At 45.7% G+C, this 140,116-nt stretch overlaps 7 protein-coding genes and 1 long non-coding RNA gene across 17 annotated transcripts; 3 read left to right on the plus strand and 5 right to left on the minus strand.

Moving 5' to 3' along the window:
• Positions 1-504: 504 nt before the first annotated feature.
• On the minus strand, positions 505-15,254 carry HORMAD2 (HORMA domain containing 2). Its single transcript, XM_081338891.1, has 12 exons — positions 15,148-15,254; positions 14,898-15,042; positions 13,524-13,587; positions 13,241-13,277; positions 12,208-12,228; positions 10,701-10,727; positions 9,836-9,903; positions 7,519-7,670; positions 6,491-6,759; positions 4,768-4,861; positions 4,334-4,398; positions 505-1,071 (listed from the first exon to the last, which is right to left on the minus strand). The coding sequence occupies exons 1-12, from the start codon at positions 15,196-15,198 to the stop codon at positions 988-990; spliced, it is 1,077 nt and encodes a 358-aa protein (XP_081195017.1). The 5' UTR covers positions 15,199-15,254; the 3' UTR covers positions 505-987.
• A 3,690-nt stretch (positions 15,255-18,944) lies between these two features.
• LOC308674439 (acyl-CoA dehydrogenase family member 11-like) lies at positions 18,945-32,356 on the plus strand. The gene is made up of 14 exons (XM_081338890.1): positions 18,945-19,070; positions 22,118-22,350; positions 24,439-24,538; positions 25,181-25,298; positions 25,770-25,912; positions 26,052-26,198; positions 26,992-27,086; positions 27,871-27,970; positions 28,608-28,748; positions 29,168-29,260; positions 29,877-29,984; positions 30,666-30,837; positions 31,555-31,621; positions 31,968-32,356. Exons 1-14 carry the CDS (start codon positions 18,990-18,992, stop codon positions 32,092-32,094), a joined length of 1,725 nt encoding a protein of 574 aa, XP_081195016.1. The 5' UTR covers positions 18,945-18,989; the 3' UTR covers positions 32,095-32,356.
• On the minus strand, positions 25,734-28,633 carry LOC308674441. Of its 2 annotated transcripts, XR_014027873.1 has the most exons (3): positions 28,521-28,633; positions 27,586-27,620; positions 25,734-25,892 (listed from the first exon to the last, which is right to left on the minus strand). It is a non-coding gene; the product is annotated as an uncharacterized lncRNA (long non-coding RNA). The 2 variants fall into 2 exon arrangements; XR_014027874.1 differs by lacking the exons at positions 27,586-27,620; positions 28,521-28,633 and adding an exon at positions 26,542-26,896.
• Positions 32,357-34,511: 2,155 nt separating the features above from the next.
• On the minus strand, positions 34,512-78,038 carry MTMR3 (myotubularin related protein 3). Of its 2 annotated transcripts, XM_081338887.1 has the most exons (24): positions 77,873-77,981; positions 66,585-66,803; positions 65,254-65,326; positions 63,324-63,489; positions 62,913-62,989; positions 62,476-62,565; positions 61,864-61,980; positions 58,798-58,830; positions 54,567-54,649; positions 54,072-54,238; positions 52,892-52,988; positions 51,456-51,569; positions 50,094-50,299; positions 48,418-48,549; positions 47,913-48,024; positions 47,523-47,718; positions 46,768-46,953; positions 46,014-46,184; positions 44,225-44,370; positions 41,853-43,242; positions 40,734-40,844; positions 40,168-40,256; positions 38,831-38,857; positions 34,512-36,805 (listed from the first exon to the last, which is right to left on the minus strand). In XM_081338887.1, the coding sequence occupies exons 4-24, from the start codon at positions 63,460-63,462 to the stop codon at positions 36,634-36,636; spliced, it is 3,855 nt and encodes a 1,284-aa protein (XP_081195013.1). In that variant the 5' UTR covers positions 63,463-63,489; positions 65,254-65,326; positions 66,585-66,803; positions 77,873-77,981; the 3' UTR covers positions 34,512-36,633. The 2 variants fall into 2 exon arrangements, with proteins under 2 accessions (XP_081195013.1, XP_081195014.1); XM_081338888.1 differs by lacking the exons at positions 63,324-63,489; positions 66,585-66,803 and having other exon boundaries at positions 77,873-78,038.
• Positions 78,039-84,936: 6,898 nt separating this feature from the next.
• On the plus strand, positions 84,937-99,992 carry ASCC2 (activating signal cointegrator 1 complex subunit 2). 4 transcript variants are annotated; one of them, XM_081338978.1, is made up of 19 exons: positions 84,937-85,125; positions 87,315-87,414; positions 87,959-88,117; positions 88,939-89,109; positions 90,291-90,420; positions 91,187-91,254; positions 91,596-91,706; positions 92,535-92,647; positions 93,284-93,358; positions 93,569-93,676; positions 94,120-94,188; positions 94,414-94,488; positions 95,056-95,230; positions 95,630-95,844; positions 96,484-96,603; positions 96,775-96,999; positions 97,709-97,805; positions 99,287-99,363; positions 99,597-99,992. In XM_081338978.1, exons 2-19 carry the CDS (start codon positions 87,334-87,336, stop codon positions 99,766-99,768), a joined length of 2,241 nt encoding a protein of 746 aa, XP_081195104.1. In that variant the 5' UTR covers positions 84,937-85,125; positions 87,315-87,333; the 3' UTR covers positions 99,769-99,992. The 4 variants fall into 4 exon arrangements, with proteins under 4 accessions (XP_081195104.1, XP_081195106.1, XP_081195107.1 ...); XM_081338980.1 differs by lacking the exon at positions 84,937-85,125 and adding an exon at positions 85,189-85,207; XM_081338981.1 differs by lacking the exon at positions 84,937-85,125 and adding an exon at positions 85,328-85,346.
• Positions 99,993-100,754: 762 nt separating this feature from the next.
• On the minus strand, positions 100,755-102,780 carry UQCR10 (ubiquinol-cytochrome c reductase, complex III subunit X). The gene is made up of 2 exons (XM_081338987.1): positions 102,378-102,780; positions 100,755-101,013 (listed from the first exon to the last, which is right to left on the minus strand). The coding sequence occupies exons 1-2, from the start codon at positions 102,765-102,767 to the stop codon at positions 100,966-100,968; spliced, it is 438 nt and encodes a 145-aa protein (XP_081195113.1). The 5' UTR covers positions 102,768-102,780; the 3' UTR covers positions 100,755-100,965.
• ZMAT5 (zinc finger matrin-type 5) lies at positions 102,639-110,199 on the plus strand. 5 transcript variants are annotated; one of them, XM_081338982.1, is made up of 6 exons: positions 102,639-102,791; positions 104,281-104,494; positions 105,093-105,155; positions 105,867-105,947; positions 108,210-108,321; positions 109,146-110,198. In XM_081338982.1, the coding sequence occupies exons 2-6, from the start codon at positions 104,368-104,370 to the stop codon at positions 109,273-109,275; spliced, it is 513 nt and encodes a 170-aa protein (XP_081195108.1). In that variant the 5' UTR covers positions 102,639-102,791; positions 104,281-104,367; the 3' UTR covers positions 109,276-110,198. The 5 variants fall into 5 exon arrangements, with proteins under 5 accessions (XP_081195108.1, XP_081195112.1, XP_081195111.1 ...); XM_081338986.1 differs by having other exon boundaries at positions 102,655-102,791; positions 104,360-104,494; XM_081338985.1 differs by having other exon boundaries at positions 102,731-102,791; positions 104,357-104,494; positions 109,146-110,199.
• Positions 110,200-114,222: 4,023 nt separating this feature from the next.
• CABP7 (calcium binding protein 7) lies at positions 114,223-137,244 on the minus strand (the record flags this gene model as incomplete). The annotated part of the gene is made up of 5 exons (XM_081338794.1): positions 114,223-114,350; positions 114,876-115,029; positions 115,506-115,618; positions 116,048-116,191; positions 137,133-137,244. The coding sequence occupies 5 exons, from the start codon at positions 137,242-137,244 to the stop codon at positions 114,223-114,225; spliced, it is 651 nt and encodes a 216-aa protein (XP_081194920.1).
• Positions 137,245-140,116: the final 2,872 nt, after the last annotated feature.

A 140,116-nucleotide genomic window follows, 5' to 3' on the forward strand; every position in this document is an offset into this window, starting at 1 on the left:
TGACAAACTCTTCCTGCTAGATTTTATCTCTCACCCTAGAAGATTAGTTCCATCATTTACAAATGGGAAGGGGAAAATCACAAAGTTTTGCACCAAAAGTCTCTGGAAGTTTTGCAACAATATCGTGTGCTTGGCCCCATGGAGCAGTATGCGTTACAAATATACTAAAAGTACACGAAAGAGCAATTTTTCCCCCACCCCCCCAAAAAAGTGAAAAGAAGCAAGAGTACCTAGAAGAAAAAACACCATTACAGGAAAATGAAATGTTTTCTAGAAATGACTAAGATGAGATTCAAGATAAGTCTAGCCATGCAAAATGAGGAAATGACTTCTTTTTTTTCTGGGTTCTTGCTTAGCTTAATCAAATTAGTAGCACTGATAGCTATTTAAATTAGCACTGATGGTTTTGATAACTGGTGGCTCCATCTACCCTACTAGGTAACACCACCAAGAAATGCAATTATTAATGAAACCCATCCTGCGGTTAAAAATGAGAGCTGTACATATGGTTCTTTTGCATTTATTCGAAAATAAAGAGAAAACGGGGGGGGGGGGAACACACAGAACACACAGGCATCTCCAATGCATTCTCCTCCATGTCAAATAACAAATATCTCTGAAATTTTGTCTCCAGGGAAGCACAATGATACAAAGGTACCGTACTACAGTTGAGCTGTATTTCTAAGCTTCTACAGTGTTAACCAACAGGTTGATATATACTTGTTACACCGACAGACGTTTTATCAAAGACAAGGATGGGAAATACCTTGGCAAATGGCAGAATCAGTTTGCTTATATAGATTCAAGGCAGCTGGGCTAATAGCAGTCCCTTTTTTCCCCAATTCCAACTGGGCTCAAAATTGTCCTAAAGATATGTTGTCTGTAGAAATTTACTCAAAACAGGCAAGAAATCAGAAACTACTGTCCAGGCGCATTATAGCCACAGCTTTGGCTTCTGAAGTTGTCATAACTATTGAGGGGCAAGAATCAAATCAAGTCTTGTGCTTTCTTCTTCTTCTTCTTCGGTGTGCCTGCGTTTTCTTGGCTGGAAGCAAAGTCCATTTGCCGTGTCTGCAAGAACCACCAAAGAGAACACTTAATACAAGAATTCATATTAACATTTACTCCTTCTGTTTTATTTTGAAATTTTCAGTACTGCCCCTTCATTCACAAAAGTGGATGGCTGGACTTGGTACAATGCTAAAACAGTTTACGTTTATCTTACACAAATAAAAGAAAGTAATACGGAAAGAGACAGCAAACAACATTCTTAGAATAAAAATAAAATTAGTAAAGGTAAAGGTAAAGGTTCCCCCGCACATGCGTGCTAGTCGTTTCCGACTCTAGGGGCCGGTGCTCATCTCCGTTTCAAAGCCGAAGAGCCAGCGCTTGTCCGAGGACGTCTCCGTGGTCATGTGGCCGGCATGACTAGACGCCAAAGGCGCACGGAACGCTGTTACCTTCCCACCGTAGTGGTTCCTATTTTTCTACTTGCATTTTTACGTGCTTTCGAACTGCTAGGTTGGCAGAAGCTGGGACGAGTAACAGGCGCTCACTCTGTTACGCGGCACTCGGGATTTGACCCGCCAAACTGCCGACCTTCCGATCGACAAGCTCAGAGACGTCCTCAGACAAGTGCTGGCTCTTTGGCTTTGAAACGGTCCCTAGAGTCGGAAACGACTAGCACGCATATGCGGGGGAACCTTTACCTTTACCTTTACCTATATTATTAGTGAAAAATTAACCATAAACATGAAATATATTTAAAATGTTTGGGTGCTTCATTGCTGGAGGTTTTCAAGAAGAGACTGGACAGCCATTTGTCTGGGATGATGGAGGGTCTTCTGCTTAAGCAGGGGGCTGAACTAGAAGACCTCCAAGGTCCCTTCCAATTCTGTTCTACTGTACTTTTTTTCAAATGCTGGTGGCCTTGCCCGTGATGTGCCGTCACCAATTAACTGATCAATTCTAGATCTACCCTTACCCTGATAAGACAGATATATCAAGGACAGGGGAATATTGAGGAAACACCAGAACTTTATGTGGAAAACTGAAACGTGTTAAAAGGCTCACATTTTATTTTATTTTTTACCAAATACAGTAAGGAAAAAACACAAAAGGGAAATGAAGGAAAAAAAAACACCAGCGGAATTCTTTCCATATAAGCATGTCAATTGAAAAGTGACATGGCAAGAAAGGCATTTCCATCTTCTGGAGTTCTGCTATCTGGCCTTCTCACAGACAGATGTTCCTTATGCGCTTCCCTTGAATGGAGACAAGAGAGGAGATCACGACCCACCCTCTGGCCTTTGGGAACTGCCAAGACCAATATTAGGGATGAGGAGATGGTAGAGTTTCCTAGAGGACGATGGAAAAGACTCCCCACCCAGTCTGCTACTATATTTTCCCCTGTCGTCCTTCGACCATGCTGAAGGGTGGATGGGAAAGAACTGGAAAACTAACTTTTAGGGGAGGCTCAACATTTCCCAACAATAGCGAATGCTTGGGATCCTAGACCATTCAATTTCTTTTAATGGGTGTGGCATCTCCAAAATGAAAGCCAGGAAAACGTAATTATCATGTTTTAAAAATAAAAAAAAGACATTTGGACAGTTGCTAAATTTAAGAGGCCAGGCATGTGTTCTATGTGCTGGCAAATGACAATTTGTAAAAGCTGTTAAGGTACATATAAAGACTTGCCAATCTTGTCTCCTTTAATTTCGTCATTAACCGACTATTTAACGTCACACTGTTCTCATCTCAAAGCTCAAATCTAATCTCTTCTAAATTTTTATGCCGCCCAGTGTCACTTTGTAGGGGAGATGGGTGGCACATAAATTAAACAAACAAACCAACAAACAAATAAAATCTATACAGGCTTCTTTTTTCCAAGACTTGCAAGCTTGCATTTAACAAACCTCACAAATGGTGTTAACATATTAAAGCTTGTACTGCAATCAGTTTCAAATTAATCAAAGGACAACAAAAATGGATGGAGGAGAGCCATTAAGCTGCGGACAAAATTAAATTCGTAGGGTCAACCAGAGTTTATGTGCAATTTGCTGTCAAAACGAGAAATCATGTTTTAATTCTGTATTTCATAATACCTAGTCAAATGAACTAGCATCCTGATATATCAATAGATCATATCCTGGTAGCATCATTTCCTGTCTTGGCTCCATATTTCTAGGTACTTACCAACAGCAATGTCTAATATGTTAGAGATTTCAGGATTGGGCAAATTTAACAAAATAGGAGGGGGAAAAAAGTAGGAACTAAGGATGTTGGAATATTGCTATCATATCACCTCTAGCCCCTTCTTTTAATTAAACTAGACATATCCAAGAGTTTATGGTTTAGTGCATTGTGCAAATTCAGAAAGGGGGTTAGTTCAGGAAGCCAAGTCATCTTAATTTAGTTGTACAGCAAACTGCAAAGAAAGAGACTGAATCACACCCCCATACATTCTTTAGCTTCCTTTGCCTACATTTAGCGGCATTTGGCACAATCTAAATCCAAATATCTCACCCACGATGTGTCAAGTTGTGGGGTTTTTTTTTTGAACTGCCATCGCATGGATTCCAATGAGCAACGTGTTGCTCCATAATTATGCTTACCTATTTCCTAGTGAGACAATAGGTAGGGAAAGTCCCTCGGCTAAGTAGCAGAATTAATGAATCATTCATAAAGTAATAGCCTTTCCAGACCCCCAAAAAACCCTCCAACCCAAAACCCTGCTTTTGCCTAGTGGCCTGATTTTCTTTTTTCCATGAAATGAGCCACATGATCATTTAAGCCTACCAGTCCAATATCTCTGCAAAATAGGGAACAACAGTTTCGCCATGAAAAAATAAAAATAAAAAAAAATCTAATGGCGAACCGAAAAATTGTTGTTGCTATAAAGGTCCAGCTTGGGCACCAAGAGGTAGAAGAGACACCCATTCTTCGCTGATGGGATGTTCTCTTGCAAATGTACACGAAACTGTAATATAAGCCATTGATTGGCATTTCTGGAGAAGGCACAGTGTCGTGGTATTTGAGTGAGGACTGTTCTTCAGCGAATGACTCAGCAAATCTGGATTGCTGACTCAGGAAAAGTGCCTATTTTTTAAGCAAGAAACGGGGCTTAAGGGAACAACCAGCCCAGAAAGCTACGCAGCCACTACTTCAAACAAAATACCAGATCATCATTTCTTACTCTGCCAGGCAAACCGAGGCCACGATTTCAGAAGTCAGAAATAGACAAAAGGCTCAGATTCTGTCTGACTTTTAAATGTTTAGCTTACAACAGACGCAGATAAGCTTGCCCGACACAAAGCTCTGGGATGCTCACTTTGTGAGACGTCTTAGTATGGCCTTCTCTCTCTGCTTCTTCAGCTCCATCCTTTCTGATTGTTTCTGAAATAAATAAATGATCAAAATTCAGACGCTTGGCAACTGACTCACATTTATGACGGTTGCAGTATCCCGGGGTGTGTGTGTGTGTGTGTGAGACGTGATCACCTTTTGCGACCTTCCGAAAAGCAAAGTCAAAGGGGAAGCCAGATTCACTTAACAACTGCGGTAAAAAAAAGGTTGGAAAAACTCACTTAACGACTGTCTTGCTTAGGAATGGAGATTTTGGGCTCAGTTGTGGTCATAGGTTGAGGGTGATCTGTAGCTCAAAAGCAAACTACGTCATATAAATCCAGTGTCCAATTAATGTCCAATTAGTGACAGACAATGCCTCTGGGATGTACACATAATGTGTGTTTTAGATAGATATACCTGTTACATCTGCATTCAAAGGGGGCATGTGCTGTGACGCTGCATTTTCTTCAAACATCCTGTTTTTATCCATGTAAGCCGCCATAAACATCCTCTGCAAAACAATTCACAATGTAATGTTCTGTTTCTTTTAATTTGGGTGGAAGGAAGATGCAACTATCTTATTTGCCTGGCTGACAGTCAAAGGTATTGCTCAATTAACTACATGATACATTAGGATGTATGAAACTGGTTAATCCACAGGTTAAATGTGCCACAATTGCTCTAAAAGTGAAAGCAATGAGGGAAATTAAAAACTGTTAGAAATAACCACAGGGGAGAAAACAGGTAGATTTTACTAACAGTTTTCTAATGGTTTAACCATCATCATTTTCTCCAGGTCAACCTGGCCACTGAGTGAGAAATGAGAGTGAAACGTATTTTCCGTTAGAAATTGAAAATGTACTTTCACTAACAGTTCCCTGCAGGAGAAGTTTCCCTTTCACAGAGGATTACACCTTTATTCATTTATAGAAAATCATAGACCGAAAAAAAAACAACCAAAAACCTTCCTTGCTCATTGGCCCATGTCGCCCAAATGAGATTCAGTTTCTGTCAATGTTCCTGATTTGTGTCAGCGTTTGTTATCTGGGGGAAAATTCTGTGCATGTGCAGATATGCGACTGGAACAACTACTTGCAAGGACAACTCTAGAGGGACTTTTTTTTCTGGGTAAAAATAACTAGATCGGGACACTTCCCCCCCCCCCCGCAAAAAAACAGGTACATTTTCACCTATGCCGTCTAATCAAATTGGAGGATGTGCTTTCTTCATTTTGCTGTCATGGCCTACAGGTAGAGCATGAAAAGAAGAGTCACATCCTGCTCTAAGAGAGGAGGAATAGTAACAGACAAATTTCATCCTTTTCCTAGGGGACAATAGGCTTTTTACAAGTTACCAGAAGCTCTTTTCCACTTCATAAGAAGTCAGATATTAACTTTTCCCCATAGCTAACCAATTATTTATTTACTAGATTGAGTAAGCCACCTTACTTCCCCGGGGCTCAAAAAGATGCAAACAGCATCACCTCTTCCAATGTTTTCTCACTAAGAAAAACCCTTGAGGTAACAATCGAAGAGAATAGCTGTAGTTCAGGACTGAAGAGTGGAATTCTTGGTGCTCTCTGAACTACTTTCTTTGCTTGCAGATGTTTCATTGTCCAGCTAGACTGATTCATGAATTTAAATCTTGATCTTTCCAATAATGTTCGTACGCCATACTGGTTTCCCCCAAGTTTTAATCTGTGGATCTTGTCTCATTGTGTGTAGCTTTAGCCTTTATTCTTTCCCTCAGGTCTTCCTGGGAGATGGGTTTGATCCACCTTCAATGGACCAGCCTGTCCCATCATCCTTCAGGTCTAATGTAAAGACAATTTAAGCCTGTACTATCAACATATATATTCAAAGAATCGTGTCATCATGCAGGAAGCTGAAAGTTTTTTTCCAGCAAACCTACCAAACAATTAGGCATGCCTATAAGCCTCCTGGGAGTAAAGTAATTCAGCTTTGCCTTAAAAAAAGACATAACAATATATTTACTGAAAACAGGTGCCCTGCCTTTAAGTAATAAGACCATGCACAACCACCTCATAATCCGTTTTACGACTGATGTTAGGAAGCAAAACTCCCACTATAAAATCACCCCCATTTTTATACAAACTGGTTTGTGAAAAAGACAATGTAACCTGTTCTGGTACTTTAGTGCTGTCTTCTTCTTCTTCATCATCATCACAATCCAAACCTTGGTGGGATATTTCAGTGGGGCCATTCTCTTCCACCAGATTGTTCTCCAGCATCCCCATCCTTTTGCTGTCTGTTGTCACCCTTACTTTCAACACATGGAATCCAGTCGAAACAGATCCTACTTTGAGATTCACGGGATCACCATCAAAAAGCAGACCATCTAAGCTGTTGCCTTCCTTGAAGCCATGAGGCTGGTAATCAATGGGCGTGACTGCAAAAGAAGCGGGTGTGAAATCTGGAGCAACAAGAGCCTATACACACACACGCATGCGCACACGCACGCACACAAGATCATGGGATTTATTTAGATGCTTTGCGCTGTGAGATAGATAGATAGATAGATAGATAGATAGATAGATAGATAGATAGATAGATAGATAGATAGATAGATAGATGATAGATAGATAGATAGACAGACAGACAGACAGAGATAGCAAGCGTTGGGCAAAGCATCTCAATAAATTCCATGATCTTGTGCATGAATTTGCCCCAATAATTTATTTAAGACATTTTCACTTTATGATTCAGCCAAAAAGTTTCCCATAGTGATTTTTTTAGATTAATAAAAATAACAAAGTTATGGACAGAAATTATTTTGTCTAGAAAATACAACAGGGAAGGGAAAGAAGAGGAAGGAGAAGGAGAAAAATGTAAATTCTTGTTCCTCGAGAGAGCAACTTGAATGCAAACAACTGGGAGAGGAAATGATAGAGCTGTTTTTTAGCAGAACCAGTGGTGAGGGCACTATTTCCCATTTCAAGGTCCTCAAGTCCTGAGCTAGGATTTTCAATTTCACCTCCACGCAATCACTCACACGTGCACATACAGAGAGCAAGGATCTGGTCTCTGCTTTATTACTGATTACCACCTTTAGTTCTAGTTGGGTTGCCAGCTCCTAGGCTTGAGATTCATTTCAAGGCAACTTCTAAGATCTCTGGGTTGGGTTTTGTCCTAAGTGGAAGCCACCTACCATCTTTGTAATAGAACAGTTTCATGGTCAAAGTAATATCATTAGGTAGTGGTCCAAGATGCTGCATCAATACATATAATTTGCGGATCAATAGGATGCTGGCTTTTTTAATTTCATCGCTGGTTGTTCCATTGTGAAAGCTGACTTGAGAACTACCAGGAAAACAACACAAATGTTAAAAAAAAGCTTAAACCAAGAATGCACATGCAGCCTGCCAGCATAGATTTTTGTAAATCCCAGAGGCTTCCCTGAATGGATGAGGCTAAGAATTTGGGCTCTTTTTGCAGATTGGGATAAATAAGAAATGTTAAGAGCTAAATTACTGCCTTAAACTTTAATTGCTTAAGACAGCAATTTCATTCCTAAAATATTAAACACACTGTTGTAAGTTGAGGACTCTGCCTGTATTCAAATACAGATTTACATTTCATCAGTTATTTAGAGGCTGCTCCACTTCCACAAAAGCTATTTGCAAGTAATAGTTGTTGTTGTTAGCTGTGAAGTCGTGTCCGACCCATCGCGACCCTATGGACAACATTCCTCCAGGCCTTCCTGTCCTCTACCATCTTCTGGAGTCCATTTAAGCTCATGCAAGTAATAGTAGCAACCATTAAAACAATATTCAATCCCTTTAGCCTAACTGAGGCAGCTCTAGCAGCAGCAGCAGCAACCATATGCTCTGCAGAATAAAAAAAATTAAATAAATTCAAGGTCTTGTTCTGTAAGCCTCCCACATCTCACATGGCAATGTGTTTCACAGAATGGGGGAAATAATTTGAAAGATGTATGACTAGGTTCCCGCTCCCCTCATTTCCTTATGAGTGCAATTAAAGAATGGTAATTGTAATTAATTGTGAAATTAAATAGAATCATACTGTGATGCTGCCTGAGTACCAACTTTACAGTATTCCCCAGAATATAAGCTGCTCACAACAGGAATAACTTAGAGACATTAATAGAACAAAACAAATGACTTCACTGGACACTAAATGATTAACCATCCTAAAAAAGGGGACAAGAAGGCACATGGACTATATCCAAACAAAATGTGCCATCCAAAAGTATTTTGGTCGCTAAGTAAAGTTGCTTTGAGCCCAATGTTAAGTACCTAAACCAATGCTACATTGATCCAATGCCAGAAGGACTCCCTACTGAAAAAGACTTGTTAAGAAACAGCTAGATGGATTTGCCACAAATAGGATGATACATTAATTAAGCCAGAGTAGGTCAGATGCGTATATTCCACAACTAGACATTTGTCAGGATTAGAGTGCCACTTCTCACTCACAGTGTAAGCCGAAATAGCAAAAACTCAACACTAGCCATGACATTAGGGCAAATATAGAGCACCCACTGACTCATTTTACTGGAAGGGCAGAACAAAGCTGTAGACTCAATAAGATAAATAGGGCAATGAAGGCACATTGGTGGTTGGCAATTGTCTAGAATTATAAACTGGGTCATTAACAGTGAATTGACACTATGATGCACCAGGGCTCATCTCCAAACACACAAAAAGACTATAAATACTCTTTTGTTGGGACTACTGAATTTATGTCTCTGTGTGTCTCCTTTGAAGAAATAAGAAATGGTGCATTAATTCCCATTAGACCGAAGGGACCCAGCAGATAGAGAGAGAGAGAGAGAGAGAGAGAGAGAGAGAGAGAGAGAGAGAGAGAGAGAGAGAGAGAGAGAGAGAGAGAGAGAGAGAGAGAGAGAGAGAGAGGCTGGATGTAGGTACAATATATAACTCTGTTTTTCACAAGCAGCTTCAGTTCACACAGTGACCAGACTATGAGACTGGTGCATAATGAAGGATGAGCTGTCCAAAAAGGGGTAAACCACGTGTCTATTTTTTTTGTTGTTGTTCCTCAAGTCCCAAAATTACTACTATTAATACTAAAAAGTGCTTCAATATTGGAATATATTTCCACATGAATTGTACCACCAGATGGAAAAATGTTCCTTTTGGGTCTATGCTGAGATTTCCTAATCAACCTGCCAATTTCCAACATGGCCTTGGAACTATTATTCTGATTTCAAACTGATTAGATGCACAATGAATGGGAAGCAACTGTATTTAGCAAGGTTTGCGCCTTAAGAAGCAATTTGCTACAGTAATCACTTTCCATAGTTCTGAAAATAAAATAAAATAATGGATTTGTTAATAGACATACATTAGAGACTGTACTTAGATAAGGAAAATATTAAAAATTAAAGAAGTCAGAATAGGTGCTCCTTACAATAGTTTCCATCTCATGAGACATTTAATACAAAGTGTCTGCTCTTTCCACAAATTAAAGAACAAGAAAGTTACCTAGCAAAGTCCATCTGAGGTCCATTCTTCGAGTATTTGAATTTAAACTGATAGAATTCTGTCAGGCGCTAAAAATTGAACAGTAAACAGAACTTGATCTTGTTTCACTTTTTTACAGAGAAAACTGAAGCACTTATTTTATATTCAAATACAAATTTATACCCCATCAGTGATCATTGTTACTCAGAAAAGTTTACAATTCTTTCGGTCAATTATAAAATATAGAAACATGACAGAAAAAAAATTACAGCATTATAAGAACAGAGACAGGCCTATAAGATAGGCAAAGAAATTGAATAGGAAATTAACTAATATTTCCACAGCATAAACGTAATATCAAACTTTCTCTTAAAGACAGTGTGTTAATTATCAAAACAACAGAACAGAGTTGGAAGGGACCTTAGAGGTCTTCTAGTCCAACCCCCTGCTCAAGCAGAAGACCCAATACCATTCCGGACAAATGACTGTCCATTTTCTCTTCTTAAAACCTGCAGTGATGAAACACCCACAGCTTCTGATTCTCACTGTTCTCACTGTTAGGAGATTTCTCCTTAGTTCTAGGTTGATTCTCTCCTTGATCAGTTTCCATCCATTGGAAACTTTCTGAATTTTTAATGCACAGAGATAATCAGAGGTTTGGACAAAAAAATTGTCTGAAGGAGGATGGAAAAAGTGTGAAGTGGCCCACACTGAATGAAGCAAGCAAAATGTCTGATTCAATAGATGTAATGATGATACAAAAGGGAATTTATATATTTGATCTGCATCATTATCAAGGCAACTAATCAGATGAATCCTGGCTGACTTAAATATGAAGTGAAAAAAATTCTTATATTGCTTGTGGTTTACAGCTTGTACCTCTTACCTCAGGGTCTTTGGGATTAGTATAGATCTGTTTCAACAAAGCAGACAAAATTAATATGGCTCTTCAGTGAACTGTCATAATAAAATAAAGCCAAACCACAGCTTCGTTTGATCACAGACTGATAATCATAACTGCAGGAATGTTTCTTTTTGTCATTCTTCCTGCATCTATAACTGGTCATATAAACTGAGCAAATTATAAAATGATGAGAAGTGTGTCTATATTTGGAGAAATTATGTAAATTTTTCCATAAGCCAAGCTCTTATCCAGAGAATTGTTCACCACCTACATAGATAACTGTGGTCAATTCATCAACTCTTCCAATACACAAGAAATTTGTTTTAAAACAGCTCTAATGGCAGAAGTGTGTGGCCACATTTAATTTTCAGTAAGGGGTTCTGCAGAATGGAGATAACATGATCTGTTTAGCTAAGATGGTAAGGTGATGCCATTTGTCTCACCAAACCATTTTGTGTTACTTTGAGGTTTTGTCCAATTGTTCCACTAGTGAAAGAAGGTTTTATCTTTCCAATAGCAAAAAGAAAAGTTGGAAGAGAAGTAATCTTTCCTGGCATTAGTACTTCATTTTTGCTTTTTTTCCCCCTGGTGGGAGGTATTAACTCCTTGGAAGCAACTTTGTCAAAGCAATGCACTCCTTCCACACACCCAAATGTATTACTTTCATGAAAACATCTAGCACAATATCCCAGATGGTCCAATTCAAGCAGAAATCTAATAATCTATGTGATTTGATTGATTGATTGATTGATTGATTGATTGATTGACTCACGTTGACTTTGTCAAGTGCGGAATTTGGGAAACCTGGGCAATTTCAAAGGAATATAAGGATTTATTGCAAGTTTAAGCCGTCTCCAAGAATCTGAACTACTAACTGTGAAAGCAAACTGGTGATAGATAAGAATCAAAGGAATTCAAGGTGGACAGGACTTAGATTGCTTGTGGGCACGAAGGGACTTAAGACCGATGGAGTGTTTGGCCCCTTTCTCAATCTCAGCCTGGTCCTCTCTTACAAACTCTCAGCTACGATAGAATTCTCATTCAAGGCACCAGTGACCAAGTTCAAATGAAAATAATTCAGACAGGTGACGCTGTAGCTTTCTGCAGAAGTCTATAATGCTGGGAAAGGTGGAAGGGAAGATAGAAAGAGAACGGTCTGCAGCCAGGCAGATGGGCTCAGGTACAGCGGTGATGGTGATGGAGGCAAGCTGTTCCACTGATAACTAGACTAACTAGAAGGAAGAAACGATGCTTTCCTACTCTAAGGAGTATTATGAATGTTTTAGCTCTGCCTCCTAGAGTGAGAAGGGTTTAAAGCAACCCAGCTTTAAAACTGGAAGATCAGAGCATGCTTTGGGGCATCATAAAAAGGATACCGTCTGAGGTAGGCAAGAGTTGTTGGTTTTTTTGCACATCTCTATTTCTTCTCCTTTTTTTCTATTTCTACTGATTAGAGAATGAAGAAAGAAAATTTGTACATAGTACTTACTGCCAAAACTGCCATGTGTAGCTGCAAAATTGAAAGAGAGAGGCTGTTCAAAACCTGCAATTTATTTACAATATGCCCGTCATTGCTTTTCAGTCCCAGTCACCAATCTGAATGCAATACCTGTCCACCACAATTTAAAATGTATTTTTAAACATTTAGCTTTTTCACAGGGCAGACAGATACAAATGTTTTAGGCCTGTTGCAGACAAACATGATATTCATACTTCAAAGCAACTTTGGGGATTAAATCTAAAACCCTAATATCTTTTAATTTTTATTTGAAGTTGCTGGAAGGTTGACCAGACTTCAGGCTACGAGGCAAAAGAAGAAGTGTTAATGCTTCCTTCCATGCTAAGGAAGAGGATAGGAAATATTTCTCCTGCCTCGTCACAATGGGATCCGATAGACCTATTTCTGCAATAGATGTCATTTCCCCATGAAGAATTTCAAGAATTTAAGGACTCGGATGCATTGCAAGAAACGTTACTGACACTCTGTGGCCATTTAGATTCATTACAAAGACAGAAGCTTTGGTTGTTGTTGTTTTTTCCAGTTGTCCAAGGATCCAATCCCTCAATCCTTTTTCAAAATTAAAAAATCTTTTTAATTTTATCTTTTCCTGATTAGATATGGCCATGGATCATATTCATATTCCTCTTAAAATTTACTGACATTTTCAGTCTCTCTCGGAAAAATCTTTCCTAATTATAACAAGTTGTGATCTTTGCATACAACTTAATCCCTACACAGCACAAAAATATGCATTCTACACAGGGATATAAGGCATATAATACTTCCAGGTCTCTCTTAATAATATGCCAGTTAATGAGATTTATTAACACTTCTATAGTCAAAGACAAAATATCAAAGTTAAGTATTTGAAAGTTTTCAGCATGTAGCTTTGCACGGAATTGCTTTTGTGTGGAAGTTCATTCACAGCAAAAGAACAAGACGACTTTTTTTATTCTGAAAATCTGAGATGAAATCACACTGCATCAAAGACACTTTCAATGTGAGTTTAATTACAACTTACATAGTTCTTTTCCAGTGCATCGAAACATCCCTGGATCCTATCAAAGAAGAAATACAGATGAGTAAACATTCAAAATCTGTTGATACAAAAAATTTCTAAGCTGCAATTAACAGCCGATCACTAATAAAAAACAAAACCAAACCCTGAAATGCAACATTTAAACCAGATTACTTAATAGTAAAGACAATATCTCTGGCTTTGCATAATCATTGGCTAATGCAGTATATTGAAAGTATATTGACAGGTGCTCAAGTACTGTATTCTGGCCTTTTCTCACTCTTACCATTTGACCACTTGGAGAGATCCCTGGCAACTTTTATCTTCTCGGAGGATTTTTAAACATATGTCTGGAAAAAGAAGTACATAATGATCTAGAATTAACCAATGTTTTATCAGGTTCATTTTCAGGTGCTGTGAAGACTGATCATTGTGAAAGTATGAATTAATTGTGCAATTGCTTTTTAATGCATTGAAATGATCGTTTTCATGACAGCCTTATAATGTCAAAATGTAAGGTGATTTTCCCTGCCCAAGCCAATATAATTGCAGGTATTATACTCACTTGATAGGCTATGGGTTAATTGTTGCCTTTTTAATTTTTTTGTCTTTTGAACTTTTTCTTTTATTACACTAAACCAGCCTTCATATCTGACTTCTAATAAGCAAAGTCAGTGGAGAAACTGACAGTAAAAATCACAAGTCACAGTCAAGGAACGCTTCACTTAATGACCTCTTTTAAGGACAGAGTTGCTGGTCTCAATAGCCGTTGTTAAGCAAGAACAACCTATGTAGCTTATAGTTCTGCTTTGGCTAAGAGTTGCCCAACCAGCGGTCAGTGCTTTGCTGGGAGTCCAGTGTACAGCTAGCCCCAGACCTATTACCCCAACTGACCCCCAAATTTCTCTTGCTACAGTTTTTTTTTAATCCCATTTATATCCCGCCCTTCTCCGAAGACTCAGGGCGGCTTACAATCTAAAGCACAAATCAATGTGCTTAGCAGTAGCCTTCATTCTATGTACTGTATATGCCTGCTTATTAGGGCTTTCACCACCACCCCAAGCGGCATTATTACAAAGTCAGCTTATTGCCCCCAACAATCTGGGTCCTCATTTTACCTACCTCGAAGGATGGAAGGCTGAGTCAACCTTGAGCCTGGTGGGACGCGAACCTGCACTAATTGCAGGCAGCTGGTGTTACTTAAGGAGGCATTAGCCCACTGCTCCACCAAGGCTCTTTGTAAAGTGAGTAACACAGCTATTAAGTGAATCTGGCTTCCCCATTGACTTGGCTTGTCAGGTCACAAAGAGCGATCACATGACCCCGGGATACTGCAACGATCATAAAAAACAAGTCAGTGGCCAAGCATGCAAATTTTGATCATTGCATTGCAACAGTCAAGAAAGTCACTTTTTTCAGTGGCATTGTATGAATGGTTGCAAGTTGAGTAGTATCTGCACATTGTTTTACTTTTTGCCTGCTAATAAATTTAGCACACTGGATCTTCAAAATGCTTTGGCTATTTTAGGTGACACAGGTTTGGGCCACGGCACTGGAGACAGCCCTGGAGGCTGCCAAAAGGGAGGTGGGCAAAGAAGGCCGGCCCCTTCTTGCTCCAGAGCAATCTCAGTTATGGAGTTAAGGCAACAAACATGGTTACCATCTACATAGCAGGTTCCATATGAGCTTTCCGGGAAGAGACCTCGCAAGTAACTGATGCAGGAAATTGAAACAGCGAGCAGCCTTTTCACCAGAACCAGGGACTCTTGCTCAGAAGCAATTCGGCTTGGAAAGAGGGCTGTTTCCTGCATCAGACAAAAATGGTTTGCATGTCTGTTAAGAGAGCAAATTCAAAAAAACAAATGCCCCATTTTCTTTCCTAACCATTTTGTTCATCTGGCGTGTCCTACCTTCAAGGTTTTATGCTTCTGGCCGATGTGCATGATTTGGGCAGTAGCCATATTTGTTTAGAGAGCTTTGCTTTTGGCTCACAACCTAAAGGAAGAAGAGACAGTTCTATTTTTGATATAATGTTTACATTCAAACAATGTGCGTGCACCTTGTACTTATTCTTTTATCTGATTATCTGTGAGGAGTACAAATTGCCATCAGCATCTTCCTGGCTATGAGTTTCTTTCATACCCAGATTCTGCCTCTGAAATATCTCTGAATTTTTCTCCTTTCAAACTCTGTATTTTATGCATTGCTGTTTTTTTTTGCCTTTAACTTTTTTTAACCTTTAAAATTTTTATTATAAAACATGTAAGGGGCAAAATAGATGGCTGGATAAAATGTAACAGAAGGAAGTAAAAAAGGGCATTATAGATAGAAAATAAAACAGAATAACAGTGTTGGAAGGGACCTTGGAGATCATCTAGTCCAACCCCCTGCTCAAACAGGGGGTTTGCAAACTGCTAAGCTTGTAAGCCGCCCTGAGTCTTCGGAGAAGGGCGGGATATAAATGGAATTAAAATAAAAAATAAAATAAATAAAAAATAAAACAGCAGACCCTGAGAAGTGGCTGTCCCGTCTCTCCTTGAAAGCATCCAGTCCAGCCCACAACTTCTGATAAACACAATTTTACAATTGTCATAACATTTAAAATATATTGTTTTAGTTTGGCAGTTGTTTGTATTATATTTGAAACATTTAAACGTTTGTTTCAAAACATGCTAAGGACAAAGCAAATGACTACATATAACAGACAAAAAAGGATATCACGGTTAAAAACACACCTGTGAATAAATTTTAAAGAAAATGTTTTTCATTTTGTTTTTTAAATCAGTGCATTTTATGCTCTGGTTTGTTTTTACACTTTAATTTTAATGTTAATTTTAAAGGCTTTTCTGAAAATTTTTTGGAATAGCCAACAGAAGACACAATGTACTGTATATAGTAATAATTTAAGTAACAGAGAACTGAAGAACAAAGGGCTCCATTTTAAACAATAATGTAAAGGGCAGACAAAGGCAGAGAAAATCTCCTTTGAATATCTATTTAGTACAACTAATAAAATAAAGAAAACAGGAATAAAACTTCTCAAAAGGCTCTGAGGGGATTTTGGCAGGGAGAGGGAGGCCATTTTGATCCACCATCATTTTCCCCTCAGGCACCTCATTCCTCCCTCAGTCGTGCCTGGGGAAGCTCTCCTCTCAGGCGCCCTTTTAGCCATTTTGAATTCTTTCTCTTTTATTTCTTTTTCTTGGTTGCCTCTCCTGCTCTCCCCCTGGCTCAGAGCAGCCTATAAGCCTCCCAACAGAAAGATTAAAGTAGCTCAAAATAACAAATGTCTTCCCGTCGGGAGTTGGGCACTGACTGGGCAGGCAGCTCTTCTCTCTCTTTCTTTTGAATATCAAAACTCTTCCTCTTTTATTAGGTAGGCGAAAAGTGGCCAGATTGGTAAAATTCCGGGGGGGGGGGGGGGGTTCCTGCCTCACTCTGACCTCCTGGATTCTCTCCCTCATCTGAGCTGTTTGCACATGCTCTGTGGAACTCTTCTCTTGATTAGCCACCCTTGTTGGCTAACCTGTCAAATAAAGTTCTATTCTCAGCTCAAAATTCTGGGTTTCCCCCCCCTTCTCTATCAATCACTCTGACATCCCCACTTCTGTTTGGTTGAGCATCTGTTTTCAGTTGAAGCAGGACAACGCTTTGGGTGGGGAAAGACCAGTCGGTTTTAGTGAAAGAAGCACACAAATTCATATATATATATATATATATATATATATATATATATATATATATATATATATATATATATATATACCGTATATATATATATATATATACCGTATATATATATATATATATATACCGTATATATATATATATATATACCGTATATATATATATATATATATATATATACCGTATATATATATATATATATATATATATATATATATATATATATATATACCGTATATATATATATACCGTATATATATATATACCGTATATATATATATACCGTATATATATATATATATATATATATATATATATATATATATATATATATATACACACACACACACACACACACACATACATACACATACATATATATATATATTTCTCCTTTCAAGCCGTACCCTGCTTTTTATTTTTGTGGCCTGTTCCAATAAACACACACACACACACACACAGATGTGCACGCACACACACACAAGCACGTTCGTTCCATTAAGGTGGGTGATTTGTCAGCCAGTTTGTGAACCCATCTGGTGGTGTTGCTGTCTATCCCCCCCCATTGTCCTATCTTGCCAAGAAGTAGGCTGTTTTAATATCGTCAAATGCCTTGCCCTAAGTATACTACGCCTTTCACTGATAATTTAATCACTCGGTCCAAAAATAATAATAATAATAATTGTATGATCTGTTTTTGTTTTTTGTCTTAAACAAGCCTATGTCTATGGAGATGCTCGGTCAATCCAGGTCAGGGTTGTCTCCCCAAAGTGCTTTTTTTCAAAGAGGCAACTGGATTTTCTTGTTTTGTTTTTTTCCTTTGAAGACGTTTCGCTTCTCATCCGAGAAGCTTCTTCGGCTCTGACTGGATAGTTGAGGGGGGGGGGGAAATGGAAGGATTTATAATTTGCCTTTTTTTGCAGGGGCGAAACCTCCAAGAGGCCTCAACGCCTCTCTGAAAGAAGGCTAATAATAATAATAATAATAATAATAATAATAATAATAATAATAATAATAATAATAATAATAATAATAATAAGAAGAAGAAGAAGAAGAAGAAGAAGAAGAAGAAGAAGAAGAAGAAGAAGAAGAAGAAGAAGAAGAAGAAGAAGAAGAAGTAGTAGTAGTTGGAAGGGACCTTGGAGGTCATCTAGTCCAGCGTTTTCCAACCTTAGGAACTTGAAGATGCGTGGACTTCAACTCCCAGAATTCCCCAGCCAGCATAGCTGGCTGGGGAATTCTGGGAGTTGAAGTCCACGCATCTTCAAGTTCCTAAGGTTGGGAAACGCTGATTTCTAGTCCAACCCCCTGCTCAGGCAGGAAACCTTATACCATTTCAGGCAAATAGCTGTCCAGTCTCTTCTTAAAAACCTCCAAATGAATGACCGGCCGTCTGCAAGGAGTATAAATCCTCCCCGCCACCGTCCAGAGCCGAAGAAGCAAGAAACAAGGGTGGCAGGGGTGGGGTGGGGGAAACCAAACAAACAAGAAAGTCCAGTTGCCGGGGGGGGGGGGGAGGAAGCACCTTTGGGATATCAAAATCAAACCTGTGTTCCCTTTTAGTCATTAGCTTTTGCTCATTTCTATGCTTTTGCAGACCCGACTCTTGATGATGTTGTCCTGGACGTCCCCAGGCATTGAGGTCATGCATTTTTATTATTTTAATTTTTGGAAGGTGGGAAAAGTTTCCTGGGTCCGGTGTTGGTGTTTTGGAAGATGCGGGGGTGGGGGGGGAATTGGGGGGGGGGCTTCCTGCAACAAAGAGCCCGAGGGAAAAGTGCCCGCTTGGCGTCCTCCCTTGAACCCGATCCTGAGCCGCCCGCGCAACGCCCTCGGGGGGCGCAAGAGTTGCCCAAAGCCTCGCAATCCCAACTTCTCCGCTTGCAACAGTCGGGCTTTTGCTACTACACAACCAGGACCGCCCCTCCTGCCCCCCCCCAAGGCGGGGTTGGCGAAGGCCCTGCGAGGGGCGGGAGGGGGGGGGGTTAGGATTTAAAGGGGCCTTTGCGGGAAGCGGGGAGGCTGGCGGAGCAGCTGGAGGATCCCCTCGGCCAGGCTTGCAACCATGGAGGCGCCTCGGGTCGGGAACCCCTACCTGGAAGACCCCTTGCTCCGGCCTTACCTGAGAGCCCGCCTACCTGCCCAGGTGAGTCCCGAGGGAGGCGGGCGCCAGACGGGGGAGGAGGGGGGGCTCGACGGTCGGGGCTGCGGGCGAGTAGGTGGTCTAGAAGACCTCGGAGGCCCCTCCCAGCCTGATGGTTCTAGTTCAGGGGTCTTCAAACTTGGCCCTTTTATGACTTGTGGACTTCAACTCCCAGAATTCCTCAGCCAGCTTTGCTGGCTGAGGAATTCTGGGGGTTGAAGTCCACAAGTCATAAAAGGGCCAAGTTTGAAGACCCCTGTTCTAGTTCTCTGCATCTCCGCTTGGGGAGGGGTCCCTATCTGTGCTTGCGGGGGGTTGGGGGCAAAAAGCAGGAAGAGGGGAAAAGTAAAATACTGGGGGTGGGGTGGGGGGCCCTTCTTCGTTACTGGGACCAGAACAAAAGGTGCTTTTCTCACCTTAGCAGCCAAAGGGCGGCTTGGTTTCTCAGCCTCTCTTTCCAGCAGAGCTTGCCCCTTTTTCATGGTCAAAGATTAAGAACTCCCGAGTCTTCCTTCCTCCCTTCCTGTCAGGGCCTTAAGCCATGAGAGAGGCGGTGCCTTTTTCCATGAACCTCTTGTGTAAGCGTGCCCTGCCTTCAGCCTTCAAAGGTGTGCTACATCCAATTTTCTTTTCCCCCCCCGCCAGCTGGTGTGCGGTTGAAAAATAGGACAGGACACTTTAGGCCAGGGGTGGCTCAGTGGGTTAGGACGCTGAGCTTGTCTATCAGAAGGTCAGCAGTTTGGCAGGTCGAATGACGAGTGCCGAGTAGCAGAGTGAGCGCCTGTTACTCGTCCCAGCTTCTGCCAACCTAGCAGTTCGAAAGCACGTAAAAATGCAAGTAGAGAAATAGGGACCGCTACGGTGGGAAGGTAACAGCGTTCCGTGCGCCTTTGGCGTCCAGTCATGCCGGCCACATGACCACGGAGACGTCCTCGGACAAGCGCTGGCTCTTCGGCTTTGAAACGGAGATGAGCACCGGCCCCTAGAGTCGGAAACGACTAGCACGCGTGTGCGGGGGAACCTTTACCTTTACCTTAGGCAACCTTGGCTCTTTTATGACTCGTGGACTTCAAGTTGAAGTCCACGAGTCATAAAAGAGCCAAGGTTGCCTACCCCTAGTTTAGACCATGCTGAGAAGGAAGGAAAACCAGCAGAAGAATATTAATCTGTAGGAAATGGTTGGGGACTTAATATGTTTGGGTTGCAGGGGAGGGGGGAAATAAATTGAGTTTCCATGAAAAGAGCTCCATCTCCTTTTAGAGTTGTGATGGCAGAGTTGGGGTCACCTTTTTCCTGAAGTAGTCAGGAAGAAGTTTTAAACTTCGGCGTCTCCCGTTTTTTTTTTTTTAATGCTACCGTAACTTTGAACACTCACTGATTCTCATTAAGTGAGGACTACCTTTGGAATGTACTCTGCTGTTTATGTGTAACTGCAACATCAACAAAAGAGGGGGAAATCTTTAAACAAACACCTTTGCACATATTGCTTATCTGAGGGAGATGGGCAATTAGGAAATAGGAGAATGGAACGGAATGGAACGGAATGATTACACGAGCATCCTGAACTCAGGAAACACAAATTTGGGGGGGAAAAACCCAGCAATGATCCGATTCACTCATTAAATTATGGCAATAGAGTTGCAAAATTGATACAATACCATTGCAAACAAATGATTATACAAAAACATACTTCAACTTGTAGCAAGTACAAGTTAAGCAGCTGTGGTCCTTTTAATATTGCAGTTCACACCATTAGCCGTAGTGGCTGAGGCTGTTTGGAGTTCTAACTCAGCCACACTGAAGGAAGGATGTTTTCCACCATGTTTACCTAATAATAACAATAACAGAGTTGGAAGGGACCTTGGAGGTCATCTAGTCCAACCCCCTGCCCAGGCAGGAAACCCTAGACCATTTCAGACAAACTGGTTGTCCAGTCTCTTCTTAAAAACTTCCAGTGTTGGAGCATCCACCACTTCTGGAGGCAGGTTGTTTATACATTGCAAACCAACCATTGTGAAGTCATTTATGTACAGCAAATGTCACACACTTTGTAATATTCCACCATAAGTAAATCATTCCTATCACCAGCAGCTCAAAGGTTGGCTCACTTTTTCCAAGGCCTTCGTAACTTTGAACTGTTGTTAAGCAAACAGTTAAAAGACGAGGCCTACCTGTGCATTTAAAGAATTGACACTCATTTAAAGAATCTATATTTGGGCATCTGGAGGGGAAAAAAAACAAGACAAATCGTGCGTTAGATTCCCACTCAGGCTAAAGAGCTAAACAAGCTCTGGAGGCCTCGGGAGAATTTTTCAATTCCTGTGCTCCGACAGATGGACATATTTCCAATCCTGGATTGGAGACAGCTATCAGGACACGGTGGCTCAGTGGGTTAGGATGCTGAGCTTGTCGATCAGAAGGTCGGCAGTTTGGCGGGTCGAATCCCGAGTGCCGCGTAACAGAGTGAGCGCCTGTTACGCGTCCCAGCTTCTGCCAACCTAGCAGTTCGAAAGCACGTAAAAACGCAAGTAGAAAAATAGGGACCGCTCCGGTGGGAAGGTAACAGCGTTCCGTGCGCCTTTGGCGTCCAGTCATGCCGGCCACATGACCACGGAGACGTCCTCGGACAAGCGCTGGCTCTTCGGCTTGGAAACAGAGATGAGCACTGGCCCCTAGAGTCGGAAACGACTAGCACGCGTGTGCGGGGGAACCTTTTTTACCTTTTACTTTATCAGGAAAAGGAGCCAACAAAAGCTTTTGATTCATATATCCCTTTTTCAATGCTGTATTTTCATCAATTGTTTTACCCAAAAAAGGAGGATTGGAAAACAGTGAACTGAGCTTAAAGCTGAGCTCAGATACAGTCTGAGTGTTCTTTAGGAAAGACACTGAGAGGTGACCACAAACTTAGCTTATTTGAAGAAGCGACATCGGATGAAACTACTGGCCAGATACGAAAGAAATCAGCAGCCCTTCAACAAGGTTTCCTTTCTTCCTTTCAAAATTACTACCACCTCTTTGCGTTCCGTAATTATGTGTTGACCTCGTAGGTGTTCGCCGAGGTGAACGTTGACCTGGAACGGTTTGGAGCTCGTCTGAGAGATGAAATTGCCTTCTTGGGCCGCGAGTGTGAGCTAAACCCTCCTAGTTTATTGCATTTTGATGCCTGGGGGCAGCGTGTGGACCAAGTGATCACCTGCCCAGCCTGGAAGAAGCTGAAGGACATCTCTGCTGAGGAAAGCCTTGTGGCTGAAGGTTATAAAAGGAGACATTCCTGTTGGAGGTACCGTCGTGGTTGACGGGAAGCCATGCAAAACCATGTGAACTTGTTTGGGTATCTCCTGCATATTCTCAAATCCTGGCAAGGCTTAATGTTTGGTGTTTTTTTTGCTTAATGATAAAAATTGATGAAATCCACCAATTTAACTAGTAAAAAAGAAAAAAAAAGAAAAGACATATAAAGACACGACTTTCTCATTCATTACAAGTACAATTTCAGTAACTAATAAATTATCAACCTCTCTGATATTTCAACCAGATATCTCTTCTTTCCTTATCTCTTGTCTATAAACCAGTTTTAAAAGCCTTGTCATTCAATCCCGATTAGCAAAAGTCCATTAAGAGTTACCAGAAACAAAAACATGTATCTTAATCAAATAATCCAACCTTAGAGTCCTTTCTTTTCCATTTATGGATTTTGGCCTTTAGACCCTTAAAAATCAGCAGTCCCCAGCCTTTTGAGCACTGGTTCCATGGAAAACAATATTTCAACGGCCTGGGGGGCGGGGGGGGGGGGGAGGAGAGTGGTTTCATGTCTGGATTTAACGCATGCACAGATGAAGCTTTGCTTGCTTGCATGGCCCGATTAGTAACGTACTGCAGAAAGATAGCGTTCCGTATCCCGGGTTTGGGGACCCAACTTTGAAGAGTGTCCCAGAACTTGATTTCTTTTCATTGTCTCACTCTCTTCTCAGAAGCTCCTTCACATTTTAACACATCTTCATTTATTTATTTATTTATTTTATTTTAATTCCATTTATATCCCGCCCTTCTCCGAAGACTCAGGGCGGCTTACAAGCTTAGCAGTAGCCTTCATTCTATGTATATGCCTGCTTATTAGGGCTTTCACACACACCCCCAGCGGCATTATTACAAAGTCAGCTTATTGCCCCCAACAATCTGGGTCCTCGTTTTACCTACCTCGGAAGGATGGTAGGCTGAGTCAACCTTGAGCCTGGTGGGATGCGAACCTGCACTAATTGCAGGCAGCTGGTGTTACTTAAGGAGGCATTAGCCCACTGCTCCACCAAGGCTCTTTGTAAATGTAAAATAAAAAGTTACACAAATCTAGTTTGTTATCGTAGATCCCTTTCAGTTATGAAGACGAGTCATTTTGATTTATAAATCCAGTATAACATCTTCTTTCCATCTCAATCTTGTCACCTGTCATTTTTAAGCCCGCGTAAGAATGCAGTACTGCAGCCTACTTCTTCTGCCAGCAGTTCAGCAGTTTTGATTCTCACCTGGCTCAAGGTTGACTCAGCCCTCCAATCCTTCCGAGGTTGGTAAAATGAGGACCCAGACTGTTGGTTGGAGCAAGAGGCTGACTCTGTAAAGCGCTTAGACAGATCTGAAAAGCACTATGAAGCGGTATATAAGTCTAAGGGCTATTGCTATAAGATTCAGCCTCAGTCTGTTTTGTCCAGTAAAACCTGTTCTTCGTCTATAATCTCTTTTAAATTCATTTTTTATAACAGCAGACAAAATTTTCACAGAGCGCTCCGGTCTACTACCCCAATAAACTGAACTGGTAATTGCTGTTTGGGTATTAAGAACATTCTGCAGTTTCCAGAAGTGATTAAGAGAGGCTGTATGCAAAGCCAATCTCCTTGTGAAGCTGACAAACCATGGCTTGAGTAAAGATGGCAATGCCTTGGCTCCCCGAGCACTAAGCCAATGGGAGTCTATTATGGTCTCCTGGTGGGGAGCTGCTACCTGGAATATGTGTGGGCGATCCCAGGTCCCCTCTTGGTTCAGAATTCCAGACAGGAATTCTGAGAAGCTGTTCCCTTCCTCATTTTGCTCCAGTCATGGGCTCTGCTCTCCGTGGTGTCTTCAGTTCACCACTGCTTCAGAATAGCCAAGTTGGAAGGGACCTTGGAGGTCTTCTATCCAACCCTCTGCTGGAGCAGGAGACCCCTAGACCATTTCAGACAAGTGGCTGTTTAGTCTCTTCTTAAAAGTCTTCAGTGATGGAGCACCCACAACCTCTGGGAGGCAGGTCATTCCACGGATCCATTGTTCTTGCTGTCCGGAAATTTCTCCTCGGTTCTAGGTTGCTTCTCTCCTTGATTGGTTTCTCCTTTCACAGTCGTGTACATCAGATTGCCAAGATGTATCTTTTTATGTCATCTTCTGCTTCCTATGGATGCCCTCTAGCCATGACTGATGCAGCAGCAAAAGTCATTGAGGTAAGCCTTCAATGTTGCAAAGGGGGAATTGCTGGACTAAGTGACTCTTATTTAAAACCTCCCAGTGTTCTTAGTAACCTTTGCAAAAAATATCTCTCTCCTATCCCCTATCCCTCTGTCTTCATGCTAATAAATTGGAAAGTCCATCCATTTTGTACCTGTTGAATAGTCATAGCTCTTTCTGTCAACACTATCAAAAAAATTTCCCTGAAGGATAGTTGGATTCTGCCTCCCTCCCCCCAATGTAACACTCTGAGAATCTAGCTCCGAGTCTCAGAGAGTCAAGAATTCGTCTCTGCTGAGTTCCATCAAGGCCTTGGTGATTCTCCTCCTCCTCCGAGCTTGCCTTAGGCCAGGACCGTTGAGAGCTGTGGGTGTGATACCTCTGGAGAAGCTCCCTTGCCTAACTTAGTTGCTCAGCGACGTTTGCCATGACCCCGTTTGGCAGCTGCCCTGCTGTGCCAGGATCCCTGACTCTTATGCTGCTTTCAATAGTAGATGCAAGCAGGTGCCCGATGGTGGTGACGATGGTAACCACCATGTACATTTATTCCTCTTGCTTGTGTCATCCCATCTCTTGTGGGGGTTGAAGGAGTCATTACGGAGTCTCTGCCTTTTGTCTCTCGCTTGCCACTCCAACAGTCTTTAGGTATCCCAAAACCCCTGGAAGAAGCCTATGCTCGTTTGACCTCCTGTGACCCCAAGACATTCTGGACCTCTGGCCAATGGATGACCGAACGCAAAGGCGGCTCTGACGTTGGTAAGGGGGGGGGGGTCCAACAGGGGAGACCCAATCCTTTCTTTCTAAAATATGCTGTTTAGCAAATACGACTTTATTTGGGCAGGCTTACTTGTTCAATGGTCTCTGTTTAAGGAAGTTAAATTTGTGTGTTATGCCATTTTTCCAGGCACGTTTTGTGTTTTTTTTTTGCTATTGTTTGAATTTTGTGCTTTATGCATGCTATAAATGCGGAATTAGGAAATCCGTATACTACAACTTGCACAATGGCTGTACAAGTTCTCAGTCATGTTTTATGGCAGATAAAATCAGATACCTTGCTCACACAGACGTTGCCACGCTACCCCTGATGAAACTGGAAACCTTACAAAACATCTTCGGAGGCAGATGAATTGTGCTGCAGAGCTAATTTAACCATTAATAGCTAGAATGTTAAGTAAGGATTGACACTAATGAGAAAGTATTACATTTTTATTATTATTGTTTTTGCAGGAGGCGGAACAGAAACTGTTGCACGGGAACGTCCAGATGGCTCCTACAGCCTCCACGGTTTCAAATGGTTCACATCAGCTGCCGATTCAGACATGGCGCTGACCCTGGCAAGGATCGTGGGGCCTGATGGGCAGATAAAACAGGTCAGATTCCCAGCCCAGCCCAAAGAACATGAAACAGTAGCTTGCAAGTGGTTGTGCAGTTGGTAAATGTCCGAATTCCAGCTGCATTTATTTCATTCCTCCCAGACCACGTCTCAGGCTGGCATCTTTTGTGTGGCAGGGCTCCAGAGGCCTCTCTCTCTTCTACCTGAAGACATATGAGGACGGGAGGCTGAATGGCATAAAAATAGAGAGGCTGAAGGAGAAGCTGGGCACAAGGTCGCTGCCAACCGCAGAGCTGTTGCTGGATGGAGCGCGGGCACACCTGGTAGGAACCACGGTGGAACGAGTTTCTGCTCCTCAGTTCACTGAGAGGAGCGCAGGCAGGTGGCTGACTTTGAAAGGAGAGACTCAGCAAGTTGGAAGGGATCGTTTAGTGCCGTGTTTTTTTAACTTGGCAACTTCTACATACAGTACATAGGCTTCAATTCCCAGAATTCCACAGCTAGCATACTGATTTATACCTAGCAGGTCTGACCTCTGGACGAAAAAAGCATTACGCCTTGAAGCATTCACAACAGACCATTGTTAGGGTTCTGTGTGAACACTTCTGGGGAGTGGAAGAGTTACGCAGGGGAAGATCCTCACCTCTGGTGTCTGGCACTACTTACTTCAAATGATTTCTGTTGTTTTTAAAACTTTTAGCCGAAACAAAAAGTCGAGAGTTGTGAGCAGTGGTTCAGAAAATATCAGACCTCAGAGCCCAGTAGATATAGCTCTTCAGTGCATTCAGTAGGAAATGGTGATAGAACGTGGTTTTAGTATCCTATGTTGCTCCAGAAAATTACTCCTTTGCTTGAATTGTGCGTACTCAGCTTTATGGTCCCTCTGAGCTGCAGACTTTATTTAAACTGAAAGCTTGATTTGCAGGTCCAGTCCTTTGAATAAAGCTCTCTTTCTTGCTTTGCTTCAAATTACTTGCTCTTCTCTTTCTCAGATCCTGAAAATGGTAGTTAAGAATTTTTGTTTTGTACATGTCCCAATGTTGCCCATTTAATTGTATCTAAGCTTTTAAGGGGGACCAAATGCAGTGGTTTGAAACTGTTTCTTGATGCTTTCAGATCTCTGCAGAAGGCAAGGGGATACCTTGCATTGCCAACATGTTGAACATCACTAGGGTCTATAATGCTGTGTCTGCAGTGGCAAGTATGAGAAGGTGATTTTCAACCCTGAGAAGTAGAAGCAACTAGGAAAAACTATATCTTGGCAAATTAGAAGCAATTCATTTCTTCTGTTATCTCAAGGATAGTTAGGCAAACTTAAATTGGTGTGAACAATTGGAAAATGTAGTTTGGCATCTCCTAAATTTCAAATTGCTAGAGTTGTGATGCCATCTGAAAATGTTGGCCAACTTACTGAAGACCGTAAAGGAATACTCGGGAGTATTAAGCATTTCTGGCTCTTCGAGCTCTCTGGCCCAGGCTGAGGATTAATTTATTTTAATTGGGGTTTTATTTGTACAGGGATAAATTTAATCTTTTTAAACTGGTTTTAACTTTTGTATTTTTGGTTTTTAATTCCCTGTAAACCGCCCTGAGTCCTCCGGGAAAGGGCGGTATATAAATGTAATAAAATAAAAATAAATAAATAAATTTCAACATCTTCACACACCTATCTGCAGACTTTAAGCAAAAAGAATATGCCAAGAAAAATACCCATTTTGTTGTCCAATATTGGCAGCTCCTATGGTCTGTATCAAGAGAAATGGAAGTATTTTTGCTACCTAGAGGGTGGATTGATAAAGAAACAGTAAAACGTTCTTAACATTTTTATTATATTAATGTTACATCCCTCCAGCGTATAAGGTTAGGTACTGATTCCCACGCTGTTATGACTCAGTTAAAGAATGACATTCAATTCTGGGAGATAGCAGAAATGAATTTTAAGCAGGAGAAAAGGCAACAGTTAATCCCTGTGACGGGCTTGATTTCCATCCATAGAATTGTCGACCTGGCACGGGATTATGCCACCAAAAGGGAAGCCTTTGGGAAACTCCTGAAGGACCATCCTTTGCACATGCAAACTCTGGCACGGATGGAGGTGAGCACAAACCCTCTCGGGTCCCAATGTAAAGATTCCAGTACTTTCTCCTATTTCTCTTTGAAACCAAATGCCAGTGTCAGTAAAGTAACATACGATTGGAGAATGTAAAGAGCAGAAGGAATCATATCAGATTCAGAAAGCTTAATATGCTAGGGAAGGAGAGGCAGTTGGCTGTAGTGGTGAGGGCACAAGTCTAAAAACTGGAGGGTTGTGAGTTCCAGTCCTACCTTAGGTCCAAAGCCAGCGGGGTGACCTTGGGCCGGCCCTAGGAAGAAGCAGCAGTCAAGGGCAAATCACTTCCAAAAACCTTCCCGAGAAAACTGCAGAGATTTCTCCACTGCAGGGAACTTGCCACACACATACAGGGAAAATGCCATTCCCACTCGTAAACTATGGTTCGTAGTTTGCCATGTGATTATTTATTTAGTTAGTTAGTTAGTTAGTTTTCTATACCGCCCTATTCCCGAAGGACTCAGGGTGGTTTACAGGGCAATATTTAAAAGACAATATAAAATTAAGATAAAAATAGAATTAAAAAGATTATTACTCCGGGTAGTTATGCAGGGAGGGAGGAGGAGGAGGTTGCCAGCCTCAAGGTGTCTTGCTCAGAGCAACGGCCATCCCACCTGTGCAGGTGCAAGCCCAAGGAGCGTTCCTGCTGGTGATGGAGCTCGGGAGACTGCTTGGCCTGGAAGAAACGAAGACGGCGACGGAGCAGGAGAAGCACATGCTGAGGCTGCTCACTCCTCTCGCTAAACTTTACACTGCAAAGCAGGTCAGGCTGAGTTGGGTTCCGTGGGCTGAGCGGTTTCCAAGACTGGCAAAGAGGGCATCTCTAGAGGGCCGTTCAGTCTAGGGATCGAGGAATCGTGAATCACCGCCAGCCCCTCTTCCCCTAACCGTCTTTCTTCAAAGGGGTCGGTTTTTGTCATAAGCTCCCGAGAGCGGATGCCTTTGAAGGGAATGGGCTTGTCAGAAGAGGGGCTTCCGGGATCATATTTGACTGGGCGGAAGACCACAAGCAGGCAGGCCCCTGAGCCCTCGAGCCACAGGGGCTGAGATGTCTTTAAAGATCAAATGCACAAAAGCAAAAATAGATTCTAACATTTAGGTATCTGGTGGGTTGGGTGGTTTGTCCTTCTCTCAGCCCGGCTTATTTGTCAGATGCTTAAACAAGTCAAGTTTGTGTTTCAGGCTGTTGCTGTGAATTCAGAAGGGCTGGAGTGTTTCGGAGGCCAGGGCTTTATGGAAGATACAGGCCTGCCTGTTTCGTTCCGGGATAGCCAGGTAAAAAGCACTGGACATTTTCATTTATTTTTTTTACACCTTCTCTTTATTTCTTGCAGTCTGCTGCTATTTTAGGGAGAAGAAATAGGAAGACAACTCTGCACCTTAGTTCCTTCGTTTCACTTTTGCTTCCTGACATAAGCTTTGTTAATCGCAGACTTCTGAGATCATGAAGAAAAGGGGGAAAATTAATTCAGGCCTCTGAATGCTCAGAAAGTTCTTTCTTAAGGAAATAAAAAGTCTGAAAAACAAAGAAATAAAAAGAAACTGAATATTTGCCTTTGAAGACATAGCAGTGGTATTCCACAACACTTGGGGATGTCCCAAGTGTATTTGGAAGACAGATTCACCTACAAAAGAAAATTTTAAAAAGCAACATTTCTAAGGTCATTACTGAGAACTGATTTATTTTTAAGCGATTCTAGTGAGAATAACACATTAAAGTGCAGAACATTCATTCACAGAAATGTGAAAATACCTTATTCTAGAGTGTTTATGGTGCTAGACCCAGAAAACCATGGGAACTTTGGACTGTTGTCCTCGGTCAGCCCAACTTACTCCTCCAGGTTGTCCCTCTGGCATCTGCTTCTCAAGCTCTGCCTCTCTTTCCCACCAGGTGCTACCAATCTGGGAGGGAACTACTAACATCCTGTGCCTGGATGTTCTGCGCTGCATTCTCAAGAGCCAAGGAAAAACGCTGGATGTCTTTTTCTCCACTGCCCAGGTAAGCTTTCTGCAGACACCAATAAACGAGTTTGTCACACCACCGATAAATGTTAACATTTGAGAGGCACCTAGTAGGAGCAACAGGCTCAGTCAGCCTCGTGTAAAATTAAGGCGGCATTTTTTGGCGTTGACGTGCTGCCATTGCCGCTTCGGAACTCAGTTTGCCGTAGTTTGCAGTTTATTTCATCTTGTTCTTAGTCGAGCATTTAATTATAGAGCCTTCAGTGGGGGAGTCTGAGAGAAAAAGGAGGTGCAACGTGCATTTTACAGAAGCTTTAGAAAGCCCAGGGACGTAGCGCCAACCAGGTTAACAGGCTGGATTAAATTATAAGATTGTTCATCATCGCCCATTGGTCTTTTAAGTAGCACAATCAAAATGTACTGCCACTACTGACATCAGTTGTCCCACCCAATAATTTTGAGGTATGTAACCCTCAAAAGACCAATGCAGTCCTTAGCCGGAATAAAGGTCGACTCTCTTCTCTGGTTCACAGATGCTTGCGTAACCACTTCATTCTGAGGTGCCACTAATCTTATCCTTTTTTTTTTTTGCAACAGTCTTGGGGGAATAGAGAATCCTATCTTCAGAGAAGTAGCAGTTGAGTAATTTCTTCTGCTAGCCCGAGGTAATTTGAGTTATTGTGTGCCTTTGTTCTGTGACTCGGGGGTTTCCTTGCAGGCCAAATTGGAGGCAGCTACCGGACGGTCCGAACTGCAAACGTCTATGCAAATAGTTCAGAATAATCTGCAAAAACTCAAGCAGTTTGTTTCAAGAATGGAGTCGAAGGGAGAAGCTGAGTGGCAGCTTGCAGCGAGAGACTTTGCCTATAGTCTGGCTTGGATCTATGAAGGTAATTGCTCACCGCAAAAATCATCTCCAATTGTTGAATGCTGTTCAGAAAGACTTTCAATTGATAATCCTCTAACCCAGCATTCAGGGTTTGCATGCAATGCTTAAAAAAAGAGGATTCTCTTGGTGGAGTGATGGAACAGACAGAAAAGTAACAGCCTCAAGTTCTGTAACTGTTGGCAAGCAGGCTAATTTAGAGAAAAACTGGCATGCGTTACGTGCAGCACTGAAGATGGCAGTGCTGTGCTAGTTAGAAATATAAAAACACCAAATTTAACAGTACAAAACTGAATTGATCAGGGAGGCAGGGAAACCCACCGATTTTGAGCTTGGATTAAACTTAACATCAATAAAATTAGCCTTGTCTGGGATCTGGGATCTGGGATCTGGGATCTGAAGTGGTGCCCTGTTCTTGTGCATTTATTTAACCTGTTGGGGATTCTTTTCTAATTCCACAGCTCATGCTGTGAACTGTTCTCCTAAAATCAAGTTTGGCAGTGGCTAAAAAAACAAGCAGGAATCTTTTCTTTAGGAGAAAAGGGTTCCCAGAATGCTGCTAATGAGGATTAATAGGATGACTTCCAATTTGTTGCCCACAATAAAGAGTTCTCCAAGGGGTCAAGTGCTGAGATGATTTCGGGTTACAGGGCAGATCTCATTAGATCTCATTAGGAAGCCAATCAGAAATGTTAACGGACTGTGCATTTATTTCTCGCAGGAGTCCTTCTGCTGGAGCACGCCGCCAGGGATGGTACATCGGCCACAAATATCTATACTGCTCAGAGGTATCCATTAAATCTAATACCAAAGCAAAGACCGAGAGGTTGGGGGCCGCTGGGGTACCCCATAATTGGTTTACAGCAGCTCAAAATGGTCAGCTTTGTTTATCCAGTTTTCTGATATATATCAGAAGCGCAATAATTTTTTTTAAAAGAACAAAATGCACTATTATTCGCTGTCCAGTTGTTGTCTCCATTTGGTTACTATAGTTCACATTCTTGTACCAATTTAAAGAGTTTCAAAAATGAAATGGGGGAAAAAAACTGAGCCATGTGGAGGTAGACGGGGTCCGAGACTGGGAAATCCACTTTAATTTGGAAGACAGAAGGCTTTTTCTCCTACTTTCCGCAGGTGGTGTCAGCAGGACGTTTGCCTGGTGGACAGAGAAGGGAAGGCTGGTTCCTACAGTCCTAGAGCAGTTTCTCTGGATCAATCTTTGGTTTATGATGGGTATTCTTCTCGGAGAGGAAAACTGTAGCAAAGCAGTGAAAGAAGCCATTTGGTGAAGGAGACGACCTGGATGAGAAGTGTGTACATGTGTGCCTTGACTTAGCGTGAGAATCAAGGTTACTGAGCCCAGAGCTGACAAAGAATTGGTGGGCTCAAGAGGAAACCCACGCTTCAAGCTAATTGGGGAATGTGATTTATGACTGTTAATTGGAGGAGGGAATTGTCCTTTGCTACTATGTGCCCAGGGGAGGGGAATTCATTTTTTGGCTTCGATTATGTAAGTGCCGATATTATGCTACTCAAATAAAAGATCCTTTAAGGTAAACCATGCCTCAAAGTTCTTTTGAAGAGTTCCATCTGTCGGAACCATGACATTAACGATGTTCCACTTTTTTTTCACGAAGATCCACTGTTGATTTCCTTTTCAGAGGTGAGTTCCTGCATTCCTTTTATCTAGACATCAACCAGGAAAACTGGTTGATATTTCCCATGGTGAGCTGTTGCCGATGAAGCCAAGTTCCAAATTAACTGGAATTACTTGCAGACATAGATAGCGGGGGATGAAAGTTCTGCTTGCAGGGACTTGCTTTTAAAATTTTTACTGAGCTGATGGGAAATGGATGCCTCTGCTTAGCGACGGCTAGTACAGCTTTCAACTTAGAAGGGGATGCATCCAAAGTATCAATGGATAGCTGTCGTAACGGTTGAGTTACCGACACAAAGTATAAGAGCAAAAATGAGAGGAACAGCTGCCCAAAAATACCTGACTGGCTAGTGTTGAGCACAGGATGCAGAACAGCTTCGCTTTTCCAATGTTTTTATAAGGAAAACAAAATAAGTACCAAGGACAATTTTTCCCAAAAGAATATTGCTCTAAAACAATATCGTTGGGGTTTTAATATGGTTTTTAATTTTTTAATTATTGTTTTAAATTGGGCATTATATTTATTTGTTTTTTAACTTTTGTATTCTGTTTTTATATTTATTGCCCTGTACACCGCCCTGAGTCCTTCGGGAGAAGGGCGGTATAAAAATATAATAAATAAAACAGCTAAAAGCAACCAATGCAAAATTGCTAGGCTAAATTACGAATTGGGTCACACACGTTGTATGCCAGCATGAAGCACAACTTTTCTTGCGAATGCTTAGTCTTTCATTATACCCCCTTTCTCATGTGCAAGCCCTCGGTTGCCATCTACTCATCCGGGAGCTAGCTGGCGTGTTGGTTCTCGCAGCAGTGACAGTGGGCAGCACACAAAGTTTAAAACCGTCCTAACAAGAGATGCCCCAGTTACACAATACCCCCACGCCCCCCAAACAAAAGCCACATCCCCGGCAGAACTCCTCCAATTGCCTGGCTCCAGCAGCAGTTCCACTTCAATGGCTTACCGTCATCGTCTTTCAGCCAGGTAAGAGTTCCTGGTAATTGGAAATGCAGGAAAACTGGAAATGTTGATTGCATTCCTCTTTGTGGAATTCCAAATGACTGCAGGGTTTCGGCATGCAAATCTTTGCCAGACCCGCACATTCATAAGAAGTCTCACCCAAGTGTGCACGCGGAACCAGCTGAGTAGAGGAGGAAGCCAAGGAAGGTTTTAAACAATATGAGGACTTGCCAGATAGAACAAATGAAAAAAGGGGGGGAAAAGTGCCAGAAAGAGTTCTTGGTATTTATTAATATGAATTGTATCGCTTGAGAAACCCAACTATGGAAAGTATGGTTAGCACAATTGACTGGGAACACTGTCAAAGTGAGGCTGTGGTGTCATTATACAGGACATACCATTGTCTCTTCACAAATGAGGATTGTAGTGTTTTTGGCTTTGTCACAGTGCCTTTTCAAACCACATCCATCCAGCATTCTCAGGAAACTGACTCAAATCCTCCCCAGCCTTCAGTCGCAAAGAAGGGAGACCAAATTTTTAAATTCCGCAAACTTTGCAAGGAAGAACACTAATAGGGACCATTAACAGATAACTGAATCCCACTAAAGATTTACTAACTTGTTCCGGAACTGGAAATGCAGTGGACTCTGATCTAGGTTTCAAGCAATATAAGGAATATTTCCTTACAGCTATCTGGTTAGCTTTAAAATGTGATGGCCTTGAAATTAAGGGAAGTTTGAGCAAGAGTGAAACCTCCAGACCTGACCCATTTCAGCAGGAAGAAATAACAAGCGCAAGCTTGGGGCAGATAAAAATTAGGAAGTAGCTCAACAATTGTTCCTGTGTGCAAACTCTAAAGTTTATTTCACTTTCATTTATCTATGGAATCATTCTAGAGTACTTAAGACTACATCCGACGAAAAACGAAAAAGTAGCTTTGCTCCTCTTTAGAAGTTCTATGCGCGTGCACGCACACACTTTCACACAGAGCCGGGTTTCCAGCTTCACATCCAATGGGAGGAAGTTTGAATAAAAAAAGTGCTCCATTGATTCAAAAGACTAAGAGCTGCAAGCGTTTATTCACACTGTACATCACAGACCCCCCCCCAAACCCGTATTGGAACCACTTGGCACCTGTTGCTAACCACTGACCTTCTTTCCGCCCTCTGTTTGTACCATAAAAATCACACTGGCTCAGCGCGTCCCGCAATACCGTCCCCCTTTATTATTCTTTCATTGTTTGTTTGTTTTAAAATGTCTCGCTGCATACCAGTTGCATCGGAAAAGCATTAGCCAGCGTTCAGTATGTCACTTCAACAACCTGTTTCCACATTCCCAACCTGGAACTGTACACCTCTGCCGATTTTCCCAAGAGCGTTCCATTCCTTATGAGAAGGAAAAAAAAACGCTAAAATTTTGTACTGGTTCGCCCAGGTGGAAGAAGACAAGGAGTGCCAAGACATTACACCCCGTCTGCGTTAAGGAGGCAGCGCCCTCGGGCTTCGCAATTCCAGGAATTTGGATCCTTATTTTTCAATATTCTCCCCTGTATTAATTTTCTTCCTTTACAACATTCGTGTCTTTCGCTTTTATGTTTTCACCTTGGCAACAGGTTGACTATAAGCCAGTCTAGTTTATTACAGCACAAACGCTTAGGATAGCTTAGCTGTTGTGTTTCTTGTTCCTTTGATTACGTAGCTTGCTCTCTATTCGTGCCAGGATTGCGAGCTTGTGGCAGTTCTGAGTGTGTGGGGACCTCCCACCCCGCTACTCAAGGACAGCGTGTCGATCTGTATCGTGTGAAAACTAACGTTGCAGAGGTGGTGTATGGAAGGTGTTTGAAGTGTGGTGACGCAGAAAGGAAGGAATTGCATGTACCGATCTAAGCAGATGAGGACAAAAAAAAGAAGATAATTGATTCTGGGTGGATTCAGGCAACTTATCACAGATTATAAACGCTCTGCTATAATTCTTCCTCCCATTCCAAAACCATAAACCGAGCGTATTTTATTGAGAGTGGGGGGGGGGGGGAAGATACAAAACTTAGAAAAAAAAATAGGAGGACTCTATCGAAAGCTAATTTAACTAATTTAGCAGGAGGAAAACAGTTCTGGCCAAGTCCTCTCTTTTCCCAACGCCTCGTTTTGGAGGCACCAGCAAACCCACCTTTTCTAACCGGCTCTAGAGCAAAGTAAAACCATCCCAACTCTTAGCTTTACGGGGTTTGTTTTCTGAATAGGACACCTCAGTGCTACGCGGCCGCCTGACCTCGCACGTAGCCTACTACCGAGCGCAGTGAAGCGGCTCTGCTTTCTGTGTAAACTAGGTTTAAAATGGGGGGGAGGAGGGGGGCCAAGGAGAGGCCTTTTAAAAAGCTATCTTCGAGCCTAGGCACCGATTCCTTTACAAAATAAAAACAAAAGCGGATGTACAGAATTTTACATGGGGGGAAGGTGTGTGTGTGTGTGTGTGTGTGTGTGTGTGTGTGTGTGTCGGTTTGAAGCCACCCCTTCCCATCTGGCCTCCCTCAAAGCAAGCGGGCATCTTCTTAGCCAGGCGACCCGGGCTCCTCTGCCCTCGGCCACAGAGGGGTGCCCAGTGTGGAGATCGGCAACCCACTCCTCGCGCTCCGGCAACGGGAACAATCCAGCCCGCCCTTGAGGGCCGAGAGGGGGAAAGAGTCCTTTGGAGAAGGCCGTTTCCGTTTTTCTTCTAGCAGCAGCAACAACTCTCCAAACAGCAAGGGGCTGCTGGCAAGTCAGGGGAGTGACTGAAAGCTCTAGTCCTAATGCTACAGGTAGTCACAATCTCTCTGGCAATTCGCCTTCCTCTCTCCTCGCTCAGGGAGGACGGCCGGCCTGCGGTGGTGCAATTCGACGGCAGGGCGGGGCGACTCCCCGCTAGAACCCCTTTCGCCGTCTTCCTGCAAAATCCACACTAAATTTACATGGGAAGGATGGAAAGGGAAGGAGCAGTTAACGGTGGGGGGGGGGGGGAGGACTGCTCCGCCAGGACCTATCTACCCATCATCCTCTCCCCTCTGAGCAGTAACCTGTACTTCCAAGCTCGAAGTGCCTAGCTCCTCCGATCCTACCAGCTTCAGTCCACCGGGAATTGGGGTGTCTTCCTCAAGGGACAAAGACAGCTTTGTCTCCTCCCAGCTTTTCTTCCAGGCCGGAGCCTCAGTTTGAGGTGGCAGCAATGGGTTTGTCCAGTTCGAGGTCAAGGCTGGAGCTACTGGGGTGCAAGCTGCTGTAGCAGGTTTTGCAGACCCGGCTGGGTTCGAAGAGCTGTTGGCTGGGGACCGGCGCCTTCTGGTTACAGCAGCTGGAGCAAAAGACATTGCCACAATTCCTTCGGTCAGAAAATGGGAAGAAAAAAAACACGAGCGTGAGTTTGCAAGGCAGAAACGCCAACTCCGAAACAAGAGCGAGCAGCATGGTTTCATCAGGCAGACAGGAGCCCTCCTTGACAAGGGAACAACCCCAGGAGCAGAGGTCGGAGTTCCTTCCCCCCTTCAGGGATGGGCCTGCTCCTGCAATGGGTCAGGAGCAGAAGGGGTGAACAAAAAAAGCCTATTGCATAAATCCCCTTTTGAGTCATCCAAATGTCTGGGCTGGTTGCAATGGGACTCAGACGATTGCCCAACAAAAACGCCTACCGATCCCAGTGACGGCAAGCAAGGCACGTTGCCCGAGAGGTTGTCAGGACTCGGAGGGAGTCAACTGTAGCCCCACCGAGGCTTCAGCAGCCAGAAAATGTGAAATCTGCCAGGGCCATGCAAAGTTGCACAGCAAGCCGCAAGGGAAAAACAAGACGCGGTCCCACGCGTTGTGAGCGATGCAGCAGCTGACGGACTGGCCAGTGGTCAATCGGCAGGGGCCTTCGAGCACCTGCACCTGGCCTGGGTCACCAGAAGCAATGAAAGGGCAACTTTGGGATGCTAGAGAAAAGGATGTAACAGAACCAGTCTCCCCCACCTCCCTTCGATTGAAGCTTCAATACTTGGCTGTGGTTTTGTTTATGTGATCTGTGATCTAACCGCAAGCACCAGGGAAGCCTTTTAACAAACCAAACCCAACCCTGACACCCGTTGTAGCAGCCTTCAAACATCAAGCTGAAATCTTTCTATTGGGAAAGTCAAACCAGGCTGGGGTAAGCGATTCCAAAGCTTTTCTTATGGACTCAAAACAGGCCCTGGGATTAGAAAGAAAAGCAAAAAAAAAAAACAACCAAAAAACACCAGAAAACAAAAAACAAGAACAGCAGGAGTGGAACTTTAGTAAAAGGGAAAGAAAATCAGGATCCTAAGCAAAAGCCGTCCTACAACAACTCTTTTGTTAAAGCAGCATCGCAGATCAGGTATCACGGCAGAATCTCCTGCTGTGGGACGAGAGCCTATTTCGGAGATGTCCTGAGAAACAGGGGCCGTTTATGAAATTCTACCTGGGTATGTCTCAAAATTAAAGGACGCGGTGACTCAGTGGGTTAGGACGCTGAGCTTGTCGATCAGAAGGTCGGCAGTTTGGCGGGTCGAAACCCGAGTGCCGCGTAACAGAGTGAGCGCCTGTTACTCATCCCAGCTTCTGCCAACCTAGCAGTTCGAAAGCACGTAAAAAATGCAGGTAGAAAAATAGGGACCACTACGGTGGGAAGGTAACAGCGTTCCGTGCGCCTTTGGCGTCTAGTCATGCCGGCCACATGACCACAGAGACGTCCTCGGACAAGCGCTGGCTCTTTGGCTTTGAAACGGGGATGAGCACCGGCCCCTAGAGTTGGAAACGACTAGTACGCACGTGCGGGGGAACCTTTACCTTTACTTATGTCTCAAAAAAATCACATTGCCCTCAGAGGACCCGGGCCCACCAACTTGCTCCTTTTGACAAAATCCTAAAGTTGACTGTTGGGACTGATAGAAGAGACGGAGTCCCTGGTAATCCACGTGACTAGCAAAAGGTGAAGCTATGGACAACGCTGCTTTGTCTTCCAAGCGTTAGTTTTTAACCTACACTTTATCCCTTGCTGTTAAAGCTTTTATTGGCTTTTAGATTTAGATTTGGGGTGCGTGTGCGTGTGTGTGTGATTGTCCCAAGAACTGTGAGCTACCATCAGTCGTCGCCCATGATACCAAGAAGACCAAGTCCGAAATAATCTGCTGATGGAGCAGTGTACACGAACCAGTTGCTGTTGCAAGGGAAACGTTTTGCAGCAAGAGCTTGGCAGTGTTCAGCGTTAAAACAAAAAGCCGGGGATTTGGCTGTTTGCGCTTTATGACTTCTGGGAAAAGGAAGTGCGGGGGGGGGGGAAGGGCAACTGTTAGTGGGGAGAGGTGATCGGAGAAATGCAGACAAGACAAGAGAGGCTGATGCAAATGCTCACCAAGTCTGATCAACACATTCGGGGTCCCTGCAGGAAGGGGAGAAAAGACTCAGAGCAGACACTAAATCAGAGAAGTTCAAAAAAGTACCACTGAGGTCTTTGGTGTTTTGACCTAGAGTGGGGGAATGTGCGGCTCGCCCTATGTTGCAAGCTGCAGGTCCCGGCAACCTCAGTCGGCATCGCCAACAATGAGGGCTTTAAATGTTTGAAAGGCTTCGGCTTCGCAACTTGCCCGAGAGTGGCATTATATGGTCTTTAAAAAAAAAATCGATCACTTCTCCGTGCTTGTGTTATAAGGAAAGACTCTCCGCTGCGAGCTGTGGGGAACACATTCAGGTCAAAGACTCTTACACATCTGCGTTGTCCATCCACCGAGGCTGCCGGCTGTACCTCTGCGTGACTGAGCTCGCCTCTTTCCAGTTAAGAGGCGTGGCAAGGACTCATGCAGAAACACAAGGGGTCCCAGTGAGAAGAGTTTATCTTGTAACTAGGATTTGTTCTTTAACTAGCCTGTGGAATCCAGAGTCTAAGAAGACTTCGTGAGCTTTTGAAATCAGGATGTACGGCAAATTCTCGTTAACAGATCCACCAAGGAGTCCAGAGCCCTGGACACTAGGAACAGTTGCTAAGGCCACTAGAGTAAACGTTGGCCAAAACTATTGAGACAAACCAACCCAACTGCTCAGGATGCAATACAGAAATCCAGAGAGACAGACTACGAAGGTCTGTCCAATTAACAGCTCAGTAAAAAAATAATAATAAGGAAACGTAAGGGCTTCCTCCCAACCGATGCCTTTCGACTTAAAAAAAATAAATAAATACAAATCCCGCCAGATTCATCAACTAGAGATCCAGGAAGGCTTTAGCTCCACCTTTCCTTCAATCACGAGCCAAAAGAGCTGCTTCAGGCGTGCTACTTCCAGCCCCGGGCCCGCCTTTGCAACGTGGAGACCAAACACAGATCTCTGTTATTGCAGGGAGCTGAACCTATTTCCAATATATAGGCCCTCTGAGCATTTGAAAGGGTGGCTCTATCGACGGAAAAGGGTGACGCTTTTCTTCAGAAGCCAGAAAGGCAGGAAAACAGATTAGATGAGGGAAGTGACAAAGAGCTAAATCATTTATTTTCCTATCAGGAGAGCCACTGCTGCTGGGGATGGTGGAAGCGCGGGAAAGGAACATCTGTCTGTGGCCCTACGTGCTGAACAGCTGGACGACTGGCTAGGGAGCTGCTCCAACGGGGAAGGAGCTCGGCCAGGGGTGGAAAGGCTTAGTGGGCACTGCAAAGGGCTGTCTTGGTGACAACAAGGCCAGCACAGCGTTGGGAGGCACAATACCTGCAGTGATGTTTTCTGCTGACCAGCCAGAAGACACTGTCACAGCCGTAACAGTGCGCAGCCAGGTGATCGGGGAGCCACCGTGTCACCTACAAAGACAAATGTAACCCCGACAGGTAAGCATCAAAGCAACGAGAAAACAGCGGGAAAAACGAACTTGATTCGAGAAGCTGCAGCTTTGGGGAGAGAGGAGAGAAGAGGGTGAGGAGGAGGAGGAGAAGAAAACATTGGAAGAGAAATCCCAAACCCGGCTGACTCGGCCACCGAGAAAGCCCATCAGACGCTCGCTTGCTTCCCTCTGCGCACTTCCGCAGGCAAGGGCGCAAAATCCCAAAATGGCTTTCCTCCCTTCCCAAAGACACAGAGTGGGCAAGCAGCGGGAGCGTGGCACGGGCACGGAGACACAAAAAGTTTCTGAGACAGCTGCAGAGTCGAGGAGGAAAGCTGATCGAGAGCAGCGTTAGGACCAGAAGGCGGGATCACAGAGCGGCGTGGTTAGTATGTCGTGTGCCGAGTAGGCAAGGGGGGTGGGGGTTAGGCCGCCGGAGATGGATGGAGGCCTGTACCTCTGTGTCCTGTTTATCCACCTGCTCCCAGCTGGCCTCAGAGAAAATCTCTGTACTGCAGCGAGACAAGCAGTTGTGATCCGGGTTGCTTTCTGAGTCGGGCACTGAAGTCTGTTGGCAAACAAACACAGCTGAGCGTAACCTACTCCGAGTCCACGGAAGGGGTTAGCAGCTGAGGACGGGGCATCTTCTACCTCTGCGGTGGGGAGCAATCAGATCAGAGGGTGGGAAAAGCCAGGAGGGAAAGCTGATCCTATCAGCCTGGCTTACTCTGGAAGAGTCTCCCTCAGAAGACTGAGACTGTCTGTCTAGGGAAGATTATCCGTCCGTCCGGCCCATCTCTCTCTCTCATCTGTTATACCTATTTCCCAATCTCTTATGTTTTTATCTCTCTGTCCCTCAATCATCTATTCATCTATCTACTGTATCCATCTATCCGTTCCTCTCTCCCTCCCTACCTCTATATCTATCTATCTATCTATCTATCTATCTATCTATCTATCTATCGCTCTATCTCTATCTCTCTATCTATATCCCTCTGTCTATCTATGTATCACTATCTCTCTCTCTCTCTCTCTCTCTCTCTCTCTCTCTCTCTCTCTCTCTCTCTCTCTCCAGTTAAAACAGTGAGTTAAACAGTTAACTCAATCTTAACTGTTTCGTATTATCTTTTTTTAAAACCTTGTCATCATTTTGTAAACCGCTCGGCGTTGCTCCAACAGCAAGAGCGGCAGCATACAAATTTCATTTTAATTAATTGGGATCCCACCTCCACCCCCATTTTGGTTCTTTTTCATTCGCTTTGGGGTTAATTTGAACGTTTGAACTTTAACGCCCGCAAAGTTTTTTTTTTTAAAAATAAAAAATAAAAAATCTCTTAACTGTTTTGCATTATGATGATTATTTATGGCATGGTAAACCACCCAGTTTGCTTGACAGCGAGATGGGCGGCATGTAAATGTAATACCTAAGCGAAATCAATCCAAGATAAGCCGCCGATGGGCTGCGTGGGTCCAGTGCAGCCTCTGGGTTGGGGGCTGTTCCCTGTCCTGCCTTTGTGCCCTGGGCGGTGCGGCTGGCACGAGGGGAGCCACGCTGAGTAGAAACGGCCGTACTTACCACTTCGTCCCCGTACTCCCCGTTGAAGCGCAGCGAGCTGTTCAGATACTGGCTTTCCAACCTGCTCCTCAGCTCCTGCACCTGCTTCTTCAGGCTCTCCACCTCCTGCTGGTGCCCGCTTTCAATCTGGCGGAGGCGTTGCTGAATGACGTCGGTGTAGATCGGCATCCCGTCGTCGTCCAGGTGATTCCGGGCAGGCTGGTCCGGGCTGCCCGCCGCCTGCTGCCGGCCCGGGATGGCGTGAACCCACTTGTGGAGGCTCCTCAGATGCAGCGGGGTGGAGCTGCGGCTGGCAGCGGAGAGCTGCCGGCTGAGGGGAACTTTCGCCCTGATTTCCTCCCCGTTCACGCAGTGCCCGTTGGGCGCGGCATGTTTCTGGGGAGCGGCAAAGCCCGCCAGGCTCTCGGCCACCTTGTTCTCGCCGGCGAGGTCTCCATTGCAGACCACCTCTTTGAAGTCAGTTAAAGGCAAGGCACATGGGGAAGGGTTGCTGCTCTGCGGAGTCCTATTTAGAGCGGCGGCCAACTTGTGAGCGTCCAGCGAGCCCTCGCTCTCCTCCGTCTGGGAAAGTTCACCAAGGCTGCTGGCCGTGGGAGGATGCCAACGGGGAGAGCCGGGCGCTGCGCTTTCCGCCCTGGCTCCCGTTTCTGTTAAGGTCTCGGTTGAGCTCTCCATATTTGGCGGGGCTGCCTCAAGTCCTACAGGCCACGGTGGGGTGGGATGGGCAAGGCTGGGGGCATTTTCAGCTTCTGCAAAACCTCTATTAACACCCTCCTCCTCCTCCTCCTCCTCCCTTGAAACTTGCCCATTTCCAGGATTGTCCCAAAAGCCAAGCGGTAGCTCTCCCCCCTGAGTTGGCTTCTGGACCGTGCAAGGGAGAGCTGGGTGACCCTCCTCTTGGCCTTGAAGCTCAGAAGCACCCTGTGATACCACCTGTTGATTAGAAACTGGATTGTCTAACAAGGTTTCTCCATCCGGCTCGGATTTGTCACCAATGCTGTTAGGCACAGAACCAGCCGGGGATTCAGTCCTGGGTTCCTTGTCTGGCGCCAGGTCCCCTTCTCCATCTTTCCCTGCCCTTTCTTGGCCAAGCCTCACGTTCTCCTCAGGGCTCCCGTCTTCTTTGGTGGCTTCTTGCAAGATGTTTTCCATCTGCCCCTCGGCCACGGCCACCGAAAGCTCTGCCCCCATCAGAGTCCTGCCCGCTTTGCCCAAACTTTCGCCCTCAAACAGGTCGTCTCCCGGATTCCCCAGGTTGCTGAGCTCCAGGGACCGGCGATGCTCCTGCCACTTCTCGTTGAGGCTGGGGTCGCTGCTCCGCCGGTTAGCGGTGGGAAGGCTGCTGTCGCAGGCCGTGGTCAGATTGTCGAAGGACCTGGTCTTCGGGAGCCTGCAGAAGAACAGCGAGAGGAATCAAATGTAAGCTTGAAACTTTCTCCTGAAGCTCTTACAGAAGACGCTGGAAACCGTTGGTGGACTTCCTACGCCCTCAAGAGAACAGCGGGGGCTTAGTTAAGCTTAACCTATTTTAACCGCTTCACTGTTTCACGTTATTATGATGACGCGATAAGCCACCCGAAGTCGCTCTGCAGCGAGATGGGCGGCATGTACTGTACATTTAATAAATGAGTGAAATGAATTTTTTTCCAGCACCCAGCTGGGGCGGATACTACACGTTAAACATTCAATATGTTTGATCGCTTTTTCCTCTCGTAACTTACCTTATGTCCGGCCAGAACTCGAAAAGAACATTTAACGTAGCACAGTACTTAAAACAAAATGATCCGGTTGAGATCTGTCATATGTGGGACTGATTGGGCTAGATTGCAAGGGCGACTCCGAAATATAATGTTATCATATTCTATCTGTATCTTAAATTATTGTACATTATTACAATTTCATTTTAGATTGTATTTTATTGCTATTTCATCTTAAATTGTATATTTTATTCTAATTCCATTTTAAATTGTATTTTATCAAACTCCATTTTAAATTGCCTTTATCCAATTTTAGTAACAATTTGTTGCTGGAACTTTGCACTTTGATATGGCCCAAGGGCTAATCAATAAAGACTTATTACTTTTTCCTCTCTCTTTTTTTTTGTACGCTATTTTTGGTGGTGGTGTTAGGGTTGAATGCGTGCTTTCGTTTTTGTTTCGTTTCGTTGATTGCTTTTCTGGTTTGTATTTTGCTTTATTTACGACAAAACAATCAATCTGTTTAACTTTCCAGGGGTTTACATTCCACGGTTGCAACAGCAGCAGCAATAGAGGAGGGTGCAGTAAACGTTTCAACACTTTATACCCCTGCTGTTGGTCCAATGTACGGACGGTGAAAAAGAGGACAGCGGATCACCTGGAATCTGGGCCCACCTGCTCAGAGGCTGATCCTCAGGGTTCGAGCCAGCGACTGGATAAGGGGCACAGGTGTCATCCACAGGGGTGGAAGGGGAGGAGCAAGGCAGATACACGGCACTCCACAGCATTAAGTTGCGCACGTGACACACAGGATACAGCACCTAAGGAAGACGAACACAGACTGAGATTTTGACACCGACCCCTGCCGGTTGATATCAGTAGGCCAGATAATAAATAGTTTATTACTGGTGTGTCGTTTTCAATTTTCCCCTCTGTGCCACTCTCAGCTGTTGGGAGTAGAGACGGACAGAGGTTAGCCATTAAAAAATAAATTAAAAAATCTGCCTTCCTCTAATCAGGTACAACTGTAAAGTGATACCCCCCACCTGCTCCAAAGAGGGTAGAAATATTTATTTATTTGTTTATTTATTGAATTTATATACCGCCCTATTCCCGAAGGACTCAGGGCGTTTCACAGGGCAAGTTAAAAACCAATACAAAAAGAGAGAATAAAATAGAATTAAATTAATACAAGCCCACAAAATTAAGATAACATTAAAATTGAAATTTAATTTAATTTAAAATCCAATAATAATAATAATAATAATAATAATAATAATAATAATAATAATAATAATAATAATAATAATAAAGCGCCAATGCAGAAAAACAAATTAGGTAAGGCTGCAGGAGGCTCGAGAAGAAACCACCAACTAATTTTGTGGCTTCCGGGATAACCTCAGTCTGTGTGATGGAATCTGCAGCTGGAGAAGGAGGAGGAAAGTGGGTGGGGGAAGAGCCATCCTGGCAGGAGCACCGTGGGGCAGTGGCGTAGCGTGGGGGGTGCAGGGGGGCCGGCCGCACCGGGCGCAACATCGAGGGGGCGCATTAGATGCATTTTACTTTAATTACATCAGTATTTTCATAACAAACAATACATGTGCTTAGGGGGTAAGGGTTTCTTTAACTAATCTAGTGGAAGAGACTCGAGTGCTAAAATCCACGGGTTAGGGGGCGCAAATTACTTGCCTTGCCCCGGGTGCTGACAACCCACGCTACGCCACTGCCGTGGGGGTTTCCCGGACAGGAGGCAGCACTTTTGGAGAGAGTGGGCGGTCCCCATCTGGATGGGGGAGGAAGGAAGAGGTTCAGGGTAGCCACACCCTAGGGCAGGGGTGGGCAACGGTGGCAACTTTATGACCTGTGGACTTCCAACCGATCTACGGCATGGCTGGCTCAGGAGTTCTGGGAATCGGAGGTCCGCAGGTCGTAAGGTTTCCGTAGTTGCCCACCTCTGCTCTGGAAACCTCTCCGGATGTAGCAACAGCGATAGCACATAAGACTTATATATCGCTTCGTAGCGCTTTACAGCCCTCTCTGAGCGGTTTACAGAATCAGCATCCTTTCCTCCCCCCCCCCCCAACACACACACAACAATCTGGGTCCTCCTTTTGCCAACCTCGGAAGGGTGGAAGGCTGAGTAAACCTCGAGCCGGTCAGGATCGAACTCCTGGCAGGGAGCAGGGAGTTAGCCTGCAATACTGTGTCGATTTAAGTTAGAAATTCTAGCTTTGGTCTGGCAAAATTCTGTCCATTCGGGGCAAGGAAGGAAAAGGATTGAACTTGGTTGGATTTCACTGTGTCGTGTCTGGGCTTGGGGCCTGACAGCCTGCTACATCCTCTGCTGAACCTGCTCAGGGTAATTGTGAGAATCAAACAGAGGGGAAAGGTGGGGGGGTTATGCCCCTTGAAAGAAACAAGGGACCAAACAAAGAATAAAGAATGAATAAAAACCAGAACATACAGATTCGGACTGGGAGGAGTAAAGCAGGTTTTTGAAGGCTTTGTTTCCTCCTCGTAGCAGCGACCACACCGAGCAGGTCCTTTCTTGGGTGTGCTTCTCGCCTCTCTCCTTCGCGTTGTTGCACAGGAATGTACCAAAGAGGCAGGAGTAGGTGTGTTGCACCAGCTTGACCTACAAGAAAGGGCAGTACTGGGACCTGGGCTGGCAGAGCCATGCGCCAAGGGAGAGCAAATATATTCACGCAAGGTCTGGAAGTAGAAAGGGTATTTAATTCTAACAAGAGGAGAATATTTATTGCTCAGGGTTGAACTGTAGCGGTCTAAAATACAGCTAACATCAACCTGAGAATTCAAACTGTTTGAGAGCTGAGTGCAAAGTCCTCTCGTTTTGTGCGTATGAGACTCTGCCTCAGAATTTGCAAAGCCTACTCTTTTAACAGTCCTTCTGCTGGGGAATATCTCAAAAGGAACCCGAAAGTTGCAAAATTTCTGCCAACAGAGGTTGCAGGTTCCTTTTACGCAATGTGCAATTCCACAACAACAGAACGGACGGTGACACAAGATAAAAGGCAGAAGAGCCCAAGAACGGCGATTCATCGCTCAAAAAATCTCTTTTTTTCTCTCTGCCAGAGTAAACAGCAGTCAGAGATGAACTGAAGCCACTCATTTACTCCAAGGGATGATTCTGGACATTCGGCCAGATTGCGTAGATTCAACACTGTCGCAGGATCTCTGCGGGAAAAACAATCACTTACAAGGAATGCTTCGTTGAACTCGAAGGAGCAAGGGAACTGCCTCTGGAGTTGATGGACGCAGTCGAGCCACTGCAGAAACACAGGGCAGCGTTCGTTGAGGTCATCTGAATTCTCGCCGTGCCCACAGCGGTCTGCAAACTTATGGCCGAAGTCCAGCCATTCCATCTCCACCAACACTTGGAAACCCTGCGGGAAACCCAGGGCGGTGACTTGGCCAAGCCCGTCCTCTTTTGAGCTCCAGGATCGACCAAAGGCCTTCTGAGACAACCGTAAACCTCAATGCCCCTGACAATCTATATATCAGGGGGGGCGTCTGATCTTCGCAACTTTTAAGACCTGTGGGCTTCGACTCCCAGAATTCCCCATGCTGGCTGGGGAATTCTGGGCGTTGAAGTCCACAAGTCTTACCAAGTTGCCAAGGTTGGACACCCCTGATCTATATGGAATCAACCCCCCCCCCACCAAAAAAAAACCAACCTCTGGGGAAATGTCACCACACCAAGGCTGCTTTAGCGCAACCAGGAGGGCTGTGTGTGAATCACTTCTGGTTATGTCTGTCACTTGGCCTTCCCCAAAATGGAAGTTAAATCCTCCCGGTCTCCACCTGCTTCACTCCTCCTAGGACACATCTTTGTGTCTCTGAACACCTTCTTACTCTGCATTCCTGTCTTCCAGTGAGCACCACCGCCGAGCATTCTAACTCAAAGCCTCTACTCGACCGAAAGTCGAAGTTGACCCATGCCGGCGACACAAACCTCAATGGTCCTGTAATACGGATCCAGCAGCAGCTTGGACAGAGCCACGATCTGTGGGGTCCGATCCCAGCCATCGGAGCAGTGGACCAGCACAGGCCGCTGGTCTCTGTCCACCGCGTGAACCACCAGGAGGGCTGATTTGAGAAGCACGGAGAGATGCTGGAGCCACTTGGTGCTCTCCAGAGCCGACAGCCAGCTGCAGAGGCAGACAAGAGGAGAACCTGACCACGACGTGCCATTAAAGCCCAGCGAGGGGCCTTTTCGCTGCTCGGCTCGGATTAGTGTGTGTGTTTGTGACTCTTTGAGGTTACAGTGGCACTGGAAAAAAAGCGACTCATGACCCTTTTTCAAGAAGGGACGAGTGAGGGAGAGCCCGTGGGGGGCACTTACTTTCCCGGGTCTGGCATCTGTGTGCAGAGCAACCTCAGCGACTGAAAACTCTTCCGAATAGAGTGGATGTTGGCCATCCCCATGAACACCACTTCACAGTTTGGGTAATACTCTGTTCAAAAGCAGAGGAGAAGGGAAGAGAAAGCGGTTCAGAAGAGGCCAGGATGAACTGAATTACAAGCTTCACTGTGTAAACCGGCTGGCAACAACCAGCTGGGGCCCGTACCCTGTTGGGAGAGACTCGGCTGAGTTTGTAAATCAGAAATTATCATCCTTGCTCTGAAGCGCCAAACTGGGCAGCTTTGAGACTTGCGGACTTCAACTCCCAGAATCCCTCAGCCAGCCATGTTGCCAAATGTGAAGACTCCTGTTCTTAAAGCGATCCCCACCTTTTTACGGCACTGTCCTTCTTCCTGAACTACCTTTCTGAAGTCCGGACATGCTCCCTGCCTCCTTGGGTATATAAATGCACGAGCACCTGGGTAAGAATTTAATTAAGACCCACCTGGACATTCACAGCCCCCTCCTTTGGCTCTGTTGGCGACTGCGGCTGTATAGGAGCGGGCATCTAAGATCAAAAGTTTCTGAGGTTGGATGGCTAAGCTTTCCGCTCCGGAAGCATTGGAGATGGAAGAATCTGGGGAAGAAACAGGCAAAATAGAAATACAATTACAAGGTAGCTATCACAAATGGATCTCCTTCTGCCTGACACTCACCCATTTTGTCGGTGTGTCTCCATCATGGCTACTTTTAAGATGGGTGGGCTTCAATTCCCCATTGAAAGTGGCTGAGGTTGTAAAACACTGCCTAATATCAACCCAGAGACCTCCAGATGTGCACAGCTACTATTTCCAGAGTTCCTGGCCAGTTGTAACAAAAGGAGTGGCCGTCTGGCTCATTTGGAAAGTCTGTCTTATATTGCAGACAGGAGAAGCTGCCCTGTGAGATTTGCAGAAACTCCCTAACAGCCTCTTTAATTGACACTACCTCTCGGCTGGAGGCGAAAGGACTAGGCTGCTTCCGGCATTTGTCAATACTCTCTGCCCCCCTGAATCCGATTAGTGTCCTTATCCCTTTTACATCAGACCACACTTAAAAGTTGCCTTGAATGATTTGTGAGGCTTTACAGATCCACACTGCCCTGCAGGAGGGGGAATGCCTCAGCCGTTTATAGTCCGCAGCCATCGAAGTAGTGTTAACTATATACAAGACTGCAGCGGTGATATTAGGTTTCCATGCTGCAAATATACAACTGTGCAGAAAATCCCAAAGACACCAATTCATCTGTTGTAGTGGTACTGTGCAGCACAGCCAGATCCTCAGGCCCATAGTTCAAACTAGCTACTTTATTGTTTAGTGCCAATAATACAGGAATCTCCCCAGACTGGCAGCTTGCACCTAGGAAATAAGGCTCAAAGACACTCCCCCCCCTCTCTCTCTCTGTGTGTTTTCAGATCTTGCCCTCCTGTGTTTATGTAGTGAATATAGGCTAATTCCCAGTTTGAGGCCCCCTCCCAACTTAGCCAACTGCTCTCCCACAGGTATGTGGGAAAGGTGGAGAAGAGAGATGCCGCCCAGAGAATGATTGGATAAGAGAGGGTAGAGCCTACAGCTGCATGACGGGCAGAGAAAGAAACTCACAAAGGGACTTTCCCAGCATGCCAGGCTGTCAAAGGGGTGGTGGGGGATTTGTACCTCCACACTTGCAAGGTTCTGTTCATGTAGCTTTACAATAAAAGTAGAAAGTTAGAGCCGCGGTGGTGCAGTGATTAGAATGCGGTATTGCAGGCTAACTTTATTTTATTTTATTTTTTAATTCCATTTATATCCCGCCCTTCTCCGAAGACTCAGGGCGGCTTACAAGCTTAGCTTAGTTTGAGGCCCCCTCCCAACTTTGCTAACTGCTAGCAGTTCAATTCTGACTCAGCCTTCCCATCGTCCCGAGGTCGGTAAGATGAGGACCAAGATTGTTGGGGACAATATGCTGACTCTGTAAACCGCTTAGAGAGGGCTGTAAAGCACAGTGAAGAGGTATGTAAGTCTTAAGGGCTGTTGCTACTGCTAAATAGCTCCTCGGGTCGTTGTTTCCTGTCTGGCCTACCTGGGAACGCTGATCTCAGTGGATGTGGGCCGTCTGCATTCCGTAGAGAGCTAACCTTTTTGAACACAAAGCGAGCTTACCAAACTCCGCATCAGAAAAGTCTCCCCCATTGGAGAACTCTCGTGAGCAGTTCCCATTCATAAGTTTACTGCTGCTCGACTTGGAATCGGAGGCACAGGCTTTGGCCACCGACTGGACAAGATGTTCGTCGTCAGCGTTTCTCCAGCCCCACCAGCTGACCTCGGGCTGCCCACAGCGAGAAATGACCGCCCCGTTGTTCTGGTGCCTGCACGGAGACAAAAATCATCCCAGCACCGTTGAAACAGGAATTAGCTGCAGGTCCTATGTGCACATAACAGGAAGTAACTGCCATAGAGGAGGAAAAAAAAAAGCATGTAGAGCCTTAGGAAGCACTCTGAAAAATTCCAAAGGCAGTTTAGTTTGTCTTATTAACTTGACAGCCTGTGAAACAGCTCTCGACCTTCGTTCATTCCGCCGGGACCTGAAGACCTGGCTCTTTGAGCTTTCCGGCCCAGGCTGAGAGTTTTTAATTTGGGGGTTTTATATTTTTCAGGGATCAAATGTAATTATTTTTAATTGTTTTTAACTTTTGTATTGTATTGACGTTTTTAAATACCTTGTAAACCGCCCTGAGTCCTACGGGAAAAGGGCGGTATATAAATTCAATTAACTCTCAACATTGGCCACCATTGGGAAAAAAAATGCACCAATTAATCTCCACCGGGATTTAAACAGTTTTGTGGACCCCTGGCGAAGAAACATGGTGGAAAGCCATCAAATTGGTAAAACGTATCTGAATACTTAGGAGGATCCGAGTTTGCTTGTTTGTTTTGTTTTTGGGAGGGGGGGGGAAGAAACTACCAACGAACAGCACAGCCGTAAAAAAAAAAAATTTTTTTTAAAAAAAGTATGCAAAGAGAAAGAAAAACAAAAACACCTGAATCAGCTTTTGCAGAGGAGCGTGAAATAACAGGGAGGTGTCTAGAACTCGTCCGTAGCCGGGTTAATGCTGATGAGCAATGTCAGCAGTTTGGACCTGCCTTTTGTTCAAAAACAAAGAGAGGCGAGGGACTCATCTAGAGTTTTTACGTAACCTGTGAGTTGCAGTTGCTAGGTTAAGTCCGGATTCCCAAAAAGGGGATCAGATGACCTTTGGCCCTCGCGACTCTCATCAATCTCAACCAATTGCCGAAGTGTCTGAATTTTGATCACGGGACCCTGGGTGTGAGTGTGTGTGTGCTGTAAGGGTTGTTAAGTGCAAACAAACAAACACCTGTGTCAATATCCTCCCTTCTATCCTCAAAGGATGCACGCTTGTGACAGCAACGGGCATCTGCCCAAAGTCTCTCGGGGACTCAGCGAACCGACCTGCGAAATCCGATCCTCTGGATGCTAGGAAGACACCTCAGGCAAGGCCTCACCTGTAAACCACCACAGGGATGCGTTTCCAAGATCGGAAATTGGCCACGCTTTCCAGCTCTTTGTCCGTTATCCAGACCGGCACTATGAGTTCTTGAGGGTAGCTGCTACAGAGCCTGTGTGGAAGAGATGAGACGAGCCACGGGTTGGAGCAGACACAATCCCGTCTCTCCTTCCACGCTGCTGCCCCCGTGGAACAGCAGCAAGGAAAAGGCAGATAAACAGTCAAATTCAGCGGCTTTTTAACCCCACCCCATTTCGTTTCTTAGCCAGAGCAAGAGAGGCTTGTGCACACCCATCGATGTTCAGCTTAAAACTTTTGTCGGGTACAGAGGACCGATTCAGCCACGTTTTGCTTCTTCTCCTCCTCCCCCCCCCCCCGATGATTTATTAAGTTTTATTCCAGCTAGGCTTTAAAACACAGCCATCAGCTTCAAATATAAAAACGCAATGTGCGCATACAACTGTAACAGAAGGCACGGCGTGACCCTTCACCATTTCATCTAGCACAGGGGTCTTCAAACGTGGCCCTTTTATGACTTGTGGACTTCAACTCCCAGAATTCCTCAGCCAGTGTGCCTGGCTGAGGGATTCTGGGAATTGAAGTCCACAAGTCATAAAAGGGCCAAGTTTGAAGACCCCTGATCTAGCAAGTGCTTTTTCGTTTTTCTTGTGTGTAAATGAAGGCTAAATTTGCACCACTAGAAATTAAGGAGAAAAAGGGGGTAAATGTCTTTGGGAAAAGGCATCATGGCTAAGGCAGGACTCGAACTCTCAAGTCTCTTGGGGATTGGCCTAAAGTCACCCAGCTGGCTTTCATGTCTTCAGGTGGGACTAGAACTCAAGAACTCACCCAGCTATCTTTCGTGGCAAAGGCATGATTGATCCAGTCAGCTACCCGGCTTTCAGTGCCTAAGGTAAGACTAGAACTCACCGTCTCCTGTTTTCTAACCTGGTGTCTTAACCACTGGGCCAAACTGGCTCCTTCTCTTTCTCAATAAACAGATGATCATTAGAGCCTCACTTCCTCAATCTCGGCACGCAGCTTCCAATAGAATTATGGTGAACTCATCGTTGGGCTCTCGTTATGTGCCGAGACAAAGCAAACCACATGATGGCTAGAAGCCAAAAGCGGACTCATATGAGGTCGCTGGTGTCAAAAGTCCAGCTTTTGGAGACCAGGAGGAAGAGAGCGACAGTTGTGTCCACCTTTCACGGATTAGCTTACGAAAGCTTGACATAACACCAACAACTGAGTGTCAGGTTCCTTCGGTCTTTCCCTTGGAGACTTTAAAGCTGTTCCAAAAATGTCAAGTTGCTTCAAACAACGAGCGGCTTTGGCAGGCGATCACAGCCAGGTCCGCGTACGGCTGAAATGCCCTGAAGTGCTGATGGCTTTCTGAGGGGGTAAGCCTCTGTGAACATCTAAAGAGCTTACTTGTACTTCTCGTTGATGTTGGAGATCCGCCAGGCATTGTTCATGTCAAAACCCATCCGTTCCACCTCGTTTTTGAATCTCGACGTCACGTGCTCCCCTAGATAGCAGAAGGACAACGGGAAGCAAAGAGGAAGCGTGCCTGGGTTTGTCGAGGGAGATACTCCCCGATGACCGAACAATAGCAGAGCACTCCTTGACTTGTCTTCACTCACGAGTCTATTCAGGATTTTGAAACGCTTATTAATCCTGCCTAAGAGCAAACACCATTCTCTGCAAAGCAGGGATGTCCAACCGTGACAACTTTAAGACTGGTGGACTTCCAACTCCCAGAATTCTGGAAGCTGAATTCTGAGAATTGAAGTCCAGAAGTCTTAAAACTGACACCAGTTGGAAACCCCTGCCGTAAAGACAAAACATGCGAGCATCTCATTTGCTCCACTGAAGTGAAGCAGAACAGCTCCTGGCACGGGATGGTGCCATGCAGGAAGAAGCGCAATGCAAACGCTCACTTTGCATCCAGCCAGGACGCTCCACAAGGTCAAAACCCTCACTTGACCTCGTGCACAAGGCCATCTTCAAAGAGTCATCAACTCAACTGTGGCACTTCAAGGACTCCCTTTATACCAGGTGTCCAATCTTGGCAACTTTGGCTTTAGGGGACGTGCTGGTACGGTGGTTAGAATGCAGAATTGCACGCTAATTCTGCTGACTGCCAGCAGTTCGATCCTGACCGGCTCAAGGTTGACTCAGACTTCCGTCCTTCCGAGGTGGGTAAAATGAGGATTCGTATTTTGGGGCAAGATGCTGACTCTGTAAACTGCTTAGAGAGGGGCTGTAAAGCACGGTGAACTGCTATATAAGTCAAAGTGTTATTGCTATTTAAGACCTCTGGACTACAACTGTGGACTACAACTCCCAGAATTCCCCAGCCAGCCGTCAGCAAATGGTGATCACATGACCATCAAGCACCTGAATTTTGATCATGGGGCCACTGGGATGCTGCAATGGTTGTAAGTGTGAGGATTGGTCATAATTGCCTTTTTCCCAGTGCCACTATAACTCTGAATGGCTGCCAGACGAATGGTTCTTAAGTGGAGGACCGCCTGCAGTGTACTGGGTAACGCTTGCTGTTAAAAAAGAAAAAGGTTCTAGTCCTAGGCAAGCCAAAGGCCAAACGTACCTGGGCGGCACAAATCCCCGTGTTGCTCCTTTTCACTCGCGTACACCTCCATACACCAGGCGTGGTACGCAAACGAGAAAAGGTCCTCTATCTTGGACGGGGGACGGATGGCGTTATTCAGCCGCTTCAGCCACTCTTGACACTGCTCAAAAGTAGAGAACTGGCACCTGCGAAAAAAAACAAGCAAACCATCCAGCCATGCAAAAGCCAATGAAAGCATGGGGTTGGACTAGAAGACCTCCAAGGCCCCTTCCAACTCTATTGCTGTTGTCACGCCTGATATGCCAATGCCATTCCAGTGATAAAACTAAAACGCTTTTTTGAGATTATTCTGCCAGCATTTGGCTGGCACCACCAAGTCTAGAGCCGGGAGGAAACCGTGCCATTAAAGGCTAATCATGCGTAACGATTCAAAAGGCAACTGTATGTTCATTTTAGGGAAGGGGAAGCCACACTAACGTGAAATAACGTGTGTTGTGCAGGGACCGTACATACCGGATCACTTTGCAATCTTTGCAGGTCAAGTGAAGCTGGAAAATATCCCGGCATTCCACACTTTCTATGAGCTGCAACGGAACCTGTGATGGAAAAGATGACAGAGGTTATCGGAGGGACCGTCTCCCGCTGGCCACATCTACCCCGAGGAGGTCCATCTGGCGGGGCCCAAAAGAAGGCCTCCCTCCCTCTGTAACATCGTCCCTCTGGAAATGAGAGCGGCCCCCACTCTGACACTCTTCCGGAAGGCCCCAAAGACGAGGTTCTGCTAGCGGGCCTGGGGAACCCTGGAGCGGGACAGAGCCCACGAATGGCTGGCATGTGTGTGTGTGTTGTCACCAGGACGGGGGTGTTGTTGTTGTTGTTAATTTTATTTCTTTTAAGTTGTGTTTTTATTTCCCGTAGGTTACCTTGAGTCGCCGTGAGCGAGGCGGCGGCGGCAATATGAATTTTCCAAATCAACCAACCAATTGTCTTGCTCCAAAAGGCTAGCGCCATTTTCTCACAAGAATTTTATTAAACAACTGAAGCCCCGGAGTGAAACGTTACTCACGACTGCCAATTACGGGTAGCATTTCCCTCCTATTATTATGCAAGCACCCGAGGTTAAATCATGAAGTGACGGTATAACGTGACATGTGGAGGTACTTCTCATTTTGATCTAAAATCCGCCCTGATGAACTGGGTGTTGCGTCAATTTTACTGGAAAACTCCCAACAAATCTTTTAGTACGGTCTCTCAAACCTGGGAGGGGGCACTATGCTCCCTATTACACAGATCACGCTAAGATTAAAAAAAAACCAAAAAACAGTAAGGGATTTTCTACGCAAAAGACCATTATCTGAACTCCAGGGTTTATTTTTAGAACACAGAATTGGAAGGGACCTTGAAGGTCTTCTAGTCTGACCCCGTGCTCAAGCAGGAGACCCTGTATCATTCCAGATAAAGCCTCCAGTGAGGGAGGCAATTTTCCCTTCCGCTAATTGATTGTTCTCACTGACAGGAAGTTTCTCCTTAGTTCCAGATTCTTTCTTGGCGTCTGTTGGGTCTCCTTTGCAGCCAGGAGGTTAGAATAATTTGCCCGCAATTGGTAAAAAATATATTAACACGTGCAGGCCTCCCCATTTGCCAACAGACTGGATGGAAGGAACCATTGTCTTTCTTCCAACAGCCCCTCGTTTCACTAACCTTTCAAATTACTCGGAGAACTCTTAACAAAGCCCAAGCGCATTTGATCCGAGTGACGCAGCGTTTTAGAAATTGAGAAGGTGCTTGCAAAACTTCCCCTTATTCAAAAGTCTGGCTTGACTTCTCCAAAGATAAGTGATGGGGCTTCCCCAAAATGGCCAGGCTCACGTAGGTTATTGCGGCTTCATCCAGCTATGGCTTCAGGATCAGCGCCAATTAACTGATTCTGAGAGGAAGGCCATTCTCCACATCCATAACTTGGGTTAAAACAGATGAATTAGGTAGCGCTAATGTCTCCATTTCACTTTCCTTCCTCCTTGAACATTTTCCTCTCCATAAAAATGGTGAATTTACTCCCTGGCAAAGGCGTCTCATGCTCCTTTGCATTCTGCCTTTTTTGCCAAGCGTTACATCCATTCCCCGAGCAACCATCATGCTGAAAATCACCCCAAATCAAAACACACCATGCAGGTAAACAATCAGTGCCAGCCTCCGATAACCATTTGCTGAATTGGTTAGCAAAATGCAATGTTTAATAAAACAATGAATCGGCTGTTTAGAGGGGAAAAATATAAACCCTTTGGGAAAGGGGAAAAGAGGAACTTCCAGGAGAAAAGCAAAACAACAATAATATAAATATATATTTTTGTCAAATGTATGCCAGGATAAAAGCGAGCAGGAAGGACTATTTTAGAAATTTATATGGGAATGACAGGGAAATGTCAAAGAGTGGAATTGAAATGGAGGTTGTTAATTGTCTGTGGCCAAGAAAAAAATGGTGAAAAAGAACGCACGTTTGTGAGAAAAGTGAAAACAATAGGTTGTAGGTGTAGATGCTGTAACTGGAGAATACGGAAGTGGTTGCTCAGGAAGACCGCTTAATATCAGCGTGAAGATTGCCTCTGCGTCCAGCAATTAGAACAATTCTATGATTGCATCAGAGGTTCTCTACTTGGGGACCTCTGGAGGAGGTCCATAAATTGGATGGGGGGGGGGAAGGAATCTAGCTTTATTTTTGCTATTTTGTTTTGTGCATTTAAATGTGCTTTTCTGCAAAGGGGTTTCTAGGGTTCACGGACTCTCAAACTGGCCCCCAAAGATTGAGAAACCCTACCTTAATCCCCCCCCTGCCCAAAGGCAGACTTCAACTCCCAGAATTCCCCACCAGCCATGGAAGTTGTGGTCCACAAGTCTTAAAAGCTGCCAAGTTTGGAGACCCCCCCTGATTTAAGTCAACATTTCACCCTTGCTACCTTTCTTGGTCTCTCTCTCTCTCTCTCTCTCTCTCTCTCTCTCTCTCTCTCTCTCTCTCTCTCTCTCTCTCTCTCTCTCTCTCTGTGTGTGTGTGTGTGTGTGTGTGTGTGTTGCATAAGCAAGGTAGGGTTTTCTCAAGTTGTTTGGGGCCCCTTTGAGAGTCTGTGAAACCGACAAAGCCTTTTGCAGAAATGCGCATTTAAGCACCCAAGACGAAATAGGGAAAATAAAGCTTCGATGATGCAAGAAGGGACAATATTTGGGATGTAGAATGTGGCCCTACGCTGAGCAGAGGGTGCGCACAGACTGGGGTTTTTGCTCCTTGGACCCCACTGAGAAACGCGTGGCTGCGAGAAACGCACGTTCGACGACTCGAGGAAAGGTTGTCACGGAGAGAATACGCTGGAATTGCGGGATGTTCGCCGCCAACGTGAACCTGAAAGTGGGTTGTTACAGGATGGGATGAAAGCACGAGTGAGAATGGAGGGGGGGGGGTGTCGAAAGCGAGAGAAAGGAGGAAGACAAAACCACAAGAGAACACAAACTCAAACGGAAGGAGACACGAGGAAGGGGAGAACTAAGAAAGTCATCCCTGTAAAGGAGGATGTTTGAAAGGAGGGGGGGGGTGTCTTCTGAGCCTGCTTGTTTTCCGCGCTGATGATGCGAGCTGGTTTAGGTCAGCGGCCCCCAACCTTTTGGGCACCAGGGACCAGTTCCGTGGAGAGAGATTTTTCCGTGGACGAGAGGGGCCGTAATTTCACATGCTCCCTGCATCCTGAAGACCGGGCTTCGCTTGTTTGCATGGCCCGGTTTCTGGTGCCGGTCCATGGACCAGGGATTGGGGGACACACACACACCCCGGTTTAGGTCACGAAACACCTGCAAGAAAGCAACTAAGCTCAGAGAGCACCAAGGATCCCTCCTAAAGTCATCCCTGGTGGGATTAATGAACCAAAAGGTATGATGGGTGTGGCAGAAGTCAGGAAGATTTGGCAAAAAGCTACCGGAAAAGAAGAGTCAATGATAAGTGGTGCAAACTAGATCTAATTCCGTTTCCCTTTACTTTGTCTTCTCTTACCCCTTGACTTGCTATTCCTGACCTTTTTTCTCTGCTCTTCGTTCCTCCAAACGTAAGATTGGGACCTACGTACCAATTACCTTCCTGGTTACGAATGAGCATGCAGGACCAGCCAAGCTTACCCCTGGCATTTCACAGAGTATAATCTCTAGGAACGTGGATTGCCTGTAATTAAATAAACCATCTCCTAAAGACATTAGAAGCTTCCGAACTCGCTGCGGACTGTGGGTGGGTGGGAAGAGTCACTTTGGAGGAAAATACGCGAGTAAGGGAATGACACAATGCAAAATTAAACCGTGTGGGAGAAGAAAGACCTCTTGGCGCCATTAAAGTTCAACTCTGAAGCCTTGGAAGTTTGTGAACTGTATCCAGGACTTACTTAGGATCAAACCCAGTTAAAACGCATCACTTTTGGACAACCAGGAGAGAAGCCTCTTAAATTTCATGCAGGCATAAAGTATCCCTGTTGAATATGCAGCTGTTCTCAAAAGATGGGTGTGTCAATACTTCAGAGAAGCCAGCATTCCATGAGTTGGCCACCTGGTCGAATGAATCTTTTATTTAGGTATTTATTTATACAGGAGGGAACTTCATGCTCTGACATGATCCATGCACGCCGGCCTATGTTGCAAGCCCACGGTCAGCACATGTCCACTCTAGTCCAAGCAAAGGTGCGGCAGTACAAATGCTAAACAGCAACGTTCTACTTACTGAGATCTCATAAGCGGCAAATTTACAGACATTCTAATGAATGGCAAAGAAAGAACAAAATTAGGGGGGGGAATCAAAAGGCCGTGGGATATAAACCTACATCGGCTAGATCACTAACGAACTCAGACTGAACACTGGGCCCATTAAACCTCGTATCCTAGTTGGAGGGAAGCGGTGTTTATTAAAGCAGAATGGGATTTCCCACGTGTATTTTATGGAGTTCACGCCTTTTACACTTACGAAGGAGAACTGAACTGATGCACGTGCAAAAGAACACGTCACAGAGACGTGTTTTTCCCATGGCAGTCTGCTAAAGCAAGGCTGGTTAAGCTGAGCATTTCCTGAAATGAATCTGGGGTGACTAACGTTCAGAAGCCAAAACTCAAGACAGTCCATCCAGCGTTACAAGAAGAGGGTTGTTGTTGTTTTTGTGTGTGGTTCAGCTGCTAAGTCAGGCCCGGCTCTTTTGCGATCTCATGGACCACAGCACACACCAGACTCCCCCCCCCCCCCCCGTCTCCTGGAGTTTGCCCAAATTCACACTCACTGAACCGGAGAGACTATCTAACCGACAAAGAGAGAGAGTCAGGGGACCCATTTTCAGTGAAGCTGTGAGATAAAAGCTAACCAAGATAATCATACCCAATAAGGATTTCACTTGTTAACACCATTGATTAAAAAAAGGAAAAAAAACTAAAAAAATAGGCAGAAGAGCTCTCCAGAGTACTGAAAATTGCAGCTGCCATCCTGAAGAGTCAAAAACGTTATAAAATTACAGAATGCGAGAGTCAGAAGGGATCAGAGAGTCTTGCAAGAAATCAACCAAGCTCGGAGAGCCCCAAGGATCCCTCACTTCAACGCCGAACTACGGATATTCTCCTTTATTGGTGCCACCTCTCTTCCACACAGCAACTCTTTGTAACCAACTAACACAGCTCTCCCTCGTCTTCCCCTTGCAAGGGAGTAATTAGTTGGCTAGATTTGCACAAGTGTTAAGTCTAGCCAAAGTTATCATCACTGAGTAAACTGCGGTGATTTAAGGGGGAAGGGGTGTCCACCATGTCGTGGGAACCCAGCCATTATCTTTTTTATCTTTTGCAAACCACTTTATCTTTTGCAAACCATTTTATGCTTGCCCTGTTATAGGCACACAGCAACCATACGGTTTGTGAACCAAGACTGGGAATTTTGTGTGTTGCACAAACCGGCTCACACCTGGAGAACTATCTTCTGCTGTACTTGTCTGAGGTTTCTCATCGCAGTAATTCCCATGCAATATTAAAGTATTAATAATTCATTTAATATGATGTAACTGTCTGAGACGGTACCCATTCCAAGCACGCGCTCTTGCATAGCCAAGCAATAACTCACTTTCATGTCAGCTGCAATTGCACTCTTTATTTAGAATGCTGTCAATTCCTAAACAAACAACATTTTTGTTCTCTGGGAGGTTAATTTTGCAACTGACTAGCTGCACATCAAAGACAAGAATCAGCTAAAATGAAAATGAACTCGCAGCTGCGTACGAGAGAGAAACGGCCAAGGCTTAACATGGACATATTACTGTTTAATTACACAATTATACATCATCATTGAGTTGGCACAAGGGCCCTGTATATGGAAAAAAGAGAGAATAGAATAAAATAACAGAGTTTGAAAGGATCTTAGAGGTCTTCTAGTCAGACCCCCTGCTTATGCAAGGAAACCCTAGACCAGGGGTAGGCAACCTTGGCTCTTTTATAACTCATAGACTTCAACTCCCAGAATTCCTGAGCCAGCAGGAATTTCAAGAGGGGAAAGATTACAGCTAACTTTGGGTTATGGCTGATCATGTGAAGGAAGGCTATGGAAGGTGGGGTCTAGAAAAAAAACTGCCAAAACATGGTTTAATATTAAGATATAAACCAGTTATATAGATTTAGAGCCAGTATGGTGCAGTGGTTAAGGAATCAGGCTAGAAGCTAGGAGGCAGTGAGTTCTAGTCCTGCCTTGGGCAGGAAAGTCAGGTGGGTGACTTTGGACCAATTCTTCTCTTTCAGCCCAGTCCATCTCACAGGGATATTGTTGTGAATATATTATGAAAATATAAAGGAAGGAGACTGGTGCAATTTAGGACCATTTTTGGGGAACAGGCCAAGCAACCCAGAAATGACAGGTCAGCTGGGGGGCTGCAGGTGAGGAGGGATTAACATTCTACTGCTGTATGAGCCCTGGTGGTGCAGTGGTTAGAATGCAGTATTGCAGGCTGACTCTGCCCACAGCTGGCAGTTTGATCCTGACCAGCTCAAGGTTGACTCAACCTTCCATCCTTCTGAGGTCGGTAAAACGAGGACTCCGATTGTTGGGGGCAAACTGCCGACTCTGTAAACTGTTTAGAGAGGGCTATAAAGCACCGTGAAGTGGTATGTGAGTCTAAGTGCTATTGCTATAAAGGAAGATTCTCCAGGTTTTGTATCTTTCCTGAGACTTTGAGGATTGGCTTTGGCTAGGGCAGAACTTCACAGCCTGCTTATGTTTCAACAGCTCCACCTGAACAATGAAATTGGGGATTGGGTTGGCATCAAGGCCCGAGTTAAAGATCTGGATAAATGCTAATTCTAGTTCACCTCCCCGTCATAGCTTTGGGATGAGTCAGAGCTTTGGGATGGGAAAGAAAGAAGAGCAAACTTTTGTCGGTGCGCAGCTGCGAGGACGAGAGGTGTTCTAACTTGCCAGCTGACTCAGGACTCACCAGTTTCCACAGCAGAATATGCGTGAGGATTTAAAATTATAAAAGAAAAGTGTAACAGTTTTGCTCTCCTGGCTCTCAACCAGCTGTTTTGGACAAGAACCTGTAAGATCCATTAAAATTCCACATGCCTGTCTGCACTGGTACACACAACCAGGAGACTCCAGAGTTGGCGGGCAAGGAACTGAAATGCCACCAATGACAGAGGTTGCCCAAAACGTCAGAGGGGAGACAAACCAGCTGGCTGTTCAGACATTTTCAGTTTTAAAGGGAAGACCTACGGGTGCAGCTCCAGCTTCCATTGCCAGCAAGTTTCCGGTTCGGAAGAGACAACTTACGTTCACCACAGATTCCTTAAATTTGATGTGAAGCCTGTAGTTGGACAGGGCAATGACCGCATCATCCGCTCGGCCCACATACTCGGTGCTCTCCCCATGGAGTTCAAGAAAGGGCACCTGCAGAAACGGCGGAAAGATTCGTTTCCTTTGTAGCCAAAGGTGGCATCACAGGACCATGTAGGCTTGCTTCAGAAAGACGGTGACGATGAAACCACAAAATGCACAACTGTGTGTGTGTCTGCACAAACACTTCCTACAGCGGGGTTGCACGGTTCTGCAACAGGAAGCCAAGGGAAGGGGCATTTCTTACGGAAGCTGGTCGAGTGTGTCTTGGCAAACCAGATTAGGCTGCAGAGGCTGTAAGGAGCAGGGCCGATCTGCGACCTGGCGCCCGTGGGCCTCAAATGGTCCAAATACTTTGTCCTCGGCCTCAGACTTAGCTCCAGGACCCAGCCGATTACCAAGATAGGCAGTCCTTGATTTACGACTGCGCTCGAGCCTCAAATTTCCATTGCTAAGCAAGGCACCCCAAAGTTCTGTTGTCTAATCTAGACTAGATCCCACCCGGCCCCTGGGTCCCACTGCGAGATCAAAGGAGAATCAAGGGTTCACCTGGAGATTCTCATCCTCCCGGATCAGCTGCTTCCTGGGAAAGATCTGATTAGCTTGGATGCATTCAAGGCTGTGATGAGTCTCTTCATCCTGCGAATTATTAAGTTTAGAAGTCAAGGCAAGGATTCTGTTCAGGCCAACAGACTTGTGCATGCTAGTTACATTTTTTTTCTACCAACTGAATAATCACAAAGCTTCGCCCTTACGTCACCGCATTCTGAAACTCTGTTCCTCTACCAAACCTTTGAGAACACCGAACGCATAGTGTCAAGTCTCAAAGGTGGTGTTTTGTTTTTTTCCCCCCAAGAGGCTCAGGAATTCTGGGGGTTGAAGTCCACGAGTCATAAAAGAGCCAAGGTCGCCTATCCGTGACCAAATATTCCCGTGCTTCTGCTGCCTTTTCTTTTTCTCAGCCGTGAAGGGATCTGTGTACGTACCATGACAGAGCCGAGTTGCAAGGCAAGGTCCTCACCCTTGCTTTCAAGTTCTGCAGTGCTATATATCATGGAAAGATCTGGAAGACAAAATTATGGAGCGGATATTGAGCGATACATTCATTATTTGCCAATCAACATGACGATATTAGAAATCGTAGAATCATCCCAGAGACCAAAAAAAGACATACGTAGAATTCTAGTGATAAAATTGAGAGGCAGGCATTCCCAATTGGATTATGCTTTGTTTAAAATATTTATAGGCTACATTTCAACCCAAAGACTCTTACCGAAGTGGCTACGTCTAACAAAAGGAGCAAGGCATCCTTAAAATTAACATATAGTCTAAGTAAAAAAAAAAAATTCAAAATTTTAAAAACCCAACAGTTCAAATTTGAATCTGACTCACTGGACCTGTTCTGAAAAAATGATTTGCAGAATGCCTTTCAAGCTTGATGATAATGTACTCAACCACAAATCTGACTTGTTTCTCAACTGTCTCCTCTGCTATGAAGGAATTCCCTTTTAAATCTTTTTGGTGATCAAATGGCATACAGGACAGGAGTCTGCTGTTCAAAGTCTAAAAGTAAAAACAAAATGCATTTAATTTCCCGGGCACACCTAAAACAGCTCTTTGCATTCTGGGCAATACATTTATTAATTTAAGTCCAATTAAATTTTAATGTTGCTGATACCACAATTCTAACATGGGTGTGGAGATCCAGTGACCTCTAATACTGCTGAATCTTAACTACAAGTCAGCAAAGTCACCACTGGGAATCATGGACACTGTGGTTTAATAAGGCATTAGAAAGCACACACAGTCAAGCCAAAGACAATTATTTTACAGGCTGGTCACTTGGTTTATATTTCAGACTTGGGAAGTGTGCAGTGAACGGAGTAGTTCCAATAACATTGGAACTTTTTGGGAAGTTTCTGGTCTGATCTCCTGAAGATGGTTAAACTGTAAGGTAGCTTGTTGGATTTTGGCTTAGCGCTTCACGTGGGTCTGTCACCGGCATTTGCAAAGCACGCTTTTGTAAAGTTGTGTTAACTTATCCAACTGCAGTTCATTAAACAAAACATGACTTTGTATAATGCGGGAGCCACGAAGAGGTAAGCATTTGGGAAATCAGATATAGAGAAGGGATTCTGATCTCTACATTTAGCGTGATATATATCGAGTTCCAAATGCAAGGAAAGTAGGATTTAGAACCCAGTCAAGGTGAAGTGTCTATTACAGCCACCTCTGATACGGTTCTTGCTAGGACAAGAAACAGGAGGAAGGAAGTACAAAATCAATCTTCCCCAGTGACATTCTAAGTTGCATCACAACTATAATGACCACAACTATCAGCATGTTGGACTGTCTTGGCTAACTGATGCCATTTATAGGCACGAAAGCCAGCTGGATAATTTTGGGCCAATCTCCAGGAGACGGTGAGTTCTAGTCCTGCCTTAGGCGCGAAAGCCGGTTGGGTGGTTCTTGTGGGGAAAACGGGACAGGAGGAAGGAGTAGAGAAATAATAAAAGATGGGATAAAAAAATTCAAGGCAAGGGAGAAATTCAGGTCGGTGCTGACTAAGAGACAGGATGGAAGGAGAGAGATTTATATGCATAGTCTATATGGATCTTTCCTAATGAGGGACTTAATGAAATCAAGGTTCCACACAAAACTGGTTTGGTTAAGGAGCAAAAGGGAAGAATTAATCACTGGTCCAGATTGCTGCTCTCCTAATCATATAAAAAGGCACAATTTGTGGATAAACAAGTGCTGGAAAAAAAGGAGGAGAGGGAGATACCCTTTTGAAATATTTCAGAAAACCCACATGTAGCCGCAAAGAAAATATGATGGCAATATTAACATTCTACTGCTATATGAGCCCTGGTGGTGCAGTGGTTAGAATGCAGTATTGCAGGCTTGACTCTGCCCACAGCCGGCAGTTTGATCCTGACCAGCTCAAGGTTGACTCAGCCTTCCAACCTTCCAAGGTCGGTAAAATGAGGACCCAGATTGTTGGGGGCAATGTACTGGCTCTGTAAACTGCTTAGAGAAGGCTGTAAAGCACTGTGAAGCGGTACATAAGTGTAAGTGCTAGTACTAAATAGCACTGGACAATTCAGCACATATATTTGAAAGGTGAAGGAAGCTATTTTTTAAAAAAAAAATATTGCGCCCTTTCATCATACTTCCACTATAGTCTACAGGCAGAATCTAACAATTAAAAATAAATAAAATACACAGAAAGTTAAACAAGATAAGCAACTGGGAACAAAGTGATGCAAAATAATTAGCGGGATTTTTTTTTAAAAAAAATGCAATTCTGGAAAAGGAAAAACTTACCTATTAATAATAAGCTCCTTTGATAAAATTTCAGATGCTATTCAGATTGTCAGGTATTTCACAGCAAAAATAGCTGAAAGGACAAGAAATTATCCTGTCATTAAATGGCATCAACTGCTTGCTTGTGAATAATCTTCATCCTAAACCAGGGGTAGGCAACCTCGGTTCTTTTATGACTAATGGACTTCAACTCCCAGAATTCCTCAGCCAGCACTACAGGTAGTCCTCCTCTATTGCTACTGATTGAATCAAAATGTATAAATGTATGCTAATGACCATTTAGAGAAAGAAATGTGGGTTCCAGGGGCGAGAAAGAAGTAATGGGTTCCAGGGGCGCTTAAAAATGCCAGGGAAGTACTGCAACAAATTCCTTTGGGATGGAATCATTTCACACGTCAACCTCATGTTGGAAGTCTCTGGTTTCAGCCAAGGATTGTGTACTCTTAAATTAACAGGTAGATAATAGTCAATGGCTATTACAAGCTGCCATGGTGTGTGTACATAACAGGATTGATAAATCATAGCTGGAGGGATGTTCGTTCTGTCATTTATACCAAGCTCTCAAGATCACACGTCTTTCTTATTTTCTACTCATCGGAAGGAATACTTCAGACACTTGCAGATACTACTTTATCCGATTAATTTCCCTTTCTTTTTTTTTTTCTTGCAACGTGAGCTAGCTTTCGACTAATGAGCGTAAATACCTAGCTTTAGCTTTAACGTACGTGATACGTAGGCGTTTTGTGCCCCTTCCTTGCTTGTCAAATGAACAGTGAAACATAATTTTAAAAAAATGTCGAGCTCTGTTTAGACATAAACTCCAGTCATCTCAGAACGCGGAAACCAATCCAGAACAATGAAAAAAAAATTAAATCCTACCAACGTGAGATTTTGCTATAAAAAACACGGAAGAGAGGCTAGACACGGTGGAGAAGACAGTCAAGGTCAGGAGGCAGTGCTTACATTCGGAGTCCCTCAAATCTTTCCTGGTAGCCTGCCAATACATTTTCTTGCTTTTACAGTCAACCCTCACCTACATCTCTCCCTACAAAATCCAGTTTCCCCCCCTCCTTCTCTGACAAATGAGGATAAGCAAAAAACAAGAGAGATAAAGCTCCAAATGGACAGGAAATGAAGCCACTGTCTCGACTAGGCTGCCCGACTCTTTGCACATTTAAATGACAGATTAGCGCACATGATTATTACAAGTGAATATAATAAGGATTATGGAAGACTTTTATTTAGAGGCCTCAATGGAAGCACAGTTGGCAGAGGTATGGTGTTGGTTCTAAAGTCTGCTAATGAAATGACAGGTTTGGTACCCAAATTACCTCCTTTTTTTTGGTGGTGTTTCTTCTCTGCCTAGCCTCATTTTGGCACAGGAAACTTTGTAGATTATCATCCGCTTACGGATACAGCAAGGATTTCAGTTCCCTTCCGAAAATGCAGCTCCGTGCCGGCTGATCTGGCAAAAAGCCACCCTGCATGCTGGCTTACTTCCGAGTAAACAAACCCAGGGTAGCTGATCAAGTCGGCCTCAACCTCTTAGGCTGTATCTCAAGCAAACAGAAGCATGTGATAACACAAGTTAAAACATGTGCCCTCCTGCTCTGGTTCTGATAAGTTTTTGCCTATTAATAAAACATCCGGCGCACACATTCAAACTTAACTTTGTTCCTGAGGAACACCAATCCAGGGATCGTGAAAATGAGAAGGGGGCTAGCCTAAACTGGGTGTGCAAATGTATTTATAATCCTCCCCCGCACATGCGTGCTAGTCGTTTCCGACTAGGGGCCGGTGCTCATCTCCGTTTCAAAGCCGAAGAGCCAGCGCTTGTCCGAGGACGTCTCCGTGGTCACGTGGCCGGCATGACTAGACGCCAAAGGCGCACGGAACGCTGTTACCTTCCCACCGGAGTGGTCCCTATTTTTCTACTTGCATTTTTACGTGCTTTCGAACTGCTAGGTTGGCAGAAGCTGGGACGAGTAACAGGCGCTCACTCTGTTACGCGGCACTCGGGATTCGACCCGCCAAACTGCCGACCTTCCGATCGACAAGCTCAGCGTCCTAACCCACTGAGCCACCGCGTCCCTTAAGCCCAGGCTAAAACAAGTTCTCAGAATCTTCCTTTCCAAATCCGAGCCTGTCTTATAAACAAATGTGCAGGTAGCCCTCAACTTACAACGGTTCATTTAGTGACTGTTCTAAGTTACAACATCACTACATAAAGTGGATTAGGATCGTTTTTTTCACTTTTGTTACCCTTGCAGCATCCCCGTGGTCGTCACATGATCAAAATTGCCTTGGGATGTCTTTTCAACTTGCTACCCTCACTTGTGATCCTGGAACTCAGCGGAGGTTTTTCTTGTGAATATATATATCCCTATATATATATATATCGCCAAGCTCAGAACTAGTCCAGGTGGTTCACAAGGCAGAAGACAAGCATCAAGCCTTCCAGGAAAAAAAAACATTCTCACTGAGAAGAAAAAAATATACTGGATCTTGAGCGCTATATGTATTGCTAAGCACATTGATTTGTGCTTAGAGTGTAAGCCGCCCTGAGTCTTCGGAGAAGGGTGGGATATAAATGGGATTAAAATAAATAAAAAATAAATAAATATGGACATAGATGGGTCAATACAGCCTGAGACAGGCCAAAAACACATTCCCAACATAAGCAAGAAATAACGATCAGAAAATGCAATATTGAGATGTCAAGAAAAGACAGAGCGTTCAGCAAAAAATGGATGTATTCTGTATTCATGTGCCTGTATTCTGTGTATGTCTGTGTGCGTGCCATTGACTCAATCCACGGTAATTATTCAAACCAGAGTCAGCAGTCATTTCAGAAAAATGTGGAAGGACAGCTTGAAAATCACATCGGCTCAAATTAATTAAGAAAATGAACAAAAGGCGTTTATTCATTTTATTGACAGCAGGTTTCTTTTCTTGAGTGCAACCAGAGCTTCTGAACAAGAAATGGTGTTTTACATGTATTTCTTGATTTAAGGGGACTAAATCTTGTCTTGGGGTCAATCTGCAGGATCAATATAAAAAGGAGAGACGTCTATGGAACTTCCCATCAGCTGCAAGATTTACGATTGAGCTCAATATTCCTATTGCTAAGTGAGACAGTTGTTAAGTGAATTTTGCCCCATTTTATGTCCTTTCATGCCACAGTTGTTAAGTGAATCACTGCAGATAAGTTAGCACACCGTTATTAAGTGAATCTGGCTTCCCCATCGACTTTACTTGTCAGAAAGTTGCAAAAGGGGAAGACGTGATCCCGGGGACACTCCGACCGTCATAAATATGAGTCAGCTGTCAAGCATCCCAAAGTAAATCACGTGACCCTGGGGATGCTGCAATGCCGTTGTAACTTTGAATGGTCACTAAATGAATTGTTTTAAGTCGAAGACTATCGGTATCAGGAGTTCTTAAATTATAAGACAAGCAGCTGGCAAGCAACGTGAGGCATCCTAGAAGATTACAGGGCATCCAAAGGTGAAACAGAAAAGATTCCAAGTTGGAGGAAAAGCTGAATTTACTCTGCACTATTGGGCAAAGCAATCTGTATTTCAGGTAGAATGCACAAACCAAATCCTGCAAGAATGCACATTGTGAGAAATAATAATAAAAAAATGTTTACTTAGCAAAAAATTAAATATGAAGAGCGGCAGAAGCAAAATTCTTTTCGATCTGCATTATCTTACTATGAAAGCTTGTCTAATAAAGTTGAAAGCTTCATTGCATATGGACAAAAGAACATAATTTGATCATGCTAAGTACCCAGCCACATTTTAATATTCCTGCTCACAGCAAATTCTTGTTACCAGGAATATGAACACTGAAGACAGACGTAGAATATCTGAATTTTCCCCGTGCGTGCTCTTTAAGTAGAAAATTGCACATAGTAGACTTTATTCCACTGCTATTGCGAAGTCCAAAACTATTATCTTTTGTATGATAGTGGTCACCACCTCTACTCCAAACAATTCAAGTTAAATTTTATGCATTTGGCAAATAAACACAGCTCAAAAGGATGCCATAAGCCCCTAAGGCATAAGAAGCAGTCTAGTTATAGTCTAATATATTGCACTTAATTAGTGTTCTCTAAAAGCAGCAGCTTTTTAAAAAATGAACCAGCAGTTTCCTACTTATTTTGCATCTTGTCAGCCTATAAAGAAATATACTAGCTAGTTGACTCATCCATAGCCAGCAGATCCTGGAAATCAATTACGGATAGAATTCCCTACCAAAACATGCTGTTTCCAGAGGTTTGCTTTTTTATATGACATTTCCTACATTCTCTAGTGTTTCCTTTACATTTCCTCAGAGAGCTGTCCTCACATTCTAAATCATTTTTATGAACATCCCTTAATCATTATTTTTGGACAGAACCTAATAGGCATTTTTTAAATTAACCAGTGTGTCTGCCAGACCAAAACAAGACAAATTTTAAACAAACCGCTGTTCTGAACAGAATGAAAATAAATATACACTGCAGCCCAGCTCTCTCTCCCCCCTGGGAACCATCACAGCCGTAGCAAATATAAAATATGCGACATAAAAAAGTAGGAAGGTGGCTTGCACATCAAATTACATCCCAGATCCGCCTAGCTTGGAGTTGTCTAAACCAAGGAAGAACCACCAGTAGCTCTGGAACCCCGGATATTGTTGTTGTTGTTGTTAGCTGCGAAGTCGTGTCTGAACCATCGCGACCCTATGGACAACATTCCTCCAGGCCTTCCTATCCTCTACCATCTTCTGGAGTCCCTTTAAGCTCACGCCTCCTGCTTCAGTGACTCCATCCAGCCACCTCCTTCTCTGTCGTCCCCTTCTTCTCTTGACCTCAATCTTTCCCAGCATGAGGCTCTTCTCCAGTGAGTCCTTCCTTCTCATTAGGTGGCCAAAGTATTTGAGTTTCAGCTTCAGGATCTGGCCTTCTAAAGAGCAGTCAGGGTTGATCTCCTCTAGGACTGACCGGTTTGATCGCCTTGCAGTCCAAGGGACTCGCAGGAGTCTTCTCCAGCATCATAGTTCAAAGGCCTCAATTCTTTGGCGCTCAGCCTTTTTTATGGTCCAGCTTTCACTGCCATACATTGCAACTGGGAAGACCATAGCCTTGACTATACGCACTATACGCACTTTTGTTGGCTTTTTAGTGTGCTGTCTAGATTTGCCATGGCTTTCCTCCCAAGGAGCAAGCATCTTTTATTATAAATGACGACGATTTGCAGCTGCAGAGTTCAAATTCTGCCTTATTTGGAGGCTCATGAGCAGGTAGCAGGTCCATACGGAGCGATCAAGATTTGAAAAGCTTGAACAGCAAGAGAAGAGAAGCATACCTGGAAAGAGCTGCACACCAACACCTATTATGGATATTCTCAGCTCAGGAAAAGGAATCTAGAGCAGCATTTTAAGCTGCTAGGAGGTGATGTCACAAGGCACAGAGCAACCTGGAATACATGCTGTGCTTCTGGCAACAAAGTCACATCCATGTATTCCGTGGCGTTTACACTGACTGCGAGGGTTTCCCCTTCCCGAAAGCAAAGCAAAACACACCCATCTCAACAACTGCATGAGCACAGGTAGTCCTCGCCTCACAACCATTTGTTTAGTGACCATTTGAAGTTACAACTAGCACTGGAAAAAAATGATTTATATGGCTGGTCTCAACGTTACAACTGTCTCAGCCTCTCCAGTCACATGATGAAAAATTCGAGCGCTTGGCAACTGGCCTATATTTACAACACTTGCAGCTTCCCGTGTGTGTGTGTGTGTGTGTGTGTGTGTCCATTTGCTCAGAGTGTGTGTGTGACCTTCCCTGTCGGCTTCCCACAAGCAAAGTCAAGGGGAGAATCCGGATTTCTCTAATGCCCTCACGATTCAATTCGTATCTACAGTAATTCACTTTTCCAACTGCGGCAAAAAAAATGGGTCGTAAAACCGAGTGCAACTCGCTTAACAGCCGCCTTGCTTAGCAACGGAAGTCCTTGTCCCAATTGTGGCCGTAGTGCCTGTTTGTGGTTTTGGATCTGAGAGCATAAATTTAAGCAGCCTGCACCCACACAACACAAACAGAGAGGAGTGTGAAAAGGGGAAAGAAAGATCTTGGAAATTAAGACATAAACAGCCTGTCATTCTGTTCTGTCGCTTCATAGTCACAGGCCTGGAAGCCAATAACCTACCAGCTAAGAGAGAAAATTACTCTCCACTTTTACAAAATGTCCCAGTTCTGCTACTGCAGGAAACTAGCATTAAAGAAAACTCAATTGCATGTTTGTCCTGAGGATTAAATCTACAAACCACGATGATAATCCCCTAACAACCTTTCCAGAGACTGAAGCACCGCAAGACAGGGGCAAGCGGTTAGGAGGATTCCAACGAAAAGCAGCAAGCAACTACGGCACGGGGGTCTGCTAGGTCTTCCTTGGAAAACTCGGAAAGATCCATTTGGCACAAGCCACAACGCTGCTGGCACTGCACCATAAACCTGGTCAGAAGGAAGCCGCGGTAGTCCCAAACGCTGGACAGCCCCTCAGAGAATAAGCGTACACCGACGCCAGGAAAGAACGAAGAGTCCGTTTCTCCAGCAAGTAACCCTGGCATCCGTATTTACAGTCCTGAAGTAACACTGGTTTGTGTAAACACACTGAAAGGGAGCTTGTTCCACTGAAACAGGCCTCAGTGACCTAAGCAAGCGGTGAAGAAACCTCAGCACCTCTGCAGACAGGAAGAAGCCAAGTATGACCTAAGCAGAAGTATGCCAGGATTATTTCATTTGCTTGTCACGCCTGTGTCAGGGATGCCAAGGGAGCGGGCATAGCTCGGAGGGGCAACTAGCAGACACCCCCCACACACACCACGCCCCCATTTGGCCAATTTTCCAGCTGCATGTTTCAAGCCCTACAGGTCTTTTGACTTAACGACCACGACTGAGTGCAAAATTGACGCTGCTAAGCGAGACACCCGTTAAGTGAGATCTGCCCCATTTTACGAGCCAGTCGTTCAACGAATCGCTGAAGTTGTTCGCTTAGTGACACGGCTGCTAAGCCGAGTCCCAATGAATAAGGCTGCAAAAGGTGATCACGTGAGGTTACTTCTTGCCATCCTAGCTTTGAATGGCCACTGAATAAACGGCTGTAAGTCGAGGACCTGTACTGAGTTGGGGATATTTTAAGGGAGAGCAGTGGAAAAACCAGGCCTCCCAGAGGCCTTCCATTCCCATTCTTAAAAACTCCACCCAAAAAAGGGAGGGGAAGGAAAATTGGTCTTGCCCTCCCCAACAGTGTCAGCCGAACTTCCAGTTCTTCTCCAGGAGTTCAAGACTTGCCTCGTTCCCGCTCCAAAGAGTGCAGCAGTGCAAGCCCATCGGACACCCAGAAGGGTTTCTAAAATATTTATATTCTATTGACGCTGGCATTCCTGAACCACCACGTTAATTTCAAACTGTTGCATTCGCCTACTTCTGTCAATCACTTTTAAGTAACAAGCTTTTCTGTGACAGCTCTGACATGCTACATGTGCAACGTAAAGCTAAATGGCAGCGTGTCTGGGCTCCCCACAACATAGGCTTCAAAACCGCACAATGGCTAAGTTCCCATTATGCTTTATTGCCTTCCATTAATCACAGGCCTGATTGATTTATCTCCTTTCTGTTCAGGAGCTCAAGGCAACAGGCACAGTAGACTCTTCTCGCCATTTTTTGTCCCCATAACAATAATCTGGGGAGACAGACTGGGCGGGCTGACTGACGCAAAGTCGCTCAGTGGGCTTCTGTGGCTAAGGATGGAGTAGACCTCCCCACACCTGGTCCAATATTTTCCCTTCACACTAGTGTTTCTCAACCTTTGCAACGTTAAGAAGCGTAGACTTCGATTCCCAGCGTTCCCCAGTCAACCATGTCTGGCTGGGGAATTCTGGGAATTGAAGTCCACGTATCGTAACTTTATCAAGGTTGAGAAAAACAGCTCTACATGATATTACAGAATATAGATGGCTCATACCGTACGTTAAAACAATAATTGGATCCCTACAAAACTATGATCCGCAAACTAACAAAACACACTTTGGCTTAACTGTATGTTCTAACAACCCACTATTTATTTTATTTTTTATTTTATTTTTTATGCCGTCCATCTCCTTTACAAGTTGACTCTGGGTGACGAAGAACTACATTCTTCCTAGTATAGCTTGGCACAATAAGCAGCAAACTACAAAGCACTTTTTGTGAAACATATATTACTGGGAAGGGCCACTTTCCGATGTAGGCTTTCCCAAGAACAATTCCCGCAGCAGAACTGGAAAAGATGACTATCTGTGACCTGAAAATCACTTTAAGAAAGTCATAAAGTAAATGTGCCAACAGTTTAATTCAGAGTAAAACAGGTTCCTGCAAAAATCCAAAACCCTAGTAAGATTGTTTTTTGTTTTTTTTTGAATACTTCAACATGAGCATGATAGATCACATGAGAACCAGCTGGAATAGCTCTTTAACGAGCTGTATAATTTATTTGGAAAAAAAAATCAAAGGAGGTGAGTGAGCTTACTTCCTCTTACCTGATTACACAGTTCCATAAGCATAATAGCAACCTGCAATTTTGCCCATGAACAAAAAGTATCCCTTTTGCATTCGTCTTAGCTCTTTCAGCCTCCCTTTTGCATTAACACCTCTGCAGTTATATAATTGCAATGCACAACTCAATATGGCACCAGGAGATATTTTGCTTTCTGCCACATGAAATGACACAGCAGTTTGCTATCCCAACCTTTCATAAACCAAATAACATTCGGTCCTCTGAAGCTATGCAAAACCTTGATCTCCCTGGCCACTTCAAACCCCCCACCCCACCCCAAAACATCGTTCCTTCTCTTCCTGCTGTTTTCCCAACTGTTAGCCACGTTTTTTCCAGCCGCTGCCACAAACTAAAGAGGTCTCTCTGTCCTCACCCAATAACTTCCTCTTCTGGGACAGTTCTGAAATCTGACATCTGTTTTCAAACCTCTACGAATTTCCCATCCCGGATTTTTGAGGTGCAACCTAAAGAACAGCAAGTCACCAGAATAGTTCAGCCGCTTGCAAGGTAAAGAAGAATGGATAAGATGTGGAACCTGAACTGAGTATTTAAGCATCAGCAAGCACTTCCGGTCAGCTGAAAGGAAACAGCTCTCAAAAGACTGGAGAATTTCTTAAAAGAAACGGCATTTCCAAGAACGGCCCGGTATTAGCCGAAAGGCCAGTTCCAGACGGGCTTGTTTATTGGGACTTAAGTTGCAATCTTCATCCTGCTTTGCGAGGATTCCTTTCAGAGGGACTATTTTTGAACAGAAACAAGAGGCAATTAGGGAGAGAGGCAAGAAAAGACGATACAGCACAGAACTTCTGAAGTGGGAGGAACCAAAACCGGCAATATTTTGCCATTAAATGGCAGGATACCACAAAACCCAACCTACCACCCTACTTTTAAGACATGACTGAAGAAACTACGGGAGGCCAGAATAAAAAGGCCAGCCCTCTCGCTGCCCAGCAAGCTGCAACTGCACACCAGAACTTCCAAAACCATCAGCATGGTCCTCAACCTACGACCCCAGTTGAGCCCAACCTTTCCCTTGCTAAGCGAAACTTAATAGTTAAAGAGAGTCCGGGCCCCTTTTTACAACCCTCCTTGCCACAATTGTTGAATTAAGTTAGGAACCCGGTTGATAAGCGAATCTGGCTTCCCCGTTCTGACTTTGCTTGTCAGGAAGGTCGCAAAAGGGGAATCACGTGATCCCGGGACACTGCGACCGTCATAAATACGGGCCAGTTGCCAAGCATCTGGATTTTGAGCACCTGACCATGGGGATGCTGCAATGGTGGTTAAGTGTGAAAAAGGGTCATCAGTCATTTTTTTCCCCCAGTGCTGTTCTAACTTTGAACCGTCACCAAGTGAACTGCTACAAGTTGAGGACTATCTGTATATGACAGACTGTACAGGCAGTCCTCGACTTACAACTGTTCATTTACTGACCGTTTGAACAGCACTGAACAAAGTTGGCTTATGACCATTTTTCACACTTACGACAGTTGCAGCATCCCTCCCCCAGGGTCACCTGATCAAAACGCAGATGCTTGGAAACTGACTCACATTTATGACGGTCGCAGTGTCCCGGTGTGTGTGTGTGTGAGAGAGAGAGAGAGAGACAGAGAGAGAGAAAGAGATGATCCCCTTTTGCGACCTTCTGACAAGTGAAGTCCATGGGGAAGCCGGATTCGCTTAACAACCGTGTTACTGGTTTAACGACTGCAGTCATTCGCTTAACAAATGTGGCAAGAAAAGCCATAAAAATGGGGCAAAACTCAACACATTTCTCATGAACAAAATTCTGGGCTGTGGTGGCCATAAGTCTAGGACTACTTAATAACCAATGTGCCGACACTTGGGTCACTTGTGGTTAGTTAAGCCTTTAGGAGCTGACTTTCATCGTGCTCCTTTTCCTCCAGGGCAGCTTGCCCCCACCCACCCACCCACCCACCTGCAACTTGGAGAGAGGTGCTTTATAAACCTGCTTCAATCCCTTAAATCATAATCACAGCAGGGATACAGCGAGAGGCAAAGGAGGATGAATTTTCCCCACACCCTTTTCAAGGGAGCCTAATCTGCATGATGAATGGACGCGCGGAAGTGGAAGATGGGAGTTACTCTGGATTAAACCGCAGCTGAGCTCAAGGATGATTTAAATGGCAGTAACGCTGGACGGGAGTGAGGACCAGCCAGAAAATCAAAAACAGAAGACTCCGTTTGGGGGAATAGGACAGGAAAGCTGCCACTCCTCCATCCTGTGGGAGAAAGCAAGCCAAGAGGACGGAGACTCAAGTTTCCTGCCCTAGAGATGAAGGATCGCAGATCCCAAATCTGGCTGCACCCAGTCTAGGAGAGGCAAAATTACACCTCATCTTTGCATACCAATTTCGACAAGAGACAGAGCAGCCCATAAAGCAGGGGTCTTGGTTAAAACTGGACTTTTCAGCAAACGTGCACTTGTCTGGGCTGGAAAGGAGCAATCTCGCGTGCTCCAGTCAGGGAAGGACACCCCCCCCCTTAAAACTCTTCGGGGTTTCTCTTCAGAGCTTGGCTACCTCTCCTGATAGGACTCGCCAGAGGCTTCAGCCCCACATCACGAGTGCTGGACTCCCCACCCCATGACTTCCTTTTCTGGCCCCTCCGCCGGGATGTAATCCCCCTTCCCAAGACACCCCACTACCCCCCTTCTTCCCAGGCCCCTCCAGAACAGCCGCCACGCTCCCCAATCTGTCCCCTAGTCAGAGATGATGTGCCTGGGAGTCCATCTCCCCACGATAGATCGATTCCCCCTGGCATCTCGACCTCCATCCCCTTCCTCTTGGTGGCTCATCCCATTCAAGGCCAAAATGTTGGGTGGGGGGGGGCAATCATTATCTCTTCTGGTGACTAATAACTATGAATGGCCAGAAGTGATGGATGAGCATGAGGAGCATGATGATTAAAGATTTAATCTTCAATTTGATTCAGTCTTGGACTGGTTAGAACAATTAACCAGTGGAACCACCTGGCTCCAAAAGCTCCGAATGCTCCAACGCTGGAGGTTTTTAAGAAGAGACCGGACAGCCATTTGTCCGAAATGTATAGGGTTTCCTGCCTGAGCAGGGGGTTGGACTAGATGACCTCCAAGGCCCCATCCAACTTTACTATTATGATTATGACTCTTAACCAAGGACCTAAGAAGCTGCTAAGGGAAGGCCTGAGTGTGTCTCTGTGTGTATTATTATTATTATTGATTTCATCTTTAATTGGATTCAGTCTGAGACTACTCAAAACTGAACAGTTCCAAGCCCTAACCAAAGGACCTAAGAGCTTGTTAACATCTGAGTGTCTGTGTGTGTGTGTGTCTGTGTGTGTGTGTCTGTGTGTGAGAGAGAGAGAGAGAGAGATTACTATTATTATTATTACTGACTTCTTGTCAAGGACCTAAGAGCTTGTTAACATCTGAGTGTCTGTGTGTCTGTGTGTGTGTGTGTGTGTGTGTGTGTGTGTGTGATTACTATTATTATTATTACTGACTTCTTGTCAAGGACCTAAGAGCTTGTTAACATCTGAGTGTCTGTGTGTGTGTGTGTGTGTGTGTGTGTGTGTGTGTGAGAGAGAGAGAGAGAGAGAGAGAGAGATTACTATTATTATTATTACTGACTTCTTGTCAAGGACCTAAGAGCTTGTTAACATCTGAGTGTCTGTGTGTCTCTGTGTGTGTGTGTGTGTGTGATTACTATTATTATTATTACTGACTTCTTGTCAAGGTCTTGTTGTGAAGGTTCCAAGTAAGGTGGCACCTTTTTTTTTTGCAAAGCCAGAATATTCGGGTACTATTGTTATTATTATTATTATTATTATTATTGCTCTGCTGATTATTCATCACCGCACAGTCCAATCCCCCCCGGGGCAAAGAGGCTCCTTCTCGCCCTCCTGGGGCTCCCCCTGCCCGCAGCACCCCTCTCCCTCCTGGGGGGGGGGAGGCACCACAGCGCCGGGCTTGCCCCCCCTCCCCTCCCCTCCCCTCCCCTCCCCCGCCGCCCTCGGGCCCGGCGCGGCCCGCTCACCCGGCAGCGTGGTCGGCGGCTCCCGGCCATGGCGCGGCGGCCCTCCGGTCCCGGCGACGGCGGGGTGGGGTGGGGGTCCTCCGTGGCGGCCGTGGCGGCGGCGGCGGCCGCTCCTCTCGCTGCCGCCCAGCCTCCGCCGCCTCACCAGCCAAACAACATGGCGGCCGGGGCCACACGCCGGGGGCGGGGCGGGGGCGGGGCGGGGGGCGGGGCCTAGGGCGGGCAGGGCGGGGCTGCCGGCTCGGCCTCGCAGGGCGGGGGGGGGGAGGAGGAGGAGGCTTTTAAACATTTTGGCCCACGTTTTATATAACAACAAACAAACAACAACAACCACAACAACCACAACAACCACAACCACAACCATAACCATAACAATAATAATAATAATAATAATAATAATAATAATAATAATAATAATAATAATAATAATAATAATAATAATAATAATAATAATAATAATAATAATAATAATAATAAAGTTGGAAGGGACCTTGGAGGTCATCTAGTCCAACCCCCTGCTAAGGCAGGAAACCCTATACCATTTCAGACAAATGGCTGCCCGGTCTCTTCTTAAAAACTTTCAGTGTTGGAGCATTCACAGCTTCTGGAGGCAGGTTGTTCCATTGGTTAATTGTTCTAACTGTCAGGAAGTTTCTCCTTAGTTCTAGGTTGCTTTCTCTCCTTGTTTGTTTTCCATCCGTTGCTTCTTGTCCTGCCTTCAGGTGCTTTGGAGAAGAGCTTGACTCCCTCTTCTTTGGGGCAGCCCCTGAGATATTGGAACACTGCTATCATGTCACCCCTCACCCTTCTCTTCATTAAACTACACATACCCAATTCCAGCAACCGTTCCCTATGTTTTAGCCTCCAGCCCCCTAATAATATGGATTATGGATGAAACATGTAACAGTGATACCCCATTGTCATCGGGGCACTGGGAACGATGTCCAAAAACTTTGCAAAATCCCATCAAGCAATTGCAGCTTCCACTGAGCACATCTGGAGCCTTCCTCTTAAAGAAGTCTGCTCCACAGGCCGAATTATAGCCAGATCAAATATTGTGAATCGATGAGAGGGGCTTTACCTTAAATGACCTCCCGGTATCTTAGTTTTCCTTCACCTACTAATCAGACAATACACCTGGGCAGTCCTGGGGCACCGCCAATTCATTGCCAGGATTTGCATCAAGAACCCCTTTCGGGCTTTAGGGTGGCTGGATTTCTTATTGCTGCAAAACTAACTTCACTCCGACCAATCTTTCAGCCTTGACTGAGGCCATTTCAGGACTGCTTCGATAAATCAAGATTTCTGACGGGAGATCGTTTGTCCAGTTTAGCTGTGAGCTGTCAAGAGCTGAAAAGGGAGCCAAGAATCCAGCCTAGAAAAAAACATTATTGGTTAGGAAGTCTTGGAGTCCAGCCAAAAGTCTTACCATCCTTCCTTTTCCGAGAGGCACCAATAGCCAGCCTGGATGAGTAGGGCGAGTCCCCGTCTAAGGCATGTCGATAGCAGATTGCAAGAGATAATCCCATATGAACGCTAGTCCTCGGTTTACAACCATTTGTTTAGTGACTGCTTGAAGTTAAAAGTGACTCGTGACTGTTTTTCAAACTTACAACTGTTGCAGCATCCCCAGTTACATGGCCAAAATATGGATGCTTGGCAACTGACTCATATTAATGACGATTGCAGTGTCCTGGGGGTGGTGTGTGTGTGTGTGTGTGTGTGTGTGTGTCACGTGATCCCCTTTTGTGACAAGCAAAGGCAATGGGGAAGCCAGATTCATTTAACCATCGGGTTACTGACTTATCGACTGCAGTGATAAGGCTTCCACTCTCGTAGATCCTGTATTGTAGGATATTGGAAAAGTATTTTTTTAACCAAACATTTTATTCTCCCAGGCTTTTTAAATTATCTCTATCCTATTTTGAATCTCGGCCGATTGCAACAGTTACCGGATTCTTTCTGGTGAGGAGATATTAAATGGGTTCTGACCTGGTTAGAAGTTGATGGGAATCCTCCAGTAAATAGCAGGGCAGGATTTGGAAGCCAAGAAACGTCTCAGATAGACATTAGTCAGTCGATTCTGCATTATGGCCAAGAAAACTGCATGGACATGCTTGAACTCAACTTGAAATTGACGTGACATTCATCGTTTTACCCTCTTTGAAAATCGTTTGACCGATTGCCTATGCCTGTTCTTTTATTTGATGTCTAACTTGATTGCTAATTGGTTTACTCCCAAGTTATATGCATGAGAGCAAGATGGAACTCATCTCCCATTATACGTGCAATAGACTGCCTTGTTAATGATGGCCTTATTAATGTAATCACATTTATAGATGGCTTCAGTCCGAAAGGATTCTCAGCAGTTCACAAAGACAAGAATATGCAATATGTAATTAAAATACACAAAACAACCGCAGTCCAGTGAAATAAGCTTTACATTACATCTGCCCAAGGAACTCTTTAAACTTCACTGCTCTTTAGAAGTGGCTGAAGAAAGAGAGAACAGGAAGGAAAACACAATCCTGTTTGCCCAAGATGACTCAATCATTGCAAGAACAGATTTCAAATCACTCCAACCCCAGAGTGAAGAGCAAAATGCCCAAGTCGGGTTCTACTAAAAGCATTTGTGCAGAGAGAGATGGCCACGCTTGATATGAAACAAAACAAGATTAAAGAATGATCCTATTCTTGAGGGCAGGTAGTCCTAGTTATAGGTGATACCTTATTTGGAGCTTCAGAAAAATTAAGAAATTCTTTTAAGAAATTAAAATGGAGGCTTTTAAGCTACTGTATTTGTGCAAGAAGACCTGCAATCTCTCATATTTTTGTGCTGGTTTTGGGATTTTGAGATTATGTCCAGTCCTTGCAAAATTACTGAGCTAGCTGAAGGGGAACCTCTAGCTATTCGTGGTACTGGATGACAGAGTTGTGTGTATTTTTGTGCTTTGTTCCCTCTGTTTTTTATTATTATTATTATTTTAAAAGCAAAAAATTAATTCAAAGCTAAGGTCGGAAAATATGACTTCACAGAAAGACCAGTTGGAAGCTTGGAACCAACTTCCAGCAGAGGTAGTGAGTGGATCCACTGTCAGTCACTCAGTTTGAACACGCTTGGGTTAAACCCGAGCCCATCATCTGACCAAGGTTAAGAATAAGATAAAAACATAATAAAATATAAAAAAACAGTAATTAAAATAATTACAGGTAGTTCTCGAGTTACAACAGTTTAGTGACCGTTCAGAGTTCAGAGTTACAGCGGCACTCTGGCTTATAGCCGTTTTTCACGCTTATGACCATTGCAGCACCCTTATAGTTACACGATCAAAATCCAGACACTTGGAAACTGACTCACATTTATGACAATTGCAGTGAGCCAAGTCACGTGATCCCCTTTTGTGACCTTCTGACAAGCACAGTCAATGGAGAAGCCGGGTTCGCCTAACCACCCTGTCACTAATTGAATAAGTGCCGTGAATCACTTGCAAGAAAGGTCATAAAACGAGGCAACACTCCCTCAACTGCCTTGCTTAGCAACGTAAAAGTTTGGCCTCAGTTATGGTCGCACGTCAAGGATTATCTGTAATTAAAAACAAACCCAACTCAAGAAAAACAAACTCAAAAGGCCAGACTCCACAAAGGCTTCTTCTGCTGTCAGTTTTTTTTTTTACATTTCTAATAATTAAAACGAATCAATAGATTTCAAAGTGGTGCAACTGATCCCCTTCCTGCTACACAGAATGGTCCCTGCCATCGCTTTCTTTTGTACGTATTCATACGCACACACAAGCACACACAAAACTTTCGGCCACTGGCAGAGTCTATTGCAGATCATTTCCCGGGGCGTGGCAGAGAATGGAATCCTAACCCCACAAATACCTGTGTAATGAAAAAGGACCCAACCAACAATGTAGCCCTAAGGCTGCGGCATTGTTAATTTCCTTCCCGTTGGGGGTCCCTGGAAAAAGCACCAAAACACAACAAAGACAAGGTTTGCCTTCGGCCAATGGTTTCCCTCTAGGCTTCCCCACCCCAGTTGGCAAAAGCCCTGCAAGCCATGGAAAAGCTTTTAGAATCCCGTGGAATTTGTCCCCTCCACTGTTGAGCCCCATCTGAATGTGGTTTTTTTTATAACCTAGATTGCCAGTGAAATGTACTTGTTTATGCTTTCCAGAAAGAAACAAAAGCCCCATGAGGACTATCTCCCTTCACTCCGCCGGCCTTTCTTTGTCATTTCCCTCGAAAAGAAAAGCAAGCGGAACATGAAAAGCCAGCCAAGTTGAGGGTGGCTGCTTTGCATTCAGGAACAGGGGTCAATCCGACTGCAGCCGAGGTTGGCCAAAACGGGAGCCAGCATGTTTCTACGTGGACAGAAAAGAAGGTTTATGTTTTAAATTAGGGAAATGTGCCTTGTGAACTCTTCCGACAGTTGAAAAGGGGCTAGAAAAGTTTGGACGTTTGGGGGCCCGTCTTCGTTAGCAGATATGCACGCATTAATGAAACGCCAACTTTAAATCTGCCGTTCTCCTGACATTCTTTGGAATGAAAATACTGCTTTATACCCTCTTACCGGCTGTGCCAAGAAGCTTCTCCTAACACTTAAAACAGAGCCAAGATTAGTGGCATACATCTGTCAAGCCTTCCCCATCAAGGCATTAACTGAAGCATTCACTGGCAGAGCATGACTAACAACTCAATAGTTGCCGTTTATCGTGCTCAATAACTTCTCACAACCTATCCATCCTCAAAAAGAGATTTTATATATCAATTGCACTGTTGTCTGTAATCCATTTATTTAAACACTACTGAAATTCTGGCCAACTCTCATTCATGCCAAAATATTAGAGGCGTGAACAGAACATCTCTTCTAAATATTCGGTTAAGCATTCTTTTAGAACAATTAATTATATAATGGTTCTATGCCATTTCTCGCGGCAAGGTAGCCACACTGGGCTTTAATATTTCATAATAATAAGACTTTCATACTGTCAGTTTGGTCTAGTGCACTGGTCTGCAACCCGTGGCTCCGGAGCCGCATGCGGCTCTTTCAGCCATCTCCTGCGGCTCCCAGTCTTCTGCTACGTGTAGTCCAAAAAAAAAAAAGTGGGACTAAAAAAGTTCAACCAATCAATTCAAATATGCAGGGTAGGTGCATATCTCGCCTTGGCTCCACTCTTCAAACCCTGTTCTGTGCATGTGTGCATGTACACGCATGTGCACACATTTTTTGCGGCTCCCAGTTTTTCCTTTTGTGAGGGAACCGGTTCCGAGTGGCTCTTTCACTGTTTCAGGTGGCTGACCCCTGGTCTAGTGGTTAAGGCACCGGGCTAGAAAGCAGAAGACCAAGAGTTCAAATCCTGTCTTAGCCATGAAAGTTGGCTGGGTGACTTAGGGCCAATCACCAGGAGACTACAGGTTCCAGCCCAGCCAAGTAGCAAAGTGAACAAGTTTAGCCAGAGATGTTCTTAAAGGAGAAGACATATAAAAATCCAACACACGCAATTCCTGTGGGGAATTCGCCCTTGATGCTGCCCAAAGATAAAGTGTTGAAACGATTCAGCCTGCCTTTCTGGTTTGGGGAGTCTTTAGTCACAAACCCAAAGCGTGTATTAAATATGGGAGACAGAAACATTGTTTTTTTGCTGTAACTTTGTTTTTTTAACTCATTGTTTTGTCTACTTACAATGGGTTAGAGATGAGATTATTTGGAAAGATTGCTTGACGTGGCTCAATCAATGGAGAGAGACAGTTGCCTAGTGGTTAAGACCCCAGGCTAGGAAGCAACCAGCTGGGTGACCTTGGGCCAGTCACTCACTCTCAACCCAACCCACCTCACAGGATGTGCGGTTATGTTTACTGCCTGGAGTTATTTGTAAAAATATTAAAGGCAGGATAGAAATAAAATAAACAAACAATGGGAGACACTTGTTACACGGGACAACTCTTCGCTTTATAGCAAGAACATGTAGATTTTAGACTTGTAGTTTATTGCTTTTTATTTTTTTAGCCAGAACTCTTGATATCTACCAACTGGAGCCTTGTGCAAAATATTCTGGCTTAATAAATTAAAGAATTCTGAGACCAAGGATTTCCGAAAGCATTATCATCCCTACCCTGATTTTCAGCAATATAATGCAGAAAGTGTGTGTAATAGTAGTTTTTGCTATTATTACACAATAAGGAGACGCAATCCTTGTTGAACTGCTGTAAGTCTTCTGACATCTCCTGGTAGATTCCTGGCTATCTTCTGCTCAATCTTGCCATACAATATTCATCCCATTTCAGATACATTCAAAATAAATTTTCAGAATGAAGTCTTTTTTGTATACAAATGGGTTCCCAGAAAAGACGAAAATTGATAATGTGTCTTTCCATCACAATAGGCTTTATCGATATATTTAGACCAGATGGCTCTAAAAAAACAAAAACTTGCCTTAATCTCCCAATAATCCAACTATAAAATGTCCTTGTTCATGAAAGTCATTCATTTACAGAAATAGTAGCTTCAGAATACATAAAATGTATATCTATGTACAACAGATAACATGAAATATTAAATAGAATTATGGTATATTATAGAAGGAAATGCATTTTATGTAGTTATAAATATAACTATAAATAACATACAAACTCTCGGGATCACATTTGTGTTTTTGTGCTATTTACACTCCCAATTTCTACACCTTTTCTTTAAAGAAAAAGCACTTTCTTTCCCTTTTCCCTTTACATTCTTCATCATTTTTACCTTTTATTTAATTCTGAGGGCCAAAGTAAGAAAAGAGAAGCGAGGAGTGACCCCACAGTGACGTCCCAATAAAGATTAATTGAAGGCTGGGGACAATGGGACTTGTAATCCCAACCTCTCTTCTTTCCCCGCCCGCGAGGAAAACGGGCTAGGAAGAAGTGCAGCCCTGGCCGCTAATAATAATGATAATGACTGAATAAAGAAATAATTACCCGCCTTGGTAGAGAATAATAAACATAAAACAAGGGCGGGGAAGAAAAGAAAAAAAAGCTGCCTCGCAGGTAAGCAACCCGGAAGTGCTTTTTCCAGCACCGGAAGTGGAAGGCCGACGGGAAGGCGAAGCTACCACCGAAGCAGTGCCAGGTGATCGCGGGGTGTTTTCTCCAGGGCCTCGTCAGGAAGGAGGAGAACCGGCGGGAAAAGCTAAAGGGCTCCGGAGGGCCTAAGCGCCGCGGCCAGCCTCTCCCTACTCGAGCCCGGCTTCCCTGAGCGGACTAGGCCTCGAGTAAGTCAACAAAGCTGGAGCCGGAAGACCCGGATGCAGGGCGGGGCCTTGCCCTGACGCTACGTGGCTGAGCTGCCGGACGGTGCGCGGTGACGTCACGGTTGGGGAAGGGGATTGGTTGGTTGCTGGAAGAGGGCGGGGCCAACGGGCTGGAAATGCCAGCTGATGCCTGGCCCGTCTTGCAGGGTTGTTGTGTGGCGGAGACGAAGCTGGTGTGAGAGGTGACGTGGTTTACTCGCTCTGCTCCTCTGGGCAGGGGTGGGGAATGATGAAATTAGGAACTTTTGAAGGAGAATTAGAGGAGGGGAGGAGGGCTTCCTAGTGGCGTTGGACTACAATTCCCATGAATGAAGGCAAAGACTACAGATCCCATCTTCCTCCGAAGCGGAGCCAGCCAGAGCAGCTCGGAGGAGGCCCTGGACTTGAGATGGGAAGCTTTGCCTTGCATATAAAGGCAGATACATCCAGGTAGATTTGGAAAAGCTGGAACAGAAAGACAGTCCATCCACATTTATGGGACATAGGCTTTTTTTTTAAAAAAAAAAATATTTTTATAACTGGGTGGCTCACGCTAGCTAAAATAGTTTAAAAACAAAGAGCAATAGGAAAAAAAAGCCGTACACCCAGGAATCAGCACAGGGCAGAGGAAAAAGCTAGCCAAGAAAAGAAAGGAAATTAGGAAGAGTCCGTCCAATCTCTTCTTAAAAACCCACAACTTCTGGAGGCAAGCTGGTTAATTCGGGAGAAGGGCGGTATACAAATTTAAATAATAATAATAATAATAATAATAATAATAATAATAATAATAATAATAATAATAATAATTGTTCTCACTGTCAGGAAATTTCTCCGTAGTTCTAGGCTGGATCGCTCTTTAATAATGGAGAATATATCATGGGGACCAAAAGGGGATGCAATATCCCAACTGTGATCTCAGCAGGGCTGTGTAAAGCAGTGCTAACGCTCCATGTGACCTTGATGCTCCCGCTCTATTGATGCAGCCTAGGACTGCGTTGGCTTTTTTTTGGCAGCTGCAGCATACTGCCGGCTCATGTTTGAGTAGTGGCCCACTAAGGCACCTAACTCCCCTCTCACTTAATGTCTGCTTTTGAGCTCTGCTCCACCTATTCCATACTTTGGTTCAGACCAAGCAAACCCTGAGGCGTAATTAATGCAAACCCACTGCAGAGTTCAGGCGTACTCAGCCACGCCTAGGCAGACCATTTCATATAATGTCTAAATTTAACCCAATGCCTGAGGTCTGATGCCAAATTTGCAATCATGTGATATTTTGCTATTTGCAGTTGTTCATTTCGACTAAGTGTACAAGATTAGGATGTGCCACTTTCTCCTCCAGATCACACCAGACAGTTCATATATTTGTGTAAATTACTAACAAAGAATTAAAGGGAAACTGAAATGCATTTCTGACTCTTTAGTCTTCATCAGTCAGCAAAAAAAAGCTAACAGAGCGAGAGAGACCTTGTGGCTTAAGAGGCAAATAACACTGCCTAATATGCAATCAGCCCAGGTTCGAATCTCAGAAGGGTATAGCTGACTGATGAAGACTAAAGAGTCAGAAATGTATTTCAGTTTCCCTTTAATTCTTTGTTAGTAATTTACACACACACACACACACACACACATATATATATATATATGTCAAATGCTTGTTAACTTTATTTCCTGGGTCAGCCTAACCTGAAGGCCATCGACAGGCAGTAGTCACACCGGTGACAGCTCATATTTGTTTAAATTTTAAATTGCTAACAAAGAATCATCTTTGTTAGCAATTTAAAATTTAAACATATATATATATGTGTGTGTGTGTGTGTGTGTGTGTGTGTCTTTTAAGCTTTGTGCCAAAAAAATCTTGAGAATTTTATGCGGGCTGGGGAATTCTGGCAGTTGAAGTCCACACAGCTTCAAAGTGGCAAGGTTGAGAAACACTGCTCTACTCTCTCTATTATGCTATGTTGTGCTCTGTTCTGCTCTACTCTACTGTGGTGGTTGACATTCTCTTCAAGCTTTGTGCCAAAAAAAAAACCTTTGAGAATTTTATTTTTCTCTCATGTTCTTTGTTTATACAAAAACAATTTGAATCTCTAGGCGTGGTTACCGTACCAGGATCAACATGGGTTTGGGGTTGTGAATTCCTGGTGTGACTTTGTGCGTGTATATCTTTTCAGGTGAAAAGATCGCGGAAACATGCCAGTTTTGCCTCTGGATGAACTCCAGTTTACCGAAAAAGATTCACTGACAGGAAAGATAACAACTTTACCAGCATTGGTAAGCAGAGTTTAAATGTACATTTAGGCTGGATGAGGTGCAGGAAAAAGTGGAATCCTGTTTATAAACCTGGGAAACACTGATGTTGTTTTTCAGACTGCAGACTGAAGAGCCATTGATTGAAATGGCAGTTACGCTTTGTTGACTTCTCCAGCCCCTCTGAAGTGCCATATATTGGGGAAGCTGCCAAAGCAATTTGAGCAGAAGCCACTGCGTCAAGTTAAAAATACAGGAAGGGACAAACAGGCATCTGTCTTTCCAGAGGCATGGATTTATAATCCCGCTGCCAGCCCCCAGTTTGTAAACCATCATGGAATATGAGTCTTCAGTTCTCCTGGGTCTGAGCTGAGTTGGATTCCTGGAGACGAATAGTCCTCAGTTTATGGCCGCACTTCAGCCCAGGTTTGATGGCTAACTACTGGGCCAAATTTTCCTGCAAACACACAAACTGTCCTTGCGCGGACAAGCCCTCCCAAATCACTCAAACCAAGGACAACTGTTTTGCCTTGGGGCTCTTGACGCCCACCCCCATTTTGTTTTTCAGCATCCCCAAAATAAAACAGACCGCTCTTTCGTGCTCTACAAGCCTCTCCTGAGCACTGAAGATCCGGGCCTGGTGGAGGAGTTTTCGGAACGAGCCAGATTTATCGCCGATGATCTGGATTGGCTCCTGGCTCTGCCTCATGATAAATTCTGGTGCCAGGTACCTTGTGTGTGTGTGTGGTTTGAAAATGGGAGAAGATGGAAAGGAAAGAGGATTTTAGATAGAGGCAAGTTAAAGCAGTGCCTGAGACAGTTAACCAGTGGAACAGCTTCTCGCCCAGAGTTGTTAAGTGAATCACTGCAGTTGTTAAGTTGTTGGGGGTGCTCTTGGAGATTCCAAGTCCCAAAACGCCAGGGAATTTCTGGAAGCCTGGCACTCTGACAAATCGGCCGTCAACAGACACGCGGACGTTAACAACATCTATAGACTAGGCAAAAGAGACAATCACTCAGCCCAAAAGGGAGCATCTCTCCACCAGCAATCAGCACCCAGAGCAGCCTAGATTGACTCCCAGGTTAACATCAGACCAGCAATCAAAGAAACAATACCCCAGTTAAGAAACAGCCAAAGAAGCCAACAGCAAACCAAAGAATCTCTAAGAGGGAACACTGACAGGGAAAGACACTAGATATATAAACTGACAGCCAACCGCGCTCCTTATTAGCACTGGTGATGTTACCTAGTTGGGTAACGAAATGTCTGCTGGAAAACAAGGCAGATCAGAGAGCACCGAGCGTCCCTTTTTTTAGGATAACGAAGCAGCCTTTTGACAAAGGGTAGTTTCCCACTGCTTGAAAAGATGGAAGAGAGAAGGCCTCTGATTGGGTGTGGCCTGGCATCCCCCACCCCCCAATTAATCAGGAAGCATCACCAGAAGGGTGAAGGGAGATTCAAGATGGAAACCTCACTTAACCAGGTTTCTCCCCCCCACCCTCCCCACTCCGACCAATTCCCAGGAAGCCTTTGCTTTCTCCCAACAGGTCATTTTTGACGAGTCGCTCCAGAAGTGCCTGGATTCGTACCTGCACTACGCCCCCCGCAGGTTTGACAGGACGACGGAGCTGCCCGTTGAGTTGAACGACCTGGAGAGACGCCTTCATCGGAATGTTTTCCTAACATTCCTCCGTATGTCCACTCACAAGGAATCCAAAGTAAATGCAACTTCTTTTTTTTGGTTTGGTTTGGTGTTTTTTTAAAGACCTCGCGAAAGCCTGCCATGTAGACGTGTTTCTGTTTGAAGAAGGGGGCGGGGGAGGGGGGTGGTGGAGAAAAAAAGGGGGTGAAGGAAGGACAGCTTTACCCTTCTCAAAAGCCTTCCTTTGAGAGTCGAGGCTTTATTTTGAGAAAGTTCAGAGGCTCTTCGCAAGGCCGACCTTCAGCGTGTTTTGACAGTTCTGTTGGTTATTGTTTTATGAATTAGTCATGCCACGCTGAACCGCTCAAAGGACTCCTCAGAGACACGTGGAAACATGCAGTTTCTAATCCCACAGTGATCAGCCCAGAGCGCCCTGCAGATTGCTTGCTTCTGATCAAAAGGGAGCTCTAGAACATAGTCACTGAGTGCTTTCAGAGATCTCCAGTTTGGGGACCTAAAGACGCGTCCTTCTTTCTGAGTACGGTAGCTAACTCAGCTCAGCCTTGTTCTCTTGTGGGGTCCTTGAAGCCCTCATCTGAGAAGAGGAGGAGGAGGAGGAGGACTGTGGGATCCTTGAGGCTCTCTGAGCTTGGTTGCTTCCTTGCAGTTGTTTCATTACCCAGCTAGGTAACATCATCAGTGCTTTTTCTGTAAAAGAAAAAGGTGCCGGAACTCACACACATCATATAACCCACCTTGCCTACCCTACAAGGTTCCATCCAAAAAAGGTGCCGGAACTCCGTTCTGAGCGTTCAATGAGAAAAAAAGCCCTGGGTAACATCATCAGTGCTCTCCCCTTGGGTAATGAAAGATCTGCGAGAAAACAAGCTCAGAGACCACCAAGAACCCCACAGTCAATCTCCTCCACCTCCTCCTCCTCCTCCCTTTCTCACTGATGTTACCTAGTTGGGTAATGAAATGTCTGCAAAGAAAAAAAAACCAGGTTCAGAAAGCACCAAAGACCCCCACAGTCAGCCCTGAACTACAAATATTCTATTGAGTAGACATCATTTATTTATTTTTTATTTTTATTTTAATTCCATTTATATCCCGCCCTTCTCCGAAGACTCAGGGCGGCTTACAAGCTTAGCAGTCATCCTGCACTGATGACTACAACAGAGGCGCCTTTTGTAGCTATCCATAAACGTCTTCCAATCTCTCTCTCTCTCTCTCCCCCTCCCCCCCTTTCTCCTGTAGGATCATTTCATAACCCCATCGGTATTTGGAGAGATCCTTTACAATAACTTCTTGTTCGACATTCCCAAGATCTTGGATCTGTGTGTGCTGTTTGGAAAAGGCAACGGTTCCTTGCTCCAGAAGATGATTGGTTAGTTTACAGGATGGGAGAGACGAGGGTGGAAGACTACGGGCAGGGAACGCCGTCTCTTAAAACCGAGGTCTGATCTATCTGAAAGATATGAGATTTATTTATTTTATTTTTTTAAAATCCTCCCGTTGTTGTTGATCAAAGCACTTTGCAGCAGCTTTAAATCACTCCGTACAAAGTAGCAGTAATAGGCTTCACGTAGCACAAATTAATCCCCCCACACACAAACAAACCAAGGCATTTATGCTGAAAATAAGACATAACGTGTGCACACGTTTAAAGTATGTCCAGGAGAATTTTCTGGGTTTTAAACGATTGGAAGACCAGGACCGCAATGGATTAAAAGGTCCCGTAATTGGGACCCTATCCCTAAGCTTTTCATTCACCTTTCCCATTGGTGCCCTCGTCACCCCTTTGCTTCTGGTTATCCTTCTCCTGGCTTCCACTTTTCCCAGCAGGAAATCCTTTTCCAGTGGTTTTCCAATTACTAAGTCGTGTCCAACTCTTCGAAAATCCCATGGACCTTAGCAAACCAACTGCTCCCCCCCCCGCTCCCCCCATCCTCCGGAATTTGGTTTGGAGAATAGGTTATTATACTTATGCAGAATACTTACTCTGAATTCCTTGTTTTCTGAAAGAACTGCAGATCACAGCTAATGTGAAAACTTTGATCATTTAACTAGCCTTTTCTCTCTCTCTCTCTCTCTCTCTCTCTCTCTCTCTCTCTCTCTCTCTCTCTCCTTTTCCCCTCTGCCCTTTTCCACAGGAAATATCTTTACGCAACAGTCGAGTTATTTCAATGATTTGGATGAAATTGTGCCTACAATTCTTCAGGTTGGTTTACACCTCTGGGAATATTTGAGAGCTACTCAGAGACAATATATAAGTCCCTCCTCCTCCTCCTCCCCCCCCCCTCTCCCTTCTGGCACTGATGAGGTTACCTAGCTGGGTCATGAAACCTCTGCAAGAAAACCGCCAAGTTCAGAGAGCCCCAAGGATCCCACAGTCCTCCTCCTCCTCCTCCCTTCTAGCACTGATGAGGTTACCTATTTGGGTCATGAAACCTCTGCAAGAAAACCGCCAAGCTGAGAGAGCACGAAGGACCCCACAGTTCAACCCTCAGCTACCAATACCCTCTTCCATCGTTACCCTTCTTTGCTTTCTTTGCCTGCCAGGTTTTCAGCAACATCCTCCGTGCTTGTGGCTTGCAAGGCGAAGGGGCTTCAGCTAATCCACAGAAGCTGGAGGAAAGGGTCAGGAAGACGCCAAAGGGACTGCCTTTGCAGGTGAGGGCCATCCAATCGCAGTGAGGCTGTGTTTCTGCTTCCCCCCCCTCTTGTCCCCCCCCATCCAAAGACTTTTCCTTCCGCCTGCCTACGGCTTCAACTAATCATTCCTTCTCTTGTCTGTCCTGTGACTGGGTGAGGCATTTGCTCCCCATCACATGTGCTTGGCCAGGCTTTTTCTTCAACCACACGATTACAGTTCCGCTCTCGGTCCGCTTCTAGCCATCTGCCTGAATCGTGCAGATTTACTGGAAGACTTTGCAAAAAAAAGGGACGTCACTCCAATACAGGCCAGGAGAAAGGAGATGCTAGTCACGGGGAGAGGGTTTGCCAACATGGCACAGGCTGAGAACGTTTGAAAGTTAGAGAACCCTTCGGGGTCGGCTTAAGAGAGCAGAGAGCAAGTCCGAAGCGCCAAAGGAGCAACAAGGACACGCGACTTTTCCTTTTGACCATTTCATGAGGACAAGCCAAATTCGCCGACAAAAATGAAAACAACCCCCCCCCAAAAAAGGAACCCACATTTTTGAGTTGGGTTTCAGCTCTGTTGTTATCTTGTTGGGCATCTGAGACGATTCAAGAGGTTGGGATGCCCAGAGATGGGCAAATACAGTTAGTCCTCATCAACTATTGTGACGGTTGAAAGATACAATAGCCCTAAAAAAAAGGGACTCGTAGCTGATTTTCATATTTATGACCTTTGTAGCATCCCCTGGGTCCCAAGATTAATGTTCAGACACTTGGCCACTTGCAGTGATGGGATTTGTCATTCCCGTCTATTTGGAACCCAAATTCAGGAAATATCTTTTTTTCTCTCTCTCCTCTTAGGAGCTGAAAGATATTGTCCTCTACGTGTGCGACACTTGCATTACCCTGTGGGCCTTTCTTGATATCTTTCCCTCAGCTTGCCAGACTTTTCAGAAGCAAGACTTCTCTTTCAGGTATTCTTTTAGGTTGCCCAGTGTTGGTTTCACCTGCCTTCCATGTCAGTTGAGTCTGGAAACCTTCTCCGCTGTTTGGACTCATCCAGCTGTTCGGGGTGATATCCTTCTGATGCTGTTAAGCAAAGGTGCCTAAAGGGTGTCCAAAGCAACATTAAGACTTGTGGACTTCACAAGTGGGACTTCAACTCTGGAAAGGCTGGCGGATTCTGGGAGGTGAAGTCCCCAAGTCTTAAAAGTTGGTGGGGAATTCTGGGTGTTGAAGTCCCCAAGTCTTAAAGTTGGTGGGGAATTCTGGGTGTTGAAGTCTCCAAGTCTTAAAATTGGTGGGGAATTCTGGGAGTTGAAGTCTCCAAGTCTTAAAATTGGTGGGGAATTCTGGGAGTTGAAGTCCGCAAGGACTTAAAGTTGCCAAGGTTGGACCCCTCTGATCTATGGCTTGCTCTTCTTTGCCTGCCGAGATGTGTCTTCAGGAGGAGATAACTGACAATTTTGTGCTCTTGTTTCTCGGGCATCTTCTGAGATCCATCTTCACATTTTCCCCCCATCTCTCCTTCCCCCCCCACCCCCAACTCCTGCCATTTGATTGGCCATTTGATAAAAGCCCACTCACTCTTTTGCTCCTTGTCTTGCCAGGCTGGCTGCCTTTTACGAGCTGGTGATCCCCGAGTTGGAATCTGCTATCAAGAAACGGCACCACGAAAATATCAGGTTCGTCATCTTCGGCACGACGGTCTCATCTTTCATTATTTCTGTCATTTTCTCTGCCTGCCCAGCTTGGAAGGGGTTCTTGAGATCTGCTTGAGCCAGCTGTTTTGGGGGCACCCATTTGTATCGGCGTTCTCCTGCCTTTTAAGCTGTGAACGCCTTGTCCTGATTCCCACGACCGTGTGGATTTTGTTTCTCCCTCCCGCCCTTTAGAGTATTGTCGGATTTATGGAGGAGGTTGTCTCATTCTCGGAAGAAGATGGTGGAGATGTTCCATACGGTGGTCCACCAGCTGTGTCTTCAGCCCATTTTGGAAAGCAGGTATTCCACGTTGCAGAGTCTCAGCCAGAGCTTGGAAAATGCTCCCTTTCCTCAAGGGCGCTATTCCCGTTGAAGAAGCCATACAAAATGATACCAAGAAAAGATGATGAGGCCCTAGAAAGCGTTGCAGAGAAGAGCAACAAAGACGATAAGGGGTTTGGAGGTTAAATAGAATACATTGAGATAGAATTGGGGTATTGATTATAATCAATACATAGAACAAACCTGCCTCTCCAATATGGCTGGAAGTTGCAGTCATGGCCTTAAGTGACTTCATGGATCAGTTTAGCAGTTGAAAACAACAACAACGACAACCCAGCAGCAGCCCTGACCTCAGTCTTAGAATTAGTATCCCCTTTCTTGCAGCATTAGAAGTAGGTAAACATGGACTCTGTCTGTATCCTTTTCAAGGATCATCTGCAACTCTTATCTTGCTCTTACAGCTGTGACAATATCCAGGCTTACATTGAAGAGTTCCTGCAGATTTTCACCTCCGTGCTTCAAGAGACGAGGTGAGAGATTTGGATGCAACTCTGGAACATTGTTCACCTCTCCAAATTCTCTGCCTTGCCGCCCTTTCACATCCTTAATCCAATTCATCCCTTTCTTAAATTTATGCAATCCAGTGTATTAAAAAAAGTCTGGGGCTCATGGACGAGAAGACCTGCACGGTCCCTTCCAACTCTGTTGCTCTGTGAATCACAGGGGAGGGGGGATTTGTGTCTCTCTGCTTACAGGTTTCTCCGTGATTATGATGAGCTCTTCCCTGTGGCAGATGATATCAGCCTGCTCCAACAAGCCTCTTCAGCTCTGTATCCTTTGCCACTAATCCACCAACGACGGTTAAGGCCAAAAATATCGGTGGGCAAGTTTTGCAGTCAGAGGTAGAACTGGGGGTGGGTGGGAAATAAACTCCATCGCTCGAGTTTGATCCTGACCGGCTCAAGGTTGACTCAGCCTTCCATCCATCCGAGGTCGGTAAAATGAGGACCCAGATTGTTGGGGGCAAATACGCTGGCTCTGTAAACCTCTTAGGGGCTGTAAAAGCACTGTGAAGAGGTATATAATTCCTTCCTTCCTTCCTTTGTTCGTTCGTTCCTTCCTTCCTTCCTTTGCAGAGTGGTTAGAATGCAGTATTGCAGACTAATTCTGCCAATTGCCAGCAGTTCAGTCTTGATCAGCTCAAGGTTGACTCAGCCTTCCATCCTTCCAAGGTTGGTAAAATGAGGACCCAGATTGTTGGGGGCAAATAGGCTGGCTCTGTAAACCGCTTAGAGAGGGGCTGTAAAAGCACTGTGAAGAGGTATATAAGTCTAAGGGCTCTTGAATGTTCTGTGTATATGGAGAATCGGGATTCTGCCCTTGACCCCACTGGCTAGAGATGAAACTCGAACGTCCTACATTTTGCAAGCTGTGGAAAGCGCCTGGGACAAAACGGATAGAAGGAAAAAGATGGTCCAGGATCCGGCCCTCACTGAAACCGCAGCCGGGGCCATTGCAGTGTCCAGTGCCTCAGAACAAACGGAAGACGTTGAGGAAGAGGATCACCTGGAGGTCAGGCTTTGGAGCAGAGGACTAGTCTGCAACAAAAACGGCGGCTTTGTGGCTGATCTAGGCCCTTTTCCTAGCGGGGAGGCCTATCTAGGTCAGCCCTTTGCCAGCTGAGAATTCTGGAAGGGCCATTTCCAGCAGGGTGCCAGATCAGAGGAGGTGGCTTAAAATGTGTAGGAAAGTTTGGGAGGGTCTTAGAGGAGATAGCGCTTGCCCTCTTCCTGAGGACATCTACCATAACTTTGTGGAGCAGAAAAGCCCAGCGCAGCGGGACAGAAAATCAGAATTTGGGGTAATGGATGGTTGCTGCATTTGATTTAGTTGTATTCGGGGTGCTTCTCGTTTTGACTTGTTTCATCCTCCTGCTGTATGTAACATGGCTTACTGATTTGACCCGTCTAGTGTGCTGGAGCAGCTGCAGCCCCCGTGGCCCCCGTCTCTGGAGTAGAGCTGGATTCCCTGATCTCTCAGGTGAAGGATCTGCTCCCTGACCTCGGAGAAGGCTTTGTCCTGGCCTGCTTGGAGGAGTACAACTACAACGTGGAGCATGTCATCAACAACCTTCTAGAGGACAAGTTAGCCGTCTCCCTACAGACACTTGACAGAGCAATGCCTAGGTAAAGTTGGAAGGATTTTTTTTTTAAAAAAATTCAGGGATGTAAATTCTGAGCTATCCAACTGCTGCTGAAAGAGCAGTTCTCTCACACAAAATATCCAGGCTGAGCTGCCTCTTAACCCCTCTGGAATGCAGCCCTTCCCTCCTGGGGATCCACCTTCTTAATACGTTCCATCACATCATCTGTAGACGTCAACTCCCGGAATTCCTCAGCCACCATGTGAGGACTTCAACTCCCAGGATTCCTCAGCCATCATATGTCAGGTCCCAAGCGAAGAATGACACATGGTGATTCTTTCAAGCCAAGTTCCTTACTGTTTCATAAAATCTTGCCAGACTGAGGACTCCACTCTCTATATCACAATATACTCTGGGAACTCTTGAGGAGGAGCTGTCCTTGCCCTCTTTCTCACACACCACTCCTATCTCGGCTGAGTTGCCTCTTAACTCCTCTGGAATGTCCTCCTCCCTCCTTGGTGATCTACCTCCTCACTACACTCCATCCCGCAGGCTCGTGTTCAGGCACCTCTTTTGCAGTCCTAAAACAGCGGTGTGTTTCCTGAAAAATGTCTTCCTTTGTATTCCTGGGAATGAAGACTCTTTTGTTTCTGTTCTTCTGTTTTAAAACTTTCCCGGCCAGGCCTGTGAAACCGGACCCGACTCCTCTTGTCAGCTCCCGATGCAACGTTTTCCAGGATGACGAGTTTGATGTGTTCAGCAAGGATGCGGTGGACGTCTCTCGGATTCAAAAAGGCAAGAGGTGAGCTTGCCCTGCTCCCCTCCACTCCAGGGTTTCTCATCGGATCAGCTCAACCCTGAGCTGATGTAAGTCATTGGGGTGTAAGTCCAAGGTTTAAAGGAAAGGGAACTTCCTGTCCCCGAGACACTCAAGTTCTACCTGGGTTTGGTTTGTTTCCTCTCCCGGTGGCAGGAGCGACAAAGCCACCACAAAGAGCCTCCTGAACGACAAGCGCCTGGTGAAGGAGCAGAGGGAACGTTACAACCAGTATTCGGTGATTGTTGAGGAGGTCCCCGAGCCCGGCGGGGGTGACCTCTTCTCCCGGGAAGATTACGAGGACGAGTACGACGACACCTACGACGGCAACCAGGTGGGAGCAAACGATGCTGACTCCGATGATGAGCTGATCAGCAGAAGGTAAGCCAGAGAACCATCTACACCGGTGCTTAACTGTCCTGGGTTTCCTGCTTTCCAGGCTCTTGAGTGGCCACGTGGACCTTTTCCACCCCCTTAGCTGGGTTCACAGGACCTGCAGACCTGAGAAGGCTAACCCGTGGTTTAGCACCTTGGCAGAATCCAGCCCCTTTCCTTGCTAGGTTGTTTAAACAAGGCCAAGACATTTGGGCGCAGGGTAGAAGGGGAAGGCAATTTGGTTAGGCCAGGGGTCTCCAGACTTGGCAACCTTTGAAGACTTGTGGACTTCCAGCTGCCGGAATTCCCCAGCCCGCCCATTTCTGACTCACCTGCTTTGAGGTCCTTTGACTGCGACACAGGCTGGTTGCGTTGTTAGCTGAGGGATCTGCTTATTTAAATATGGTGGTTTTTAGGACGGATCTTCTTAAAGATGCCCCTCTGTCAGGCAGACAAGAGAAGGGCCTCCTTCATCTTTCCCAGCCTATGAAGACCACTCCTCTTTTAAGGAGTAAGACGGGGCCTCTCCTCTTTCTGCTTGCAAGACCAGTGCCCTCTTGCAGGGTTGCAGTTAGGAGGAGCATCTCCTCCGTGTGAGCATCTCCTCAAGCAAGGCCTTGAGTAGGGCCACACTCCTGCCTCCATTGTGACAACGAAGCTTGGGCCCCAAGGCTCTGGAGGAGTCTCACCCTGTGGTTCTCCCATCTTCCTGAAGGCCGTTCACCATCCCTCAAGTCCTGAGGCCCAAAGAAGAAAAGGAGGAGGAGGAGGACGACGATGAAGAGGAGACGGAGGAGAAAGAGGCGGCAAAGGTGAGGATCGGGAAGGGTGGAGGGCGGGCAGAGCTTATGGAACAATCCTGCTGTTTGAACGGGAAAAGCATCAGCTGCTCCCACAAGAGGTCGGGAGAGATCAGGAGTCGCAGCTGCTCCCAAGTTAACCTGGGGGAGAACTTTGGCGACCCCCAAAAGGAGCAGCAAGTTCTAAGGAGGGTTGCCTTCCATCTTCATAGCACCGTCTCTAGAAAGGGTACAGAGAAGAGCAACAAAGATGATTGGGGGACTGGAGGCTAAAACATATAGGGAACGGTTGCTGGAATTGGGTATGTATAGTTTAATGAAGAGAAGGGTGAGGGGTGACATGATAGCAGTCTTCCAGTATCTCAGGGGCTGCCCCAAAGAAGAGGGAGTCAAGCTCTTCTCCAAAGCGCCCGAAGGCAGGACAAGAAGCAACGGATGGAAATTAGTCAAGGAGAGAAGCAACCTAGGACTAAGGAGAAACTCCCTGACAGTGAGGACAATTAACTAGTGGAACAACCTGCCTCCAGAAGTGGTGAATGCTCCAACACTGGAGGTTTTTAAGAAGAGACTGGACAGCCATTTGTCTGAAATGGTCTAGGGTTTCCTGCCTGAGCAGGGGGTTGGACTAGATGACCTCCAAGGTCCCTTCCAACATTATTATTATTATTATTATTATTATTATTATTATTATTATTATTATTAAGTAGCCACAGCTGGTCACAGGTTAAGGCAGTCGCTTGGAGGCAGGGAATAAGCTGGGGCACGGCTGAAACTTTTCTAAGCCACACAAGAAGACCCAATTCGTCATGTCTGATTGATTGCTTCTCTGAGGAGAGGCTTCCCCTCCTTCTCCTTGCCCGGATTCCCTCCTGTCTCTGGTGGCCAGCCTGACCAAGCCATCGCCAAGGTGTTTGCTCTAGCAGAAGGTAACTCTGGCACCATCAGCCTGGGAGGAGTGAGCATTTCCAGGACGCGAGAGACGGGGCTGAGTCCCGGTCTCCAGGGTCCACATGCCACGGAGTTGACAGTTCCGGTCCGCAGAGGGTAGATTCTCAAGGGCTGGCAGTTACACGTTACGAAGGCCCCTCTTCTCGAGGGGCCTCTAAGGTTCACGTTTCCCCGAGGAACAGGTAGAGGTGAAAAGGAAACGTAGGCTCACAAGGCAGCCCACATTTTCCGTTCCCGAGCGAGGCGTTTGCTAAGTGAATTTTGCCCCATTTTAGGGGGGGGGGAAACACTGCACCAACTACAGAAAGCCAACTGGAAGAGGCTGCTGTAGCCCCCATCCTCTAGGTGCCTGAACACAGGTCCAGATAGGCAGCCAAATTAAAACACACACACCACGGTCGTTTCTCAGTTAGGAACGCCACAGGCTCAGCGTCACACCCGTGTCCCTGTGCCGTCCCACACCAGGAAAGGCTCCCGTTCTTTTTGTTGGACAATGGATTCCCTGCTTCTCAAGGATGGTTGTTTTTTCCTTTCATTGCTAACAGGATCACTTTGTTCAAGATCCAGCTGTGCTGCGGGAGCGAGCCGAGGCCAGGCGGATGACCTTCCTCGCAAGGAAAGGGTAAGATTTCCCCCTCTCCTGACCTTTGTGCCATGTTTCCGGCATCCAGTCTGGGGCATTCTGGGAATAGCAGTTCCCACCCAATTAGAGGGCATCAGATATTTAGAACTTGTAAGTCAAGGACAACCTGGATTGGTTTGCTGCCTCAGCTTCTGAAATGTTTGCTGGGAGGTGGGTGAAAATTTGCCGGTTGATGTTAACGGTCTGGCTTTCTTTTCCTACCCTCCCTGCAGGCCAAAGCCAGATAACTCAGCCGCCGTGGTGGGCAGTGCCAAAGGCCGTGGCCAAAACCGAGACACAGTACAGGAGCGACGGAAGAAAGAAGCCAGCAAGGGGACAAGAGCAAACCACAACAGACGCACAATGGCCGACCGGAAGCGCAGTAAAGGCATGATCCCATCTTGAAACAGTGGCCAGGGAGGCATGTGTTGGAATTGCTCCTTTTGTAGGGAGGGTCCCCCCACCCCCACCCCACCCAGGATTGAGGAGAGAGAACGCTCCTTTTGCAAAGATGATTTTTCTGGGGAAGCACAAGTCGGCATGTAGATAATTACAGACACCCACAATAGGGCTGTCCTGAGCAACTTGTGGAAATTGCATTGTCAATAAACGTTGCTCTTTAAACTGCTCCTCCAGAAACTTGGCTGTTTGGAGTGGTCCCGTGTATTCATCTGTCAGACCTGTCCCACTTCGGATCTCCTAGGAAAGGAGAACTCTCGACTCCGTTTGATGGAAGGGAATCTGAAGTTCCCGTGCATCGATACAAAACTAACCCCCTTGGTTCCCCTTAGTCCCCCACCCCAGTCCGTCTGTGTGTAACCGGGAAACACTGAGGTGTTTGGGCTGGTGAAATCCCACTCTCGGGGCAAACGGCCTTGAAGATGCCAGCACGCCAACGTGAACTGGATTCCAACCTCGCTGTTTTCTTCCTCAACAGTCAGCCCCCCCCCCAATTTCCCATCCTAAAGGCATACTGCTTTATTGCCCAATTGTTCTCCCTTCCCTTGCCTGGTTGATGGCAGGGTGCCAGTGAGGCGCCAGTCCTGCTCAGAAGCCAGTTGCCCTGTTCAATCAGGTTTCTTCCCACTGTAGGGGGGTCTTTCCTGACACCTGCTACCCATCTGAAGACCACAAAGGCCAGCAAGCCATGAGTTCAGAGGGGAGCATCTTCCAATGTAACACTGATGACAACAACTAGGCCCGTTAGTATCTAACCGGTATTACAACCCAAAGCTACAAGCAAGGGTAACTTTGCTTGCGTCTTGTGCTACAGCTTCAGTGCCTGATGACAGGATAGAAAAAAAACAAAACAAAAAACCCAAACACGGCATTTGCCGAACAGGCACCTGAGCATTCCGCAACTTCCAAGTGACACAGGTAATTACAGAATATACTGGCCTGAGAGTGCATTTTATTAAGCTGCTTTTCAGCAAAATAAAATAAAATAAAAAGTCATTTGAATCTTTTCATCACTTGGAGTAATGCACACTGGCCATCATACAAGGATGAACATTTGCTGGTCTAACAGCTGGCAACAAACCAAAGAGCTATTGGTGAGAATGGTAAAGGATCTGACAGGAATCCGGGGTTGCTTCCTGTGCCTCAGTCTTCCTTCACTTCATATTTGTGCTTGATGTCTTTCCACAGTTTCTGCAGAGCAAGAGACACAAACAAGCATGGAGTAAGACAGGGATGACACTTGGGGATGTCTGCTTGTAACTGAACAAAGCATCGTCCCTTGATTGCAGCCCACTCAGCATGCAGAATGGAATTCACTAGCATGTTACACACCCCACTCCCCGCCTTCCCCAAAGTATTTAAGGTACATAAAAGAAAAAAGTCACTTCCAAGGTAACAAGATTGTGCACGAGTGTATATGTGTGGTCTACATCGCTGTGTATCTACGTGTACATATGTGTGTGTGTATGCGAGAGCCAGCTTAGTATGGTTAAACCACCCGGCTGATTTCTAGTCTGCCTTAGGCACAAGGTCAGCCAGTGACTTCCTTTCAACCTCAGGATGAAGGCAACCACAAACCAATTCTGAAATCTGGCCAGGAAAACTGCAGAGACACGTCCAAGCCATCTCTAATAAGGGAAAATCATTGTAGCTCAGGGTTGAAATGAAGGGTCCTTGGTGGTCTCTGAGCTTGGCTGTTTTCTTGCAGACGTTTCATGACCCAACTAGGGAACGTCCTCAGTGCTAGAAAAGGGGAGGGGGAGAGAAGGGGGTTCAATGCAGGCATCCGGTGGAGCATCCAGCACTGATATTACCTGAACTCAAGAAGCAAAACATTTTCAAAGGAAAGAACTAAGAAAGTCCAGTTGCCTTTTGGAAAAGCCCTTTTGGGGACAACCATGAACTGGATGATTGTGCATCTCCACAGACAAAACATACAAAGGTACATACACACACACCCCATTTAGGCAAAGGGGACGTGTGTGGGCAAGCTATATAAATTTTAGCAAACAAGTATGATGGGGAATACAGAGGGGTGGATACATGCATATATGTGTCTGTAAAGAGAGACCTGATGCAGATAACGCATAAAGACACACACAATGTTTTATTGGAAATCCTTTCGCTATTCATTCCTTTCCTCCCTCCCGTCTCGCTGAATAAAGCCTAAAGGACTAAACGCCACCCACCCGCCATGCCCACGCCCTGCTTCACCCCAGGACTAAAACGGTTGCAGGATTTGGGTCTGGCTAGTCTGGAGAAAAGAAGAACTTCGGGGGGGAACCTTGGAGGTCATCTAGTCTAACCCCCTGCTCCTCTCCCATCCCATCCCATCCTCCCAGGGACCAAAAGCCGAAAGCGAAGCCCCTGCTTCTTTCCAAAAGGTGTTGCCCTACACCTGGAAGCAGAGCCGCGCAGCTCGAGAAGAAGCGGCGCGACAGGCCGAAGCCGCGGCCTCAAGTAGGTGCCAGCCCCGCCTGACCTTCAACTGTCTCCCGGCCGCCTTTCACGCAAGTCCCCGGCTGGGGCCTGCGCGCCCACCCAGGCTGACTCACCCCCTCGTTGAGGCGGCAGAAAATCGCCTCCGTGGCCTGGTCGAAGCCCCGCTCGAAAATCACGGCGCCCACCACGACCGTGAAGACCAACGTGGACGTGCGGCGGAACACGAACCGGTAAAACTGCTCCACGAACGCCATCTTGGACGCTTGAGGCTTATCGCGCAGGCGCGCTGCTGCCTCCGGCAAAGACAAGACGGCCTCTGCGGGGCGACCGGAAGATCCTTGGACCGGAAGCCTTGCGCCGCGCTGATTTCTGGGCTTTGAAGTCCGGTAGCCACAAGGCAGCGCGCTCTTCCGTAGAGAAGCTGAACTACGTTTCCCAAGATGCCGTGGGGGCCTCTGGGAATAATATAGTTCAGTTCTGAAACGGGAGGAGGGAGGAAACATCCGGACTGCAGAGCGACCGGAGAGGTAGGGCAGGTACTGCAGTTCCCATCATCCCCACCCAGCCCTGTCCAGTAGGGCTTGACCGTCTGTGAGCACCAGGCTCCACCAAAATAGGACTGCGAGCTCTTGGGCTGCGGCAATCGGATGACTCGAGAAGGAGCGATCTAAAAATTCCAATAAATCTGTAAATTTCAGTAAAAGTCAGTGCAAAAGTGCCTTTGCCCAGCATGCTGGGCCTGGTTATCCCTGGCTGGTGTGTTGGCTTCTTTTGTCACCCAAAGTCAGCCTTGGATTTTGCAATTCGCTGTGCTGATCGCCTTCCTGTGTCTTTATTTAGGTGCTGGTTGGTTCCTTCTTTTTAAAAGAAAAAGCCTCTGCAAAAGCACTCATCATGTCAACCAGGGTTTCTCAACCTCAGCAACTTTAAGGTGCATGGATTTCAAGTCCCAGAATTCCCCAGCCCGCATAGCTTTAAGACCCGTGGACTTCAACTCCCAGAATTTGCTTTAAAATGCGTGGACTTCAAGCAGGGTCAGGGCTGAACGTACATTCTGTTCTGCACCAAAATGCCCATTTTATTTATCTGTGACATTTAAATCTAGGCTGCTATAATCTACACAGTAAATTCCCCTTATAATTAGACCAATAATGATAATGCAGCTATCTGGTGTACTGTGTTTTGCATCTAGCTAACCTACACACGAATGCTTAGTGAAAGCAAAACGGGGGCCTCTTTCCCAGGAGTATATGTGAAAATGTCATCCTGACTTGAGTTGTAACTTCTGGTTTTGCCTGCAGGAAGTTCCAGATTCAATTTTCAGCCCTGCAGGTGGTTAGGAAATTCTCTTCTCTACAAACTGTGGGCACCGCAGTCTATTAGGAACAGCGTTTCTACATGTCAGATTTCAAACTTGCCAGTTACATTGAAGCCTAGCAAATTGGAACACAGTCACCTTTGTGTTAGTTAATGATTTCTGAGCTTAGGCAGCCAAAGCTGGTTGTGTATATTTGTGCGGTCTTTTAAAAAAAAAAAAATCAGAATTTTACAATAAAAGTGTACAAGAAGAAAAAAAAAAGATAGGCAATGGGAAAAAAGAAAGAAAACTTAAAATGTTGACTTCCACCCTTCTTTCTGTTGATTGCCATCTTACGCTTTGACCGTGTTCAGATTATTTCTTTGTTTGTTTATTAAACTTCTGTGCTGCCTATCTCTAGGCAGCTTACAGTCATGCAGTTAAAATACCATGTAAAAGATAAATGAATAAATAAAAACCACACATTTAAAATTTAATTGTATGTTTTATATGTTTAAAATTTGTTTATATGTTTAACATTCAGTTATACGTCTACATGTTTTTAACATTCTGTTATATGTCTGAAATTCAATTGTATGTTTATATTCAGTTGTATGTCTACATGTTTAACGTTCTGTTATACGTTTAAAATTCAACTATATCTTTGTATATTCTTGTTCTCTGCTGAAGCAAGTGGGAATTTTTTTTTTGTCCCTTAGAACAGCAAAGCTGGCTGGGGAATTCTGGGAATTGAAGCCCCCATTTCTTAAAGTTGCCGAGGGATTTTTACTTTAGCAGATTCGAGAATGGGGAAGCGGTACTTTTGTGATTACTGTGACCGGACGTTCCAGGACAATCTTCACAACAGGAAAAAACACTTGAACGGGGTGCAACATTTAAGAGCCAAGGAAGTCTGGTATAATCTCTTTCGAGGTAAGAAACACAACAGCTTCTCTGGTTTGGGTGGAACCCGGAGGGCTGCAGGTGCTTAAGGAGAGTGTCAACATCCAGCTCCAGAATCCAAATAAACACTCCAGGATCATTCCGCTTCCGAAAATCTGTATATTGAATGCACGTCGTGATAATGTCGAAGCAAAGCTAACTCTGAGGTTCCCAGACACCCAATCCATAGAATTAAACAGTAATTTCTCTGGCTAAACCCCCCCCCCCATCCTCTTATGTAGTCCATGTAAACAATTTCACTTTGTTATGGGAACCGTCTGCTTCCTCTCCACACCTGCTGCCGTGTCCTTGGAAGGGTTACAGGCTCTTCAGCGGAAATGTAGAGGTTTCATTTCTCCATCTAACCCATTCTAAAGCAACACACACACACACACACACACTCCTTTAATGGCAAGTTGAAACGAAGAGATGTGTAGCTGCCAAAGAGAACTATTGGGTGTTCTAGATCTTTCTTCTACCCTGTCTGTCCATATGGCCATCTAAATGAACAGCTGTAAGTCGAGGGCTATCTGTATAAGCCAACTCTTCCTCCTCCTCCTGTTTGTGGTTTGTTTTTTTCCCTATACAGATGCTGCAACCATCTTACAGGAAGAACAGAAAAAGAAACCCTGTCGAAAGTTTTTACAAACAGGTATGCAGAGCAAGCTAATGTCATGTTAACAGTTGGATTTTTATTTTTTATTTTTGTATTGCTGGCTTTCCCCCCCTAAAGTCATGAGAATTCATCCATCCTGGCTTGTTTACCATAATGACTTGCTTTTTCTGATTCTCCCAGTAATCTGCATTAAAAGCATTTTTGGGAATAATCGAGGCTGTGGCGCCCCCTGGAGGAAGAACTGCAACTCCTCTGAACTGTGACTCATTTGTCGCAGGCTCTTATTGCAGCGCTTCCTAAACCTGAGTAAATTAGGTAAAATTAGGTAAAAGTGGTTTTTCCCCCCCCCCCTCTCTCTCTTTGGGTAGCGCCATGCAAACCTGCTACCTGTCACAACAGGGAAATTTGCGTCGACTTAAAAAGATTGCCACGTGTGCGTGCGCTAAAATGTATTTTGAAAATCGCCCAAAGTATTTCTGTTGAGACGCAAATGAACGAAATTACCAGTGGCAACTTGTTGAAATGACATAAAGATCATTTGGCGATCTTGTTTTTTAATAATACATGTGGTCCTCAAGTTACGACTGCTTGTTCAGTGACCACTGAAGTTACGAGGGTGCTAAAGGGAAGGCGCTTGCCAGTCCTTTTAAGTTCGATATGTTTTTCTGATAAGCGATTTGGGGTTAATGAGGGGAAAAAAGTTTGGGAAGGGCTGGCTTAATGCTTGCCGGGATCTCTTCCTTGCAGGCCACTGCGACTTTGGTTCCAACTGCCGATTTTCTCACATGACGGGAGGAGATCTCGAGAAGTTGAACATGCAGGTACAAGGTAAGAGAAGCAGAAGTGAGAAACAGCAGAATGACAGGGTTGGAGGGGACCTTGGAGGTCTTCCAGTCCAACCCCCTCCTCAAGCCATTCCAGAGAAATGGCTGTCCAGTCTCTTGCTGAAAACCTTTGCCACCACTTCTGGAGGCAAAGCCGTTCCGCTGGTTAATTGTTCTCACAGTCAAGAAAATTCTCCTTAATTCTAGGCTGGCTCTCTCTTTGCTGAGTTTCCTCTGTTACTTCTTGCCTTGCCCTCGAGTGCTTTGGAGAATAGATCGACCCCCCCCCCTCTTTTCTGTGGTAGCCCCTCAAATATTGGAAGACTGCTATCATCTCATCCCTCATCCTTCTCTTGGTTAGACTGGACCTATCCAGTTCCTGCAACTGTTCATCAAATACGTTTTAGCCTCCAGAACCTTCATTATCTTCGTTGCGCTTCTCTGCATTCTTTCCAGAGTCTCCACATCTTTATTGTGTCCTGGTGATCAAAACAGGGGAGCAGCTGGCTTTAAATCAGAGTAAATCTTACATCCCTACCCGTTTTAATCTGGATTGGCTCTTTGTTAAACCTGTACTCTTAAAACCTCCTCTAGTTTTTAAGCAGCTAAATTTCCTTCTCCCCCTTCCTTTGTTTTCGCTCTTTTTTTAATTTCTGCTCTGGACAAGGAAGGTGGCTTTGGTGTCTTGATTTTTACTGCCTGCTGCTACAATTTATATGCTGCATGATTTTCCTTTCTCCTGATTGATGGTTGCATTTTAATTTTTATGGCTCTGGGTTGCAGGCCGCCCAGGGAACTGTGTTACGTTGCTAGAACAGAAATCGATCCGTGGCAGTCATTAAAACAGAGACATTGTGTGTATCCTTCCCTAATCCCTAGCCCACTACGAAGCATGTAGCATTTCTCTGAGAAAAAGATGGAGAAAAGATTAATCTTCGCTAGCAGGCTGCAACCCGTAGCCATGCATTTTATTTTATTGTATTACTTTATTTTAATTTTTTTTATTTTATTTTAATTTTATGACGCTCCTAAAATTAGGCAAAGTTGAATCTCACCCCTCCCTCCTTCCTCATGAATGTATTGGCTGCCCCATTTCAAAATACTGAGATGGAAAGACACCAGAGCTCGATGTGTGGGTTGTCCCTCATGAATCCTGTTCCATTGTGGTAACCAGGCTGTAATACTTTTCCCACGAAGACCCACCTGGCATCTTCCCTTAATAAAGCTGTTGGGTGTGGGCTGCTAAAATGGGCAAAACCTCTAGAGGGCAGCAAGGAGACACCAACTAACTCTACTGCCCCTTTGTGACCATCTGGATTTTTGCAACTCTGCCTCTGATATCCTTTAGCTATCATATAACCCTGCCTTGTTTCATTTGGGGGTTTTTTCTTTAAACTGTCCTCTCTTTTTTGGCATTGTTTTGTGTCTGGTGTTAATTCTTCTTTTCTTTTTTTAATGGATTACAACCACAGAACTTTGGAACGAAATCCACATTGAGCAATTAAATCCACAGCCCCTTTTGGCATCTCCCAAACCCAGGTTTGCTAGATGCTAGATCCTAGAACGAAGGCCCGATGGGCAAAGTGGGGTCAGATTCCAGTTCCCATCACCCCTAGTCGTATGATGGGAGTTGTAATCCAAGGACCATAAAGGAATGGCATTCCTTACTTGCACGGTAGCTATCTGAGCCTCGCCTCTGCCTGGCAGCTGGGTCCTCCAGAAACCGCCCAGAGCTTTGCCACACTAGCAGTCTCCACCTGCTGGCCCGGCGCCTGGCTCTCATTATTATACCACAGACAAGAAGATGAATTGGCTGCCACCGTCAAACCGGCACAATCTGTCACTCGGCTTGAACAGCGGCGTTCATTTCCCCACCCTGTCGGGAAATGTTTACTGTTTTGCAGATCCAGGCCTGGCCCGGCTCAGGACAGGTGGCTGGGAATATTGGGAGAGGTGGGCAGACTTTGGCGGGCAGAGAAGGAGAGGGCCAAGTAGAAAGGAAAGCCCCACCTCCCCCCAAGAGAAGGGCAGGTGAGCCAGTTGATCTAGCGGTTATGGCACCCATCAACTAACCGGTCACCATTCAGAGGATCATTTCTCCTGCTTTCTTTTCTCAGCCTCTGCTGGTACTCCCCACCTGATGTTAGGTGGGACAATGCCAGCGAGAAGATAGCATTTCTCAACCGGCGTAGTTTACTGGTCACTAAGCGTGCACCGTAACAACGGTGGTAACACTGAACTATCTTCTCCCCTTTCCTCCAAACAGAGGAGAGGAGAGCAAAAGAACAGCAGCAAGATGGGCCGGTCCTCCCGGTGGGCACAATCGAGGCCTGGTTGGAGAAGCGTGCCAAGCGGCTGCGGGCAGCTCAGCAGGACAGGTGGGTGTTCTCCGCCATCTGCGAGGGAAGCAGAAAAGTTGTCCGGCCTTTGAGGTCTCCACAAAATAGAGACCGCGAGAAAGATTGGAACTCGGCTTTCTTGATGGCGGGTATAACCACAGAATTTTGGAACGCTTGCCGGAATTTCCCTCCTGCTCATCTTTATGCCAAAGAGAATCAAGGCAGGGTTATCCTGAGTCTCTTCCTCACCCTTTCTGCTTTCCGAGGGCTGCGCTACCATTTCTCCTCCCTTAAAACGGTTCGTCCATCTTCCCCGTGGCCTGGTTGGGCTGGGAAGGAGCAATTTTATTTATTGTTTATCATTTATTAAATCTACGGGCAATGCAATCCGGTTCCCGGGCAAAACCAGGGCATTGCTGACCTAGCTTATACCTTGCAAATGTCGGTTAGCGTTTTTTAAACAGGAGCACAGGAGAAGAGGGATGCTCATTTCTCCACCCCTGTGTTTCATTTTATTTTTCCGGCCTGGCAAAAGGTCTTCAAGGCAGGAGTGACCCACGGTTCCCCCCTTTTCAGCCCCAGCAGCACCAAAACTTTCAGCCTTAAGCTTTGCAGAATCCTGCAAGACCCCCATGATGGTTTGAGCAGGTAACACCGAAGACGTCTTGCAAAAAAAAAATCTTTATGCAGGTAAAATGACCTGCATAAACTGTTCGGAGTTACCAGGGCACCAAAAAAAGTGACTTGCGGCCGTTTTTTCACTCTTACGACCGTTGCAGCCTCCCCGCGGTCACAGGATCACAAAAGAGTGGTATTAGGAAAAAAATTTCCTTTTCCTAAATCAGGCTTCTCTTTCTTCCTAGTCCTCATTCGGAAGAAGAAGTGGTTTTCCAGTATCCTCCTGGCTGGCCCCCGGTTCAGGAGCTGCCGCCCTCCTTGAGGGCTCCCCCCCTGGGTGGATGGACGGCCCCCCCAGGTCTCCACTGGGGCTGAGAGTTGATGGAGATGAAATGAAGGCCTGAGGATTCTCGGTGTGGCTCTGGAGAAAAACGGAGAATTTAGCCGGCCGTGTTTTCAGACATCCCCGCACCGCCGGCTCGTTTAAGAATTTGCCAGAAAGGAGACTGAAACAGGAGCACATTAAAGGACTGGACAAACTCTAGCGTAATTTATTTAAATTGTCTCCGTGAATTACTCACAGCGCCAGGGGAATTCCCTCGGTCTGCGGTGCTCAGCCAGAGCAGCCAGGCCAGTCTCCAAAATGCAACTTGCAAAGAGGTTGTTTTTGACGGGCAGGTTTTATCGTTCTGCAACCTGTCTTGTCCTTCTCTGCCCCCTCAGGAGTTGCTCAATTTAAGCATCAGCAAAGGGAAAAAGTTACATATTAATGAGGATTAATTCTCTAACCGGCACCGGGCACCTGCTAGGACGAAGGAATAAATACAGTAAATTCTTGTTATTTGCGATACGGACTATAAAATCACCGCGAGCACCGAATTGGCAAATACTGGGCCGTCACTCCTAGGAAAACTTAAGGCTTGCTTTCTGCAAATCTCTGCCCACAACTGACTAATGCACAGCCTTATTTTAATTGCCTTTCCCCATTTAATGCAATATGTATATAAATTTCTTGTTCGTAAAGCCCTGAGTGAAAAGAGTTTTAATCATTTAAAAGCTTTGTTTTATTTTTATTTTTTTAAAAAAAATAAATTTATTTTTAGTGACCATTTTAACCGGTGAGATCGCGGAGAGAAGGCAGGAAAAGCGATGCCTCAAAATTTACAACCGCTCCCCACCTTGGCAAACCACTGTAAAAGTGGAAAGAAAGAACTAGTGGTTGGAAGGCTTCCAATTCTGAGTTGGCCAAGGAGCGGGGATAAATTTCTTTGTGTGTCTAATCACACCTGGCCACATTCAGGTATTCAATCATAACCAGCCTGGTCAGGAGAAACACTTGGTTTCAGGATCCTGTACATACAATAAATGCTTATTATTATATGTTTGCTGGATTGACAAATCCTTGGCTTGAAGGTGACATTCTTATTCCTGGTTAAAAACCTTCCGTGTTTTCAGGATACAGAGGGAGACAGCTGTGGGTAAGGGTGCAAATAGTGGGTGGGTTGCCTTGGAAAAATTGTAAGGAACCCACTCCTCTCTTTATTTTTAGCACCCTAAAACAATCAGCAGCACGATATAGAGATCTGGGGAGGGGGTGGCCCAAAATAGAGGTCCCCCCCTCCCCATTTTATGCAGCACGCCATGCTTTTTCTTGGGAAAGAACTACACTTGGCTTTGGTGTGACTTGGTTATTATGCTAAACTAATCCATCACACCAAAGTTCAAATAAATAGCGTCAAAATGCAGCGAGCCAACCTTTGCTTCTTATCGATTGCGGGGGGGGGGAGGGTTTCGTGACATTGTTTTGCTATTTCCATCTCCTTATTGAAAAGAGAGAAGGCAACCTGCTCAGAACCACAACAGTGTATAGGGCAAATGAATAAACGCAGAAATAATAATAATAATAATAAATACAGATCACAGAGCCTCTAAAGCATTCTCAAGTTTTTCCACACTTAACGACCATTGCAGCAGCCCCACGGTCACATGATCAAAATTCAGATGCTCGGCAACTGGCTCATACTGACGATGGTCGCAGCGTCCCGGGGTCACGTGATTTCCCCTTTTGCGACTGTCTTGACAAGCAAAGTCAATGGGTAAGCCAGATTTCCCTTAACGGTGGCAAGAGAGGTTGTAAAATGGAGCGAAATTCACTGAACGGCTGTCTTGCTTAACGAGGGAAATTGGGGGCTCTCCCATTTTCGTCGTAAGTCGAGGACTTCCCTTTAATCCCATTTCCCATGCAGCCTGCCCATCATATTGACAGGCACGGGCTTTTTCAGAGAAGAAACAATAGTGATAAAATTATCAACATGTAGAATTATGTGTGATAATGCAGAGCAGCTGAATTGTGTAGCAATTTTGGGGCAGGGGCCCTGAGCAATCCAGAGTTTTGTGCAAAGAAATAAAGGGTATGATTTATTCCTGTAAAACTTTTCAATTAAAAAAAAAAGATTTATTCCCTTTTATTATAAATGCCGTTCAGCGACTCTGTCCATCAGCTATAACAATGGAACATTATGCTCTCTTAGCAGGTGCATATTAAGCGACACACATAAGACACACACAAACACACACGCACACAATTTTCTTTTATTTAAAAAAAAAAAGCACACGCATAATCCACCGGCTTGGTCTTCCAATCCATCTTGAGACTGCAGATATTATTTTAAATACCTTAATTGCTTCGCGGCTTAAGTGCTGTGGGTGTCTGGAGGAGTCACAGAGGGAAAAGGACGGCCCCGAGCGATGGACGTGGCCCTGGGCCCCCCTAAACCCACCACTCTCCAGGTGAGTGACTACGTCTCCGTTAATGCCCAACTACCGGAATTGTAGTCTGCCGTATCTGAGGATAGGGAAGATTTGTGCGCCGTCCTGAATTACGCAGATGAGATAGGTAGCCATATGGAGGAGGAGGAAATCTACCTGTTCTTTCTGACATTCTCCTCCTCCTCCTCTCTTCCTCCTCCCTCTCCACAAATCCCACTCCCTTCTAGCACTGATGATGTTACCTAGTTGGGCCATGAAAGGTCTGCAAGAAAACCACAAGTTCAGAGAGCATCTTGGACCCCACAGTTCTCCTCCTCCTCCTGCTTCTACTCCTCCTCCTCCTGCTTCTCCTTCTCCTCCTCCTCCTCCTCCTGCTTCTACTCCTCCTCCTCCTCCTCCTCCTCCTGCTTCTCCTCCTCCTCCTCCTGCTTCTCCTCCTCCTCCTCCTCCTGCTTCTCCTCCTCCTCCTGCTTCTCCTTCTCCTCCTCCTCCTCCTCCTCCTGCTTCTCCTCCTCCTCCTCCTGCTTCTCCTCCTCCTCCTCCTGCTTCTCCTCCTCCTCCTCCTGCTTCTCCTCCTCCTCCTCCTGCTTCTCCTCCTCCTCCTCCTCCTCCTGCTTCTCCTCCTCCTCCTCCTCCTGCTTCTCCTCCTCCTCCTCCTGCTTCTCCTCCTCCTCCTCCTGCTTCTCCTCCTCCTCCTCCCCTCCTTCCCCCTCTCCAAAGCGGCTGTGGAGAAGCCAGAATGACCTCTTACCAGACATTGAAATTGATTCCTTGCAGAAGCTTTTAAGAATTTGGAATTCAGCCAGAACCAAACTTATTTCCTGCCAAGGCAGCCCGTGAATCTGTGGGCATCATCAGGAACCAAGCAAGTTGACTGTAAGCAAGAATACTGTCGGAAAGGGATGTGACCTTTCTTGGAACGCTGTTGTTAAGACGCACCATCTCTCGTGCCCTCGTTCTTCAAAAATAAATAAATAAATAAATTTGAGAAGAGCTAGAGACAAACTTAACAAACAAACTCTTGCTTAGTAGGGGTTTTTTCCCCCCAGTTTAACAATTGATTCATTGTGGCACAACAATACATTCATGGCGAAGAAAGCATGGGAATTGTGACAGTCTCTTTCATCTGGCCACAGTCGCAACACGAACCAACAATTTCAAAGTTGGACAAAGTCAAATTAGAAATAAGGCACAATAGCTAGATTGGTCAGCTTGAAAATGGGACAAGCTTGACCGTTGGGACAGGCGACCCAGAGAAACAGTAGGGATCAAATTCTCCATCACATCAAAGTCTCCGTTACGCAAGAAACACCCCCAGCCTGGCCAGATCACACTGTGTTGGGCTTAAAGATGGCGAAAACAAATGATTTCAGGGGTGCCCCTGGGATCTTTTATGTACAGTGCTGCAACTGTCCTCAACCTGGTTCTGAGGTCCAGATGGGTGGAACTCAATGCTCAATCAATTCCTCGGACAGCAGGGGGGGGGAGAAACAAACAAACGGTTGGGTTGAAGTCCATCGGAGGATCTCCAGATTGAGGAACATTGCCTTCTCCTGATGTTGAGATTTGAAAGGTAGAAAGCTCAATCAGAAGTGGAGACTTTGAGGTCTTCAGGAACAGAATAACAGAATAACCCACTGGCCACTTTCTTCACAACTTGCGTGGCCTGCTATAGAAAACCCACCAGCAATGAAGAAGAAAGACTCCACTAAAGCTATCCCCGAGTGGGCCAGTCTCTCCTCCTCCTCCTCCTCCTCCTCCTCCTCCTCCTCCTCCTCCTTCTCCTCTTCCTCCTCCAGCCAACATTTCTGTTGCCTTCCAGCCAAACAACCCTGGATCAACATTCAACAGGCTCCAGTAAGCCTCCCACCCACCCCCGTCCCCCACCCCAGAAAAAAAAGTGCATAGATGCTGGGGGGAAAAAAACCTCCCAAGAGGAGGTAGGAGGAGGTTACAAACCAATTTGGATTTGTGGTCCAGCCCTTGTTGTGTTGATGGTCATGCAAATGCCTGAATCTTGGATAGAAAATCCTGACGCGTTATATATTGCTTAACTGATTATTCGGTTTATCATAAATATATATATAGATATATATATTTATATTTATATATGTTATATTTATATATATGTATATATATAGAATATTTTTTAGATGTAAGATCCTACTATCGGATTATAAAAGCAGGGGGTATTGCATTACTCAGATCAGGAAGGGGGTGGTGGAAAAGGGTCTCCATGCATTTAGACATGCTTCCAAAGTTTAGTTTAAAAAGTTCACCATGCGGGTCCCGATAATGCCCCTCGGCTTGCTATCTGTTCAGAAGACAGCTGTCTCTCCTCGGGGTGGGGAACCCCAAAGAGAGTTGAAAGGGAAGGTGACTTTGTCTCTGTGCACGCACGCAGTTTTGCCATGGAGGACTTAGAGTTTTCCCCAGCCCCGGGTCCTGGTGGCTAAAGGTATTTATAGGTAGGTCTATAGATTTTTTGTCCCTTGCTTCTTCAAGGAAGTCCAGCTGCCCATTAATCCAGACGTCGGTTCCTTCTCCAGGTGGTTACTTCATCCCACTTCTCAGCACCTGGTTGGCGGCAATGAGCATGACGCTAATGATGAACGCGATGGCGAAGGCGCAGATGAGGCTTTTCCGGACGCACGTCTGCCTGATCTGTTGGTTCGAGCACGCTGAGGAGGAAGTGGAAAGGAAGAGGGAGAATCACAGGGCGAGGTCATGAGGAAGAGGAGAGAGGGAGAGAGAGAGAGAGAGGATAAGGAGGAAAGGGAGAGACGGTGGGGAAGAGGGAGAAACAAGCAGAGATTAGATTATGGCAGCGTTTCTCAACCTCGGCAAGGGGAAGATGGGCGGGCTTCAGCTCCCAGCATTCCCCCAGCCAGCTTTGCTTTGAATTCTGGGAGCTGAAGTCCACCCACCTTCAACTTGCCAAGGTTGAGAAACACTGGACTATGGTCGCACTTAGTAAGAATGCCAACATCCATCCTTTAAGCCAGGGTTTTTCGAGCTTGGCAGCTTTGAGATGGCTGGACTTCAACTCCCAGAATTGCTGGCTGGGAAGTTGCCAAGGTTGGACACTTTCTGCTGTGGGTTTAAAGAACCCAGCTCTCCTTTGGGGCCTTTTGATGGCACGCAAAGCAGGAATCTGATGGGCCAGTTTGTCTCTGGATCCGAGTCCCAAGATGAAGTCCACTTACTTTCCACGTCCACTGGACATTCCTCCGCGTTCCCCATGTGGCTCTCCTCCTCGGTCATGATGATGTTTTCAATGTCCTTCATGGAGAGATGCTCGCAAAAAGTGTCATACAGCAGCCGTTTCAGCTCATCGACCGTCAGCTTCTGCATGTCGCACTGCAGAGGGAGAAAGAGTATTGCACAACTTCCGTTGCCGTAACTGAGCTCAAGGTAGGTGCAAAACACACTGGACAGAGGACCTGGGGGGAATTTGCTTTTTTTTTTCTTAGCGAACCTGCTCTTCTCTTTTATACTGCAGATCCTGACTGTCCGATCCTCCAGAGAAGCTATCTAGATAGGGAGTTTGTGGTGTTGCAAGCTTGGAGAACATCAAGAACCCAACATCTTTACTCTTCAGTCCTTCTGAGAAGCTATCTAGATATGGAGTGGATGAGTTCGTGGTGTTGCAAGCTGGGAGAACATCAAGAACCCAACATCTTCACTCTTCAGTCCTTCTGAGAAGCTATCTAGATATGGAGTGGATGAGTTCGTGGTGTTGCAAGCTTGGAGAACATCAAGAACTCAACATCTTCGCTCTTCAATCCTATACGAAGAAGAGCATCACAGAGACCTGGAATGGAGTCCCTCCTTACCTTCCAGAACACGGTGTCAAAGTCAGCGCCATGAAACTTCTCTGGTATGCCAGAAGTGGAAAGCTTGGGTCCCAGTAACGTCACAAACTCTTCAAAGTCCACTTGCCCATCCCCTAGAAATGAGAGGAACAATCACAGGTGATCTGAAGCAAGCATGAAGATTCATGTGTATGTTGGGCTATGACGTCTATGGAGATTCTCAGTCATCCTGGTCATAGTTATCCCAAAGATGTTTTTTTTCACGAGGCAACTAGACTTTCTTGTTTTTCTTCTGAGACATTTCACTTCTCAGCCAAGAAGCTTCTTCAGCTCTGAGCTGAAGCAAAATGTCTTCAAAGAAAAGCAAGAAAGTCCAGTTGCTTCATGAAAAAACATCTTTGAGATGGGCTATGACTTCCAATAATCCCAGCCACCATAGTCAGCCAAAAAACAGAGAATAAAGATGTATTGGAGATGAAGAGGGTTGATGAGAAGAAAAAAACCCAACAACATCCAAAAGGGAAAAGAAAAAAAAAGGATGACCCTCGCCTGACCAACCTTACCATCCATATCCAGCCTCTGGATGATGACTTCCAACTCCACTTCATTGGGCATGTAGCCGAGAGACCTCATGGCAGTGCCAAGTTCTTGCTTGGAGATGAAGCCGTTGCCATCTCGGTCAAAGACTTTGAAGGCCTCACGGATCTCTATAGAGAGAAAGAAAAGGAGGGAAGATCATTAAGCCATTAAGCCAGAAGACGGTTTTGACGTGGAGGTTGCATGGTGCCAGGACTGGGCAACTTCTGACCCAGATCTGTTTTATTTAGTGTCCGATCCAGTACGATGTCCCTTCGGCTTTGATCTAACCAAACTGGACAGGGCTCAACGGGATCCGAACCATGGCAGGTGCCAATATTGGAAATATAAATAACAGAATAACAGATCTGGAAGGGGTCTTTGAGGTCTTCTAGTCCAACCCCCTGCCTCAAGCAGGAGACTCGATGACTGTCCAGTCTCTTCTTAAAAAATCTCCAGTGACGGAGCATCCACAACTTCTGGAGGCAAGTCGTTCCACTGATCAACTGTTCTGTCAGGAAATTCCTCCTTGGTTCTAGGTTGCTCCTCTCCTTGGTTAGTTTCCATCCGTTGCTTCTTGTTTTGCCTTCTGGTGCTTTGGAGAATAGCTTGACCCCCCTCTTTTCTGTGACAGCCCCTCAAATATTGGAGGACTTCATTTTCAAGGTCAAACTGTTGCACTGGATATGGAATTTTGCCCTGTTGCTTTGAGCATTTTTGCAAACAGTCACTTCCTTTTGCAAGCTGCTCTATGACAACAATCTTCCATGCATTCAGGCATTCCTTCATTTCAACGCAACAACAATTAACCCCAATTCCCAGCCTGACACCTTGCAAATGTTTAGCTTACAACTGTTTGGGAATGTACAGCAACCTATCCAGAAGGTGCCGGCTGGGAACTGCATAGATTTGTGCCATCCGGGGTTATCGTTCGTGCTCAGGGCCAGCTTCCACGTTAGATCTCTAAAGCAAGGATGCTTAAAATGGGAAGAAATCAAAACTAGTTCTGCATTTTCTCTTATACACTCTCTCTCTCTCTCTCTCTCACACACACACACACACACACACACACACACACAAACACAGACACAGAGAGAAGAGGAGAGAGAGAGAGAGAGAGAGAGAGAGAGAGAGAGAGAGAGAGAGAGAGAGATGAAGAGAGAGGGACAAGAGAGACACAAAAGAGAGGAGAGAGAGAGGAAAGAGAGAGATGAGAAAAAGACTACAGAGAGGGGAGATAAAGAGAGATGATAGAGAGATAAAGAGAGAGAGAGAGACATAAAGAGAGAGGGACAAAAGAGACAAAAGAGAGAGAGAGAAAGAGAGATGAGAGAAAGAGAGACTAGCGGGGGGGGAGATAAAGAGAGATGAGAGAGAGGAAAGAGAAGAGAGGAGATAAAAAGAGAGGAGAGAGGAGATAAAGAGAGATGAAAGAAATAGATTGATAGAGAGAGAGTGAGACTAGAGGGGGGATAAAGAGATGAGAGAGAGAAAGAGAAAGAGAAAGAGAAAGAGGGTCACGCATTATCTGCTTGATGAATGCCCTTTTCAAAGAAACCCCCAAAAGATTAAACAAAAATAGTTCAGGGTTTAGGAAGGAGCCTCTTCCATTTCCCTCTTCCCAGTTCTCAGATGAATGAAAGAATCTGCTTTTGAGGGAGGAGGAGGATTTTGTTGAAATTCTTTTGGGCAAAGTGAGCTGTCTTGGCACTTATTTACCAACTAGGCATCTAAGGAGAGGGCTGTGAAATCATCCTATCATCTCTGGCAGTTTGAATCCTGCTGTTTTCTATATTCTCATTAAATCCCCAGAGAAGCCAAAGCAAGAGGAAAATTGTCCCCATGGGCCTTTTTTAACGGCTGGAAAGCGCGGACCAGAAAATGACAAAACAATCACGCCAGATTCCCGTTTGTTGTTGGAGAAACAACGGCAATGGATTAATTCCCTATAGATCTGCCCTGGAGACCTTGCCACAGTCGCTCCTTATATTCAGATTACAGCGAGCACGTTACACCGTTCGGCGGGCGACTGAGTAGATGGCGCTTATTTATTAAACATTAGCAAACATCCACATCCCTTAATTAGAAAAACAGGACCAGAAGCAAGTTCAAAGCAAGGAGAATGAAGCCAGATTCACTTAACAAGTGTGCCACTAATTTAAAAAACGGCAGTGATTCACTTAACAACGGGGGCACGAAAGGTTGTCAAATGGGGCAAAATTCACTTGACGTAGGTTTCACTTTGCAGCAAAAACTTTGGGCTCAACTGTGGCAGCCATGTCAAGGGCTACCTGTATATTAATATGTAATTTTCCTCTCCTGCTTTACCTGGTTTCTATTTGCTTTTCTGTTTTAATTTCTGCTGGCCCTTGACCAAATGAAGATCATTTACTAACCCTTTTGCGTATATAACAATAGCAGGAGTCATGAAAAGTAGGCCACTAGGTGATTCTATAAAAGGAACAACTTGATGGGCAAGGCAGAGGTATCTCTTACGTTTGTCACTGCTAACCAAAAAACAAAACAAAACTACAATCAGGAAAAAAAGACATTTTCAGCCAGCTTGACAAAGACAGAACGATGGAAGGTGTGTGTGTGTGTGTGTGTGTGTGTGTGTGTGTGTGAGGGGGGGGGACTTTTGAACAACTGCAATGCAAATTTTAGCATAACGTTAAAAGGAAAAAAAGATAATTACAGAGCAGTTACATCATGTGGATGTCCAATGTTTAAAAAGGTTTAAATTGCAATGTCCACCTATGTGAGTTTGTCTGCTTGTTTGATTTTACAAAAATTGCAGTGCTCCAAATGTAGCATTTGTCTACATAACACGCTCGTTGTTTCTCTTATTCATTTTACTTTGGATGGCTCTCTCTTTTTTTTCCTGCAGGACTGTCAGTTTTTAAGAATTAGTTTAAGAAACTAAACAGTGGATCACGGGAAAAGATTCAACACATCTTCGTTATTGCAAAGTGACAAGGAAAAAAATCATTCTCCATCAATTATACAATGGTTCAAAGATTTAAACTCTGTTTTTTTCCTCTCCCTAGACTCTCCTCTGGAGGACTAATTAGACCTTCGGGCTGAATATGTTACTTTTATATACTTAATTCTCTTTATTATTAAATGAACCTCACCGGTTCATAACTGTATTGGGTAACATTAAATAAACATACATTGAGATATAGTGCGGTGTTTTGTTTTTGCTTTTTTCATACACCACAAAATAAATAAATAAAGTGAACAACAACAACAAAAAAATATCCGGTAAAATATATTTTTTTTAAAAAAAGAAACTCTTTGAGTTCCAGCCTGGGGGTTTGAATATTATATTGTTCCTTCAGCTATTGCACTGGGGAGAAAGGGGTTGTTTGAAAAAGTATTTAAATGAAGAGGAAAAAAGAAGATTGTGACCTGAACTGAAACATGGATATTAAAGCAAGTGGAAGAGCTGGAATTTGATCTGTTTTAACAAATTACTTTTTGGTAGTTTGCAACGGAGAGAGAAGCAGAACAACAGAATTTATGGAATAACAGAATTGGAAGGGACCTTGGAGGTCATCTAGTCCAGCCCCCTGCTCGAGCAGGAGAGCCAATACAATTTCAGACAACTGGTTGTCCAGTCTCTTCTTTAACAGAGATGGAGCACCCACAACATCTGGAAAGCAAGCTGTTCCACTGATTAATTATTCTAATAGTCAGGAGGTTTCTCCTTAGTTCGAGGTTGCTTCTCTCCTTGATGAGTTTCCATCCGTTGTTTCTTGTCCTGCCTTCGGGCGCTCTGGAGAAAAATTTGACCAGCACTTCTTCTGCAAGGCAGCTGTACCCAAGCTCTGTTTCCAGGTAAGATGAAGACCGTCCTAAGCGGACGTTTGATGGACACGTCTCATTTCAGCCCCTGATTTGAATAGCCAAGAGGGAGAACTTTAGCAAGACGGTTTTACGAGCAATTAAACCCCCATGGGTGACCGACTCCGACTATTGCCAAGGAAGCTTTAATGGGTGGCTCGTTAAAATTAGAACTGTGAAATGAATAGATGAGGGGAATCTGATGGCATCAAACCCAGCACGCCCTTTAAGGGAAGTGTTGTACAGGGCAAGGGCTTTGCAAAATCCTCATAATCAAATTGATTTCACTTGACCGCAAGCAAATATGAGCCCACCAGACTGTCCGCAGCACAGAGAGGGGATAATTGTGTATAGTCAGAGAGAGAAATGATGCATCTGGTGTACATCATTTGAGGAAGGTTGAAGAAGCTAAAAGATTGCCAGGAATACAGCTATAGTCCAAATTTGGGCTCATAATTTCTGTTGCTAGGCAATACAGTTGTTAAGTGAGTTTTCACGTAAAGTGACTTAAGACGGTTTTAAGGGACTTAAGTCCATTTGAAGTGACTTAAGATGGTTTTAAGGGACTTAAGTCCATTTGAAGTGACTTAAGATGGTTTTAAGGGACTTAAGTCCATTTGAAGTGACTTAAGACGGTTTTAAGGGACTTAAGTCCATTTGAAGTGACTTAAGACGGTTTTAAGGGACTTAAGTCCATTTGAAGTGACTTAAGACCGTTTTACCTGACTTAAGACCGTTTTTCACACTGATGACCATTACAGCATCCTCACGGTCGCGCGATCAAAATTCAGATGCTTGGCAACCGACTCATATTTACAACAGTTGCTCTGTGCCCCGAGGAGTGGGGGTGGGTCACGTGATCCCCTTTTGCAATCTTCCAACCCGCCAAGTCAACGGGGGAAGGGCAGGTTCCCGCAACAGCCCTGTGAACTAAACTGAACAACTTGTAGCGATTCACTGAGCCGCCGTGGTGAGCCGGGTCATAAAATGGGGCAAAACTCACCGAAGCCACTGTCTCGCTTAGCCACGGAAATGTTGGGCTCCCTCGCGGTCGTGAGTCGAGGACCACCTGCGTTTTCATCCCATCATCTGGACGGTGACCCAGATGGGTCGATTACGTGGCTTTATAAATGGATTGCGGCTTTGGTGTTTAGCACCGCGGCTCAGACGGCACCATACGCTTCGTTTAGCAAAAGCCGCGAACGTCCCAAGGTTAATTCCTCTGCTAATTCTCTCATTGACCTCTTGGTGGGTACCCAGCCCCTCTGCAAGAGCATCGTCAGGCCGCCGGTATCCGTTTTTCCCTGCGGTATATTTTTCTGGGAAGGAGGGAGGAAGTGAGGGTAGATCAGGAAGGAGTTATTTCCCTTGCCCTTTCTTTCCCAACCGCTTTGTGATAAATTTCTCTGCCTCCAGACAGCCTTAAATAAAGCGAAATAAAATACGAGTGACCTTGTTCGGGGAGCCTTTTTTTTTCTTCCTTCTTCTTCTTCTTCATCTCCATTTAATGAACGGTTGGAAATTGGTGTCATAATATCCCTCCCTAAGGCTTATTTCCTCCTTGTGGATCAGAACGACATGTGCCTCGGGATGTTAAATAATTTCTCCCATTAATTTGGGGGACGAGGAAGCGGGAGGCTGGGGGAGAGAAGGGTGCTGGAAGAATCCAAGACACGACTAAAAGCCAGCCTCCAGCGAAAGACCTTTACTCTCCAAAGTAAGTTGTTTCTTCTAGCTTTGTTTAATCCTTAAAAGAAAAAAAAAAGTCCCACATATTTACAGCCAGGCTGGGTTTTTGCAGAGATCTTTCTTCTTGCAAAAGAGCTCTTTGCAATGGCTAGGAAGATTCCCCTCAACTTGCTGCAGTGTGATGTAGCGCTTATGGGAGGGAGGGGTGCACATGACACAACAAGCTAGACGGTGCCCAACCTGTTCATTATTTTTTTTTTGATGGGCAAAAATCTGTGAAACATCCAGGCAAGAACATCCAAGCCATGTAGGGGAAACGTCAAGCAAGCATGGCCACCACTGGTTGGGAGTGGCCAAAACTGGACATTAAGAGGAATGCCTATGTTCCTATATATAAAGACCACCTGCTGGTGGTCTCCTTGATTGAGATTTGGATTGTGACAAAGATAAAACCAAGACCACAGGCTCTGCAAATTCCGAAAGAAAATGAGCAAAATGTCTTTGCTGGCTAACCAGCACGTTGACAGGAACAAAGCAAGTTTTCTGGTTGAGGAATTCGAAAGAAACGCTGCCGTTGTAATTATGCGCAACCCTTGTCAATTTCTCTCTCTCTTTTTTAGTCAGCATGTCGAGTTTTGCTTAGATTCTCACTTTTTTGCAAGTATGTTCAATTCGAAGAAGTTTTTTTTTGTGGTTGTTTTTTTTTTTTACAAACGAACGAAAGCTTGCGCTCTAATTTGTGAATGCTTTGTTCCCGAGCATGTTTCTAAATTTATAACAATGCCCACATTTTCCATGAATAGTTTTCTCTCAGATAACGCACCGGCCAGTAACTGAATTCTTCACTGAGGCTTTGCTAAACATGCACCTTATTGTTAACAAATTGTCCGGCGAAACTGGTAAGACGGCAACTTGTGAATGATGACTAAACTCAGTTTGCGCAATTCAAAATTCACCGGAATTCAGTGTTTGGTCATTCAGACCTGAGTTACGTACGGTTCAATTGTGAACCAAACAAATACTTCCTTCCACTTTTAAGCCCATTTCATAGACTCTGGGTTTCTCTCCCAAGGGTGATCCACCGTAGAAGTGAAAATGAGTTCCTTTGCGCCTCCCAGAGACCTTGTGTGCAAGAAAAAAAAAAGTCACAAGAAGCACGGTCTACAAACAGGTTGTGGCACTCCTTGGGAAGGCTAAGAGAGGTTTCATAAACTAAGGGATAAGAGGGATAGAGAGAGAGAAGCAACCGATTTATTTAATTAATTTATATCCCATCTTCCTTAGTTTTATAAATAACTCAAGGCAGTGAAGATACAAAATACTCCTTCCTCTTCCTATTTTGTGCCCAACAACAACCCTGTGAGGTGAGTTGAGCTGAGAAAGAGAGACTGGCCTAAAGTCACCCAGCTGGCTTTCATGGCTAAGGCAGGACTAGAACTCGCCGTCTCCTGGTGATTGGCCCAGTAGCTTTCATGGCTAAGGCGGGACTAGAACTCGCCGTCTCCTGGTGATTGGCCCAGTAGCTTTCATGCCTAAGGTGGGACTAGAACTCGCCGTCTCCTGGTGATTGGGCCAAAGTCACCCACCAGCTTTCATGCCTAAGGTGGAATTAGGCACTAAACAAATGATCATAAGCCAAGGACTACTTTTATCAAAATATTGCATGATAACTTTTTCATTCATTCCTTTTTCCAGCTCGTCCCTCGCACCTCTGCAAACTTTAAAGTTCCCCTGAAAATACCAATCCCTCAAAATGCTAATACCTCTCTTGTTGTGACAGTGCCTTGCTTAGTCAAGGACAAAGAGCAGTAAAGTACTCAGATAGGAATAAAATGGGCCTGTCACCACCTGGTGGAGTTGCTGCGTGTCAGACACATAACCTCCAATGCATAATGCACTTGGCAAGCATCCAACACCTAGAGGTGTGATGGAAAGCAAAGACCGGGAGAGGGACGGGGAGGTGGCGTGGTGCATAATCACATTTCAGATGATTTAAAAGGGCAAAAATCCCTTTGTCAAATGCACCGTGCAATGCGCCGTCACAACAACTGGTCACCACGGTATACAAAAAGATGCCGAGACTCTGGCAAAGAGTGCAGAGAAGAGCAACGAAGATGATTAGGGGACTGGAGGCCAAAACACATGAAGAACAGTTGAAGGAATTGAGTATGGCTGGTTTAGTGAAGAGAAGGACGAGGGGGTGACATGATAGCAGGGTTCCAACATTTGAGGGGCTTCCCATAAGGAAGAGGGGGTTCAGTCTATTCTCCAAAACGCCCGAAGGCAGGACAAGAAGCAACGGATGGAAACTCATCAAGGAGAGAAGCAACCTGGAACTAAGGAGAAACTTCCTGACAGTGAGAACAATTAACCAGTGGAACAACCTGCCTCCAGAAGTTGTGGGTGCTCCAAGTTGGGAGGTTTTTAAGAAAAGACTGGACAGCCATTTGTCTGAAATGGTATAGGGCTTCTTGAGCACAGGGCTGGACTAGAAGGCCTCTAAGGTCCCTTCCAGCTCTATTCTATTCTATTCTATTCTATTCCATTCCATTCCATTCCATTCCATTCCATTCCATATTCTATTCTATTCTATTCTATTCTATTCTATTCTATTCTATTCTATTCTATTCTATTCTATTCTATTCTATTCTATTCTATTCTCTATTCTTTTCTATTCTACCTCCAAGGTCCCTCCCAACTCTGTTATTCTGTTCTGTTAACCATTAATAATAACCGACAATGAGAACCAGAAGGATTGTTAATGAGAATGGAAATGACCCCAAATCAATTTGGACAAAGTCCTCACATTGGGGGTGGGGTGGGGTAGGAATTTTTTTTCCCAATGTTGCCTGTGCACATTTCTGCAGAGATAGGAACCAGCAGCATATTCTTCCTCGTAATCACCAGAAAAGTCTTCAGTCTTAATTTTAATTTTCTGGGCCTGTCACAACTCATTAGAGATGACTGAAAAAGAGGCTGAATGAAATCGGGCTCATCGTACTGTGAGATGCCCGTTGTTTGTACAAGTGGGGTGAATCAGACCACATCAAACCTTAGTGTGGTTTATTCATTAGGACATGGTTGGCAAGGCGAGCGGGCCGCGGCTCTTGTCACCCCCACCTCACCCAAATGTCAGGGGTCTTCAAACTTGTCCCTCTTATGACGCTGGCTGAGGAATTATGCAAGTTGAAGTCCACAAGTCATAAAAGGGCCAAGTTTGAAGACCCCTGCCCAATGTGAGGCCCAAAAGATGTTTTGAGAACGCTGAGGTGCTAGGCAGATAACAGCTCACCGTCAGAGCACAACGGCCTTGGAACCTGGTGGGAATGAGCCTGTCCCGTCTCCAAAGACAGTCCCCCTCCCTAAGTGAACAGCAAAAGCAGGAAAATCCCAAACGTGCCATCCCTTCCCCCCCCCCCCCGCTAGGCATGATGACAGGACACCAGAGTACGAATGGTGGACCTGACACTGGCTATCTCTAGTGTAACAAAGAGAAGGGCTAGGGGTGACTTGATAAAAGTCTTCCAATATTGGAGGGGTTGTCATAGAGAGAAGAGGGGGCTCAACCTGTTCTCTGAGGGCAGGACAAGAAGTAATGGGTGGAAGCTCATCAGAGGGAGACCTAGAAGTAAGGAGAATAACTCAAATTCTTTCCATTGTGCTGCAGTGGTCAGATTTACTACTGCAGTTCTGTTCGGAGAACAGCAGAGGTAGCAATGCGCTTCTGATCCAGCCTCCATCTGTCTCTTGATTCAAAGGGATGGCCGAAAGCCGAGAAGTGCTCCTTTGAGCACTGGATTGTGGGGATATTTGTCCTGTACGATGGGTTTTACAGGAGACAACATGCAGGGCGGAGATAAGCATCCCCCTGGGTGCTTCACTCTCATCTGTTGTTGCCAAGCCTGAGAAGGGAAGAGAAGAAGGGGAAATATCTATCATTCTTAGCTTGGGATGATGCCTCCTTGAGTAAAGCATGATGTATCCTGAGAGGAAGGAGAGAGAGAGAGAAAATTGGGAAGCCCATCATGGAGTCCTTGCCTAGTGACCAAATGTGTAGAGGAATGTCATGGTATGTGCGAATGTCCTTGGGAGCTGGGCGGAAAGAGACGCTGTTAGGGAAGGACAAGATAAGAGAGGGTAGAGCCTGCAGCTGCATAACGGGCAGAGAAGGAAACTCAGAAAGGAATTCTACCTAACAGAAGAATTCACCCCCTTACTATCATGCTGTCACCCCTTCAAGCTAGGCCAGCTCCCCAACAGGGACTCGCAGGGATGCCATTTTATTGCTGGAGGGAAAGACAATCTTGAAAGCCTGTGAAGTTGTCTCTGCCCTATCTGACGTCAAAGAAAATCAAGGCAGAATGATGCTGAGTTTCTTTCTCATGCATCTTCCAAAGTCACTTCTTCCCAACGCTGTTGTAGCTTTGAACGGTCACCAAACGAATGACTGTAAGTCGAGAACTACCTGTATTGTTAACCTGGTTCTTTTACCCGATCATTGTCTTCCCCCTGCCCCTCAAAGCCATCCCTCTACGTTTCTGGAGATTAGGTGGTCACGTTATTCAAAAGGAACCCAACTCCGTTGAGGACAACTCAAAGAAGCAAAGCCATATGGGTGTTAGCGATAAAGGCTTTAGGCTCAACCAAGAATAGGGTGAGCGTTAAGCCAAAATAACAATTTTGTGGTCTTTGACCTTCCCTGATCTGAGAATCAGATTCTTTAAAGATTCTCGATTCTTCCATCCACACTTCTTCAAGGTAGACGCAGTAAAAGCCCTGTGGCTGGGCATATTAGCCCAAGTGGTGATGAGCTGGTTGAAACCGTGTCACATGTAACGCTGCACTGTAAGCTACAGTGTGCCCCTAATGGATAAATTCCTTGGGAGGTCCAATAAATTTTACACGAACCTTGTCCTTCAGGATTTAAAACCGTTGATTGCATGTTGTGTCACTGTGATGAAGGCAAGATATGACTGGTCAAAGACATATTGACCTTGGTTTTAAAATGCTGCTTGGTTTGTTATATCTTGACCATTCATTGCAGAGGATATTGACCGTTATCTGGTGCCAATTTAGTGCTGACCCTATAGTTGACTAGATTCTTTCGGATAGGCTTAAAACAATAAAACTGTGCTGCAACTTAATTTAGGATCCTGATCTTTTCCATCTGACAAAGAACTACAGACCCTCCATCTTGCTAGGGTTGAGTTTCAGCCAGTTTTACACACACACACACACACAAATCCAGGCCCTTCCATTTACATCCTGAGTTAAAGCACACGCACACACACACACACACTCCCAACTCTCTCTACACCTGCAAACATCCTTGTACAATTTAGGGCAATGAGGATTTGGGCTCCTTCAATTAAAAAAAATAATTAGAAAGTCAGTTCCGGAGCAATAACAGCCAGGATGAATCTGTTTTAAGTTCATTTAAGAATTTAGCCTTGATTAGCTTGTTTCTTAAATAAGCAGTTTCTGCCAACAGACCCTGGGAAAGACATTAATTCAGCCGGATTATGCGGCTGTTTCGCATAAGTGTGGGAGATCATTTTTACGCAGCCCCGAAAGAGAGGGAAGGGGGAAATCCAACGGAGAAAGAAAATCTGCATGACATTTGCTGATTTATTCATGTGCATGGGAGGCAAATGGGGCACCATCGCCGTACATTGAAATCGAAGTGCAACGCATCCCATAATAACACGAGGGGATTCATCCTTGATGGTCAGTCTGCTATAGCTAGAACTAATGGTGAGTGGGGGTGCGGGGGGGGCTTCAGGACCCTTTAAGGGGATCTCTGTTTTCAACGGTCGTAAGACCGGACTTTCTCACAATCCGTTAGACATCACAACAGTGGCCAAGACCTATAGAAAAAGCTACAGATAAGTCCTCAACTTACAGCAGTTCATTTAGCGACCGTCCGAAGTCACCACGCCGCTGAAAAAAAGTCACTTATGACCATTTTTCACGCTTACGACCAGCATCACCCGTGGTCGCGCGATCAAAATTCAACCGACTCGTATTTACGACCGTTGCAGTGTCCCAAGGTCACGTGATCTCCCTTTGCGACCGGACGAACAGAGCCAAGGGGGGGGGGGAAGCCACCTAACAATCCTGCGGCTAACTTAACAACTGCAACGATTCGCTTCGCAGCTGTGTCAAGAAAGGTCATAATACGGGGCAAAATTCACTTAGCAACTGTCTCGCTTAGCAACAGAAACTTTGGGCTCCGTTATGGCCGTAAGTTGAAGATTGCCTGCATTTTATCTCACACCCCCCAAAAAAAAGAAAGACAGGAGAAAATAAACGAAACCTCCATAGACAGGGGCAGCCAGCCCGCTCTTTTCGGAAGGCCCAGGCAAGGCTTTTGAAGGATGGCGGTGCCTTTATTTCTTCTTTTTTTAATCTGAGAAGTTTGATTCCTGCCTTTGGGCCTCGAGTTCCCTACAAAGCAGATTGCAGTTTACTAGCATATCGGTTGCTTCGAAAGAGATAAAGACATGAAGGCGGGAGAAAAACCGTATGTTAAACTCATTGAAAGGCAGATGGTATCAGTGGGACTAAAGGCAGCTCTGTCCCCCCCCCCCCGGAAAGGCAATTTAAAGACGGGTCAATTCGGAAGTGTCCTTGGGGCTTGTCACCTTCTCAGGCTCTCCCTTCCAAGAAGCAGGAGATGCAGAGAGATAAAACATTCGGCCTTCCCAAGTTCCTTTCTAGGGGAGAACTTAAAGGTAAAAATAAAAGCAGGGGTAGGCAACCTTGGCTCTTTTATGACTCGTGGACTTCAACTCCCAGAATTCCTGAGCAGGCATGACACAGCGTGGAAACCTCTCCCTTTCTCCTCCGCATGGCTGACTCAGGAATTCTGGGAGTTGAAGTCTACCAGTCATGAAGGGGCCATAGTTCCCCCATGCTGGCTCAGGAATTCTGGGAGTTGAAGTCTACCAGTCATGAAGGGGCCATAGATTCCCCCATGCTGGCTCAGGAATTCTGGGAGTTGAAGTCTACCTGTCATGAAGGGGCCATAGTTCCCCCATGCTGGCTCAGGAATTCTGGGAGTTGAAGTCTACCAGTCATGAAGAGGCCATAGTTCCCCCATGCTGGCTGAGGAATTCTGGGAGTTGAAGTCCACGAGTCATGAAAGGGCCATAGTTCCCCCATGCTGGCTCAGGAATTCTGGGAGTTGAAGTCTACCAGTCATGAAGGGCCCATAGTTCCCCCATGCTGGCTCAGGAATTCTGGGAGTTGAAGTCTACCAGTCATGAAGAGGCCATAGTTCCCCCATGCTGGCTCAGGAATTCTGGGAGTTGAAGTCCACGAGTCACAAAAGAGCCGAGGTTGCCTACCCCTGCAAATAGAGAAAAGAACTAAACCAAGGCTATCCGACCTTGGCAACCTGAAGACATGTGGACCTCAACTCCCAGAATTTCCCAGCCAGCTTAGCAGAACACCCCCAAAAAGGTGCACCCGAAAAGCCAATGCAGTCCTAGGCTCCGTCAAGAGAGGGAGAGAATCAAGATCATGTGAAGTGTTAACACCATTTTATAACCCCTTGGTAAGGGCCACACAGGGAATACAACATCCCGTTTTGGTCACCAGGACACAAAACAAAGATGCTGAGACTCTGGGAAGAGTGCAGAGAAGAGGTATTAAGGTGAGTAGGGGTCTGGAGGCCAAAACATAGGATGAATGGTTGCAGGAATTGGGTATGTCTAGCCTAGTGAAAAGAAGGAATAGGGGTGACATGACAGCGGCGTTCCAATATCTCAGAGGCTGCCCCAAAGAAGAGGGGGTCAAGCTATTCTCCAAAGCGCCTGAAGGCAGGACAAGAAGCAACGGATGGAAAGTCATCAAAGAGAGAAGCAACCTGGAGCTAAGGAGAACAATTAATCGGTGGAACAGCTTGCGTTCAGAAGTTGTGGGTGCTCCATCACTGGAGATTTTCAAGAATAGACTTGACATCCATTTGTCCAGAATGTAGGGTCTCCTGCTTGAGCAGGGGGCTGAACTCGAAGACCTCCAAGGTCCCTTCCGACCCTGTTTTACTAAGACCTCAGCTCAACTTAGGTTCAACAACTGTTCAACCTATAAATCTCGGCCAGTCAAAATCAAGCCAGTTCGTTCTCCTGCGGCTCAGAAAACATGCTTTGTCTTCCTCCTCGGTGAAGAGCCGCGAGGACATGTAAAATAACAATTAAAGAGCAAAAAATGGCTTATCTCGTTCCCTACTCAACCTCCTTCACTTTTCAAGTTTGTTCTTCTTTGGCTTAAAAAAACAAACAAGAAAAACCCCAAGCCTTGCTTAATTTTTGCATAACACTCCAGCTGCAACTGCGGTGTTTCTCCTTCCCCTGGCTATTCAATTAACACATTGGGTTGTGTGTTTTTTTTTCCTGGCTGTGCACAATATAATAACCCTATTCCTGGTGAGCTGCCTTCCCTCTCCAAGCCCACAACCCCACATTTGAAACCAAGCAAGGGCTTTGGCACATTAGCAAAGGTGGCTGCCGGAGCTTTCAATCAAGTGAAACATGCTGTTTTGCCAATGCAGTCTGAAATCCGAAATGGATATGTTAATGCACTTTCTTGTTTGTACAATGTTGCTCCGTCTGGTCTATTCGGGGGGAACAGTTGGTTTTAAAAAGCAGTCTCACTTCTCCTAAATAAACATCAGCGCTCATGGCTTGGCTACACAGGTTTTTGGACGCTGTGCCCTGGACGGTTGAAAATGTTCAGTCTGTGCAGTCCATCCTCCCACAGGCCACGCAATTCCATCAGAAGCCCTTGCCTGCCTGGCTGAAGCCACACATTTGTTTGCTTTTCCTAAAATATATATATATTTTCCCCCTTGCTGTGGTTAACAAATGGTCAGAGCTTTTTTTTTTCCCAAACCAATTTGAACAATATAGGAATGTAAGAATTCCCTTGAATTTTGCCATTTCTTTTTTTTTCCTTCTTTCTTCTTTTCCTTTCATTTCTCCTTCCTTTTTGGCAACAAAAATATCCAGCATCTGAAATCTGAAACGGTGCCATTAGTCCTGAGTCTAAGTATGTGCGTGTGTGTGTGTGGGGGGGGGGGGAATCTGCAGGGGTGTTTTTTTTTCTGAGTAGGTTTACTGCAAAAAAAAAAAATCAAGGTTTTTGGAAACACAGCAGCACTCCGATTGTAGAAAATATGGTGCGGCTGGTAAGCGTGAGTGTGTGGATTGCCACTTTTCAATCAGGCGGCTGTGATTGGAAAAACAAAGAAAGAGGCAACTTTCTTGTTATAGCACAGCACGGTTAACTGCAACAGTGACCAGGAACTATTTCGGGGGTGGGGTGGGGGGTCTGACCTGCTTGCTATGCTACCCAAGCCCCAGCTGGAAAATCAGAATATTTTTTAATGAGATGAAAGAGAGGTTACGTAATCAAGGAAATGCAATGTTTTCTGAAGCCTCCAGAGACCCTTCTCCTAAATAGGGAAACGCTTGAAATCCCAGCGTTCTTAAAGAGCGTCAGATCAACTCATCGTTCTGTGCATGGTTTTACAGATAAGTCCTCAATTTACAGCCAGAACGGAGCCCCAAATTTTGGTTGTTAAGTGAGTTTTGCCCCATTTTACCATCTCTGTATGAAGAACAATTGCAGGAACTGGGTAGGGTTAGTCTCACGAAGACATGCACTAGGGGTGATATGATAGTAGCTTTCCAATATTTGAGGGGCTGCCCCAAAGAAGAGGGGGGGGTCAACCTCTTCTCCAAAGCACCTGAAGGCAAGACAAGAAGCAGTGGAGGGTAACTAATCAAGGATAGAAGCAACCTATTCTATTCTATCCCATCGCAGCCCATCGCAGCCAGCCCAGCCCATTCCCCTTCCATTCCCATTCCATTCCATTCTATTCTATTCTATTCTATTCTATTCTATTCTATTCTATTCTATTCTATTCTATTCTATTCTATTCTATTCTATTCTATTCTATTCTAGGTAAAGGTAAAGGTTCCCCCGCACATGCGTGCTAGTCGTTTCCGACTCTAGGGGCCGGTGCTCATCTCCGTTTCAAAGCCGAAGAGCCAGCGCTTGTCCGAGGACGTCTCCGTGGTCATGTGGCCGGCATGACTAGACGCCAAAGGCGCACGGAACGCTGTTACCTTCCCACTGCAGTGGTCCCTATTTTTCTACTTGCATTTTTACGTGCTTTCGAACTGCTAGGTTGGCAGAAGCTGGGACGAGTAAGAGGCGCTCACTCTGCTACGCGGCACTCGGGATTCGACCCGCCAAACTGCCGACCTTCCGATCGACAAGCTCAGCGTCCTAACCCACTGAGCCACCGCGTCCCCATTCTATTCTACAATCTGTCTATTCTATTCTGTTCTGTTCTGTTGCTATTCCATTCCATTCCATTCTTCTGTTGCAGATTCAACTAGCAGTTAACCAGTGGAACAACCTGCCTCCAGAAGTTGTGGGGGATCCAACACTGGAGGTGTTTAAGAAGAGATTGGACAGCCATTTTATAGGGTCTCCTGCCTGATCAGGGGGGTTGGACTAGAAGACCTCCATGGCCCCTTCCAGCTGTGTTGTTCTGACGTCTAATTTCAGTCCAAGCTGAGCAGCCTTCGTCAATGCAGAAGCTAGGAAAATGGTGGGGCTGAATCTTTTCAAGACGGAAAAAACAATTTGGAACTGAATGAGCTACTTCCACAAAACAAACTCTTTCATTTTTTGAGAACTCGGCTCCATTTCTAAGCAATTCTCATCCAAACATCGCCCTTTATTTCACCTGCCTTGGAAGTTGCTCTCTGAAATAACTGGCATCTGAGGCCGAGCAAAGAAAAAAATTCCACTGTCATAAGAAGATGATTTTCATTACAAAGCTAGCATAGGGCTGTAAACAGAATTCAAAGAATATTTTAGATGGCAACGGCCATTTTTTTCCCCCTGAAGCTGCGGCATTGATTTAAGCTAATTTTTATTTAAAAGAAAAAAAGCAGTTTGTTTGTTTGTTTTTATAAAAAAGGTGACCTTTATTTTATTTTTTAAAATAGTTAGGTTTGTTTAAATAGTTTGGGACTTCACTCTGACCGCACTTTAAGAAGTCAGAGGCAGCGTGGTATAGTGGTTAAGGCATCAGGTTGGTGCCGGAGAGGGCCAAGTTCCAGACCACAGAAGCTGATTGAGTGACTGAGCTAACTCTCTCTCTTAGCCTGTCCTACCTCAAAAGACTGTTGTGGGGGAAAAAAGAAGGATATGCTGTGTGCCCAACCTTGGTCATCTGAATGGGTCTAAATCAAACATCAAAGAGGAACAAAGTTAGAAGTGTAAATTTTTTTTTAAAAAAAAACCTAGTCAGAAAGCTGCAAACTAGCTATGTCTCTCCCATCCCCTGCTGACCCAGGTCACAGAAAGACCAAGGAGCTTCATTCACACAACACATTGAGTCCAGTGTTACGTAGCCGAGATAACTGAGTTAATTTCTGGGAGTGTGCAACTAAGCATGCTGCACAAACCCAGCCTGTTTAATTGTTCTGTGGATCAAAGTCTTGTAGGAACCCAGAAAGTGGGTTATTTCTTTGCCAGTTTAAGGGTGCTGTGCGAAATTGGAGTTCACCCTCTCTCTGCGAAATGGAGCTTCTGGGTAGGGTAAGGAGAACACATAGCCACTGTATACCACATCAGCCACATATTTGGGAAAAAAATGTACTCTTATCCACGTTAGCCCTTGTTACTCAGGTCCCCCACTATCTCGATTCACACAAGACACTGATCCATGCTTTATCCTCTAACCTGACAAGCCGGACTAAAATGTGGCCAGTTCATCTGTGGTTCCATCAGCCAGGTGAGCTCAGCCATTCTCATATCCCTTGTCCATCGCTCGTGACCCTGGAACCAGGTCAGCCAGAGACTTAGCTGCTGCATTCCCACAACATAGTAAGCAGGGTTGGCTTAACCCTGAGTAGTTTACTTTTTGCTTCAGATTTAGCCTGCCATGTGACCACGCCCATCTGCTTAGCTGATGGGCTGTTGTCCAAATCTAGGAAAGGGGTTAATTCAGTAACCAGGTCAAGCTGGTTGACAAGGTTAACCCTTGACAAAGCTACCGTTCTTTGACTTCCATTCCCACACGTTAAGAAAAAGGAAACCCACACTCTCATCCTTCTGCCTTCCTTCTCTGGACGGGGCGAGGACAGACGCAGGGGCTGTAAAGTGGGGAAAAGGACATGGGTGAAGGCACCTCGTATCTCACTGAGGGCCTTCAAGAGTAACTAAACCAGTAGCAAACAATACTAATCATACGTATTAATTCTGATTACAGCTGCAAGGAACTTGGGTCTTAAGGATGCCTCTGAAGAACGTTTTCCGGGGTGGTGGGGCTTCCCTTGGAAGCATCGGAGGGCACGAGGTTAGAGAGGGCAGATATCTGAAGGCGTCTTGAGGCCATGATGGAACCAAGAGCGGAAGGCACGAATCTCTCCATCCTGATTTTCTTCTGCTAGGCCAGTCTGGGCTAGTGGTGAAGCCTCTAGATTCAAAGCTGGGAGGCCACAAGTTGGGCTTCCTCAGAAGGTAACTGGGAGAGTTTTGGCACTTCTTCTGGCTCAGAAACAAGCCACAAGCCACCTCTGAAATACGTCGCCAAGAAAACTGCACAGACCCGGGATTGATTCGGTGGGCTGTACCCACGGATAAAGCAGGGGTGGTCACTGTGGATCAGGGGTTAAAGCGGCCTCTGCTACCTTTATGGGGCATCTTATTGGCCCATTCAGGGTGCAGACAGTCTAGCCAAGCCACTCCATGTCTGTGCAAGGTTCGACTCCCAATGGCTCAGCAACCGAATAATATCTAGAAGGAGCCCAAAGGGACAGTAAGACCACACTAGGAAAACGCTGCCCAGTTTTGATCAGCATGATATACAAAAAAAAGATGCTGAAACTCTGGAAAGAGCGCAGAGAAGAGCAACAAAGATGATTGGGGGACTGGAGGCTAAAACATACGAAGAACGGTTGCAGGAATTGGGGATGTCTAGTCTACTGAGAAGAAGAACTAGGGGGGACATGATAGCAGCCTTCCAGTATCTCAGGGGCTGCCCCAAAGAAGAGGGAGTCAAGCTCTTCTCCAAAGCGCCTGAAGGCAGGACAAGAAACAATGGACGGAAACCTATCAAGGAGAGAGAAGCAACTTAGAACTAAGGAGAAATTTCCCGACAGTGAGAACAATTAATCAATGGAACGGCTTCCATCCAGAAGTTGAGGGTGCTCCAACACTGGAGGTTTTTAAGGAGATTGGACAACCATTTGACTGAAATGGTATAGGTTCTCCTGCTTGAGGAGGGGATTGAACTAGAACAGAGGTCAGCGACCTTTGGGGCACCTGGGACCGGTTCCGTGGGAAAAGGGTTTTTTTCCACGGACCCGGAGAGTGCGTGATTTTGTGTGCTGCTTGCATCCCACAGATGGGGGCTTTGCTTGTTTGTGCAGACCAGTTGCTGGCATGCCGCGGCCCGCTACCTGTCCACGGACAGGGGGGGGGGGGGTTGGGGACCCCTGGACTAGAAGACCTCTAAGGTCCCTTCCAAGTCTTGTTCTTCTGTATTCTGAATTCTTGGGATCCTGATTCGACCCAGCTGGCAAGACATACTTGTGTGTGGCGACCCAACGGGGAAGGCTGCTGGACCTCTCTGCAATTTTGATCTCTCCCGGTTCAGACCCGGGTTGGATCCTAGCGCTTTTCCCCTGTTTGTCACGCGAAGATCAGAGTGACCCAAGGCAGCCACGCCGCCGAGCCCACGGACGCGCTGAAAGGCAGCCAGCGGCGCTTCTCCGGACGCTTTTCGAGGCGGACCTGTTGAACCCCGGTCGGGCATACCGGTCCTTCCCCCCCCCCCCCGCCCGCCCCGCTCTCTCCTTTCCCCTTCCCACCTTAAAAACAAGCCACGGCCGAGCTCGGTTCTCAAATATGTACAGACACAGTCCTGCGTGACTTTGGTCAACGATCGATCCATGCGGGGGGGGGGAGAGGGGGGAACGATGGAGGGGGAGGAGGCAGGCAAGGCGGAGAAAGACGGATTGACAGCTCAACAACAACCCCCGCCCTCCTCTCCGCAATTCCGCGTGGACCCCTCGGAAAATCCAATCGAGAGACGCCATCGGGAAAATCTGCCGCGGTGGGTGGGTGGGGGGGTGGGAGGGAGAGGAAGAGAGGTGCCTACTCCTGGCTACCCAATATGCCCCCTTTCCCCCCAAAAAAAAACCCCATCCTTCCAAGGGAAGCGGCAGGACTCCCCCACGGGCAGCCGCCCACGGTGTGACCCAGGGCCAGACTCCTGTTTATCTCTTGGCGCACCAATGCAGCCGCGCGAGGCTGGAGGAGGCGGCTCGTCGGCCGCCGCGGATGATGGGGCAGGGAGTTCTTTCTCCTCCGGGCCGGGTGGTGGTGGTGGGGGGGTTGGTTTAGGATCGGCGGCTTCAGGGGCTGGAGCTGGGGGGAGAGGCGGGTGAGGAAGAGAAAAAAGCCAGAGGTAGAAGAGGGGCGACGTGGGCGCCCGGCTTTCCAAGTTGCAACTCCGGTTGAGGCGCCGCAGAGAGTGTTTATATCACAGGGTGACCCCCCCACACACACACACAGAGACAGACACACACGCACACAAACACAAGTCCAGAGCTGCCTGGAAGGAGAATGCCGCCCCCGCCGCTACCTGTTCCGCACACAGACTGCAGGAAATGCCTCTTGCTGTTGCAAAAACAGCGCGGGGGGGGGGGGAGAGCGGAAAGGGGGGGGTCCGGGAAGCTCCCCTCCTCTTCTACCGCCCCCCCCGCAAACGATTCCTGTTGGGCTCACTGAGGCCGGAGTACCCAGCACGTCTCCAGCCGACCCTTCGCGAAACACGCGCTGCCTCCCCTTCCCCACCCCGGGCTGCTGCGGTGGTTTCCAGGCGGATTTCCACGCGTCCCCCCCACCCACCCCCCAATCTCCGGTCCCAGGTTCGGCGAGACGAATTGTGCTCGTGGGTGGGTGTGTGTGTCGGTGTGTGTGTGTGCTGTGAAGCCCATCCCCAGGTTGTTCCTTTGGGTTCCTCGCCGCCTCACCTCTCCCTCGCGTTCCCTCCTGCCAACAACCCCGCGAGGTAGAGCAGATCAACCCACACACCCACACACAAAAGACACACACACACACAGACAGACCTCCAGAGTTGCTTACCCGCCCCTTTCGCCCCCCCCTCCCCAACAAATCCTCCTCCATTCCCTTTTCCCGACCTCTCTCCTTCCTCCTTTTCTACCGCGACCTTAGCGCCAAAGCTTGGCCAGGCACCCAACATGACCGGCGCACGTCAGAACAGCGCTCGCCACTTTTTTGGAGCTTGTTTACCGACTTCGCTTTCCCGGGTTGGCTGGGCGGTTGTCTCCCCCCCCCCCCACACACACACCCCTCCTGCACCAACTCGCGCCCCTTCCCCGAAGCTGCTGCCCCCCCTCTCCTTCCCCTGGGACAAAAGGACGCCCCCCCCCAGGCTGAGTGCTCTCCAGCCCCCTCCACGCAGCCCCCTCCCCTTCTCGCTACCTTCTAACTCGTCTTCGGGAATGTCCACCGGATTCGGGTCCGCTGCCAAAATGTTGGGGATGGTATAAATGCCCCGGTACATCAAGGCGGCCGTCACAGGATGGAACGGCATCTTGGCTGTTTACGGAAGCCCAAACTTTAATTCCAAATGTCATAGGAGGCGACCGGGAGGGCACGCGGGAGGCAGCCGGAAAGCCCACGCGCGAGAGGGGCGATCGGTGGGGTGCGGGAGGGGGGTTTTTCTCTCCCAGTCCCCCTCCCCTCTCTCTTTCAAGACTCCTCTTCGCCCACCCCGGGCTGGAAGCTCCTAGTGGCGGAGCCAGCCGCTTCCCTGCCACGCGCCGGCGGGTCCTAAGTGGAACTCGCGTGGAGAGCGAGCGCCGCGGCGCAGAAGAGGCATCGGAGACCAGGCTCCCGAGTGGAAGCGGCAGCCGAGGAGACGCGCGTCCCCTTGGCCCGGGTGGGCGGCTGGCAAGCTGGCCTGAGATTAGCCCCGGTCTAGCTAGCTCCGACTCCCCCGGCCCGGCTCCAATTCCCCCGGGAAGGCAACTCGGGAGAAAGTTAAGCGCCTGCCCGATCCGGTCCCTCGCGGGGGGGGGGGGGCTCCGCGGCTCCCGCCCCAAGCTTCAGCCCCCGCCGGTCCGCCGCAAGCAGCCTTCTAGGCCGGCCTCCGTTCTCCGCAATCTGAGCCAAAAGCTGGCTAAGCCCGAAGGAGCGCCTGGAGCAGCAGGTAGGCAGGCAAGCAGGCGAGGGGGGGGGGGGTTGGGGGCTCCAAGGGTCCAGGCCGCCCCAGAAGAAGTTTCTCCAACCGACCCGATTCCTTCCCGGATCTCCTGGCAGTTCCTGTCGCGGGGGTGGGTGGGTGGGTGAGTTTGTCCCTTTCCCCCCCAGTTCGGTAGCCCCAGCTTCTCTTTCTTTCTCTCTCTCTCTCGCCGTCTGCCTTGCTCCGACTGACTCACTACGGTTGCACACCCGCCTTCCACGGCCAGCCAAGTGCCTGTGTGGCAAAGCATCAGTAAATCATTTTGGACGGGGTTGGGGGGGGGAAATATCACATGCAAGGGAAGGAGGCGCCCTCTCTTCAATTTCACTCCCCCAGGAGCCGGGAGTTGTTGGGGGGGGGACTTTCAACACTACGTTCCCTGAGTAATTGCAGAATCTCCAGTTGAAATCTCTCTCTCTCACACACACACACACACACACACCCGACCCTGCGGACTTTCAATCCTGGGGGAGAGGGCGCCGTCTCCCTCCTTCCCCCCTCCCCATTATGCAGTGCAGATGGGCGCAGGTAGCAGGGCTGCACGTCCGAAGCGGTTTCCTTGCACCTGGATGCTCTTTCTGGTGGGCCAGGAAGGAAAGGGCAGAAGGGAAAAGACGGTGCTGCTGGGTTTCTTTGTACACGCGCGCACACACACACACACACACACACACACACCCCGGGTGTGCACACTGGGCCAGTTCTGACTCACTGGGGCGAGATGGGGCAGGAATGTCTTTCCAAGGAGAAGAGGCTTGGGGGCAGATGGTTTGGGGTGAAAGGACACGTCCTAGGATTTATTTGAGGGGTTAGTGGCAATTTTTCACGCTCTTACCCATTGCTGGGAAGGAAGGAAGGAAGGAAGGAAGGAAGGAAGGAAGGAAGGAAGGAAGGAAGGAAGGAAGGAAGGATAGGAAGGGAGGAAGGGAGGGAGGGAGGGAGGGAGGGAGGGAGGGGAGGTGAAGAGAAAGAGATAGAAAGGAGAAAGGGAGACAGGGAAAGAGGAGGAGGGAGGGAGAGAGAAAGGAAAAGAGAGACAGAAGAGATGAGAAAGGAAGAAGAACAGGGAGGGAGGGAGGGAGGGAGGAAGGGTGGAAGGGAGGAAGGAAGGAAGGAAGGAAGGAAGGAAGGAAGGAAGGAAGGAAGGAAGGAAGAATGCCTTGGAGAATCTGTCTCTCCAATTTCTCATGTTGGATGGAAAAGGCCGGTGGCTGCAGGGAAAGTAGAACAGTGACGGGATTCCAATAGGTGAATGACCGGTTCTCTCTGTGGATGCTGCTTCCAGAAGTCCACTCTGGGCCTGGGCAACAACAACAACAACAACAACAACAAAAAGCTAAAAGTGGTGCGAACCGGCTGGATCCCGCCACTGAAGTGGAGTCTTCTCTCCGGAGAGCAAAGAAAAGATTGTTCCAGGTGGAAAAGGCACACGCAACGAGGCTTGTTCACTGAGAATTGTTCAAGGCTCACAAGCTGCGGCAGGCCAGATGCTACAAGCCTTTGCTTGAGGAGCGAAGGGACTCGGCCAAAAACAGGGTTTTAACAGTACAACCTTGGACACTTTGAAATGCGTGGACTTCAACTCCCAGAATTCCCCGCCAGCAGGCTGGTTGGGCAAATGGGATTCAGGCAGAAAGCTTTTATATGTTACCAGGCAAACCCCCGTGACCCGTTGGATCATCGGGACCCAATGAACGTTGCATTTTAAGCTGACCGTTTTTCCCCCCCCAGCCCAATGCTGGATGGTATCCATGATCATTGAAGAAGATTATATATTATGGATGGAAGAATAATTGTACCGGTTAGTCCTCTACTTACGACCTCAAGGGAGCTTAGAATTTCTGGCCGCCTCTGTCCACGGTGCTGAATCTGGGAGCCGAAATCCACTCTTTCGGCTTTGTGTGAAGGGAGCCGTTCAATAGCATTTGCTCTCTTCCCCATGGATTCCTGCACTGGCGGGGGTAGGACCGATGACCTCTGGGTTCCTCTTCCCATCCTTCAATCTTGTCCAATCGTCCTACAGGTTTGTAAATGGCGTTCAGGAGCTGCCACTTCCCAAGGCAGGGACGGTATGCCTTGACCTCACCGGCTAACGGTTTAAAAGCTGGAGGGGAGAGGAGGGGAAAGTTACGGGGTCTCCTTAAAAGGAAAAAGTACAGAGATTTTTTTGGTTGTTTTTTTTCACCAGGCAACTGGACTTTCTTCTTTTCTTTTAAAGAAGTCT

This window comes from Vipera berus, assembly GCF_964194415.1.
Source record: "Vipera berus genome assembly, chromosome: 14".
In the NCBI taxonomy this organism is placed as follows: domain Eukaryota; kingdom Metazoa; phylum Chordata; class Lepidosauria; order Squamata; family Viperidae; genus Vipera; species Vipera berus.

Bases quoted from the DNA above. Each gene is read 5' to 3' on its own strand.
- ASCC2 (XM_081338978.1), top strand. From the start codon at position 87,334: ATGCCAGTTTTGCCTCTGGATGAACTCCAGTTTACCGAAAAAGATTCA. The intron at 93,359-93,568 runs GTTCGTCATCTT...CCCGCCCTTTAG, and splicing joins CGGCACCACGAAAATATCAG to AGTATTGTCGGATTTATGGA. The intron at 99,364-99,596 runs GTAAGATTTCCC...CCCTCCCTGCAG, and splicing joins ACCTTCCTCGCAAGGAAAGG to GCCAAAGCCAGATAACTCAG.
- UQCR10 (XM_081338987.1), bottom strand. From the start codon at position 102,767: ATGTTTCCTCCCTCCTCCCGTTTCAGAACTGAACTATATTATTCCCAG. The intron at 101,014-102,377 runs GTGAGTCAGCCT...CTTGCTCTGCAG, and splicing joins TCTGCCGCCTCAACGAGGGG to AAACTGTGGAAAGACATCAA.
- MTMR3 (XM_081338887.1), bottom strand. From the start codon at position 63,462: ATGCCATTTGATCACCAAAAAGATTTAAAAGGGAATTCCTTCATAGCA. The intron at 61,981-62,475 runs GTGAACCCTTGA...CCGTTTCTGCAG, and splicing joins GGGAGGATGAGAATCTCCAG to GTGCCCTTTCTTGAACTCCA. The intron at 47,719-47,912 runs GTAAGTGCCCCC...CTGCCTCTGCAG, and splicing joins CAGATGCCAGACCCGGGAAA to CTGGCTGTCGGCTCTGGAGA.
- HORMAD2 (XM_081338891.1), bottom strand. From the start codon at position 15,198: ATGGCTACTGCCCAAATCATGCACATCGGCCAGAAGCATAAAACCTTG. The intron at 7,671-9,835 runs GTAACTTTCTTG...TTTTCCTGGTAG, and splicing joins CCTCAGATGGACTTTGCTAG to TTCTCAAGTCAGCTTTCACA. The intron at 4,862-6,490 runs GTTACATTGTCT...ATTGTTTTGCAG, and splicing joins GCACTAAAGTACCAGAACAG to AGGATGTTTATGGCGGCTTA.
- ZMAT5 (XM_081338982.1), top strand. From the start codon at position 104,368: ATGGGGAAGCGGTACTTTTGTGATTACTGTGACCGGACGTTCCAGGAC. The intron at 105,156-105,866 runs GTATGCAGAGCA...TCTTCCTTGCAG, and splicing joins TCGAAAGTTTTTACAAACAG to GCCACTGCGACTTTGGTTCC. The intron at 108,322-109,145 runs GTGGGTGTTCTC...CTTTCTTCCTAG, and splicing joins CGGGCAGCTCAGCAGGACAG to TCCTCATTCGGAAGAAGAAG.
- LOC308674439 (XM_081338890.1), top strand. From the start codon at position 18,990: ATGGAGGCGCCTCGGGTCGGGAACCCCTACCTGGAAGACCCCTTGCTC. The intron at 26,199-26,991 runs GTAGGAACCACG...TGATGCTTTCAG, and splicing joins ATGGAGCGCGGGCACACCTG to ATCTCTGCAGAAGGCAAGGG. The intron at 27,087-27,870 runs GTGATTTTCAAC...TTCCATCCATAG, and splicing joins GCAGTGGCAAGTATGAGAAG to AATTGTCGACCTGGCACGGG.